We start from the raw sequence: 111,149 nt of genomic DNA on the forward strand, positions 1-111,149 counted from the left end.
ACAGACTGTGAGAAAAAACACACTATCCTCTCTCTCTCTCTCTCTCTCTCTCTCTCTCTATCCTCCCCCCTCCCTCTTGCTCACACACTTGACCTCACTCCTGAATTCAGCCTCACACTCTCCACACTTCCACTACTACACACACACACACACACACACACACACACAGTCGTCAGCTATAACACATGTTATAATAGCCTACATTCTTAACATAAAAAGGACACATACATACTGTGCGTATGTAGACAACACACCTGCTGCGGTGTCCCTTTGAACAATTGTTAATGTATTCTTGGAAGTGGTGACAAATGTACACATGCACGCTATCCTGCTGTTTCACACCCACACACACACACACACACACACTTCAGAGCTCAGACTAGTTTGGTCAGAGCTGAGCAAACACACATAGATGCATAAACATAAACCTTATGTTGCATTTTGGTGCTGGAAGATATAACAATTCCCTTTCTTTAAATTAAAGTAGCAATATTACAGTGTAAAAATACTCCTTTAACAAATTATATATATATATAAAACTCCCAAACAAATTACAACATGTTATTATGATCGCTGATACATTAACATGTAAGTAGCATTTTCATTTTTTACATTTTTTAACAGATTTTAATCTATGAGAATGTTGTATTTTATAAACTGATATTTAGTTGGTATAAAACAACCTATAAAGTATCTCGTATCGATTGCTGCCAAATTAATGTGGTGGCGTAAAAAGTAGATTATGTGCCTCTGAAATTTTACTCTATATACAATAAAGTAACACAATAAACGTAAAAGGGCTGCAAAGGTCTAAAGTTGCCATTATTGTAGTGGGAGAAATACTTTTACTAACTTTTTACTTGCACTACATTTCCTATCGGCATCACTCCATTTATTTCTTCCACTCATTAAATCTATTTGAGTCTTTGATTATCTCCTTTCTTCTCCTTTCTCTGTAGAGCTGACCTCTTTCTGTTGACCTCGCACTCCTGGTAACCAGGAATATCTTCTCTGCTCAACTTTGATCATCTTGTGGCTTTACAAGATTCAAGACTCAGTGTTTGTTAAGTTTTATTAACTTTATTATTAAGTTTATTTTATTAATTTATCTTTTATTTTACACACACACACACACACACACACACACACACACACACACACAAATAGTAGGTGAGTGGAGGAGGTATGTAGTCCCAGGGTTATGGGATTAGCATATAAAATAATCAGGAAAAGAGAGCGCTGGTCTGTTTCAACAGCACTTCAGCGATGCTCACAAATTGCGTACATATGGACCTTTCTATAAATAGATGATATATGGAGTTGGGTTGCACCGCCTGCTGCTGCTCATCATTTAAACATTGAAACTAATGTACAACACAAAATAAAGACAGTAAAAGTACCAAAACCAGTAAATAGAAGGACAGACGTATTCTAAGCAAAGTCCTCATGATGCAGAATAGTTAATCCATACATTGCAGGATATATAAAATCCACATGCTGAAGGTGAAGAAAACATAATCAATCTCAATAAGAGTAGAGTCTGTCTGTCTGTCTGTCTGTCTCTCTATCTGTCTGTCTGCCTGTCTGTCTGTCTGTCTGTCTGTCTCTCTGTCTGTCTGTCTGTCTGTCAGGATGACGAAACCCTAAAAAACATCTTTCTCTGTCTCTGAGTCTCCTGATGGGAAAAATAAAAATGAAACATGGAACCACCACTCTCCAAAATGCTCAATCTTATTTTCACGACCTCTCTCAGAACAGCTCTTCTCACTTAAATGCATGTGGTTGCCATGGCAACCACAAAAAAAAGCCCAGCATGTAAGAGAAGAAGAAGAACGTGTAATAACCATCTCTCCTCCTCATGTAAGGAACGGAGCATCATTTACCTTCTTCCTGCTCATTTAAAGGCTCACTGGGGCTGTTTTTGGTTTAGTCTGTTTGTTTCTCTCCTTCTCTCTTTTTAAAAATACTAAGTATTGTTTGTATATATTGTATTTGTTACACAGCTCCTGTGGTATTTTGTTCAGTTCAGAAATCAAGCAATATTTTTCAAGTTTTTTAATTTTACTAAACTGTTCACTTCCAACTGAAATACAGTCGTTGCTGGACGACACAGAAAAAAAGGGAAAATTCACGTCCATGTACAGAAATCAACAGTTAGACTGTGTTGGATATTCAATTATGCAATGCCTGTTGTGAATTCTGAGCTATATTCAGTCTCTCTATCTCTCTACTAGTATTATGACGATATCAAACATAAATATTTCCATTTAATGAGGCTATTGTACTTAATATTAAAGCTAATTTCCTCCTAAAAAAACAAAATCAACAACACAGCACTAGCTCTAGTTTATCCCTCTAGTAGGCTATAAGTCTATCGGTATACGTAAACTAAATAGTTACTCAGCAAACTGAATAACCTAAAATATTACAACATATTGAAATAAATATAATATTAACAATAAACCAATACAGAGAGAAAAGGGGCAGCAAGAAGAAATCAATCCCATCTAAGCCCATGCTAACGGCTAGAGGCTGTACTCGGTCAATCCTCTAATAGCTTTTGACATTTCACTCAAAACCACAAAAGTCAATGTCAGATTTAGCCGCTAGCTTTTGTGCAATTAGATAACGAGGGAAGATGTCTGCCGTGAAGTCTGGTGAGACGATGATGAGTTAAAAGACGAGGTCAAAAGAAAAGTACAGAAACTCTCAAAGAATGTTGAACATGATCTGAATTTGATCAAGTTTAAGGCAACAGATTAGCTCCAACTGCTGCCCACATGTCTCCGCCTTTCAGGGATTCAAATAGATTAAATCAAAAAGGTTTGTGTGGGGGTGCAGCTTCCATTCACCTCAGTTAAAATACACTTTTTGTTATTATTATTACTACTATTGCTTCTATTATTATCTATATGTAGCAGAGGAAAAGGTTTAGAAAAGCATCCTTTAAAATATGAAAGAATATGGTAGAAAATGATGGACACATGAATGCATCAATAATGATATATCAATGTAAAATAAATCATTCTAGACCATTTTGCATGATGACTAGCCTACTTTTTTGTACTTTAGGTATATTTTGATGCCAATACTTTTGCACTTTTACTCTCTGACTTTCATTTGTAACAGAGTAGTTCTACACTGTAGTTTGGCTTCTTTTACTTAAGTGAGAAAATACTTGTGTATCTCTGTCTTTAGTTTATGTCTGGTGGGGAGGCTGGTGTTTTTTATTTATTATATTCTTCTGTATATGAGTATATATATATATATATATATATATATATGTATGTATATATAAATGTCATTGTAACAGAGCTACATGGAGCAGAGTAGTAGAGGTAACATTGGCTGGTTCAGGTCTTCAGTGGAGCATGAAGAGGCTGTTGTGTCCTCCGGTGGCCACCGGGTGGCATCACGACCACAAAGAATAACGTTTGTGTAGAATTAGTTACACCAGGTAACTGCAGCTTTGCATAACTACACAATAGATTTTATTTTCATCAGGTCAATTTGTATCTGCAATCTGCCTCCTGGTTTATTGCTGGAGTGTGCAGTCATTGGGGCCTTCTGATAATCTAAAGAATGATCATCCTCCCTCACTTATCCTTCAGACCTATATTCAGATATTTTACTGAAGTAACAGAAGGTTAAAATACTACATTATCTGATTCTTATTACTATAGCATCAGTTTTAATGTTGTAGCCGATCAGCATGGAGGTAATTTGGTACTTTATATAAGTTTATCCCTTAACAATATATAATAACAAACTAATGTTCTGTGTAAACTTTTAATCTGAAGAGTAACCAGCTCTCAAATAAATGTAGTGGATTAAAAAGTATAAAGTATCTTAAAAATGGATTTATTAAGTAAAGTAGCAGTACATAAAATGTATATCTTAAGTTGCCTATAAATGCATAATAATCACAATACATCAGATAAACAATGATTAAAAAGCAAACTGTTTGCCAATGGGAAGGTCAAAAGACTTTCTGTAGCCTCTGGTCAACAATATGTAGTAAAGGTTTGAGTCTTTCTTTGGTTCATAATTAATTTGTGCTTGTTTAGACTTGAACATCTAGTCCAAACAAGTGTTTATTCTGTGTCTCTTCCTGTCCTCTGCGTCTGAGGCAACCAGGATTAACCAAACACAAAGGGGAAAGTACAAAGTGTCGATTTAAGAGAAGTGACAGAAGACAGTCATGTACGCACCCTGCATCAGTCCGCTTCACCTAAATATACTTGTACTTCAATTCACACCCTCCCGATGACACAGTGACATCTGAGTTTAGGGAGAAAGGAAATCCCCTCTAATACCGGATGATTAATACAATCCTGTTTGACAGTTTTCAGGAGAGAATGAACAGAGATGACAAAAACGTCCGGTCTGGGCTCTGCCTGCACATTTCTCAAATATTTTCCTAGTTGAGTAGAGTACCACATCTCTTTAAAAGTATTGGACTGCCCTTCTCCCAGCAAGGCCTCTCCACCCTGAAGTACGTCCTTCACACACAGACAACCTCAGTGGGAAACGAACAGCCGCCAAATGAAGGCCGAGTTTGAGTGCTTTGCATACCAGCATTACAAATGTTTGGAGGTTAAATTTAGAATTCAGTGTGTAGACTTATAGATGGTATTCTACCGGTTCTACGGATTTAAGACATTATTAACTACATGGAATAATTCGATATTTTTAAACTAAGATTATTAAGAAATGCTATTTCAGACAGCATTGTCATTGTGAGTGTGTTAGCACGCTGATAGCATTTAGCACAAAGAGCCAATCTCACAGAGTTTAGAGCCTAATTATAAAACAAGGTTAGATTTGTTGTTTATTTCCAGCAATTTTACTGCTGGTATGATTTTTCAAGTGACTTATTTCATGATGAAATCAGTCTAATCTGGTAATGCTCGTGTGATGCTAAATGCTAACATCAGCATTGAGCTCAAAGCACAAGTTTGATTCATAATGTCTTACTGTAACTTTATTTTTAAAACACTTTGGGCCTCCAGCCGGCATCACTTAACCGAAACCGTATCAGCAAACACCCAATAAGACTCACGCAGGCAGCAAATATTCTTTCAAACGTGTGGTTTTTATTTGATAATACTGAATATTTTGTCCTTCGCCCGGACTTACACAAAGCATCAAACACATGCACAGTCCTCTATTCACACAAGGTACCCATTTCTCATTTCTCTACACCTCTCCAAAAAGGATTAATCTCTCTCACTCTCACGTTACTCCAGCGCAAGAGGACCTTCTCACCTCGACACTACAGCTAAAGACATCGTAGACAAAGACAGCGAAAACACACAAAAATCATGACAGGTATAATTATAACACTGAAAAAATAAAAAGTAATGGAAAATGGAAAGTTTACTTTTAAATTATGCCTCTAATACTCCATCATATATATACTTTTTTTTTTGTTAATGTAGCTGTAACAGCACTGTAAACTTGGATTGAGTAACTTGCTTTCTATGACAGCGATAAAGCTTTCATGAATAAGTGGAAGGAGCAGTCAAAGCTAACATTAAGCATGTAAAGACCTTATTACTCATGAAATGAACCGTCTGCGAGAATATACTGGCAAATCATGAAACTGCTGTTGGCATTTACAATCAACAGATAATACAAAGACACTGAAATAACATACAACAAAGCTCTTTTTTGTTTCTCTTTCACACATAAAACCTGTAAAAAGATCCCTTATATCCGAACCTCTCACGCGCCACTTTTTTTTGTTTTTCGTCCATCGTAAGTACTATTTTATCTGTTATGACAAAGATAGCAAGAATAAGTCTGTAAATATATGGATCACCAAAAGCACTCAAAATAGGATAAATCTGCACCTGAGGTGGATCTGTCGTTCTCGGCGAACTATAATAACTGTCACATCAGAGTGTTCAGGCTCTTGTCTTTACTGGAACTCATCCTCAAAAAGTGCAAATCTAGTTCTAATGCAGTAAATAATAATCATCAAGGAACAACAAAAGTATATGTATAGGTACTGCACAGCTACATAGAGGGGATAACAAGGGAGAGGGATGAAGACGAGATGAGGAAGTTGAATTTGGGATATTTCTGATTGGACTGTGGGGGCGACGAGGAGGTTTCTTTTTACCTCATGAGCAGGTTTGAATTTAGAGCGCTCGTCTTTACACAGCATAGACTGGTCCAGTGAGGCCTGTGACGGTCACAGGCTTCAGTTAAAAATCACCACGAGAAAAGATTTCCCCCCTAATGAAACCAGGGAAAGATCAGCCATGCGAGATGACTCGTGTTCTTTTTAAAGAAAACAGTTAAGCATGTCGTGGGCGTCCGACGTCAACCGGTGGCCAAACAGCTCCCAGCAGAGCAGACGAGAGGAGCGGTAACTAATTCGGAGAGAGCGCGACACAATCATTTAAAAAGAAAAAAAAAGGCAACTTGGAATTTGGCTTTGGAATAAAAATGGACAATGAGGTAATAAAAGTAGAAACACGATGGGTAACGAATGATCGTCAGCAGATCGGGGATTGATTGGTGGGGTCTGGAGAGCAGAGCTGTTAAAGCGCTTTGCGGGGCAGGAAGTGCTCCGTCTCACCGAGAATTTATGTCCTCCTGACGCCAGCCTCAGGAGGAAGTGACATCATCACTTGACCAGTCTATGTCTCATGATGCCGTTGTCTGAGAACAACCTCTGAGCCCCTTCAAGTACAGTCGAGCAAGCTAACGGACAACAAATACAAAGAGAGGCTGAAGGTTGTTTTCAGACCAGCAGGTAATTTCAGTCACACTAGCTTTACCTTTTTTTAAATCAAAAATCACTTTGCCTGATGTTGTTATCTATAATTTCAATGGAATCGTTTACATTTATTTCCCAGCCAGGCTGTGCAGTGGGCGGTCAGGTCAGCCACGTGACTAAGGGTCGTCTGCGTCCAGGAACTCCTTCTTGGGCGACGCGATGCCGCGGTACCAGGAGCAGGAGCCGTCCCCCCTCTTGATGCAGGCGTAGTGGTTGGCCTGGCGTCCGTGCACCTGCTTCTCGATCATCAGGTCCGTCCACAGACACTCCTCAGGAGCCGAGATCTCACAGGGCAAATAGGGACAGCGCACAATCTGCAGAGACACACGGGACAATCTCCCTTTACTGTGTGGACAAACTGCTGCATTTTAAAATTACGAACCCTTTTTTTAATTTTTCCCCCTGCAAAAGCCCATAAATGTTGTAGTAATTATCTTTCTACATAGTACTTTCTATAAGTAGTGGTGGAGTCCATCATTCCATCACTGCATTCAGGTTAACTAACTAAGCACAAGCAATTCACTGGAAAACAATGCAGCATGCAATCCAGCGTAATTTTACCTCATTCATTTTCAGCCTCACTGTTTGCTCTCTTTAGGTTTGATCTGCTTTAAGTTTCTGCTGCTGCTTCACATTAAAGGAGCATCCAACGGGAGAAACAACAGGGTGGCTGTTATTGTGAATCTTAAGGATTATAGCTTTAAGAAAGAGGCGTCAAACACTTTTTCTTAGACTTATTCACTCTCTTGCTGAGAGTTACCTGTAGGAGATAAACCACACATACACGGACAGTCCTCCTGTGTCTTACCTTGCATTCGCAGCCCATCTCGTAGCGCTGGGTGAGGCCCTTCTTCTGGGTGCTGCTCAAGGAGTCCCAGGGCATGATGTAATCACACAGGGTCACATGCATGCTCCCGTCGGCCTCGGCTTTGCCTGTGAGAGAACGAGACAGCGTTAAAAGCTTCACAACGACAGAAAAATCAACACCATTATACATGCATCAACATTAATGCTCTCATTGGACAAAAGGCCAAAAGCTGTAAGCGTCAGGCAACATGATCACAGGTAAAACTGATCTGTTACATATCAGACTGGCGTCTGCAGGCATCAACACAGACCTTCGTCCTCTGTGTGAAAAGCTAATGTTTATGTTTCACGCAGGATTTGCACCAGTCAAAACAAGAAGATATTTCAACTTGAGTCTGCAGATCTGCTGAAGTCCTGCAGACTTCACCGCTATCTCGTCTGCAGAGCAACTCTCAACATGTCGAAGTCTTTACAGCACGTCCTCGCAGACGAGACTGACTCACGTTTCACTGGAACGCGTCCAGCTGTTAACCCTTCCAACTGGAGGAGGGATGAATTGTTTTAAAGAAAAATGCCCCGCTCTGCAGAAAGTTAACTGTCCTACTTTCCCACTGCTTAAGTCCTGCAGTCGGAGAGAGGAAACGCTGGCTTCAGCAGTTCCTCCTCTTACAACTCTGTAATTAGGGCCGCGTGTTTGCGGGTGCATCTCTGTCTGCGATGGGGAAACCAGAGCACGCATGACATCATGATCCTGTGTGTCTCATTCTGCTGCTTTCAGTCACAATACCAGCCAGTACTTAGCCTTCTAAACATTAAAGGAATAGTTTGACATCTTGGCAAATATGCTTATTCACTCTCTAGTGGAGAGCTGGACGAGAGGATTGATACCACTCTCGTATCCGTTTGTTAAATATAAGGCTACAGCTAGCAGCTAGTTAGCTTAGCATAAAGACTGGAGATAGGGGGAAACAGCTAGCCTGGCAAAATCAACCTACTAGCACGCTCAAAGCTCTTTAGTTAACACATTTTTTTGTTTTGAAAACAACAAAATTGTAAAAACAAATATTCAAACCCCACTGTAAAATTGCTGTTTTTACACTTAGACCAGATTAACTTAACCAGACATAAAGTGTTAATTAGTGAACTTTAGTGGTACTGGTACACAGATTTCTGTTACCTTCAGAAAGCGCCAGGCTAGCTGTTTCCCCCAGTTTCCAGTCTTTATGCTAAGCTAAGCTAACATCTCCTGGCTGTATTGTCACAGCTAAACAGACATGAGAGATTGGTATCAATCTTCTCGTCTAACTCTCTCAGACATATCATTATATGACTAACTTGTTCGCAAACAGTTGCCTATTTACACATCAAGTAGTCACGGAGCAACGTTATCATCCATTTGGCGCTGATGAATGTAAGTCCAATATTTACCCTGCTGTGAACACAAGAGGGGAAATATCTGTTTTTTCAGCTGCGAAGGTTATGGACAGTCACTAAGTCACAACACACCCAGCCAACAACAAGATGTTCCCTGTAGGCTGTTATCTTGTAGAGTGAAATATTTTATTTTCATTTCACTGTCATCATCACCTTGAGCAGCAAGATATAAAGTCCGTACATTCACAACTCCCAGGAGCTTGTGCTGTCGCACGACAGACAAGGTCACTCCCTGTCTCCACCGGGTTTAGTCAGCAGCATATCATTACCCATAATAACATAAACAGTTACTCCTCCCACACACAAAATGGCCTGTTTAGTCTTTATCTGATCTCATGTTTGTCTGCACGACTGTTTACACCTGGAGGTCGATCTCTGATTATCTGTCCGTTTCCTGTTTACTTTCCCGTCTGTCCTTGTTCTTTCACTATTTATTTGTAGATTTGAATCATAGTTTATTAATAGCTACCCATTAGAAGTTACCGGAGACCAAAGTAACACAAAAAAAACAAGTTGTTTTGACTGTCAAATACTTTATACAAAGATATAAAACAGATTGGAGGAAATTAACAAATGTTACTTATTAGTAACTTAAATAATTACTACTATTAAAATATAATCTGCAATAAAGTAAACAACTAAAAGTCACTAAACACAATGTAAGCTTAAAGGAACAGTTCAATATTTTTTGGAAAATACACTTCTTCGCCTTCTTAAATTGCCTTAATAAATCTGTAAAAACAAAAGCAGACATGAAAGCTCATAAGTGATACACACCTGAGATCAAGTACTCCTTCTTGCCGATGACATCCAGAGTAACGCCACAGACAGCGGACACAGGAGCAGTGAAGATAGCCTCGATGTCCTGGTTAGGCCCCTTGAACATCTGGATCAAAACCACAGCGAGCGGCGTCAAAGGTCAGAACGAAGGCATCACAATACTAGGAGGCATCCGGTGGATTCTCAAATTCAATCGGTGTATTCTTACCTTGATCTGTTTGATCTCATACCGGATCCTCTTGATGGGGTTCCCGTAGACATCGTTCCCAGAATCCACCTCTCTCTCTCCAACCACCTTTGCTCGAATCACTGTTGGGGAAACAGCGGGACATGGCGTCAGATTACACGGCGTTACATGATCCCACCATCACAAAAAAAAAGATCTGCTGCTGTGAGCGAGCAGACTTGTGAACAAGGAGTTCTTATTTTCTCGACAAATCAATTGATTGTTTGGTCTATAAAATATCGAGAATAGTGAAAAATGGCGATCACAATCTTCAAATGTGTTATTTTGTCCGACTAACAAAGAAATTCAGTGTACAAAGATGTGAAACAGAGAAAAGCAGCAAATGATCACATTGGAGAAACTGACAGCAGATCATATTTGGTATTTTCTGCTTTAAAAATGGCTTAAACAGGCAGTTTTGACGGCCAAAGCAACGTCCACATCTGCCTGAAGTCTCATGTGCACAACACACCACATTAAAGTCGGGAGCAGCCCAACTAAGGGTTCCTATTAGGTCAAAAACTGCATGAGGGCCAGACACATAAACTGATTTGGCCTGCAGCACCAAGCTTCCTGCTTCCAAACATGAACAGGAAACCGGCAAAGGAGCAGAATTAACAAATAAGAGTACAACTTGAAAGCTGATATGCAGAGAGGGAGGAAGAGAGAGAGAGAGAGAGAGAGAGAGAGAATGGGCCAGAGGCTTGTTTCTCACCGTGTGTGTGTATTGTGTGTTTTAATGGCTGAACTGACTACATCAAGCTGCAGCTATGCTTCGGGCATTTATTCAGAATGGAAAATATGAGCAATAGAGACAAAAAAAACATGAAATAAGCAGGAACAGTGGACACGTACACATAGATAAACACACACACAGTTGACTGCTGTTGCTCTTACACCCGTGGGTTCAGTTTATGACTTGGAGCAGAAACAAATATGGGGGTTCATGGCTCCCAGAGTTTAGAACGTCTCTCTCTCTTCTGCTCCTTGCATGCAATGCATGCTTTTCTGCACATGCAACTATGACCACTACTATTATTAATTTAGTGTATAAACTGTCCGAAAAGTGAAAAATCAATCAAATGTTTCCAGAGTGGAAGGCGACATTTTTGTCCACAAACAGCTGAGAAATATTCATTTTACATCGACATGACAAAGAGAAAAAAAGTAAATCCTCAGATTTGAGAAACTAGAACTAATGTTTGGTATTTGTGTTTCAAAACTTTTATCTGACAGGGGAAGTGTGGGAGCAATATCAGGAAACAATCCATCCCCATCCTGACGTGGGAGTGTAATAATGCACAATGTGAGTGGAGGTAGTCTTCATGGAAGGTAACGGGGATCACATCTTCTACTAAACACTGCAGGAAAGCCTGAATCTATATTCAATCTGAATGCAGTTTTGAAGATAAATTCTTAATTGAATCTATTGAGGTCTATGAACTATTAACACTTGAGTATGAGTGGTTGACACAAACACGACTCCAACTGTTTCTATCATCAACCCTATAAAGTCATAATAAGTCAAGGTTGTGTTTAAAGTTCGTCTCGCTGCCCACAAGTGACCAAAAACAATAAATTAATTAATGCACGTTTATGTAACAAGGGTTGTAATTAACTTACGCATACGCAGTGTGGATGAACGACCCGGATGTTTGATTTGCTAACAACACAGACGGAGGAGATAAAAAGATTTGTTGATTCTGCGATTAACAAATCCACAATGGAGCTGATAACTGGCCTCATAAAGTCATTAATAGGAGCTTCAGAGAAAAGCTAAATTCTTGCTCCTCACAAGCAAACTTCTTCTTTTAGTTCCACTCTGATGTTTAATGCAAATATGCAGCAACAGCCAGAGTACACACACAGGTTTCGACAGAGCTTTCAACCACATGTCACAGTCTTCTTCAGCAGATGGAGTAGACAGGGTATTCTTGTGCTGGGCATCAATAAAGGCTCATCTTATCTCATTTCTTGATTAATCAATTAATAATCATTTGGTCTATAAAATGTAATAAAATAGGCCAAGTTGACAAAATGTTTGTTTTTCCACCGAAGAAAACCCAAACGTTTATCCAAGGTTTAACTGATAATATAAACTGTTGCAGATAAATAACAATCAAATAGTAAATTAATCGACTACAAGTTTCAGTTGTACAGTACAAATGTAGAAATGATTCATATCTTAAACCCTTCAAACTCTGTCAGGACAGACACCTCTCACTGTAAAGGCAAATTAAGTCGGCCTAAAGTCCGAGGTGGCGTGACACGCGCCACAGCCTCGGATAGTGATATTATTTACATACTGGACACACAGACAGTGACTGCCATGTCATTCATTCATCCTCCTCTCAAGCAACACACACACACACACACACACACACACACACACACACACACACACACACACACACACACACACACACACACACACACACACACACACACACACACACACACACACACACACACACACACACACACACACACACACACACACACACACACACACACACACACACACACACACACACACACACACACACACACACACACACACCTGGCTGGCACTCTCTCCCGCATTCCTCTCAGTTTTTCCGCTCTCATTTCCCGACCTCATTCGGAGCCGCAAACTAATGAGCGAAGAATCAGCAGCAGGACACAATACTGAGGGGAAACTACCCTGTTGTTCACAACGGATTGCTGTTATGGGAGCTTATCTGTCTGCCTTGGTGTTGCAGATGTGTTTACTTCTCAGCCCCCCTGCAATAAAGCCAGAGCGGATCATCCTGTGCAGTCTAAACAGCGGAGGCGGCAGACTATCCAGCGTGATACTAAAACAGCACGACGGGGGGGGAGGCCCGCAGGCGGCCGACCTTCACTGCAGATTGATCCTGAAGTCATCTGATCACCAATCAGTCAATCAGCAGCCAGGTGGGCCCCCTCCATTAACCACCAGCTGACCCACATTTCTACAGCTCCCCTGTCCCGACGACGTTTAATGACTTATACATGCGTATCAGCTGCACTACGCAATGTTTTCCATGCAAAACCCAGTACGAATACACACCACATCCTAAGTGCCCCCCCCCCATTCAATCCCACCGCATGACTATCTACTCCACTGACCACCAAATCATCCCTGATGTGGTTTGTCCAGCTCCAGACTTATGTGAGCCTTCTGTTCATTTGACCAGAGACGAAACCGCCCTCATGACCTGTGAACACACCCGTGTGAAGACTAAGACTCTGGTCTCCTTTGTGAGCTCCCCGATGACGACGACAGCAACCACTGTGATGAAGAGTCGGATCAACACATCACAAGAGGATGATATCGACAAATACTGGCGTGTGTGATGTAATTATATAAGTGTTTTGATTCATGTATTGCTCAAATGTCAAAAAATGGTGAAGAATGCCCTTTACAGTCAAACCCTAGCTTGTTTTTTGTGCGAACCAACAGTCCAAAATAAAAAAGTATTCAATTTGCAATTATACAAAACAGAAAAGCAGCAAATCCTCACATTTGGGAAGCTTGCATATTAAAATCAGCCAATTGTTGAAATATTTAAAGCAGCATTAATTGATTTTTTGGCCACTTGCGTTGACGTATCATCATCTTTGAAGTTGCTTATTTACATCCAGGTGATACAGATCAACATTTGTCATTCATTTGGAGTTTTGTATCAGGTAAAATGATGAACGTTAGTCCAATATTCACTCTCTTCTAACTCTGTTTTTGGTCTCTACCAACTCCCGAGGGGAAGATCTCTCTCTTTAGCTGCTAAATGTTTCACTACGTTCACCAGCTAGCCTCAAACTGAGTCCGTCTGCTGTACTTTAGGATTTTTGGAGCTTTTTCACTGACAACAGCTGCTTGAAACAACGATGATTGATGATGCCTCAGTGCAGATCTTTGTGACAACACTTTATGAACCATATTTGAGGGATCCTTGCAAAAATACAATAATCAAAACAAAAATACAAATACTCTCTGATACAATGTTATCCAATTGTACATTTCATGAAGAAACATCTCTCCGTTTCTATAAATAGAGACGTGCATGTGTTGTTGCATGTCCACTCCTGCAGACAGCAGGGTGCCTCTGGTCTTCCACAACGCCCAGCCTCCGGACAGTCTGACTGGGCCGGGCTGCCGGGAAAGTTCCCCTTTGTGGGCAACAGATTTATATGAAAAGAGGGTGTTTGTCTCTGCACACGCATGTGTGTGTATGCGAGTGTGTGATTGTGCGGTAGGTGCATGACACTGTTAGATTTTAATGGCTTGTGGTCTTAACCTAGAGCATCATTTAGCATGAAAAACAGAAGGTGACACACGCGAGTATCCCAGTTTCGCCAAAACAAATATCAAATTGTCAGACCGCATAACTGTAGACAAAGTCACTTTGTTGTTGCCTACATGCACATTCTGGGCAACCAGACAACCAACTGTATTCTGATTCTCTGCGAGCCTGCAAAAGCCCATTTCACCCCTGCTGCTCCTCCATCCACAGATTGGGGTTTTCAATTCCGCCAAAAACCACAGTCTCCGTCTCGGGTCCACCCTGAAACCATCGCCACACAATGACATCGACCATTTGTGCCTTTTAACGTGCATCCTCCCTCCTCTGACAAAAGCTGTATTGCCTCACAGACCATTTAAAAAGACAACATGAGCACACGGAACACAAACACAACTCTCCTGTGAGACGCCCTGTCGCTAAGTCCTTCCAGCTCAGCGAGACATTGAGTCACGCCTGAAAATAGAGATGTCATTTTGCAATGTGAAGTTACTCAGATACACCTCTCTTCCCCAAACACACAGCGTGTGGAAGTGAATAAGGAGTCAAGAGAGCAAGGACGAAAAGACGAAGCCAAAGTAGTGCGGTCTTGGAGTTTCCCCATTCTCAAGGATACCATGCATATTTTAACTTGGACCGTGACTTTACCTCCTAAAAACTCACCCTGAACTGACAGCCAGATGTCATCTGTCGCTAGTGTGTGTGTGTGTGAGCAAGCGTCCACCATCCATGGCAGCAGGCCTACAGTTGTGTGTGTGTGTGTGTGTGTGTGTGTGTGTGTGTGTGTGTGTGTCTGCATTACACCGGAACAAAGTTGGGAAAACCCCAGCAGCATTCCTGTAATTCCTCCCAGCACCACCCCTCACAGGAAGAAACAGGGCCGGAATGGAAATTCAAAAAAGAAGAGGAAAGCTCGCGGTGTGACATATTCTGTGGTTAAGATTCAACCCCCCCCCCCCCAAAAATAATAAAAAAAAAAATCTCTTCACATTCTCCATCCCTTGTCCTCCTCTCTGCTCTTTCCCTCCTCGTCTCTGTCCCTCTCTTGTGCCACGTTGCCCTGCAAAAAGCCTCGTCCCGGAGCAGCTGAGGGGTGAAGCCACACTTTACCTGAGACAGTATGTACAGTGATGGTCACAGACTCCTTCCTGTGTTCTACTCTGATGTGCTCAAACATCCTGGGACACTATAGTCCTCTTACTGTGGGTTATTAGAGCACTGCACTGAGATATGACAATGGAATCAGAGTGGATGAATACCATTCAGTTAATTATTATATTAACAGGTGCACTTTTAACTCCTTGTTGTGATGTTAAAATACATTTATTTGGGGGACTTTACTTCTAAATGAGCATGTGTTTGTGGGTGGGTGCGTGTGTGCGTGTCCCTTCATAACATGTCTCCATGACGCCTAAACAACATGTATCTTTTTTTATTCCTTCCTCCTTTTATTCCTACTTTGGTATTATAGAGGTGCATTGTTGTCACCATGACATGACAAGATATGACAATGGGATCTGCGTGCGTGTGTGATAGTGTGCGATCCGGATGCAATCTGTCGGGCCATGGCCTCGAGGACCCTCCACCTTCAGGCTTTCCAGCAGTTTCCAGCAGCTTCCGTGAGCCCATTCAGCGCGCTCCAGAGGCGGGCTGAGCGGCTGCAGCTCCCGGTATCTGCGCAGGAGCCTGGTGCAACATGGGCTAGGTGAACAACAACAACAACAGTCCCCGGTGCTGTAACGGTACTCACCCACATCTGCGTTGCAGAACGCCTGTTGCGGATGTACCGGAGCACAGCTGCACGCTTCCGCGAGCTCCTCCGCCCGCCACAGGACCAGCAGCGCGAGCGTGCAAAGGATGCCGTTAACGGAAAACGGCATTTTCACAAAACACTGATGCGACGTTTTTCTCTTTCAGCGTCTTCGTAGCTGTGTGCTGCGCAGATGCGTTGCCGTGTAGATCCAGCTGCGTCTCCTTCCGCTTCTTTCTTTTTTTCCTTTTCTTGTTTGAACCGACAGAAACCTGGTAAACACCACCGGGAGGTCTGCTCGCTCAGCTCCGGTGTAACGGAGAGGTTTCTCTGTGTGCTCCTCTGAGGTGTCTTCACTTGAGTCTGCAGCTGTCTGTCTTCAGGGACTGTTTTCGTTTCCAAGATCAAGGCGGTTTTATAAAGCAGCCCGTGCGGCTCCTCCCCCCGGTGGTACCGGATGAACCGGCAGGGAGCGCCACCTCCCCCGGCTGGAACAACCGGAGCTGCTGCTGCTTCAAAAAAATGTATACTTCTACTCCACAACATTTCAGGGTTTAATGTTATACTTCTAATCGTTTCCTGACAGCTGGATTTACTAGTTACTCTACATGTTATTTTTCACATAAAGATACAACACATTATTAAACACTAAAGAGCGGTGTCTATGAGTTCAAAAAAAGGGTTTCGCAGATTAACTTCCCTTTTAAATAACTGTTTGAGGCCCCCAAAATGGTCCAATATTTCATAATAAAAGCACAATTTATAGAAAAATCTAAAGAAATTAATTCACAATTGTGAAGCATATCCCTTTTGCCCATTTTTTCTTAATCACCTCTCAACCTCCAACTGCATATAAAGAACTAGCTAAGTAGTTACAACTACATCACTTTGCCCAGCATCCAACACATCCGTCTCAGAGGCCATTTTTTTCTGCAGAACCAGTACTTAAGAACATTTTGCTGAGAATACTTAAATACTTTTACATGAGATTGTAAATGCATAACTTCTACTTGAAAGGCAGTATTATCACATTGTGGTATTGGTACTTTTACTTCAGTAAATGAGTATTTCTTCCACCACTGTCTCAGATCATTAAAGACACCTAAAACTTAACCTTTTCATCCATATGTGCATGTTGCCTAAACTCTTTTTATCACATACAGATTAGTAAAAAAAACAACTCTACAGGGTTCTACATTTCAAATATTTGTGGTTTTATTCCAGTTTATACTGATGATTGTGGCACAAATCTGAGTTGACACACAGCGACATGATCCGACTGGTAAACCTTTCAGATAAATCATGCAAACAAGTCGTACGTCTACCTCTGTTCTGGCAGAAGAGGGCAGTATCTTCCACTTTTACCACACAGAACTTCCACGCCACACTGAATGACCGTTTCAGAGTTTAGACCCATGCATAGAAGTATTTATCTGGTTTTAAAGTAAAACTGGTTTAAAGAAAAAGAAATCCAGCAGTTGTTGCTCCTGACGCTTTGACAAAAGGCACAGATTGTAAGGAAGCTTGGTAGACAGAAAGGAGAACGACAGTTAACAAAACAAGACAAGCCAATGAAAACAACTACGGTCATGAAGGACAAACTAACAAGAGCTCTAATCTGACAAAGTAATGTGCTGTTCCTGAGAGGAGGTCATTTGGTTTCTCAACAGGAGTACACAGTGCCCCCTTGTATCTGTTTATTATAAGCAAACAGACCTAGTTTGAACCAAAGAAATAAGTGACATGATTGATCTAACAACAATTTCAAAATGAGGACTCATTACATAAACGCATATGTATTTGATCTTGTGTGGGGAGTAGATAATCAGCTCTCACAGCCTCAGAGGCCTTTGTTGAAGTAGACACGTTGTACAGCGTCTCCATACTGAGACACAATGGAGTCTCTCAGCTCGGGCTCCAGCTTGGACACGGCCATAGAGCTGATAAAGACACACGGAGGGGTATTTTAGGAAGAAGGGAGGGAGCAGAGGGAGAAAAAAAAAGGAGAAACAGTTTTATTACTAATTAGGAAAATAACATATTACAAATTTGCAACATTATATTTACAACAAGTACATTTTCTACAACTTCATAAATTCTCTTTTTTAGATTATCAGCTTGTTTGTTTGTGTTTTAGTTACTACATTATTTAGAAAACTGTAGCATTGTGGGTAATGTAGGCACCCGGTTTTGACACGGAAGGACGTGTGGAATAAAAACCGACAACATCTCAGGTTCTGTTGCATCAATTTAGATAATTTAACCGTCTGGCTGAGTCCGGCAACGTTACAGGAATGCAATGCTAATATCTGTGGATCCCTATAATTATAATCTCTAATATACATTTGTCAGCAGGTGAAAGTACAGAAACAAGTTTGTTACCATCTCTGAGGGAACAGGGAGCAGGCAGCAGGCACCATGAAGACCAAACTGTAAAACGGGAAAGCAAAAGTTATTTTTAGCCACAATAAAAACACTCCCGAGCTCATTAAAACACGTTGCGAGGCTCTCTACTTACAACGCTCCCACCATCATCACTTGAATGGGTCCGTGGAGAAATGTGATTCTCTGTGAAAAGACAGAAAGAGTTTGATGAAGGATGCACATTGATGGCCGGAGGACGCTGATGAAGGTAATAAAAAGGTCTAACCTGCATGAACTTGTATTTTTCCATTCTCTGCATGATGATGGGGAGGATGACTGATGGAAGAAGAAGAAGGTTAAGAGAGGAAGAGGATAACTTAAAGAACTCAATATTTATACGAGGAGGCTTCTTTGCGTACTCATTCCTGGAGCAGCCATGGTGATCCGAGAGACGACCACCTGAGTGATGCCTTTCACTGCCGCTTTCTACAGGCGGAGATCAAACAAGATTTCAAGACACTTAACGAACAGTAAAGGATGACTAATGTGCTTTATTTTTTAAATAAAAGTGTCTTAAAGTGTGTCCAGAGTGCCGACCGTAGAGTGGCCCAGTTTGTTGCCATTTTCATCCGTGACAGCAATCCCATTCAGAATTTCCCTGAAAAAAAAAAAAAAAACGGAGACTAAATGAAGGTGAAGTGAAACAGGTTCTCCCATCAACCGCCGAAAACATAATCGACAACATTCAAACTAATGATTCTCGTCTTCACCATCAGACACACGGATCAATGAAGAGAAACTGGAGAAACATCTGCTTTAAAGTCTGAATATCAAGTCTGGGTCAATAAACAACCTTTATGATACAAGTCAGCTGAACTTGCTGTATTAATCGTGTCGTGCTGCTGAACATTTGTTCTACTTTAAAGATACAATCTGCTGTTTAGCTGTGTGATAAGATAACAAATGCCTGTGTTGTACAGGCTGTTAGCAAAATGCTTATCAATATGACATGATTATGGCCAATAAAGCTATTCTATCTAATAGTTGTTGAGATATTTCAGTCTGGGAATGGAAAAAAAACAACCAGTAAAAACAATTAATTTGTTATTTTTTTGGTTGTTAAATTAACAGTTGGCCTCCACAAACATGGTTAAAGCTCTTAAAGATTTTTTGACAAAAATCAAAAACAAGATCTTTCAGGGTCTCACACAGGAAATGCAACAGAGCGCTGTGATTTGAGTGAATATCTGATCCAAGAAAGGCACTTTCGATTTCAGCGCATTAAAGCCTGCACAACACAACACAACCACGTGCATCTTTGAAGGAGTTGAAGCAGTAACAGGTCAGGACTCACTGTTGTCTCATCATGGGAATGTTAACACAGTTGGCAGATGCCACCGCTGCAAAGGGGACCCAGCGAGCCACGAGAGGCGGAGCTTTCTGCAGGAGAAAGACACACAAAATATCAGGTGCTACGATTTGCACTTTATGATCGTCAGCTTTATTTTACGTCACAGGATAGTACTGAAACATTTAAAGCCAGAATGAATGAAGTCTCCCTCAAGAGAAAACAAAAACCTGACGAGCTAGTTCCAGAGATTTAAACCTCATCTGGTTCTTGTGCGTTTTATCTCCGTTGCATCTTCTTCGGCTGCCCTCTGGGCCCACGCTGTAGTTATCAAGCAAATTAAGAGTAGAAAATCACTCTCAACAGGTCCCACTTTTAGAACTACAAGTACAAACATTTGATAAATTTTCATAACTACGGAAATCCCTCCCATCTCGCCCTAAATTCAGCAGAGCTCTAGAGGTTTCCCATCATGTTGGAAGTTGCCAGGAGATGGCGTTAAAGCAGAGACGTTCTGCAGGAGGAGAGCTGCTCAGGGAACGCTGGATGACAATAATCTTCAAAAGGAGGAATCATTTTTGAGACTAACTATGTGCAGATGCAGAAGAGAACACACGCCGTCTCTGCAGAAATCGATGTCCTCGCTACTTCATTTATATTGTTATTGGGAAACTGCAGCTGTACCACAGGGACGATTCAGAATTCATAAATCAAACTTTAATTTGATAAAGATGTCTTCTTTTAAAAGTGCGCTCGTCCTGTTGCTAAAATGAGGCAAAAAAAAACGTCAGACTGCTTCATCGTTTCAAGTTATTCAGATGAGTTTGATGACACATTAAGGCAGAATGAGAACTCGTTAAAACAAAAATCAACCTAATGCAGCAACAGTAAACAGTCGTGAAAATAATTGTCTGTGTTCTGTACCTTTGTGAAGAGGTTGAGTCCCACTGCTGTTGCTAACGCAGTGCTGGTCGCTGTGACGTAGGCTACTCCAATCTGCCTGACAGAGACAACAAAAGCCTGTTTCTCACATAGAACACACAATGTTCAGACATCGGTGTCTGTTACATAAAGGTCACGGCATCTGGTGCCAAAGGGAGCGGCCGAACAGCAAGGAGTTGAAAAGTTTAACGTCGTAAAAGGAGGAACAGTGTTTTCATTTTCTCAGGCTGCACTAGTGATAGATGTTAAAAGCTATTATGCATTGAAGCCTCTCACAATGACGCCCGACCCTTCTTCTCATTATTCATCACAGTGCAAAAGTATTAAATCACTCGGGAACTTATTTAGAAGTGAGACCAACGTGTTTAATCACCATCAGCTTTAAGTAGCGAGGTCCGAAAGAGGCTGAACACACAACACAGAAGGATTATTGTTCCTTTAAAACAGTCCACATCCACGTGCAGTAAAGTCTTACTTGGGAGTGATGGGGGAGGCAGCGTTACGGTTCGTGTAGTTGACCAGAGCGTTGAAGGACTGATTCACCCACTGCCAGAACACCACAGCAGGAACTGTCCTAGAAAACAGACGGTTATGAGAAGCGTTTCCTCTGTGACACTAGCGCGACGCGGTGAAGTGAAGCTCCTCGGTCGGTACCTGTAGAACTGCAGCATGAAGCCGGTGATGGCCATGCCTCCGGGCACCTGGAAGGACATGCGGCCGATGAGGTTCATGCGGTCTCCGGTGTCGGGGTGGAAGGCCGAGTCGTACAGCTTCTTAGCATAGTGGAGCTGCTCCTCTGTGGTGCCGGGAGGGACCGATCCGGCCCTGAAGAGGGCAAAGAGACACACCGGCACAGTTTCATACCATCAACTCCACGCGGGGGCGTTTTTACATGTTGAAACTTGCAGATGGCAGTTAAAGTGCAGACCCCAGCGTATGAGCCAAATATCAAAAGGGAAAATCCACCCAGAAATAGAGTTATCATACTATGTGCTATATCTGTACTTCTGTCAGATATATTGCACTTGACTAAACCTTATTTTATCCTTAAAAACCTGTACAGGACTAAGAAGTCAGTTAACTTCATGCATGAATGAAGATATTGACTTTAATGTCTAAAACTATTGTTTCAGGTTGTGTCTTTGCTCAAACTGCTGAGTTAAGATATGTGTAGATATGTGGATCGTCATACTATCGGCTATTACAGTCACTGTGTGACAGCGCGCGTGCACCGTCTTACCTGCAGGATCCTACTAAAGCTTTGGCTTCATCCAAGCGAGAGTCAGGTAGGGCCGCCGTTCGCCAGTCTGTGATGTTGAAGAAGTGGTTCACTCGGCCCATAAACGTCGACTGGTCCCATCGCGGCGCGTCGATGTCGAATGACTTCAGAGTCATCGTGGTCGCTAAATAAAAGCAGTCCCGACTCAATGCATTCAAAATAAGTTCCAAGTGTATGGCCACCTCTGGTTACTCTGCAGGAGGTTACTCAGCAGCTGCGTTCGAAACCTGCAGAGAAAGAGAGGAACAATGATGTAATTATCTAAATGTGCCGTTGATGAACAGAAAAGAAACAAGAGACTCACTCGGCCAATGAATGAATGACATCGATCTCTCTTTCATCACAACCTGGTTCCATGTTTGTCGTCGCACTAGACTGACCTGGTTTGAGCCGATGTAACATTAACAGTAATATTTAACTCGGTGTGTCAGAGAGGGCCAGACTGAACTCACATTCCCAAAGCTCTGTGTGCATATGGAGAGCTGCAACAATTAGTCAATTAGTTGATTGAGACAAAAAAAAGGCAACTATTTTAATAATGAATTCATTGTTTTGGGTATTTTTCAGCAAAAAAAATAAATAAATAAAGCTCAACATTCGCTGGTTACAGCCTCTCGAATGAGAAGACGTACGTCTTATGTGATAGTCAGTGAAATATATTTAGGCTTTGGAGGGTTAGTTGGTCAAAACAAGCGTTTTGAGGACTTCCCCTCTGGGCTCTGGTATATTACAATTGCTAGATCAAACAATAATGAAATTTATTGCAGCCCTAAAGTGCTCACGTTGAGTTTTGAACCTTGGCCAGTCTGGCCGGCTCTCTCCCAAGCTGCTGCCAACATGCACCCTCGGGTTCAAACCCCAACACGACCCTGAACAAACAAACTCATGTTCTTTCCTAAAGAATTCCCACAGGTCAAACATCCACTAGAAATCATCAACCACCTCCTGGTAAATGTTTCCATGGGTTGCCATTTTGGGTTTGCTGACTCCAGCTCAAACTATCCAAACCGTCCCACTGTGCATCTTCACCATCACATTAGCAGATATTTACTGTAGGTATTCGGTGAAACCTCACAACAGAAACACGCCTCGTGTGGTTTAATCTTTTACAAAGAAAAGGGCAAATGAGGAGAGGAGCATATCAGTGTACTTCTCTGAAGGCTCAGTCTGGCTGGACATGGACTGTTTCTGCAGCTGTCAGTTAGAAAGTAGGGTAAAAGTCAACGTGGCCCTACATACCACAACATATAATAAGAATATATAAACAAAGACCGGAAGCCATAGCATGAGATCCGATATCTACAGCTAAAGAATATATTAGGGTTACAACAATTCATTTTACATTCTATCTACAACTAGTTATTAACGTGATTAATCATTTCCTCTATAAAATGTGTGTAAATACTAATAAAATGCACATGACAATTTCCCAGAGTTCATGGCTGCAAGGTTGCTTGTTTCGTCCGACCAAACAATCCCAAATAAAAATATTTGACGTTTACAAATGAAATGAACGGAGAAAAGCAGCGAATCCTCACATTTAAAAAGCTGGAACCAGTGAATATTTGGCATTTTTGCCTGATAAAGAATAAACATTGTTATTGATACATTTTCTGACCAACTGTTTCAGTACAACAAAATACCTAAAAAAAGAATAACTAAATAAACAAACTGTATCTTCACTGATATATTTGATGGTTTGTTGTTCACAGATCTGCAACTTAAGCTGGATCAATAAACTGACGTACTAATGAACCGATACAACATTATTAGATGAGAAGAAAGATGAATTAATCTGCAACAACGCTGATAATCAATAAATAGTTTTCAATGATTTCTTTAAGCACAAACGCCAAACATTGACTGAATCCAGCTCCTAAAATGTGAATATTTGCTGGTTTCTACTCTCATAATGAGCATAATTCCTAAATGAATAATAACTAAAGCTGCAACGATATGTCAACTGTCAATCAACAGAAAGTTGTCTGTAACTATTTTAATACTTGATGAATAGTTTCAAGCAGAAATGTCAAACATTCTCTGGTTATCGCTTCTTAGATGTGAGGATTTTCTGTCTTTCTTCTGACATATTTAACAGTCAATTGAATATTTTAATGCTCTGGATTGTTGGTTGGACAAAATAAGCAAATTGAAGGTACAGAGTAGAGCTCTAAGAAACTGTAAATGGCATTTCTTCAATATCTACTATCGATAAATTATGGAAAACAATTGTTAGTTGCAGCCCCAATAATAGACTGAATGGTTGGCTTATGGAAATGTATGAATGAATGAGCAGATTAATCGACCATGAGAGTAATAGGTAGCTGCAGCCCTGCATGCATTTGAAGGGATAGTTCAGAAATTAACAGGGTTTAGTGTCTGCTACATGACAACGGTGAAGTTCACCAGTCTTGAGAAAACTGGATCTGCAGGCCTGAGCATAATACATCTGGATACTATCAACTACTCAGTTAACACAACGAGTAGCTTGTCCGTGCATTAAATGTGTTGAATTACACTTATACAAAGACATGAACTCGATGGGTGCACAGAGTGGTTAGTCTTTTGTTAAGTCTAGTGACCAGAAAGAGTTAGAACGTGTCAGCAGGAGCTTTGGAGTGATGCAACTCATAACTCGAGTTACCAGCTGACTTCTGCAGGCAGCAATAAACTAACAAAACACGAGACATCGACTCACGAGCTGCAAAGCTTTAGTCTAAACTGAATAACATTAACGTTCACGTACCTTCGAGAGATTCCTCCTCTCTCGCCCCGCACAGAGCAACCTGTCAGGTAGTCAAACGTGCTCGTGTAGGACAGTGAGGTTATGTGCACGTGGCACACCGTCCTCCAATGACGGGAGGGGGCAGCTCCCTATGTGAACCCTAAATTCCTGAGGCTTTATTGTTTTACTGGAATGAGAACCTTTAGAGACACGGTCAGGGTGTTGGTTGAAAATAGGTTCACCCTACTGTTTAACTTACCTAGCTGTTATGCTAACTGACTAGCTAAGTAGCTCTTTCATAATGGGATTTGTTCTGCGTTAAGTGTATAAATGAAACACATTTACGTGTAGTGCCTTATTTCAACGTCTGACGGCAAGAACCGCACACAAAATGAAACACGTGCAACTATTCTTGGCAGTGCATTTGAAACATTTAGCTAGTTAGCAGGCAGCTAACTTCTTCTTCTTCTTCTCTAATTTGATTGGCGGATCGCAAGCAACTTGAATAGGTGCATACCGCCACCTACTGTACCGGAAGTGTGCAGTTTTTAGAATAAAAGTTGCATCACTGTTCTAAGGGATGGAAATAATACAAATACAAATAATAATAGTATTAATTAAGAGGGGGAAAATTAAAAAAAAAAAAACGACATCCTACGATCTAATCCCGTTTGAGGCAGTTAACTAACTGAGCTCATCCTCCATATTTAAGCTCGTGCCCGAGGTCTTTGTGCGTAACCGTACGTCTGACGTCACTCCCCTTAGTAACCCTCGGCGGCGTCTCCAGGAGAGAAGGCAACAAAGATGGTGAGTTTAATTCTGTCGTATTAATTAGCTATTAACTGTTAACACCTTGTTAAATGTGAACGTATTCACATTAAGTAAACGCTCAGTTGAATACATTTAGGGTTTAATGGCTGCCGCTGTTTTGCAACTTGCCGAGAAAAAAAACATTCAACTGCAACCGTTGTTGCATCGTTCGGTTATCAGGGGAGATTAGCTTAGCACGTTAGCTACTTTTAGCTCCTGTTTGCGTGCCGTTAACTAGCCTGAACTAAAGCTCTGCGCTCAAACAACTAGGTAGCCCACAAGGCACAGTGAAACCAAAGAAGTTGAAGTGACTAGCTACTCACGGGACCCGTGGTTGTCTTCACGTATTGGTACCGTTAGGAGAGTGTTTGCACAAGCCACAGTGGGGACTAGAAGTGCACTTGCACGGCCTGTAAGTGAGGAATCCCGGTGGATGGAAGGAAGAGGTGCATGTCTACAATGATGGTCAGCTGCAACAGTGCTCCCCCCCTGGTTAAAGTATTATCACATGGATATTTTCACTGTTTTGTTGTTGTTGCAGGGATTGCTGTCCATCCTGCGGAAGCTAAAGAGCACACCAGACCAGGAGGTTAGGATACTGCTGCTGGGTTTGGACAACGGTGGGAAGACCACCTTGCTCAAACAGCTGGCATCTGAGGACATCAGCCACATCACCCCCACACAGGTATGGAGGAAAGTTCCATAAACACCACCTATATGAGAGCAAACAGACATAACACAACAGGGGTGTATCACTTTTTTTGGGACTTGTCTAACCTTTTGCGTTCTATGTTCTATGCAGGGATTCAACATAAAGAGCGTTCAGTCTCAGGGTTTTAAACTGAATGTTTGGGACATTGGAGGCCAGAGGAAGATCAGGCCGTACTGGAGAAACTACTTTGAAAACACAGACGTGCTGGTGAGAGGAGTTGGATGCATCGAACACAACAAATAAGCTTTTTTTGTTTTTGTTTTTTACTGTTTTGATCTGTTGAAGTAGCTGCACATGCTAACAAGGAACACTTCTCTTTTGTTTCAGATTTATGTCATTGACAGTGCTGACAGAAAGAGATTTGAGGAGACGGGTCAGGTAAAAAAACATTCAGTTTACTGTTAGAGAGTGAGGAAAACCAAAAATTGTTAAAACCAGTGATTTTACTTGCCATTTACTAGCATCCGTCTGAGTTTTTATTTATTTATTTATTTTTTTATGCTTTTAGGATTTTAGGAGCTCAAATCAGGAGATTTAGCTGTTTTGGCCTTTAAGTCTTTATGAAATTATGTTTCGCAGGAGTCTTAATCACTCTCAAGTCTACAGCTTTGTGTTGTAGTAACAGAATTTTTCTGTGGCAGAATTTGCGTGTGTGATTACGTATAATTGACAGACGTTTGTGTGCGTTGCAGGAGCTGGCCGAGTTGTTGGATGAGGAGAAGTTGAGCGGCGTTCCTGTGCTGATCTTTGCAAACAAGCAGGACCTGCTGACAGCCGCCCCGGCCTCCGAGATCGCAGAGGGTCTCAATCTGCACACCATCCGGGATCGCATGTGGCAGATCCAGTCCTGCTCCGCCCTCACTGGTGAGGGGATTCAGGTGAGCCTACGAGCTGAGCGTTACTGATTTAGCATTCATCTTTATGTGCCTTTTGTTTTCTTCTTCTCACCACGCTGCTGTTTCTCTTCAACCCACTTTCAGGAGGGCATGAATTGGGTCTGCAAGAGCGTCAACTCCAAGAAAAAATAGCTTCGCTTCTAGTCTTCTGCTTCTCAGGAGGAACAGCAGCAGCAGCAGCAGCACATACACATACACTGACACACACTGCACCCTCCTGAGCCTTAGTACGATGGGATATACCTGTGAATGTAAACACACTACTAATACAACATGGACCTGGAGTTTTTAACCCTCTGCATCTCCGCATCACTGGTTCACTAATGTCAGCACATCTTGCTACGTTGGCCTCCACACAGAGGAGGGCGGTTCGACTTCAAAGGGAACCCATGCCGGGAAATCAACCTCCACCCCGACTACCCGCATCACCACCACTGTCCCAGCCAATCGCAGCCATCACCCACAGCCTGTCACAACCTCAAACATTCCCATTAAACTGCTGTCTTTCATTGGAATTCCAGCTTGCTCTTTAAACTCTTTCACACACTGCCCTGGAAACCAGCCCCCCTTCCCATCTCCATCCCCACCTTCTCCTCCATCTTATTCTTCCAGGTTGTACTGTTTGTTTTTTACCATTCCACGATGGCTCTGTTTGAAGTGAGGTATATTTTTGTAATTGTTTTATTTATGGTGAAGTAGAGTGTAGAGTGCTTTCAAACAACAACCAGTGTGACGTGTGTGTGTGTGACTTAAAGGACGTTGGAGAAACGGTTCCAACTCTTCCCACTAAAGAACGATACTGTACATGTTAATATGTATAAAAAACAAAAAGATGAGATTAAATGGTTTAGAGGAACTACATTTTTGGATCAAGTGTAAATATGACCATGTGGTCATATGTTACATTACGCTCATGTTATAGAGTATATGTTACCCTGCTGTAGTCTATAATGTTTGCATATCTAACGTATGCAGATTTTAGGTTTGCGTACTGTACGTCCCAATGCATTTCTTTGTACTCTTTGGGTTTTATGAGGGAATTCACTCCTTTGGCATTTCCTTTTGATATTCTTGAATGTAATCTGTCCAGAATTGAAGGTACTGTATGTGAATAAAAAGACAAAACATTCTGAAATCATTGCATTCCTACTTATTGATTAACGTTGCTCCCTGCACTAACACACTTTAGTTCACTCTGATCTCTCCAGCCTCTCGTGGTCAAACACACACCAGCAGCAGGTGAAGTCAGCTGTTCATGACAGCGTTAGAGCCTCTGTGGGAGACAGCAGCCGGGGTAGAGTACAGCAAACTGGATTAAGTGGTGCATTGAATTCAGTGTTGAAATATGCTGGAAGGGATATAGCACTATATCATACTCTTGTACAAATATTACTTGCACACAAAAATAATGTCTCAAAAACTATTTCAAATACACTCTGATTCTCAGTGATGCTGACTGAAGTGAAGACCACTTTGTCTCAGAGCAGGTAGCCCATTAGTTCCACATGTAGATAACATAAACCAGTGTGTAATCAAAGAGGCTGTATGGTGAATTTCAGGGTAGTAAATGAGACAAAAAAAAATTGTGACTTTTCTCTAATCTTTGCCGTTTTTTCAAGATGTACACTAAATGAACCCCGAATTAGATTATTTCTGAGATTAATCATTAACTTTCAAGCTTTCTTCGGGCACCTGAGATTATTCAAAATAAATAAACTGTCTACTTTTCCCCCGGTTGTAACAGAGAAAGGGCTGCAGTTCACTAAATATAAAATAATATGTATTTTTTGGCTAAAGGCAGGTGGTGCTGTATCCACCTGGTTGTGTGAATACCTCATGGCCTGAGGCTGAGCAGGAGAAGCTGGATCCTCTCCTCCACAAATAACTGACTGTCAATCTGCATTGCACAAACCACGCAGACATGAGGCCACATGCATACCTTGCTCTTTAAACTCTTTCACACACTGCCCTGGAAACCAGCCCCCCTTCCCATCTCCATCCCCACCTTCTCCTCCATCTTATTCTTCCAGGTTGTACTGTTTGTTTTTTACCATTCCACGATGGCTCTGTTTGAAGTGAGGTATATTTTTGTAATTGTTTTATTTATGGTGAAGTAGAGTGTAGAGTGCTTTCAAACAACAACCAGTGTGACGTGTGTGTGTGTGACTTAAAGGACGTTGGAGAAACGGTTCCAACGGTTCTATTCTACTACATTTCAGAGGGAAAAGGTACTTTTTATTTTATTTAACTGTTATGGTTACTTTGATTTTAAATAGAAAACACATGATCATCTAATATGACATATTATTATAGATTAAAGGCCCTGCACACCCACACAGGTGTTGTTAGTTATGTGGCTAATTGTCGACAATACAGAGGCCACTAATAAGAATAATAAATTACAAGTCCTGCAAGAAAAACTAACAGGAAGATCCCAGAAGTCCTGAAAAATACACTTATACGGTCCTACGGTATGGGAACAGTATGCCATGTGTTTTATTTTGTGTAGCATTGTATGTGACTGATCAGGTCTCTGAGGTCTCTGGACCTCAGAGACCTGCAAACGGCCTCTTCTTCTTCGCTCACAAAGATCCTCATTGTCGAGGCTTCCTCTCTTCTCACAAAGACTCTCTTCTCCCTCATTTTTGCCTCTTTACTCTTTGTAACATTAAATTCTCACAAGGCACTATGGGAAACACAGAGCGATGCACCTTGGGAGTTTCATGTGGAAACATAGACACATTTAAAGGAACAGGTAGACTGTTGGGGAACATGGTTGTTCGCTTTCTGACGTAGAATTCAATGAGAAGACTGATCCCACTGACATGTCTGTACATTAAATATGAAGCTACATAGCTTAGCTTAGCATAAAGACTGGAAACAGATGGAAACAGCTAGCCTGCCTGGCTGCCAACCAGCAACTCTAAAACTCACTGCTGAACATGTTACAGCTTGTTGTTCTGTACAAAGTACACCGGAGTTAAAAAACTGTATATTTGCTGTGTCCTGTTGCACCTTATGTGTGTCCCTGTAGCCTTTCTACATTATGTTCTGTTTTTGTAATATTTTATATAATTTGTATGTAGTGTTCACTGTTTATTTACAGAAATACTAATAAACAGACAACTAAAAAAGATAAAACATGTAAATTAATGAGTTTAACGCTGGTATGCTTTGTTTTGCTTTTGACAGACTCCTTGTTTTCAGTCTTTATGCTAAGCTAAAGCTAACCAGCGGCTAGGCGACACAAAAAAAACATGTAAAAAGGCAGATTTGGTGTTTTAACAACTTCTGTTTCATTAAAACCTCCAAATCAGAGAAGAAAAGGGTCTGTGGTCATTTTATAAGTGTATAAAAGTGTGTTTGTGGGTAATTTAAGATAGTCAGACAGTGTGTGTGTGTGTCAGTGATATATATTGAAGACGTAGGCGACCGGATTACTGCCTTTCTCCTCATGGATCAGACAGCTGTGCAACAGCTGTGTGTGCAAGTGTGAGAAAATATGTGTCAAGAGCAAGAGAGGGAGTGTTTGTGTGTGTGTGTGTGTGTGTGTGTGTGTGTGTCAGAAAGTGACAGATAGAAAAGCAGCGCTGTAATTTATGCTGCACCTCCGACCCCGCAGCTCTTGGCTGCCTGTGTCTCTGCTGAGGTTTGCTGACGTGAGAAACAAAAAACATCAGGCCTCAAGACGGGAAAGAGGTGGGAGGAAGACGAGGGTGGAGCGAGAAGAAGCAATATGATTAAAATGTTTGGTTTTACTTGTACGTTAACCACTGGTTGGCGTTAGAAGGAAAGAAATGGCGTTCTGAAACTCAAAGTGACATTTTTGAATGAATGTTAATGTCTTGAAAGTTCATTCTCGACTTCATCATGAGGTTCCTTGAGCTGCGGTTTCTAGAGCTTTCAGTTTTAGTCATGATCTTCTTCAGCACATGGAGTTAGTAGATTTCCATTTTTGGAGCAATTTAAGGAGTTTGCACCTCGCACGTTAACTTTAAGTTTGAGATTAAAATTAAAAGGTAACGACTGCCCTTGAAAATGGTACATAACAAAAAAATAAGAAAATTAAAGAATAGTTTTGATTTTGGGAAATATTCGCTTCATCTTTTTGTTGAGAGTCACTCATGTCTGTCCATTAAGTACAAAGCTACAGACAGTTAGCTTAGCTTAGCATAAAGACTGAAAGCAGGTAGAAACAGTTAGCCTGGCTCTGTCCAAAGGTTACAAATGTCATATCTTGTTTGTTTAATCTGTACAAAAACAATGTGATTGCAAAAACGACACGTGGGTGTATTTAGTTACCTTTAGACACAGCCAGGCTAGCTGTTTCCCCTTGTTACCAGTCTCTATGCTAAGCTAAGCTAACCAGCTGCTAGCTGTAGCTTCATATTTACCGGACAGACATGAGACTCGTATCAATCTTCACATTTAACTCTCGGTAAGAAAGTGATTAAACTCAGCCTGATTAAGATGTTGCATTAATGCTCCCGCCTACCCTTCCGCCTCACTCCCCCTCAGACAGCAAAGACGGTCCACTTGTGTTTATGTGTTTTGAGTGAACAGGAAATGAAAATACAAAAATATATATATTTTAGTAGAGAAAAGTTAATGTGGATAAAGACTTTAGGGAATTACTCTTAACCAAATATATAGTTATATAGTATATAAAATTAGAATAGAGCATGAGTGAGTACAGAATTTCAAGCCGAATGCTCATTTCTCTGACCTCCTATTATGCTGGCCTGCTTCACTCAATCTAAGTAAAATGAGCTTAGAGAGACCACAACCCTGTTGTGCTATGACACAGGAGTATTTGTAGGATTCACTCTGCAATAATTCCAAAAAAACTTTTTCAACTTCAGCTGTGCCATAAGTGTATCAGTTATTAACCAGTAACATATACACAATATTTACACAATATTTACACATCTCACAAGTGTTACCTGTATAGACCATCAACATTATTAAAATAGACCTTGTAGTTTGGGTAGTTTACTCAAGAGAGTAAGAGTATGCAATTTTCGAGCAGAGGGCTAAAAAATAGGGCTAGTAGTTAAAAGGTTAACAAACAACTACTCATCTCAAAACTTGTTCTGTTCATCCTGTCTCTCTGCAGGCCTTCACCCACACATACTCATGAGCTCTGTCTGTACCGGGCACACACAAGAGATGTTTAAAGTTTGTTTAAGTGTCCTCCTGTGGATGTGTGCTTTCAAAGTTAAATAAATACACTAATACTGCAGACAGGCAGATTATTTGCATGTTTAAGAAAGGTCAACAGAGGATGGACGGTTGTTTGAGTACAAGTGGGCGGATGTCGTTTTTATTTTTTAAAAGTCATGAAGAGTAAGCAGATGACTGTGTAGAGATGACTGTATGAAACCAACAGTGAGCACGAAACAAACGCTTAGATTCTGTGTTTGCACAAATGTGAGAAATATTAAATAAGGCTGGTGGTATTTCCGTTTTTCAACAAGTATTTTCTTAATAACTTAATCCTGTGTATCATAGAGCTTCATTCATGTCCAACAACAGCTGTGTGATGCTGTATTAATCCATGTAATGATAACACTATACAAACTTAAATCAAACTTACAATAAAGGTTCTCTACTCGACATTCATTAATATCCAGCTGCAGACGACTGTTTGCTGTGTAAAGATAAAGTGGAGTAATGTTTACCTGAGCAGAGGAGGAAGTAGCTCTCTGTGCTTTGTTGCCGAGTGCACTGTTAGCACGGTTAGCACTGTTAGCACGGTTAGCACTGTTAGCACGGTTAGCACTGTTAGCACGGTTAGCACTGTTAGCTGCGAGCCGCCACCACCGTGTTGAGAGCCCAAAATGTCGCAAAGCACCTTCAAAACAATAGACTTTGGTTGACACGTTTGTTTGGTTTCCAAGTCAAATATAACATAATGTTAAAAAAGTCAAAAGTTTTTGAGTTGTAATTTCAAATTTGATGAAGACATGAACGCTGTACGACTCTAACATGACATGAATGCAGCATTAACGTATGGTCACAAAAATGACCCAAACTCTGCCAAAAAAAAAGAGCGTGGTTTCATAATTTGATGCCGGGTATTTAAAAATATATTTATCAGAGCATCAGACTGTAAACACTTTGTGAGTCTATAGTGTGGTAGTTTAAAAGACTAGTAATCACTTCTTAAACCCCATTTTTTACAGACTGGCTTTTATGTGACGTCGCATTAGTGCTTTATTTTATTGATATTTTATTTGACTAAATTAGTGCTTATTCTTGTTTCTTAATTTATTTTCATCGTATCAATTGGTTTTTAGTTTTATCTATTGTATTGTTTTATCAAGGTTTATCTCTTACCTTAGTTTCTCACTGTTAAGCTTTCTGTTTTATTGCATTTGCTGCTTTTTCTGTCTAAGGACTTTGTAAACCGTTTTAAAAAGGTGCTATATAAATAAAGCAATTTTTATTATTATTACTCAAAATAAGAAGGAAGAACACGAGGATAATAACTTATCCTCTCCCAAACACAGAGCAGCAGTGTTTCTATTGTCAAAAGTTGAAGCTGCTGCTGGAGCTCGTGGCAAAATGCACAATAACAAAAATGTTGAATATCACCGCCCTTGTTCTTTAAATGAAGATGAAAGAAAATGCACATACAGAATTGACAACAGAGACCAGTTTAAATGTGTTTGTTTATTTGGAACCCTTCTCCAAATCACGTCTGTAATTTTTCCATTTCACAAAATATTTACAAAAAAAGATACTTTTTATGTTGTTGTTGTTTTTTTCTCTTTAAGTTGACGGTTGTAACGGCTCCTTCTTAGGATGACGACAATTGCTTACATCTCGCAGTCCAGTCTTGTTCTTTTAGAAAAAGTAGATGAAAAAAATTCCTCCCACCCTTCTTTTCTTCCATACACTCATTTTTAAAACTGCATACATTTTACCCCCACCCCCCCATTGTTCTTCTTTTGAGTGCTTTTAAAAAAAACTCTTCCTTGCATGATTTCAGCTGCAAACAGGAAGCCAAGAGCTCGTGTGCTTATTGAGAGGAAGTGACATCTTTGCCCTGCAGGAAGTACAATTACAGCATCATCAGATCCTCCAGATGCTTGATTGGTTTGGTCTGTCCAGTTTTGCCTCTTCCTCTAAAATCAAAGAGTCTCTCTAGACAAGCATGAAACCTACAGATGTACCAAATAACATAAAGTCAGAGTAATTACTAAATGGAAACAGTCTTTGTCAGAAGAAGATTTTCTGTCCTGTGGGAAGCCTGATAGCAGGAAGGGAGTGCTAGGAATAAGGGCCAAATCCTCAAAACTCTTTGGGCCAGGGTCAACCGGCCCTTCAGATGCAGCTCCAGTGTCCCTCTGCGGGGCAGCATCTGTAGTCCAGGCATAACAAGGCGTCCACGAGTGCATTGTGGGAGTTCCATGGAAGAGCGTTTTGTGTTCAAGCCGTACGGTCCATCCCTGAACTCAGGAAAGAAGGGAAGAGGTGCCATATGATGGAAACGAGAGACACGAAGGGACCGCGCAGTCCCTCTTTAAAGAGGATCTACTAAACAATGAGAGCTGGGCAGAACAAAAAAATATGACGCTAATAATAACATAAGGCAATTGATCTCAGTACAACTAGAGGGGTGATTATATGAGAGAAACATGAGGAGCTAAACTGGAAAGCTCAACACTGCACGGTTTTTATCTCTTTTCCCTTTAGCGTCAGTGAGCAGCCACGAAGAGGCGTTTTCTAATAAAAGTTCATTTTCTATCCATCTTCTGCTCTATAAAAAAAAAAAAAAAAAAAAAAAGATGCATGTCACAATCTCTCCTCTTAGGCTTCTCTTGTTTATGTGTAAAACGCTGAGCTAGGTTGTGCCAGATTGAACGTGTTGGTTTGGCATTTTTACGTATAATACACTACATGAAACACCGACTGAAAATAAAGAAAAGAAGAAAATAAAAACACATAAGAGATCAACCCTGCCCCCGAATGTGTGTACATGTTCTAGATCAGTGTGTGCGTGTGTGTGTGTGTACAAATCTTAATATTTTACTGTGTGTATAGTATAACTGTTTTTTTTCTGGTTAATAAGACGGTAACGGTGTGCTATTTTGGTGCCTGTCTCTATATCCAAGTGTGTGTGTGTGTGTGTGTGTGTGTGTGTGTTTACTTTGTTAACTGGTGACATAGTGCTTTGTAGAGGGCTGCCCATACAGCCCGTAAAAATCTGCATGTCTGTGTGTCTGCGAGGCGTCTATCCAGTCCCTCACTGCCAGGCCCTGCATGGACGGACCTCCAGAGGCCAGGCCGGGAGGAGGGGGGTAGTCTTGGGTGCTGACCCAGGGGAAAGAGCCAGAGCGTGGGTACGGGGGATGGCCGCGGTGGCCCGACACCGAGGGCACTCCGGAGCAGTAGCAGTTATCCATCGTACACACCAGGATCTTACGGCCGCCATATTGAGGCAGCACGGCCTGCTGGGAGGAGTGCGAGGAGCCGCTGCCTCCAGGAGGAAAGTGCGAGGAGGCGAACACGGAGCCTGAATGGTGGTTGGTCAGAGAGCCGCTTCCGCTTCCCGTCCCGCCGCCCTCGCTGATGTGAGGCGGGCCGCAGGGCCCGAGAGGCTGCTGATTGGTAGACTGACCTTCTCCAGAGGCGGAGCCGGAGCCCAGGTAGGGCTGTTTGGCTAACGATGAGGAAGAAGATGAGGAAGAGGAGTCCTTGAAACCCGGAGCGGCGGTCTTTCCGACGCTCCCGTTTCCCTCTGGGAAGGCAGTGGAATGTTTCCGTTTCTCTGCTCCGGAGCTCTGACCGCTGGGATACGCAGGAACGGACTGCAGGAAGGTCGAGGGAGGGGTGAGGGGAACTGAGAGAAGAGAAGAGGTGTGAAATAAGAGGAGGAAAGTGGTCATTTAAATAAAAACACATTCATGTCCTGGATTAAAACCCATTAAAACGTTTTTTTGAGATCCTACCTTCCAGCGTTCTCTTCAAGCTCTTCTCTCTTTTTGAGATTTCAGATAGGAATAGTTTAGAGTTTAGATTCCCCACTTTGTAAGGAGGTATACTGCTGCCCACACATGCCTGAGACCTGCAAAAAATGCCAAGAGTCACGCAAAATTCAAGATAAGACGTCAGCTTGGACCCACAGGCAAAAAAGGAAAACTTTGCTCTCACCTGTCTGTGAGGATTTTAACCGGCTTGGTGTTTTTCATGAAGCTCAGCTCCTCCGCCTTACTGAAGGCCGTGTGGATGGAGCTCAGCAGCTTCTGGGCCTCGTGGCGCTGCTCGCCCAGAGCCAAAACCTGGGCCGCGTTCTCCTGGCAGAACCGAGCCTGAGCCCGGTCCAGAGCCTCCAGAGTCCGACCTAGATCCTCCTCCAGGAGCTGGTGCATCCGCTGGTACTGCAGACGCACCTCCTCTTTCAGCTCACACACCCTGTCCTGTAGAGAAACACACACACACACACACACACACACATCAATCCACTCAAATGTCCCTTTTGTATCATGCAACGCTGTGTCGGAAAATGTGTGTAGTTGCGTTGACGGCAAAAGATTCAGGGTGTAAAAACAAAAAACTCACCTCCACCACACACTTGTCAGAGTCCAGTTTGCAGAGCTGCTCTTCGATCTCCTGCACTCGCTCCTCAACGCGCTCCTGCTGTCTCAACAGGCTTTGCTGTGAGGTGAGAAAGAAAGAGAGTCTTCAGCTTTCAGGAGGTTGTGACCTCAGCTAGCATCCCCTCCTCATATTAGATATTAGAATTCGGGAGCCGGCTAATTTAGTCCCCAACACAACACATAATCCCTGCTGGGGGGGGGGGTGCTGACATGGCAACCAACAGCTATTTTGTGTTTGCATTAGAGCGAGCGGAGGACTAATGTTGGGGGAGCTGGACAGATAAATGGACATACTGAGGCAGAAAAAAGCTCCAGCCGCTCTCCTCCCACTACTCGTTTAAAAGTTGCATTCACGCGGTGGAAGCTGTGGCGGTGTTGTGGCAACAACACTCGTTTACTTCTAGGAGCTCAGGCTAAAACTGAAGATGCCTATCTGGCTCAGCTTGAGGTCAAAATGAATTTAAAAAACGTAATTAATGGCTCCGTATGAGAGCGCCGATTCTTTACGTCGTTCCCTACAGCGAGTCTGAGAGCAGGAATGTCGTTGACACAGATTTGCTAATCCTTCATGTTATGAATATTTAATGCGAGATATGAATAATCCTCAATCAACATTTAATGATCGAGAAGTGAGCCGATAAGACGGTCCAGAGCTAAATGATGTGGCACCGCCAACACGTTCTAGATTCAAATAAAGAGTAAAGAGTGTTCGGTCTTTGTGAGACTGTACTTTATGTTAATGTCAGCATGCTAACGTGCTCGCAATGCTAATGGTCACCATCTTAGTGTAGTGTCTTGGCGTGCTAAGGATTGATAATTAAAAATTAGCCGAGGCAGATTGTCAGAAGTTCTGCAGGTATTTAGTCACAAAACGAAGTACAATGTTTATTATCAATTAATCTGCCGTTCATTCCCGGTTGAATCGATTAGTTTAATTCTTAGCTTTTAGTCTGTAGAAAATTAGTTTTTGAAAAATAGACCCTTGTAATTTCCGTGGGGTTATTTAAAAAAAATGTACTATCATATAAGATAAACAAAAGCAGCAAATCTTCACATTTAAGAAGCTGAAACCAGCAAATGTTTGACATTTTTGCTGACAAATAACCCTCTTACACCAATCCTCCAATCCCCAACCGCCACTGCTCACATTATTATAATGCCGTTTTTGATGCATAAAAACATTGATGTAAAAAGACGCTTTATTTTAATTTTATTGTTGGTCATTTGTGCTTTTTATATACATTTATACAATATATTTTATTCTTATATACAGCTTTTGTTCCACATACTTGTACATAATATTCCCGTCTATTCTCTGCCTTTATTTGTCCAGCTTTGTTGTCCTTGTTCCTAACTGTACACAAAACATACTTGGATTAAATCTATCATTAATCCCACAAGTCAATAATCAGTTGTTTTTCACAGGCTGCCGATCTGTTCACATACCATCCTCATCATCATCCAATCATTCCAAACTAAAGAGCAGCTGATTTTTTCATTAAGTGATCAGCTGCTGTAGAGCTCAACAGGAATGAAATCCTGTGTAGTCTTGGGCCTCAGTGGCACATGGTTGGGAACCACTGCCCTAGATATCTCACACACACACAGGACTGTGACCTGGTTGTGCCGATTGATTGAGTTAGGCTCCGAGCAGAAGCCAGGGGAAAAACGGGGTCGAAAGGGCCGAAGCGTCCCAGAGGGGGGTAGCAACTACATGTATGGGATAATTTTTTTTTGGGGGGGGGGGGGGGGTAATAAAGAGGGGAGGGCGCTCTTTAGCTGTCATTTCACCACAGCGTCTTTTCCATCAGAGCAGGAGAGCAGGGCCAGAGGGAAGGTCGGTACTCGCCTGGAGTGGCTGGTGGACGGTGGGAGAGGTGAATTTAGTTTGGGGGGGGCTGATGGATCTGAAGAGCAAAGAAGGGAGGGGGGGGGGGGGGCAGTCGCTGTAGGGTGGTGTGTGTGGAGAGGGGGGGGGGGGGGTCCACTCTGCATTTCTTGATATTGCATTCAACATGGACGATGTTACAGTAGTCACTACCATGTGTTTAACATGGCTAAACTCAATGATTATTTTAGGCCTGAACAACAGCCACTCATTAAAGATTATATAGTCTTTAATTGTATTGATTTTAGTGGAGGTTATAGCCCAATCGAATTGTCTTAGTCCTATACGATAGTAAATGAGTATCTTTGTAGTTTTGGTCTGTTGGTGGGACAAAACAAGACATTTGAAGACATCACCTTGGACCGTGGGAAATCATAACTGGCATTTTAATCAGATTAAGACAAATTAAATAATTGTTAGCTGAAGCCATTCTTTTAATTTATGACCAAATACCGGCAAAAACTAATCCCATTCCCATCAGCCTCAGCTGCTGTGCTTTTAGTGCTAATTAGCATGCTAAGAAGCATAATAGCTTTGTCATTGTGAGCATGCTAGCTTTAAAGGCACTGCTGTCCCTGGCATGCTAACACACTATAGGATGGTTAACACGGTAAACATTACACCCGTTTAATATCAGCATCTTCTCACAGCGGGCGTTTGTATTTAATAAACATTAAAGATGGCTGCTCTCCGCTTGAGGAAGGTCGTGGTATAGTGGATGCTGGCTAACTGCGACACTGAAGCATCGTTAATGTTGTCAAGTTCACCTGTGCTGTTCCTACCGTCCTGAATAAAGAGGACGTAGGAAAAAGATGTCTATGTGACGGCTTTCTGAACAGTTTTTATATTCAGAACAGGTCCCAGCCTCCTGTGCCTCAGGCAACCGATTAACTATACATACAGCTGAGTCATAGCATTACCAGCAGGATATACACCCTAGCATGACACAGTTGACACCTAAATAAGGGTGTTAGGTGAACAAAATGAGTCAGTGAGCAGTGAGGCCTCCGTGGCTCTCCCTCTGACTAAGCTGCCCGGTCACACACACACACACCACCTTTAAAAAAGGGAGAAGGGGGAGACAGGGGGGAGGAAAACCAATCCCACCTCTGCCCGAAACCGACGACAGCCAGCACCAAACCCCCAGGAAGGGAAGAGGTTAATAAAGTAGACTGCAGAATCAGGCGACGAATCACTTTAATCCCCCTTCCCCTCCCTCACAACTGGCGATCCCTGAGCTAGGATGCACCTGTGCTGGGGAGATAAGGCCCTCTGAGGGCCCCTCATTGTTCCACCCTCGACTGCATTGTTTGTCATTCCAACAGATGAGAACGTAGGCTGGAGTGGATCACAACGGAAAAATGCACAAGACTCTCACACAGGCGGTAAAAAATATATACTTAAAACGCAATATTATTTAAAAATGGGTAATTCTGCTTCTGATGGAGGGAATTGATTTAAGCAAAACATGAGCGATGGGCCCTAGAATCCCCCCCTAGTTGTTTTTTATTTGGCTAAATATAAAAATAGAATGATATTCCCTTTGTTCTGGTGGGATTTGCTTGGATAAAAAATGACCTCACTGGCTTGTGTGAGGCTCCCTTTTGGTACTTGAGTGGGCACTTAGCCAACACGTATTGATCACCGATGAATTGACAAATTCTTGCAAGCAGGGCAACAACTGACGGTTATCTTCCGCCAGAGAGCAGGGTGCAAAAACACTAATCGATTACCTTCTCGATTAATGGATTAGTCTATGAAATGTACATCATTGTTTCCCAGAGTGCAGTGCGAGGTCTTTAAACGTTTTTACCGACAGAAGATATTTAGCTTACTATCAGAGAAGCTTAGAAGCTGGAACCCCCTGAAGTGAACATGCATGTGCTTAGTGTACGTGTAGGATACATGATTCTTACTCTGATGTCGTTGCGTCGCAGCTCCACGTCCGTGACCGCGTGGCCGTGGCTCGGGTGGCAGCGGGCGAAGCAGCAGTACTGGCACACCGCCGTCTGCTCGGCCTCGCAGTGGTACAGCCTGTACTCGTCGTGCTGCAGGCAGGTCCAGGCCTTCACCGCCTCCGCCTCCACCAACAGGTGCCCGAGGGCCGAGCACGGCTGCTGCAGGTGCGTCTGGACGTGGGACTGGCAGCACGGGGCGTTGCAGCGCAGGCAGACCTTCACGGCGGGCAGCGGCGGGCCTCGGCGGCACAGGATGCACTGCAGCGCCGGCGCGGCTGGCTTCTCCACGCTCAGGGCGTTGTACTTCTCCACTATGTTGGACAGCTTGTGGTTCTTCTCCAGGCTGGGCTTCTGCGCGTACGCGTGGTTGCACTCGGGGCAGCGGGCCAGCAAGGACTCTTTGGCCCAGGCCTCGCTGATGCAGCCCCGGCAGAAGTTGTGCTTGCAGGGCAGCTGGATGGGATCTGAGAACACGTGCAGGCAGATGGGGCAGATGAGCTCCTCCTCGAAACAGTTCCTCCACGTCTCAGCCATGTCAGAGGCCATCATGGTGCGGGCAGGCATACACTAACGGTTCCCCCGCTTCTACCAGACCTCGAGGCCTCTCTGTTCTCGAAGGAAAGCCGACTCTCAAAACGAGCCTTGAGGGGAAAAAGATTTTAAAAAAAGCAAAACCCCCCCTCGATGCCGCCCTGAACGATCAAGCCTGTATATTTCAACCCTTTGTGACCAAATCAAACGAGACTCCCTGACAGGTGACCAGTATTGCTTATTGCTGCAGCATGAAGGAAAATATCCAGAAAATTGACCAGAGAAGGCTTCAGGGAAAGGATGACAACACCTCGGAGATTTCAACACACACAGCAGGATCTGACGTTACAGATTACAGTAAACGGTGCTTTCCTTTCCTCTAAAATCACACACACACACACACACACACACACATACACGGCCTTCTGTGTGTTTATAGGCCTACAGGAAGCTAAAAGCCTGTCAACTACAGGTACAGCAAGCAAGGCACAGCTAACTTAAACATCTACATAATGACTTCTATGATCACGAGGCGAATCAATCTCTGTGTAGCACATGAAAAAACACCTGATCCTTTTTTTTTTGCTGCTGCCTGCTCAGGCCCTTTTACCTTGAGAGCTTCCTTCACTCCAACGTCGGATTATGATTGACTGAGGACCGGTTCAGACCAACAAACCACGAGAAACGGGACCGCTTCAGTCCAGTCCACACCCCTGATTACTATTCACACAAAGACAGTCTTTTAAAAACAACAACCCTGAATCTGTATTTATCTGGACCTCAAGGACGCTTGATTCCGTCAATAATCTCGGCGCAGCGCGATGCTTTTGTCCGCTGAATCATAAATAAGTATCCGAGGAGCCTCCACCTGCAGTTTAATTATACATACAAGCAGCGACGCTTTGGCAGTAGACAAGAAATGCTGTTTAACGACTGTTTAACCCTTTAATCTAACATAGAAGCGACATTTCTATCGGATGAATACCGCCTGCTATGTGGAGCTCCGCTCGCATATCTGTACACAAGGCCTCTCGGCTTTTTTTTTTTTTCTTTTCTTCCCCTACCAGGTTTCTGTCGACAACAAAAGGCTTTTTAATCTGATTAAACATAAAATAAAGCATCATACCGGAGCCATCGTTTGGAGCCTGTTTACTGCATAGTTAATCGTTTTAATAGTCGCGTCACAAAACAAAGGGTTTTTAGGATCCGCAGGAATGTTGGCTTCTGTTGCAGAGGCACATCTATCAAATATCTCCTCGCGCACAGATTATTGTTACAATGTATCCAGCTCGTGTCCTCTTTGGCCTACACCTTTACGAACCTCAGCCTTTAGACAACAACATATTTATTCTACTTCCTTATCTGGAATAAATGGTGTAAATTATCTTCAGACGTCACCTCACCATTTTCTACCACAGCACAGGTACAGATAAACACTAGATCAACCGGAGAGGACGGTCATTATTTATGTGAAGCAGCCATATTTTTTTTATATGTTTTTAACTAATTAGAAATACAACCAAAAAAATAAATAATACCCTCCTAATCTTAAAGGGGACGTCGCTTTTCTGTCCTTGTTAGGGGTAGCTGTCATCAGCCATCTTGCAAATCCTCATTTAAAAAGAAAAAGAAAAAAGGAGATATCCGCCGTGAAGAAGCTGCTTTTTGATAGCTGAGCTACACATGCACGTTAACGGCAAAGTCCCGTCGTTATTAAAGGAAAAAAACGCCTTTTTCAGGGTCGTTTTTGTAGGTCCAACCGGAGCAGGATTGACGAGGGTATTCGTTCGTGGCCTTGTCCGGTGTGAGTCGACTGGTTCTTTAAAATCCAACACGGTAGAGAATAATAATCGGCGTTTTCTCTCTCCCCCCTCTTTTCTTTCTCTGTCTCTATCGGTCAGGCTTTAGAGAGAGGAGGAATGCAGCCGAGCTGGACTGGTCTCGAACCAGCGTCAAGACTACCGGTGGAACGGACCACTTCTGGTGACGTTTTTCAAAATAAAACCTCGGGGTTGAGAGCAAAACCTGAGGTCAAACTGAGTTAAGCCAATTAATCATTCAGATTTCAGATACAATTATACGTTTTATCTATATTTTATACATGCATTTTATAGTTTGAATACATCGTTTTCAGGGGTGATGTAAGTACGGTAAGTACTGTAGGCTACTTACGTATAAATCAGAGGTACTACTACTACTACTACAAATAATGGTAATAGGGCTAGGAGTGTTTTCATTGTATGCAACTTTACACCTCTACTCTGCTACATTTGTCTACTTTTCAGATTACATTTTTTTATCCCCCTCCTGTCCAGTAAGAACCATGAATCTGCAAATTTGATGATTTTGAATGTTTGTGACTAACTGAAGAAGGAAGTTCCTTTGTGTGTTGGGAAAAATCTCCTACTTCTTAAGCTGAATAAACTATAAAAAGCCTCCTCATCAGCTGATAAACGAAGCTGAAAACAGGGCTTTTTTTCTGAGCTTTTTTTTAGAGATACATGATTCTCACAGGACAGCGACGCTGCAAATATATATATATCCACAGAGCTGTTTTCTCTGCAGTGAAAAATCATCGAACAATACCATGAAGGCAACGCTATTCATCAAAGGGGTACAATGAGTCCATCTGATATGTTAATGGGGTATGTCAGGGGGAAAAAAAGAGAGAAAGGACTTTATATTTAATAGAATAAAGCCGCATCATTCTACTTAAATTTTATATTTAAACTGATAGGAAAGCATCTGACTGGTTTATGTGAACAATCCCAGGTTGAGAAGTCTGTTTTTTTAATATATTCAAGGATTATGGTCAATTGGGAGGCTGGACTTCAATCAGGACATGGCAAGTGGTTCATTAATTTCTATTAGACAGATTATTAATGGGTAGGGTTTTATCTCTAGTCCACACCTCTAAGCAAAATGGGGTGTAATGTGCCCTAGTATGCACATTTTAAAACAGTAAGCTATGAATTTCACAGTACGTTCATTGCTTTATAACGTTTACCTTTCATGTAAATGCATGTACATGTATGTCTGTATATATGTATGTTAGTGTCTTTGTGAACATATATTAGTAGTTGTTGAATTTTAATGTACAAACAAGTAATTAAATAAATGCACCAGCCTTAGAAGTAGGCACAGGGGTAACAGCTAGTCATTTTAGGCTTTTGTAATTTCATATAATTACTTGTGGGCCTTTTATGGACCCTCTCCAGCTGTGAGGCTTTTCCCTCCACTGCATTTTCTTTACATGCTCCATTAGTAGCTTCACACATTATGTAGGAAGGAAAAGCTCCACGTCACCTGGAGATGAAGCCAATCCACCAGAACAGCAAAATAAATGTATATTTGAACATCTCAACCACACCAAACAATGCATTGTTTCATTCAGAATAAAACTTAACCAGGCTTCACAGTGGTCTAAGGACCCCATGTGTGACTGCAGTGTTTCCCAATAATGTTTGTTTTAGAGGGGCAATATTGAATGTTATGGTCATTTTAGAGGCTGTAGTTATAGTGAGTTGTAGGCCTACTGAGAGGGGATTCTAATATTAAATATAACTTGAAGCTAAAACAAGGAACTTTCATTTTGTGTTGATTTTACCACGGAAGTGGTAGTGTTTCCAAGCACCAGAATAATTTAGATAACCTGTAATTTTACTGCAGCAGGTTCTGGTTCTCCCGCAGCGTGGTGTTGGAGGAGCCGCTGCTGCAGGGCGCTGAGCTCTCCACCTCCCGCCAGGCACATCCCAGACAAAATATTGCCCCATGCTAACATGTTAGCCACACACCCAGTATTGTGATATCAACATGTTCCTGATGCATCTAAGTCACCAATAATCACTCTAATTTTAGCTTTTTGTTTTCGTTGCTTGATGTTCCACTTTCTCCACCAGCTAGTTGCTAACTTTGATTGTCTGTTTGAGGCTGAGCAGCCAGTTAACCAGAGCTTTTTTCTAAAAACAAGGTTGATGAGACCGATGACATTGGGAGTGAACCGTAAATGTCACATGGCATCAAAAGTATGGAGGTAAAAGAGGCTAAAAACAGCAGATTTGGATGATAATACTCTGTGGTCGTTTGATTTTGTGTTGTATTTATAGGAAAATAGTGTCTTACTAATGTCTCAATACAAAAAGGCTCACATGTAAAAGCAGGGATTGCATCAAAGCTACAATATTTGAGCTTTATTCTGAAGCTGAACCACCGAGCTTCCGGTATGAATCAGTCTGTCTCTGGCTGACCTGACGCAGTTTCTCGGCAACATCGGCCACCCCCACCTCCTCCCTCCCTCCACCTCCACCTCCTCCTCCTCCTCCTCCCTCCCTCCTTCCGGATCAATGCTACCGTCACGTGACCTGTCACACAACTGATGTGTGTCACGTTTTAACCGGGAGGAGCTGTGGGACGAACCGGGGAGGAAGGGCAGGAAATCATACTTAAAAGGCTTGCTGCATTTATTAACGGGCTGGACGCTCATAGTGGTGCTCTGGGGCAATACTATCCGTCTGTCTATCCGTCTGTCTGTCTATCCGTCCGTCTGTCTGCCTGACTGCATGTATGTATCTGCATATGTATTGCAGGAAATTTGATCTGTGTACTAATATTTCCTTTAGAGACTAAAGGTGGTATTACACTTTTATGGACACAAATTGTAATTCCGAATTATCATTTAAACAGTCAAAACAAACAATATGACATTTCATTCTAGTGGTCCTGGAAGAAGTATTTAAACACTTTACTAATGTAAAAGTTGGTCGCTTTTTAAATTCAGATTAAAAATATAAATAATAAATCAACAAATAAATTACAATCTATTATCAAAGGATGAGATAAAACTTTATTGATCCTCGTGGGTGAATTCATACCCTGCAGAATAATAACTTCTACTTCTCGTGCGTTAAGTATATTTTGATATTGACTTGTAACAGAGTATTTTTATACTCCAGTATTGCTACTTTTACTAGAGTAAAATATCTGAGTACTGCTTCCACAAGTATCGAAAGTAAAAGTATGTATTTTACAATTGGAGAAGAATATAGTCAGTCAACAGAAAAATATGGAAAATACGAATGAATAAAAATGGAAATACTTCAGTAAAGAACAAGAACCACAAAACATGTACTTCAGTACACTCATCACGACCTTTATCTAAATAAAGGTTTAAATACCACAATGTAGAAATACTCTAAACTACAAGTACACATCCTGAACTCAGAGTTTTACTGAAGTACAGAAGTACAAATATACTTAAATGATCAAAAGTACTCATGAAGAATATTTAATATATATTATGTTTTTTAATTACTACTATTGAAGCATTTACATGTCAGTATTAAGAAATGTAGCTAGTTTTAACTACATTATATGTTGTTGGGTTGTTTCATCTACAACAACAACAAACAACGTTTTTCAAAGTAAAATACAAATAAATCAATTACATTACATTCAATGAAATGTTTAATTAAGGTTTAGCATTCCCCCATATATAAATATATTCCTTGTAATGTGGAGACCATATGCTTTAGACCATAACTAAGGAAGATGTACAAAACCTTTAAACCATATCTTTATTTTTTGGTGACTATTTTGAAATATTCAATGGACTAGTATCACTATAAGCAGCGTTTGAATGTCATATTGAGGTGAGTTTAAACTACTTTATAGTACTTCATCAGCACAGACACACATCAGAGAGAAAGTTCAAATACACTGTACATGTACTAATGCTAAACGCTATACCATGTCATATGCAGGTGGTTCTCTAATGCTTCCACATCCTTTTTTTATTTGAACATGTAAAGGAAAGCCCCGCTTGCGCAGGGCATCAAAAAATTGAGTTATACTCTTATTGGTCCTCTCCACGGAAATCTTTAGTAAAAGGCGAAAGATTTATGCGATCTGAATAGAACCAAGAGTGATCTGCCTGCTGACGGTCACTGAGACCGAACACTATCGCGGCAAAACCTTCCTCAGTGATGGTTTGCTGTTAAAGTCACTTAAACAACAACTCAAGTCACATGACGTGCAAACAAAGACACGCTGATAAATCACAACACGACGGGATTATTATGTAATAGAAGAAAAAAACACGTTTATTTAACGTTGGTTAGCGATCCATTGCTGTGGCGCAATGCATGATGGGACTCCGGTAAATGAAGAAGTCAAATATTTTACTTCGGTTTGTTATTTTAGTTGATCTAAAACATTAATCCATACATTTACAATCAAATGCACAACTACACTGTTAAGTTGATTATTTTCAGCAGTTTTACATGTTCCTATTTTTATAAATAAATCTTATCGTAAGTTTCGGAAGGACCCGCCCCCTTCTCGCTCTCTCTCTCTCTCACACACACACACACACACACACACACACACACAGTCAGGATCTTTTGATGAGGAATGAGGGGGTAAATGGTCTATACTGCCTATTAAGTAAAGACATCCAACTAAATATACATTTAAGTTGGTTTTTATCTTTGATTATGTGTAATAGTTAATAACCAGGCACCTGAAAAAATACTGTTGAACTGCAGGAAATACAGTAACATGAATAATTAGGTAATAAATAGTAGCGTCTGACTATTACTAGCAAGAACTAACAGCAGGTTATTGTGTTTCCAATGACTCCCTTTTCATATTTATTTTTATACCAGTTAGGAAGCCCCGCAGAAGCAGGGCATCAAAAAATTGAGTTATACTCTTATTGGTCCTCTCCACGGAAATCTTTAGTAAAAGGCGAAAGATTTATGCGATCTGAATAGAACCAAGAGTGATCTGCCTTTCCGGAGTTAGAGAGGCGCACCACTTTAGTGGGGACACGTGTTTCACCACTGGTGCAGTTTTTAGAGCCAGGAGGCCGCAGTTGCTCTCCACCGTCTGCGTGACCCCAATGCATGATGGGAAACGCCTCGCTGTCTCCGGATCAAAGAGCTGATTGGCTCTTGGATTTGACAGCAAAAACACGTTTTGTGGAAAATCCTAATTGTCTGTGTAATTGTAATATTTAACACTGGGTTGTTGGCTATTAGTCTCATGTTGTGCGACGAAGGTTTGATCTAAAAACATGTCTTGTGTGGTTAATAATACAAATAAAGCTTATTTATACAACACATATCAAAACAAGCAGCAAAGTGTTTAACCGACATACAAATAACAAAGTATAGTTTACAATACAGATACATGCACATTTCCATATCAAAATATATTTACAAACAAACATGAATAAATCTCGAACGAAGTCTGCAAACTACAAGTTGTCTACAGGGCGGATCTAACAGGAAGTCACTGTTTCTGTGACTTCCTGTTTATTCTTTGTGGGCGGCTGAAAACTGTCCGACTTGACCTCAGTTTTTTGTCAACGCCTCCTGCTGCTGCCGCCTGCTCTCGTATATTTTCCAGGCGAGATGCAGCTCATCTGGAAGCATAAAACAAATCACCAGCAACTGAAATCTTATTTACAGTCACGTGACACACAAAGTTGCAGCCCAAAAAAGAGGACAATTGACGAAGGACTTTATGTGATGCAGCTTTCAAATAGGAAATTGTCATGACAACAACATCTCACTTTCTGTTTATTTTTATACCAGTTAGGAAGCCCCGCAGAAGCAGGGCATCAAAAAAATTGAGTTATACTCTTGTTGGTCCTCTCCACGGAAATCTTTAGTAAAAGGCGAAAGATTTATGCGATCTGAATAGAACCAAGAGTGATCTGCCTTTCCGGAGTTAGAGAGGCGCACCACTTTAGTGGGGACACGTGTTTCACCACTGGTGCAGTTTTTAGAGCCAGGAGGCCGCAGTTGCTCTCCACCGACTGTGTGACCCCAATGCATGATGGGAAACGCCTCGCTGTCTCCGGATCAAAGAGCTGATTGGCTCTTGGATTTGACAACAAAAACACGTTTTGTGGAAATTCCTAATTGTCTGTGTAATTGTAATATTTAACACTGGGTTGTTGACTATTAGTCTCATGTTGTGCGACGAAGGTTTAATCTAAAAGCATGTCTTGTGTGGTTAATAATACAAATAAAGCTTATTTATACAACACATATCAAAACAAGCAGCAAAGTGTTTAACCGACATACAAATAACAAAGTATAGTTTACAATACAGATACATGCACATTTCCATATCAAAATATATTTACAAACAAACATGAATAAATCTCGAACGAAGTCTGCAAACTACAAGTTGTCTACAGGGCGGATCTAACAGGAAGTCACTGTTTCTGTGACTTCCTGTTTATTCTTTGTGGGCGGCTGAAAACTGTCCGACTTGACCTCAGTTTTTTGTCAACGCCTCCTGCTGCTGCCGCCTGCTCTCGTATATTTTCCAGGCGAGATGCAGCTCATCTGGAAGCATAAAACAAATCACCAGCAACTGAAATCTTATTTACAGTCACGTGACACACAAAGTTGCAGCCCAAAAAAGAGGACAATTGACGAAGGACGCAGCTTTCAAATGGGAAATTGTCATGACAACAACATCTCCCTTTCTGTTTATTTTTATACCAGTTAGGAAGCCCCGCAGAAGCAGGGCATCAAAAAAATTGAGTTATACTCTTGTTGGTCCTCTCCACGGAAATCTTTAGTAAAAGGCGAAAGATTTATGCGATCTGAATAGAACCAAGAGTGATCTGCCTTTCCGGAGTTAGAGAGGCGCACCACTTTAGTGGGGACACGTGTTTCACCACTGGTGCAGTTTTTAGAGCCAGGAGGCCGCAGTTGCTCTCCACCGACTGTGTGACCCCAATGCATGATGGGAAACGCCTCGCTGTCTCCGGATCAAAGAGCTGATTGGCTCTTGGATTTGACAACAAAAACACGTTTTGTGGAAATTCCTAATTGTCTGTGTAATTGTAATATTTAACACTGGGTTGTTGACTATTAGTATCATGTTGTGCGACGAAGGTTTAATCTAAAAGCATGTATTGTGTGGTTAATAATAATAAAGCGTATTTATACAACACATATCAAAACGAGCAGCAACGTGTTTAACAGACATAAAAATAATAAAGTATAGTTTACAATACAGATACATGCACATTTCCACATTAATATATATTTACAAACAAACATGAATAAATCCGAACGAAGTCTGCAAACTACAAGTAGCCTACAAAGCGGATCTAACCGTAAGTAACTGTTTCTGTGACTTCCTGTTTATTCTTTGTGGGCGGCTGAAAACGGTCCTACTTGACCTCAGTTTTTTGTCAACGCCTCCTGCTGCTGCCGCCTGCTCTCGTCTACTTTCCAGGCAAGATGCAGCTCATCTGGAACCTAAAATAAATCACCAGCAACTAAGAGTCAAGTATCTACAGTCAAGTGCCACACACAGTTGCAGCCCAATTTTAAAGCAGTGAACGAAGGACTTTGCGTTACAGTTGTTATTTTAGATGTCATCGTGACATCAATGTCTCTCTTCAAGTTTATTTTTATACCAGTTAGGAAGCCCCGCAGAAGCAGGGCATCAAAAAATTGAGTTATACTCTTGTTGGTCCTCTCCACGGAAATCTTTAGTAAAAGGCGAAAGATTTATGCGATCTGAATAGAACCAAGAGTGATCTGCCTTTCCGGAGTTAGAGAGGCGAACCACTTTAGTGGGGACACGTGTTTCACCACTGGTGTACCTTAAACATCATGAAATAACAAAGTAATACACACATTCAGTGCAGTGTTTGTTGACTGTGCTGGTACTTTGTACCTGATTAACTGCGTCACTTTAAACGTAACATTTGTTTCTCTTTTTTTCTAATTGTGACGCAAGGCATGCTGGGAGTGCAGCATGCCATTTTCGTTTGATTTTCAGTTTTCTTTCTCGTTTTGTTTGAATTCTAAACATTAAAAATACATAAAATATGCAATGGTTTGCAATCTTCTTCGTAATGTTTGTATTAAAAATAATCACACCCATCAGATAATTTATAAAGCACCACAAAGGTACTGTGGAACGACTTCCCACAGCTCGCAGATTTCATGCAGAACAACGACTCCCTGTGGTAACAGAACACACAAAACCTGTTGAACTTCTCCTTTTTGCACAACCAAAAAAATCAGTACTAATAAGGTTCTTTATCACCTAGAAAAATCAAACGAGAAACAACAGTTTAAAAAAAAGTAAAATGTGTTGCAGGTAGGGGGGTGGGGGGAGTTGTTGGCTTTAAACTGTTTTCGCTAATTCAAAATGTTAAGATTAATTGCATAACCAAATACCAGGCGTTCATGAGAGCTGGTTAGGTGGACAGCTTTGGATGTCACGTCACTGTTTAAATGCTTTATTTTAGCAATTAAACATACGTTTAAAAAAAAAAATCATGTTATAAGGGATGCTACTCCATCCACTCACACGACATGCGACCCTCTAGCCCTCACTAAACTAGAGGTTCTTATGTCCCGGAAACACAGGAAAAGTTAAAATGAAATAGGCTTAACGTTGCATAAAACAGGGAGACTGAACGTTACCTGTTAGACGTTACCTACGTTAGCTAACGTTCCTCCACCGATCCCGAGCATCAGTCATTTTAGGTCAATAAAATCCACTTTCCAGCGAATGTCTCTCTCAAGCGAGGTAAGCGTTTAAGTTATTTAAACCGGTGTTCTACCAACATGGCAGCGGCTGAGTCAGCATATTCCTTTACTTTTTCATGTTTCTATCGCGCTCCGAGAAAACAAAGTTCCCATAATCCGCCATGATGGCAGCGGCTAGCTTGGCTAACCACTGACCTCGGTTTGACCGTTAGCATACCTTCAAATTAGCAAAACGTAACCAATCAACGATAAGTAATTACGTTAAATTACATTTAAACACAATTTTAAACTTAATTTTGTCACGAGCCGGCTCAAAAGGCCATAACATGAGGGAGACAAGACGAGTTAAAAGTAATAAATAGACATTTATTTAATGAACCAGTAACTAAACTAAATAAACAATCAAAACAAGGATGCAGCCAGGTCCTCCAAACAGGAGGCAGCGCGGATCTCTTGACAAGTCAAGAGATCACTAAAGTTATCGCAAATCATCCCGACGCTAAATAATTGTTGTTGAAACATTTCACTCAAAACTACAAATGCTAATCTGTTGATCCATGTCCTGAGGTTTCATCTTCTGGGAACCATAAACATCCGTACAATATTTTATGTCTAGTAATTGTTATATTTCAGTCTGGAACCATCACACCAACCACTTAATATAAACCAGATAGCAAATGATACAACTTTATTGTTTCTGTTTCTCTAAGGTGGTTCTCAATCAATTGATTACCGCCGAAAGCAGCACAGTGGCCATTTGTGTTTTATCTGTGAGCCTTGAACAATTCTAATGACATTCAGATTAATACTTTAACTTCATGCAAGTATGAAGATGTTGCTCATTTCATCAGACATCTCAGTTGCATACTGTAATTGTTGTGATTTACTAAGGATAAAGAGGATTTATCAATGAAGCTACACTGTTCTTTACAGTACCTTTATCAGGTGATCCAATGTTACACAATGCTACTTTAGTGACCACAGAAGTGCAGTGTCATGAATTTGGATAGATGACAACTCAAATAATGTGCTCGACGTGTCTGAACAGAATCATATTCACATACAGTCTGAGACGAAGCAACGACTGTAGCCCGTTGATGAACGTAATACTTTTTTATTAAACAGTTTGAACACTTAAAACTAAATAGAGAAATTATTCAAGCTTACGCTTTCTTTTTGGCCAGTCTCACAATAAAAACCAGGGCAAAGCCTGTAGTATAAAACAATAATTAAATATTCAAAAACCACTAAAAGAAAAGGAAAAAATACACCTATTTGACGTTGTAGAGAGACATTGTTGTATGGGCTTTTGTTTTTTACACTGAATACAATTACGAAAATGGACCTTATTATAAATGATGACTCAACAACTGAGAAGCTACTTCACTTAAAACAAGCTAATTGCTCAAATTAGCTGAAACTTAACTGTTATAAAGCCCTCCGATAGGTCCTGCCTTCATGAAGGTTATGATGCCCAGTTTTTTTTTCTGAAAACTGTTCTACCAGATATTGCTAAAACTTTCTGTTGACATTGGAGACAATAGTTTGTGGTGCTGTTAAACTGCACCTTGAGAGACGCTATTTGTATTTTGCCCAACCCATTCACATCGAGGAGTGCCGTTGAAAACCGTTCAAGTGTGAAGTCAATCGGTTGTTGTGAAAATAAAGGCCGGACAGGGACTCCTTCCATTTTAGTTGTATGAGGGCCGAATGAATATTAGGATATCTAGAAAACACCATCGAAAACAAAACTCTCACATATTGTCTCGCAGGGTTTGGGTAAACAATATCAATATTTGAAAAAGTCTATGAGAAAAAATGCTTCTGGGACCCATGGCAACAACGTGAAGGACCCGGAAATCATAATTCTACAGTTTGGCCATTATGCAAAATTCACTTCAAAGCCCAGCACTCTACCTGAGCGCTTTGTAAACACACACACAAAACCTCCATTGGCACTTCTGGCCTCCCCGAGTCAAACCAACTTTCAACCATGCTGAGTTGACTCTCATTTCTGCTGATAGCGCCCACTCAGTCGGCTGACATCATTTGAAGCCGGTGCATTCTCAGTGCTTCGGTGTAACACTTGGCGATCCTGTTTCTGGCAACGCTTTTTGATATAGCTTTATTATTTTGCTGTCGTGTAGTCTTTTCCACAGGTTCTTCTCCATGATATAGTCGTGGTTGGCGTATAAAACTACATTGCTTTTAAGCTTCTCAACATAGTAGTTGGAGTATTTACTGAAGTCCTCAGTCATGAATCCATATGCACTCACCTGCCAACGTCAAGAACAGAACAGAGACGGTTGAGAATCATTCACAGCAAAAAAAGGTTGGATGAAAGAAAAGTTTGACATTTTGAGAAATATGCTCATTCAATTTCTTGTGGAAAGTTAGATGAATGAGTCTGTCCGAAAAATTGGAGGTGACAGCCAGCCGATGATTAGCTTAATGAATTGATAAACTACACATATTCAGAGTTAATGTCTGTACATTTTTGGATGCATACTTCATGTTAGAGGTGTGGTTATCTACAGTATGGACGACATGTGGCTTAAGTAATATTAACTTACAGTGTCACAGGTTTGCAGAGCCAGGAAGATAGTGAATGCCCCATTGGTTGGTCTGACGATCGCCCAGTATGAAGAATTCAGATGAGGAGAATTTAAGAACCTGTGGACAATGAAAAGTGTTAAATAAACATACATAAAAAAACATCAAGACAAACTACAGCCTCTAAATAGACCATGAATGTGTAATGTAAAGTAAAAGGTTTGGGTAGGATTGTGAGAGGAGGGTGACCTGTTTCGAACGTATCTGAGGAAATCCTGGTGCAGAACATAGAAGCGGGTCTCATTGTACTGTCCGGAATAGTATTTCCTTGGCCTGCAGGATTGAAATACAAAGTCAAGAGTTTAACACAAATAATTTTAATTTTCACATGTATATTGCAGTGGCACTTTCCATACTCTATACCACATGCTACTCCCTAAGAGTGTAGAGAATGGGCAGGAAACAATTTTATGTATAATAAAAAGCCAGATGATTAACTTTTAGTGCTGCAAGAAGACAATGTGGGTTTAGTGTTTCTCGAACTACAGTGTATGAGTTTTGCTTCTCGAATGGCAGGATTGAATTACCAGATTTTTGAATTTCCGCTTGAGCCACAAAGGAGCATAGTGTATGTTTGACATGACCTGTAACCTCCAGAAAATGTACTAAATGTCCTTTAATAGCGCTCACGGGTTAAAGGAGGCCGTCAGAGGGTGGATCACAAAAACACAAAGAGGGGTCGTAGACGGAATTCCTAGCTCACAAGGCCCTCCTGCGCCTCGGGGCATTCAACACCATCCAGCCCAGCATCCGAGATGCAGCTGCCCCTACACTGCATCCTGGATCACAGACTACCTCACTGGCCGGCCACTCTGACCATCAATCTAAACGATAGATATCCTGATTTTGCTGATGTTTTTCAGTAATTCAATAAATACATGGTCTAAATGAAATAACCACATAAAGTTGATTTTTGATATGTGTGAATTAAGTACTTAAAAATTAAAAGTTACGATTTTTTCTTCTTCTTCTCAGTATCAAGTGAAATTAGTGAGAATTTTTTATTTATTTCCAGCCATACACTATGTCTACATGATTAAACTGATTAATAGTTTGATTTACCTACACTGGGGAATTCTCATAAGCAGAACTCGTATCAATTAAAATTTCCTGCGAAATTTGAATTAGTGTGCGCTTGACATGATCAATTAAGACAATGTAATTGTGTACCACGACATCTTGATAGATGATCCAGGTCCAATCAAAAACGTTCCAGCCCTGGATGTGTTTTTGTGTTTGTGCGTGCATGTTGCCCTCGACTAATAAAACAGAAAGAGTTGATATTCACCTGTTGTTTTTATATGGCCCAGCAGTGACCCTTTCTCCTTTGAAAAGACCCTCCATCCAAAAGAAATCCCTCATCCCTTCAGGAATCATTACATATTTTATACCCTGCCAAAAGGACGAGGATGACAGATGAGTGCGCATGTGTGGGATATGAAGCAATAAAATATCACATGTTAAATTTGAGCTTGAGGACCTCATCTTTAGGGGCAGATGTGTATCCGAACTTCCGCCACAAATACAGCGACGAAGTGATGGAATGGGCGGTGTGAACGTACACCGATGTCCTGTTTCCCACGTCTTCCTCATAACCTTTGATGGCTGCACCGTTCATCCTGTCGCACAAACACAAAAATGAATTTTCTTTCGCTTAGAAATGAATTTATATGAAAAAATGTAAGCATAATGAAGTTTATTGGTTGCTTTGTTATCCATAAGATTATTCTTTTTAATAATGGTTGGAGGCTGGCCAAATGACACTGTGAGTCACTGTGAGACACTGAGGTGAGCCGAGGATCAACCAAAGACAAATCAAGTAAATCAGATTTAACGTGTCTTTGTTTCCTGTGAACATTACCAAATGTTATTTTAGGCCAGAGGGAAAAACCCAGAGAGGATATTTCATGCAGTGGAAAATGCCTATGTCGTGTTCACACCAAACGCGGCGCGAATTGTTAAACGCGTCATTCGCGCCGCCGGTCTCGCCGGGGACCATTTGTGTTCATTTGCGTGAATTGCGCTGGACGCCAACAGCAACAACTCTGCGCACACAAAAATGACTTTGATTAAATTATATTACGAACTGTATTAGGCCTACATCAGACAATGCACAGATTAATCAAAAAACTTGATTCTTACTGTGTACATGGATAAATTAATATTAAATCGCATGTAGTCAACTACTGTTGCTAACACACTCCCATCGGCCCAAGATTATTTTACTTTCATTTTAAATGCCACAATGTCAACATACAGTCTATGTGCACAAGACATATCCTTGTGCACATAGACTTACAAGGCCTACAATGAGATCCACACCATAACTAAATATTGACTTGGTAAATATAGAAAAACATGTGTGCTCCTGGTATCACAGGGTTTTATGATATTCATTCTTATTTAGGCTTAACACAACAAATTAAAGGGTTTCTTACCGAAAAACGTAATCGTGGGCATCAATTTCTTTCCCCATTTTAGAGCCATTTAGGATTCCTCCAGTGCCCACCACAGCACAGCGCAGACACTTGTCACTGCCTGTCTTTGGAGGCAGTAGTGGCTCGTTTGGCTTTGGGATCAAATTCACTCCAGACATCACTTCTGCAAAAATACCCCCCCCAAAAAAACATATTAAATACATTTTAAGATGCAAAATAGTTCACAACATTTTCTGCAAGCAAAACTTAAAAGCATATTGCTAATGGGTTGATGTGGTTTCTTTAATATGTTAGCTTTTTACAGTCACAATGTATTTAATGACAATGTGAAAGATCTGGCCCATAGTGATGAACTGGAAGAACCAGTTTTAAACTGAATCTCCTCCTCTTTGCTAAGCTGTCCAGCAGCAACTTCACTGTTTTGTTTCAGTCAGTTGGTCACAGCTGTTTCCAAAGAACAAGCTCTAAAAACCCGCTTGGCACGAATTTCCAGTTGGCTGCATTCTACAACCTCACCACTATGCCTCCCAAATCCTACACATTGCACCTATAAAATATCTAATTTAAAAGTATTGGTCATGCAGAGGGAACTCTGTGCTAAATTCAAATTTAGCACATATTAAACACATTTTTCTGCGATATCTGCAATGACCTCAAATGGTTCAGGTTATGATAGGTCGTAGGGCAGTGAGTCCCGCGACAGTTTTTGCACATTTTAGCAAATCTCTGCTGACACATATTAACACCTACCATCATGTTTGAACTCCATAAAACCAAAAGGATTGTTAAAATGTGAAAGCCGGTTCCACTCGCTCATGTTGGTTCTGTGCATAAACATGCGAACGTTGGGGAGGAAAGCCTTCTTGAAGCCTTCATCCTCAGAGTTTCGCAGAGACTCGGCACATGTCTGAGAACGTAAGATAAAATATTAAACTATGAAATAAAGTAAAAATAAATAGAAAAAAAACGGAACATTTTATTTGCACCTTTTAAATGTGGCTAAAACCATTGATTTAATGAAGCTGTTACAGAGGAAACACCAGGAAAAAAGCCGAACAAATCCAACAGATCGACAAATTTAAAAATGAAATTGATTGCTGTGAAACTTCAAGTGAAAAACAAACAGAAAACCCATGCAGCTCACGCCAAAACACACAACTGAACACATAGCTGTGCGGATTACCCGCCTAGCAACAAAGATAATACATTTGCTATGTTTCTGTCCTTTCGTGTCCTAACGTGCTTACTGTCTGCCTGGGTGGAGCATCCTGGTTATAAATATCATCAAAATCCCACCGAGGAGCCTTCTTGAATGAGTTTCGGGAGAGGATGGGCATGGGAGTCTCAGGCGCAGCACCAGGTGTAGTGCGTCTCGTTTGATCACTTTTTAGCTCTGCCCCGTTTGTTTTTGTGGAATCAGCTATTTTTGTCAAGTTTTCTTCTACTTCTCCGGACTCAACCAATTCCTCATCTACTTGTCTGGTTAGTCCTGAGAAAGTGCTCCATCTGATGTGGAAATTTGACAAAAGAGCAATAGATAATGAATAATACAAGTATTAGCAAGACACAGGTTTAAGTGAATTAATGCCTGGAAATGTACTGATACACATTTCCGTGGTCAAAAAAATGAGCTATTAACCAGATAACAGTTAAGAAATAAGATCCCGACTTTTTACCTTAAGTCGTTCTAAATATAACTTACCCAATGCTTGATAAATGTCCAAATGTTAGAAAAAAAAGTAAAGTACAAACTGAAATCACAAGCAGCAACGAAAAACCCCTGAAGGTTTGGATTGCCATCCCTAAAGCTGAGAACTAATGTTTGGTTAAATACTGACGAGTGTTTGCCTTCTGTACTGATATTTCTAGACAGGTAACAGAGGTATCTTTGTGCATCATGTAAAGCATCATGTAAATAAGAATGGGGTGGGACTACAGCAGATCTGTTGTGCACGATAAAATCACAATCATGAACACACCTTGCCAACGGTATGTTGCACAATGGAAGGTATTGTGCAAAAGTAACTTTTCAGGATTTCAGGTAAATGTTAAACGTCACAGTATCAGGTGACACAATGTTACACAATGCTACTTTAGTGACCACAGAAGTGCAGTGTCATGAACATGGACAGATGACAACTCCAATAATGTGCTCGACGTGTCTGAACAGAATCATATTCACATACAGTCTGAGACGAAGCAACGACTGTAGCCCGGTGATGAGCGTAATACTTTTTTATTAAACAGTTTGAACACTTAAAACTAATTAGAGAAATTATTCAAGCTTACGTTTTATATTTGACCCTTTTCAGTGCCTGAATTACTTTATAAATATCAAAAATAACTTTAATATTTACAATCATTCAATGTTATCAATGTAATGAATTGCTGGAAATTTACGGTGGATTTTCAACGGTATCTTCTAGTATTTCATAATCACGGTAACATACAGTTAAATGTTCATCCCTCGCATGTAAATCAACAGCTAATGCTGTAAATTAACAGCTAATGCCGTCAAAGAAACTGCCCTCATCAAAGTCACCAACGACCTCCTCCTCTCCTCTGATGAACACTCCCTCAACATTCTGATACTGCTCGACCTCAGCGCAGCCTTCGACACCATCAACCACTCCATCCTCCTTTCCCGTCTCGAGTCCTCCCTCCACATCACTGGCACAGCCCTCTCCTGGTTTAAATCATACCTCTCTGACCGTGAACAGTTCATCAGCATCAACAAATTCAAGTCTGACACAGCCCCAGTCTCTCAAGGTGTCCCCCAAGGTTCAGTACTCGGTCCCCTCCTCTTCAGCCTCTACCTGCTCCCCCTTGGCAACATCATACGCCACCATGGTCTCCAGTTCCACTGCTACGCTGACGACACCCAGCTCTACATCTCCACCAAGTCCATCACCCCCACCATCCACTCCACCATCACCAACTGCCTAACAGATATAAAAACCTGGATGCAAGCAAACTTCCTCAAACTCAACACCGACAAATCTGAAGTCCTCATCATCGGCCCCAAATCATTAAACAAATCCCACCACAACTTCTCCCTCTGCATCGATGGCACCACTGTTCCTGCCTCCACACATGTCCGTAACCTTGGGATCATTTTCGATCAAACTCTCTCCTGATGAACGACACATCAATCACATCAGAAAAACCGCCTTCTTCCATCTCAAAAACATCGCCAGTCTCCGCCCCTCCCTCTCCTCCGCAGCTGCTGAAACACTCATCCACGCCTTCATCACCTCTCGACTGGACTACTGCAACAGCATCCTGTACGGCTCACCCACCAAAATCATCAATAAACTACAATACATCCAAAACTCAGCTGCCCGTCTGCTCTCCCACTCCCGCACCAGAGACCACATCACCCCAGTCCTTCAAAACCTCCACTGGCTCCCCATACAGCAAAGAATCCAGTTCAAGATTCTCCTCATCACTTACAAAGCCCTCCACAACCTCGCCCCTTCATACCTTTCAGACCTCCTGCACCGTCACACTCCCAACCGCAACCTCAGATCCGCCGACGCCAACCTCCTTACCCCCCCTACTCTGTCCAAGCATCGGACCTGGGGGGACAGGGCCTTCTCCGTTGCTGCCCCCTCCCTCTGGAGCTCTCTGCCCCAACACCTGACATTCTCCGTCACTCGCCACTTTCAAAACTGCACTTAAAACTCACCTATTCAAATCTGCTTTTAACCTCTAAAGTCAGTCATGTATGTTTTCTTTCTTTCTCTTCGTGTTTTATTTTTCTTTCTTACTGTTATGTTGTAGATTTTGTTTTTATTATAAATGCTTTTATTGTTTCTGTTTTTACCATGTAAAGTATCTTTGAGTGCCTTTTAAAGCGCTATATAAATAAAATGTATTATTATTATTTATTATTAATTAACCATAACAGCACACTACTGTAATTTATCAGCATGATACAGTATTTACTGTGAAGTGGTGGATATACACTTCTCTATACAAGTTCAGTGAATCACGATCCATCTACATCGTACTGTCTATTGTAGGTTAATGTATCTGTAATGACGATAGAATATTTTTATTATTCAAACTGTTCATTGCCTAAAAGTAATTTTTGAGTGACAAGACGTGACCTATCAATGTGCATAAAACTTGTTAACAAGCTAGACTGTGATACAGTTATATTACACTGTTCTTCATACTATTTTAATTCAGTGTCTGAGGGAGTGACGCCGATGGTATTCTGCTGTTGTTCAGTGGTATGTACCTATCCCTCGAGTGGTATGCCAGTACTTTTCCAACGACACACCGTTTCCTGAAGGCCGCTTGAAAGTTCACATTAGTGGTATATGCCGTTGAATCAGAGTGGTATGCCATTCATATCAGTGGTATGATATACAGCAGTGGCGGGCCGTGCATTTTATACCCAGGCCTTCACTGTTGTCCTGCAGCTGAAATACCACCTTATAACCACATGATGGCACCACAGCTATTATTCGTTTCTAAGGCTGTAACTATGTACGTATTAAACCGTTCGGTATGAGGCTTACAATTCGTTTGAATAGTACTAGAGCATTTGGAAAATGTAGAAGCTTATATTCAGGAAAATATAATGTTTACTGCGCTCATGGAGGACAGTGGTTCTCAGCTGGTCTGGCTGTGGGACCCACCATCACTCCTTAATGACAAGTCACAGCCCAAAGAGATCATCTTATGATTTTACTTTCACAACTTGAACATTTTATGTACTGCTCTGCAATGTATTTCCTCGTCTCAGCACCCTGTGTCATGGTGTGTGGTACATCTCACTCAAGTCAGAATGCCCATATTTGATTGGCTAACCTGCAGCATGTGATGTGATTCACTACCCGACTAAGGGTACTTCTCAAGTCTCTTAATTGTATCCCCGTTTCCCTCACTTGCGTCCTTTCCTTGCGTCTTAGTCCCTCCCACCAGGGATGCATGGAGGAAACCATGCAAGGAGAGAGGAACGAGGAAATATGTTTTCAGAGACATGAGATATCCTTTCCTCAGTTGCGTCACGTGAAGCAACGTCTGTTTCTGATGACGGAGGATCAGCTGATCACAGCTGGATCAGCTGTCAGTCGGCTTTAACAGTTGGAGAGACTTTTGAGAAGTTTGTGTCTGTTCACATGATCACTGTACTTAATAATAGTAACTAATAATACTAATAACTAATAAAGACACACAGTAATCACAACTGTAGAGGTGTTTCTCTCTGTAGTCTGTTAACAAACTGTGTTCTGTGTTCTGTTTATAAGCGCAGGATCGATTTCTACCGGCGGAATGCGATCGTCTTATCAATGAATTATCTGTGTCTGTACGTTTTGAAATTGTGACTGTGGCGTCATTATTAAATAACCCAGAATATGATTATTGTTTCTCTTAAATGATAAAACTCATCAAACACTCAGGAATGATGTAAAAAGTGTTTCGTCTCTCCAGCTCTCTCTGACTTTAATTGTATCCATAATAAAAGTTATTGAGGGAAATATCAGATCATGAAAACACAAATCTTTCTAATTTCTAATAAATGAAGAAAGTTGTTTGTGGTCCTTTTGTTGTTCAGACTACAATGAACATTTATTTGAACCAGATGTTGAATCAGAAACCTAATCAAATATAAAGCTTGAGTTTATTCTGTGATCTGTCTTCACTCTGGTATGAAACTCCAGTCAGTCAGTCCGATCAGCTGCAGCGTCCAATCACATGACTGATGAACAATGAGGGGGCTTGTCGGCCGTTAAAAGACTTCCTGGAAGTCTGTTCTCGTGGTTCCTCGCTCATGGCTCCTCCGAGGTCCCTCCTCCATCCTCGCTGCTCCGAGCTACATTAGAGCTTTGGGACGGCCGTCAATATGGCGGCGCAGAAACAACTTCTGGTTCAAGCGAGGATCGAGGAGCGAGGAAACGACAATTAAAAGACTTGAGAAGTACCCTAAGCCTCTGCTGTTAAGTTTCGTTTCACGATAGTCACGTGCTCGCCCACTGACCAATCACAGTGCACTCTGCGCCTCGCGGCAGAGCTGCACATAGACACTGAGCTGCACGTAATGCTGACGTCATTATAGGCCGGCTAGCAGGCTCTGACACGTCAAAGAATACGCCCAACATGTCAAACTAAAGATCTGATTGGTTGAAGAATATGACAATCAACAATATCGTCCCCGTTCACTTAAACTGCAAATGGATGCAGGCCTCCGTCTGCAGGCTTGGGTCGCTGTTCTTACCTAGAGACACAGAGGTGAAATCTGATTGGATAAAAGCTCTACTTAAAACAAGCTGCACTGGAAGCAGAGCAACTGAGGAAGACAGTAGCTGTGCAATGAGAAAATAAGATAATGGGAAAAATATTTATATAAATTATAATACATGTAGTGTATTTAAGAAAAATTATAAAATTATAAAATAGATATAACTTTGTGATTCTGTTTAGGCCAGCAGAGAAGGCCTTGCAGGCCCTGACGGCCCACCACTGATATACAGTATATATACATACATACATTGGCCATAATATCAGTTTCAGGGCACATCAGCAAATACTAAATCACCTTATTGTCATTTAAAAAGCCTTTCAGAGATCCAAACAAGAAAATGGATGAGATAAAATAGATACATTCCTTTATTTAAGAAGCTGTGTTGCGCTACTTTGTCAATAAAGTCAAAAAAATACATTTACGGCGTCACTGTTCGTGAATCAAACCAATTTACATTAAATGTGCATATGCATCAAGAGACGGCACTCGTGTGCCTGTCTGACAGCGGACTATCACTTTCAAGCAGAACCTGTCTTCAGCAAACAGTGTGCAGTTGGAAGTACTGGCATACCACTCCAGGGATAGGTACTTACTGCTGAACAACAGTAGCATACCACTCTAGGGATAGGTACTTACTGCTGAACAACAGTAGCATACCCCTCTTGGGATAGGTACCTACCGCTGAACAACAGTAGCACACCACTCTAGAGATAGGTACCTACCACTGAACAAGTAGCATACCCCTCTTGGGATAGGTACCTACCACTGAACAATGGTAGCATACAGTGACGTGCGGTGAGGTTCGTGGCTGGTGAGGCACTGACTCTTTCAGAGTCAGATTTACAAATATATGAACCCAATATAGAGTATCTTAAATCACCATTCAATTGGCAGCCTGCACATTGACTACTGGTTGTTTTTCATATTTCGTATCAGCATTCTTTACACACACATAGGTAAGGTACATATTTGAATGCACCAGGAGCGTGTGCGCTGCGATCTGCGACCTGCTCCACCAACCTGTTTCAGAAGCGGAGCGCTCGCGGGCACCGCCCGCGAAAATCGCGAGATCCCGCGATAATCTGTGTAACAACCACGGATTTATAAAGAGTATAACAAACACATAAAAGTTTACTTTACCTGTCCGCCGTTGAATTGCTGTTGATTTGGTCATATTTCCCTGTTTTTTGAGAATTGTTAAAGCTTAGATATTTAATCTTCAATGTTTGCGGTCAAAGCAAAATATAAGAAGAAGAAGAGAAGTGTAGAAGAAGAGTAACGGAACTACAAGCATAACCCCGACCCGTGGGCTCTCGCACGCCCCCTTCATTGAGGCAGAGGTACTGTGTGCCTCCCCTCTGTGCTTTTTCACTGCGGTTTCTGGCAGATCAGCAAGACTAAATATGTTCTACACATATGTGAAATACATGACTTATTCTGTGAAAAGAAAGGACATATAATAAAAGTGTCAACAAATATTACAGTGGTGACAAAGCAAAAGGCACGCGCTCAACCCAGTTTGTTAGGGTGTGCGCAATCTGAGGTGAGGCACAGCTCGTCGCTGCCTCACCTCATGTGTCTCCTCTCTGTTTGAACAGGACATGCGCAAATTCAGCGATTTTGACTATAAAAATGCTTAAAATGATTGAAATCATACAGAAATTACATTTATAGCATAGATCAGTGGATAAATATTATTTATTTTATTTTATCATTATTTGTTTTTTACTTTTCATGATGACAGGTGAGGCTCTGCCTCCCCTGCCTCCCCTGACCGCACGTCCCAGGTAGCATACCACTCTTAGGATATGCCGACCATCGGCAACTGTTCGATCTCGGCGCTACTGGTCTGAAGTTATCCTCATGAGTTCAGTGAAGCCGGTCATTAAAGATTTTATGATTTTATTCGTTTTCTTCTCAACATGCAGTAGGCCTACATTGTGAGTTTTGTGATGTAATACAAATGTCCCTTTACTATTTGTCTTGAGAACATGTATTAAACTGCAACAATTATGTATTGAATGTCTATTGTTATTCTTTTATTTGTTGGGAATTCAATTCAAAAGTATTGGGTTATATTACCCTTTGTAAATAAACGGTAACATTCTGGCATATACCGTAAAATCACCGCAAAATCCCAGTTATCCTGCTATCACATAACGCAATCCAGTATACGGTAGCGTCACCGTAAAAAACAGTACATTTCTGGCGTCCCTGCTGCCAATAAGTTACCGTTATTTTCCGGTGAAATTTTTTAGAGTGATAGTTTTCCCATTCATTGTAAGCCAGTTACTGGATGATACAACTATGTAAACAACAAAAAAACTCACAAACAAACTTTGATCAAATGCTGATCAAATCAGCGTCACACTTTTAATTTTTTCCACATTTTTCCACATGAACCTCTAGAGAAGGAAGTCAAACATCTTGGCCAGTCTCACTATAAAAACCAGGGCAAAGCCTGTAGTATAAAACAATAATTAAATATTCAAAAACCACTAAAAGAAAAGGAAAAAATACACCTATTTGACATTGTAGAGAGACATTGTTTTTTACACTGAATACAATTACGAAAATGGACCTTATTATAAATGATGACTCAACAACTGAGAAGCTACTTCACTTAAAACAAGCTAATTGCTCAAATTAGCTGAAACTTAACTGTTATAAAGCCCTCCGATAGGTCCTGCCTTCATGAAGGTTATGATGCCCAGTTTTTTTTTCTGAAAACTGTTCTACCAGATATTGCTAAAACTTTCTGTTGACATTGGAGACAATAGTTTGTGGTGCTGTTAAACTGCACCTTGAGAGACGCTATTTGTATTTTGCCCAACCCATTCACATCGAGGAGTGCCGTTGAAAACCGTTCAAGTGTGAAGTCAATCGGTTGTTGTGAAAATAAAGGCCGGACAGGGACTCCTTCCATTTTAGTTGTATGAGGGCCGAATGAATATTAGGATATCTAGAAAACACCATCGAAAACAAAACTCTCACATATTGTCTCGCAGGGTTTGGGTAAACAATATCAATATTTGAAAAAGTCTATGAGAAAAAATGCTTCTGGGACCCATGGCAACAACGTGAAGGACCCGGAAATCATAATTCTACAGTTTGGCCATTATGCAAAATTCACTTCAAAGCCCAGCACTCTACCTGAGCGCTTTGTAAACACACACACAAAACCTCCATTGGCACTTCTGGCCTCCCCGAGTCAAACCAACTTTCAACCATGCTGAGTTGACTCTCATTTCTGCTGATAGCGCCCACTCAGTCGGCTGACATCATTTGAAGCCGGTGCATTCTCAGTGCTTCGGTGTAACACTTGGCGATCCTGTTTCTGGCAACGCTTTTTGATATAGCTTTATTATTTTGCTGTCGTGTAGTCTTTTCCACAGGTTCTTCTCCATGATATAGTCGTGGTTGGCGTATAAAACTACATTGCTTTTAAGCTTCTCAACATAGTAGTTGGAGTATTTACTGAAGTCCTCAGTCATGAATCCATATGCACTCACCTGCCAACGTCAAGAACAGAACAGAGACGGTTGAGAATCATTCACAGCAAAAAAAGGTTGGATGAAAGAAAAGTTTGACATTTTGAGAAATATGCTCATTCAATTTCTTGTGGAAAGTTAGATGAATGAGTCTGTCCGAAAAATTGGAGGTGACAGCCAGCCGATGATTAGCTTAATGAATTGATAAACTACACATATTCAGAGTTAATGTCTGTACATTTTTGGATGCATACTTCATGTTAGAGGTGTGGTTATCTACAGTATGGACGACATGTGGCTTAAGTAATATTAACTTACAGTGTCACAGGTTTGCAGAGCCAGGAAGATAGTGAATGCCCCATTGGTTGGTCTGACGATCGCCCAGTATGAAGAATTCAGATGAGGAGAATTTAAGAACCTGTGGACAATGAAAAGTGTTAAATAAACATACATAAAAAAACATCAAGACAAACTACAGCCTCTAAATAGACCATGAATGTGTAATGTAAAGTAAAAGGTTTGGGTAGGATTGTGAGAGGAGGGTGACCTGTTTCGAACGTATCTGAGGAAATCCTGGTGCAGAACATAGAAGCGGGTCTCATTGTACTGTCCGGAATAGTATTTCCTTGGCCTGCAGGATTGAAATACAAAGTCAAGAGTTTAACACAAATAATTTTAATTTTCACATGTATATTGCAGTGGCACTTTCCATACTCTATACCACATGCTACTCCCTAAGAGTGTAGAGAATGGGCAGGAAACAATTTTATGTATAATAAAAAGCCAGATGATTAACTTTTAGTGCTGCAAGAAGACAATGTGGGTTTAGTGTTTCTCGAACTACAGTGTATGAGTTTTGCTTCTCGAATGGCAGGATTGAATTACCAGATTTTTGAATTTCCGCTTGAGCCACAAAGGAGCATAGTGTATGTTTGACATGACCTGTAACCTCCAGAAAATGTACTAAATGTCCTTTAATAGCGCTCACGGGTTAAAGGAGGCCGTCAGAGGGTGGATCACAAAAACACAAAGAGGGGTCGTAGACGGAATTCCTAGCTCACAAGGCCCTCCTGCGCCTCGGGGCATTCAACACCATCCAGCCCAGCATCCGAGATGCAGCTGCCCCTACACTGCATCCTGGATCACAGACTACCTCACTGGCCGGCCACTCTGACCATCAATCTAAACGATAGATATCCTGATTTTGCTGATGTTTTTCAGTAATTCAATAAATACATGGTCTAAATGAAATAACCACATAAAGTTGATTTTTGATATGTGTGAATTAAGTACTTAAAAATTAAAAGTTACGATTTTTTCTTCTTCTTCTCAGTATCAAGTGAAATTAGTGAGAATTTTTTATTTATTTCCAGCCATACACTATGTCTACATGATTAAACTGATTAATAGTTTGATTTACCTACACTGGGGAATTCTCATAAGCAGAACTCGTATCAATTAAAATTTCCTGCGAAATTTGAATTAGTGTGCGCTTGACATGATCAATTAAGACAATGTAATTGTGTACCACGACATCTTGATAGATGATCCAGGTCCAATCAAAAACGTTCCAGCCCTGGATGTGTTTTTGTGTTTGTGCGTGCATGTTGCCCTCGACTAATAAAACAGAAAGAGTTGATATTCACCTGTTGTTTTTATATGGCCCAGCAGTGACCCTTTCTCCTTTGAAAAGACCCTCCATCCAAAAGAAATCCCTCATCCCTTCAGGAATCATTACATATTTTATACCCTGCCAAAAGGACGAGGATGACAGATGAGTGCGCATGTGTGGGATATGAAGCAATAAAATATCACATGTTAAATTTGAGCTTGAGGACCTCATCTTTAGGGGCAGATGTGTATCCGAACTTCCGCCACAAATACAGCGACGAAGTGATGGAATGGGCGGTGTGAACGTACACCGATGTCCTGTTTCCCACGTCTTCCTCATAACCTTTGATGGCTGCACCGTTCATCCTGTCGCACAAACACAAAAATGAATTTTCTTTCGCTTAGAAATGAATTTATATGAAAAAATGTAAGCATAATGAAGTTTATTGGTTGCTTTGTTATCCATAAGATTATTCTTTTTAATAATGGTTGGAGGCTGGCCAAATGACACTGTGAGTCACTGTGAGACACTGAGGTGAGCCGAGGATCAACCAAAGACAAATCAAGTAAATCAGATTTAACGTGTCTTTGTTTCCTGTGAACATTACCAAATGTTATTTTAGGCCAGAGGGAAAAACCCAGAGAGGATATTTCATGCAGTGGAAAATGCCTATGTCGTGTTCACACCAAACGCGGCGCGAATTGTTAAACGCGTCATTCGCGCCGCCGGTCTCGCCGGGGACCATTTGTGTTCATTTGCGTGAATTGCGCTGGACGCCAACAGCAACAACTCTGCGCACACAAAAATGACTTTGATTAAATTATATTACGAACTGTATTAGGCCTACATCAGACAATGCACAGATTAATCAAAAAACTTGATTCTTACTGTGTACATGGATAAATTAATATTAAATCGCATGTAGTCAACTACTGTTGCTAACACACTCCCATCGGCCCAAGATTATTTTACTTTCATTTTAAATGCCACAATGTCAACATACAGTCTATGTGCACAAGACATATCCTTGTGCACATAGACTTACAAGGCCTACAATGAGATCCACACCATAACTAAATATTGACTTGGTAAATATAGAAAAACATGTGTGCTCCTGGTATCACAGGGTTTTATGATATTCATTCTTATTTAGGCTTAACACAACAAATTAAAGGGTTTCTTACCGAAAAACGTAATCGTGGGCATCAATTTCTTTCCCCATTTTAGAGCCATTTAGGATTCCTCCAGTGCCCACCACAGCACAGCGCAGACACTTGTCACTGCCTGTCTTTGGAGGCAGTAGTGGCTCGTTTGGCTTTGGGATCAAATTCACTCCAGACATCACTTCTGCAAAAATACCCCCCCCAAAAAAACATATTAAATACATTTTAAGATGCAAAATAGTTCACAACATTTTCTGCAAGCAAAACTTAAAAGCATATTGCTAATGGGTTGATGTGGTTTCTTTAATATGTTAGCTTTTTACAGTCACAATGTATTTAATGACAATGTGAAAGATCTGGCCCATAGTGATGAACTGGAAGAACCAGTTTTAAACTGAATCTCCTCCTCTTTGCTAAGCTGTCCAGCAGCAACTTCACTGTTTTGTTTCAGTCAGTTGGTCACAGCTGTTTCCAAAGAACAAGCTCTAAAAACCCGCTTGGCACGAATTTCCAGTTGGCTGCATTCTACAACCTCACCACTATGCCTCCCAAATCCTACACATTGCACCTATAAAATATCTAATTTAAAAGTATTGGTCATGCAGAGGGAACTCTGTGCTAAATTCAAATTTAGCACATATTAAACACATTTTTCTGCGATATCTGCAATGACCTCAAATGGTTCAGGTTATGATAGGTCGTAGGGCAGTGAGTCCCGCGACAGTTTTTGCACATTTTAGCAAATCTCTGCTGACACATATTAACACCTACCATCATGTTTGAACTCCATAAAACCAAAAGGATTGTTAAAATGTGAAAGCCGGTTCCACTCGCTCATGTTGGTTCTGTGCATAAACATGCGAACGTTGGGGAGGAAAGCCTTCTTGAAGCCTTCATCCTCAGAGTTTCGCAGAGACTCGGCACATGTCTGAGAACGTAAGATAAAATATTAAACTATGAAATAAAGTAAAAATAAATAGAAAAAAAACGGAACATTTTATTTGCACCTTTTAAATGTGGCTAAAACCATTGATTTAATGAAGCTGTTACAGAGGAAACACCAGGAAAAAAGCCGAACAAATCCAACAGATCGACAAATTTAAAAATGAAATTGATTGCTGTGAAACTTCAAGTGAAAAACAAACAGAAAACCCATGCAGCTCACGCCAAAACACACAACTGAACACATAGCTGTGCGGATTACCCGCCTAGCAACAAAGATAATACATTTGCTATGTTTCTGTCCTTTCGTGTCCTAACGTGCTTACTGTCTGCCTGGGTGGAGCATCCTGGTTATAAATATCATCAAAATCCCACCGAGGAGCCTTCTTGAATGAGTTTCGGGAGAGGATGGGCATGGGAGTCTCAGGCGCAGCACCAGGTGTAGTGCGTCTCGTTTGATCACTTTTTAGCTCTGCCCCGTTTGTTTTTGTGGAATCAGCTATTTTTGTCAAGTTTTCTTCTACTTCTCCGGACTCAACCAATTCCTCATCTACTTGTCTGGTTAGTCCTGAGAAAGTGCTCCATCTGATGTGGAAATTTGACAAAAGAGCAATAGATAATGAATAATACAAGTATTAGCAAGACACAGGTTTAAGTGAATTAATGTATAGTACTGTGCCTGGAAATGTACTGATACACATTTCCGTGGTCAAAAAAATGAGCTATTAACCAGATAACAGTTAAGAAATAAGATCCCGACTTTTTACCTTAAGTCGTTCTAAATATAACTTACCCAATGCTTGATAAATGTCCAAATGTTAGAAAAAAAAGTAAAGTACAAACTGAAATCACAAGCAGCAACGAAAAACCCCTGAAGGTTTGGATTGCCATCCCTAAAGCTGAGAACTAATGTTTGGTTAAATACTGACGAGTGTTTGCCTTCTGTACTGATATTTCTAGACAGGTAACAGAGGTATCTTTGTGCATCATGTAAAGACAAATGGGGTGGGACTACAGCACGTCTGTTATGCACGAAACAATCATATCATTCACACACCTTGCAAACGGTACATTGCACAATAGAAGGGAGGTATTGTGCAAAATGAACTTTTCAGGATTTCCAGTAAGTGTTATTTAATGACGTCATTAAAAAAAGAAGTTATGTAATAAATTAAGATATTTAATTTATTGTATTACAATACAAAACTATTGGAAACAATAGTCCTTTATCTCCTTTATTTGCATATGGGTAGCTAGAAAATCCTGCTTTATGCTGCAAGAGATCCAGCTGCTTTGGGTTTTGTCTTCATGTGGTATGTGAGACAGGTGGATTGAAACAGCAAAGATACAACACAATTCAAACAAAGTACATCATATTGAAACATGTGAGCGGTAGTTGGGTGGACTGTGCATCTTGTTTTGAATACTGTGAATAAGTTTATTCAAGCATTTTTGTGCGCTTGAGTAGTCTTTCAGTAGGTTACAGGAGCGCTGTCAGAGGGTGAATCCCAAAACACAAAGATGAGTCTCAGATGGAGTAGAGTCTGAGCTGCTCCTCCATTTCTCCATCAGACACCTCCCCAAATGTTTCCTGGTTGTCTTTCAGCAGCTGGAAGATGGCGGCCAGCTGCTCACGTTGCACCCTGAAGACAAATAAAGAATATTTGAGTAGTGAAAGAATTTTGTACATTTTTTGTAAATAAGAATTTTGAACATTGTGTAAAAACACCAGGGCTCCTCCCAGTGCCGATACTAATAATAAATGAGAATATCTCAACATTTTGGGAAAATGTCTGCTAAATCAGTGATTCTTAACCATGGGGCCGCGGCCCACGATTGGGCCGCAAGCGCCACCTAGAGGGCCGCCAAAAACTTTCAGTTTTGCACCTGTGGGCCGCGAGGGCCGCATAGGTTATCAATTGAAGACACCAGAGATATTACTGGTATCCATGTGACGCTCAGTTACAATATAGCTTCCCAATGAGCTACCCGTGCGCTCGGTCGCAGCCATTACGCACAGCAAGTCCGCTACTCACACATCACGTCCAAATATCCTTTCAGAGCTCCGCCTGGATCTCTGATCTCTTTATGGAAGAAACACTGTAGAATGGCCATACTTTATCCAATCTTCTTCAAATTTGAGGCAGTTGTTCACTGATAGTGTAGTTACATCCCTATACTGTCCTTTACCTGTACAGATACAGCCACAGGCAGTTATTTATACTGAAAGATACTTTTTTATTTTATGCGGACAAAAATCTTCAATTTTTACTGACTCCAAAGGCCCACTGCTCTGTTTCTGTATGACCTACAGGTTTTCTGAAACTTTTGACGCATATAGTCAGAGTGGTTCAGAAGCTACAGCCATTTTAATTGGGGTATGTCATTTTAGGCGGTTTTGCTCCAAAATAGGGGTGGAGTTGAACAGGTAACAATATAGTTATTGAATACAAATGAAACCAAGAGTGAGATCAATTAGTTAAACTAATAGTGTTAATATTTGAATGGGCCCCGGGACACTTTGTACTTGAAAAGTTGGGCCCCGAGGTCAAAAAGGTTAAGAACCCCTGTGCTAAATGACTGTAATATAATGTAACCCCGCCCTGACGACCCTGCTGTTGGGATCTGACCCTGCTCTCCTGGCTGGCTGAGACCTTCACACGTGCTTTTCAAACAAAGGAGCAGCCATGTTCCTTCCTTTCACCAAAATGCCTGACCTGGGGTCTGCAAGAAACCTCATGCCGGATGACCACACCCCCAGCTCCAGCAGAAACCTGATGCTGGTCCCTCACTGGCCGAGAAAGGGCCCCCCACTGGTTGTGCTACCTGGTTTATAAGCCCGAGCACAGCTAGAATTCTTCCTCTTCACTCCGGACTTGTCTTGGGGACAAGAAGATCCACAAGGAAGCGTTTGCCTCATCAAATCCTATCAGGTCACATGTAACATTCGCTGGTCGAACAGACTGTGTTTTATTTTGAGTTTTGGGATCCCGTAGTGCGAGAACGGATAACTTCTATGCCCCGTTCCCCCACCCTTTTTGTGTACACACCGCCGGCAGAAGGACGATTAACAATCTTTCCTCGCCGAAGATTTCCGGGAAGGACGACCCAAACCTCGTCCCTCAGCCGAAGTTAAAAAGCCCCTCTCTGCAGCGAGGAGGCCGAGTCTGCGCCAGCCAGCCCCAAGGCCGCGCCACCGAGAGCTATCGACTCTTCGAGGACCGAGTGATTCCCCCCCGAGTTTGCGCCAGCCAGCCAAGGCCGCGCCACCGAGAGCTATTGACTCTTCGAGGACCGAGTGATTTCCCCCCAGCATCTGCGCCAGCCAGCCCCGAGGCCGCGCCACCGAGAGTCAGCGACTCATCGAGGACAGAGTGATTCCTACCACTGGAACCAGACCCTACCGAACGAAGCTTCTACAAGTAAGAGTTACTGGTATCTGGGCCTAGCTTAGCTTAGCATTAGCTTAATTTAGCCTATTCGTTATGTCGTTGTTATTCCTGTATCTTGTTACGTTAAGTTACTGTCGTGTTATAACGTGTTATTGCGCAAGCATCGCGGACCACGGAGTCCTGTTATATTGTGTATTTCCTGCTGTAACTGTTTGCATCAGATCCGTCGCTGCTAGTGGATGTGGAGCTTGTGATTTTATCACTTCAAAGACCAAAACCACGGTGGCGGAGCCTCGTCTCGCCGACCGAGTTTCGGGGTGATAAGAGAGCAATACTCGCATCTCACCGCAGTGATAAAGATCTGTTTTGTTTTGGAGATTATTTTATTTTGTTTGGTTTTATTCTCTCTTCTTTAAATCGGCTCTGTGAGTGAGATTTAGAATCGCAACTATCACCATATAAGCGTGGCCAGTCGGTTCAGAATCCGACCGCAGAGTTTTGCGGATAGATCAGCTGTTTTCTCACTGCAGCACCGAGCACTGCGCTCAGAGCTCTCGCTCGCTCGCTCGCTCTCTTCCTACTAACCCGCACACACATAGTTAGATTCACTGATTTTTGTTGAACCTCTCAGACTCGTGGTTGCGTAATCTATTGTCCCAACCCACATGGTGCGCCGCCCCACGTGGTTACATGTGGCCCCCTCTCAGCCATTTTGTCGGAGGTCTCTAGACTCCGCCATCTTTGCTTGTAGGCTCACACGCCCCCTTTTTAGATTACCCACCATCACTGTTTGAGTAAGCCCCCCCCTCCTCCTTTCCACACACACACACACACACACACACACACACACACACACACACACACACACATATATACATGTACATATATCTATATACATATCCTTACCCCACTTTATTCATTTGACTTTAGGTATTAGACATATAATTATATGATAGTGTTTGTTGGTTTTGATATTACTTGATTTGATCATTTATTATTTTGATTTAATGAACTCTGTTATATTTTAAAGAGCAGTCGTCTGTGATTACTTGTGCATATGTGTGTAATAATAACTGGATGTAGTGGCCTGTGCTCGAACTCAAACCTTCACTCTCACTCCAAACGTGTAATAGTATTCAGACTGTTAATATCGTGAGTGAACACTAATTATGAGACTTAGTTTATAGTTTGGTTATTGGTCCCTGTCCGCAGGGTGGTGCCCCGTTCTTATTAGTATTTACTAATTAACTTATTGATGTTAATAACTCCATTGATGTTGATAGTTTAGTTTCATATTTGCTGATAACCAAACACGCTCCTCTACGTTCCCAACACTGCTATCTGCTTTCCTGCATCGGTGGCATTCCTCTTGAAGTTTGACGGTTCAACTTGTTTTCTGTTACCTTAAGAATTTCCTCAGATGTTTCCTCCATTGTTGGATGAAAGACTAAAGAGCTGTTGGTGGATTACCAGTGGAACTGGAGGCCATAACTATGTCATAACTATGATAGAAAGTCATTATGATAGAAAATCAAAATTATGATAGAAAGTCGAAGTTATGAGATAGAAAGTCAGAATGATGAGATACTTAAACACACAGTCATAGAAGCAGCTCCTTGGCTGGTTACCCTACTCTCGAAATGGAAATGTATTGTGAGTACATTGAAGACTACTTTAAACGTGGCTTTTCAACACATGAACTACTTCACGTGGGATTGTGCAAATGCACCCTTGAAAGGATTTTAAGCATTGAACAAAGTTATTGTAATAACTTGTGTTTGATATTTGTCTTTGATATTTGTCTTTAAAAGTTTGATCCTGACATCACATATTACGATAAGATTTATTGTCAAAGCATAAACAGTCATCAACTCTCTCCATTCCATAGTGCCTGAATAGTTTTTGTGAGCAACTGGCTCACAAAAACCAGCCCTGGTCAGCCCAAGTGTCCCAGTGTTGCGTTACACTGAGTCCTCCTAGTGGCAGAACAGAGGAGAGTCCTGAGAGGATTAACTAACACTCTTCTGTCAGAGGTGACGACTGGAGACACAATCAACACCTGCTGTGACACCTGAGAATCACACGTCTAATGTGGAATAATGGGGCAGCAGGAGGCGGGTGTGTGGGATGTGTATCAGTCGCTTCATGGCCACTTAAAGAAAAAAGAGCTGATGAGGCCCAAAAAAAAAAAATCACTGCCGAGCTCAAAACTGAGAATGCAAAATGGCTTTAGAGTAGTTTTCATACAATGGCCAGAAAGTGACTCCCCTGAGATAAACGGGTGAGAATAACTCATACTTTACCACAATAATTGCTCCTGTTTCAGGCTCACAGACAGTTAAAGTCTGTGCTGGAGTGTATCCTGCAATGATAAGAGCAGGGCATGCAGATACATTATAGAAAATAAAACTTGGTGCTCCTCTGTTTTCTATTTTTTTTTTCCCTCCCCAGCAGCCAGCGAACGCTTCGAGTGGTTTCTGTGAGTCTCGTGTCATTCATCCCTCAGCTAATGCCTGGCAGAGACTCAATCTGGCCTTACTCAGTCTAGCCTGAAGAGGACGTGGAGGGAAACGGCAACAACACACAAACACACGTGAAGACAGCGTTGGGGAGATTAGAGGGAGGAGGAGGAAGAGGACAGGACGCTGGAGAGAGAGAGCAGCTACGAGGAAACAAGGGAACTTCATTTGACATTTGATTTTTAGCAAAAACTTTGGCAAAGAATCTTCAAGGTATTTTTGTTCAGTTTGAGTATTTTAGGAGGACAGTGGGGGATATCAAGCAGATAGGTCAAGGTGAATTTACTCTATGTGACATATTTGGGCACATTTTCACAAGGCACCCTTTCAATGGCTTTATTAACGGTTAATACATTGTTGATTAATGCTTTACTTATGATCGGTCATAATTCATTAATAAGAACAACTTTTGGGTTGCCAGGTTGTAGAAAACCATCCTCAAACATGACACTTGTCCACAGCGCTTTAATTAATCATGGACCGTCCGGTGTGCCGCTATATGAGGGGTCTCTCCATTTCATTGTTCTTATTAATGTCTTATGAACTCTTTACGAAGGGGGCATTAATCAGAAAGTGGCGCCCATATTTGTAGTTTCCACTGACCTCCGCTCCTCCTCCAGCTCGTCCGAGGACATCATCATTTGCAGGTGGTGGGATCTCGCCTTTCCAGGGACGTACTTCAAGGACTCGTTTGCATTCGATTCCCCTTCATCTGATGAAAAAGAAGACACTTTGATGAGAAATCCCAAACCTTTATTTTGAAGGGGAAAGAAAAGAAAATAGTGGTATACATTTGAATATTTAACGCACAACTTTTTCAAAGTGGGTCGCAGTGCTCACCGTTGATCTCCGGGCTCTCTGCGGCTCCTTCAGTCTGGGGGTATGAGAAAGCAAACTTTAGGAGCTCCTTATCAGAGAGCCCAATGAACGGCCTACGGCTCATCCGCGACGAGGCCTCGGACCACGAGTCTGCCTCTAAGCTCCTGTGCCTAGATCCAGGCCTGGGGACGGACAGGCTGGATGTGGAGGAGGATTGCTCAACTGGTGCTGCCAGTCCTTCAGTGTGAGGGTGGAGATGTGCCTCCTCCTGTCAGAGGATTAAGGGGTCAGATCAGGAGCATCAAACTATCACTCTTTCACAGGGTTTCCCTCCAGAAATTAGCAATAAATGTATTTTTTTAAAGTTTGAAATATGTGCACGTCCTTGCAGGAAGGTCCAGATTAAAAACTGCTGTGGAGATATTGAGATCCAAACAAATAGCTCGTTGTGTTACCTGTATTCCTCACCTCACCTGGATGCTGATCTGGCCTACACTCCAGGTGCAGGTGACAGGTTATCGTTTCATGCTTTGCTCCCTTAGGTGCTGATGTGACTTCTCTCTCCCTGTCCTGTTTTGTCCTCTCTACGAGCAGACATCCAGATGTCCTCAACAGGGACCCAAGAGGCTAAAAACAGACCAGGGAGGGTCCTGACAGCTACCTGAGAGGTGTGTGGAGGAGGATCATCCTGCAGTTCTCTATTAATCAAACTAAGAGTTCAAAACGAGGGTAAAGCTTAAAGGCAGTTATTGTATGTGAAATCCTCCTATACTTGTTGCGCTCTCCGCCTGTTATTTTAGTGCAAACCAATGACTGTATATAAGGTGCCAACACAGGTGACGGGGATGTCGTCTACTCAAAATGTCCGCAGAGGTGGAAATCAACCACATTTAAGCTACTTAAGTACTGGGCTTCGGTACAGTTTTGAAGTACTTGTCCTTTACTTCATACTTCAACCTCTACAATTCACAGGTATATGTTGTACTTTTTATTTGACATATAATGGACTGCAGCTACTTAGTTCATTATTTTCATAATTGAATAATCTGCTGATTATTTCCTGGGCTGATCAAATAATCTTTTGTCTACAAAGGATAGCATAGCTCATGTTTCCCAGACCAATGTGACGTCTTCAGACGTCTTCTTTTGTCGGATCAAGAGCGCAAAACCCAAAAAGCTTTACTGTTAAAGAAGAGCAAAGAAAAACCTTAAATCAAAATTACTTAACTATTATCAAAGTTGATTAATGATTAATGTCCTGTCAATCCATTTATCAAATAATTGTTGCAGCTCCACATAGACAATTTATGATCAGCTAATAAAATATAATGCAATGTTACAGATTAAACTATCATACAGCTTCATCTGGACCTACAACGTTAAAACGCTGCTTACATGTTAATGCTCACTAATAGTACTCCAGTTTGATAATACTTGTTTTTGCAGGACTTTTACTTCTAAATTAGTATTTTATTGTGGTATTACTTTCTCTCAAGGATCTGAATATTTCTTCTGCACTGCTTAAGGACACCTTCGAGGTACTTCTAAGTATTTATCTCTTCAAATAATGTACTTTTTACTAAATGTATCACAGGTTTGCGTATTCAGGTTTTCCATTCAATTGAATATCTTTCAATGTTTTGTAACTTCCCCTTTTATTTTAATTGTGATACTTAATTACTTTACACTACTGATTTATAATGCAGCTGTACTTGTTAAGGACTATTTTCCTTTATAGCAATGCTTCTTTTAGTTAAATAAACGATTGGAGTGTTTCTTCCACCTCTGAATGGACATGCAAACTGTACCTGTGGTGGCAGGGGGGGAAGGGGGAGTCAGTAAATGAGATTAGGAGATAATTACATGATAAAATGCAAAAACAAAACAAACAACCGAGGCTCTCTCGTGACCGGCCGATTGCAGCCCACTTACTGAAAGCACAGATTTCACCACATCCCAGTGATCGTGGGCGCTCCCGCTGATCTCACACCAGTCGTCCTCCGCCTTCTTCTTCTGCTGCTGCGTCGTCTTCTTCTTATTGTCCGGCAAATGTCCGTTCTGCGTCGGCCCCGGTGGTTGATCTAATCCTCCAGCTGCACCATCGTCTCCTGCGCGTCCGAAATAACTTGCAAATAACTCGCCCGCGGACGAAGAACCGTTAAGCAGCGACGTCGCGACCACGAGCGCGAGCAGCGTGAAGATAGCGGCGGACAGCACAAAAGTTAGATCCATGACCGCGGAGCTCGGTGCGCGGTGGTGTTGTTCAGGCCCCGTGTTGTGACTTCTATCCCGCTTTACGGTTCACCTGAGCCGGCTGCATTCACTCACAGTTGGTCCACCCCACCCCACCCCACCCCCGTGATAATCCTCGGCAAACATCACCGTTAACGAGCAGCGTTACCGACAATCTCCTCTCCGAGCGTGACGTCACATCCTCCGGTTCAAGGATCAGGTTGGAGCTGGCACGGCGCGTTGCAACGTGCTCGGCTCTACTGTACTTTGTATGTGCCGGTAATCCGATTTTACTGCACAGACCGGGAGATCGAAATGGTTCGTGACAGGACCCGTGGACCAGGTCTGCAGGGAGTCAAGCCGGGTTTACGGTCGGTGAGGGAGTGAAAGGTGTTTTCCTCTCACCTGAGATTTAAAGTCCCAATTAGTCTACAGTGACATGTCATTCCTTGGTCAATGTTTTGCACACTCTATCCTATTAGTTTCAAATAGCCTACCGTACAGCTCTTTCCTTAAACCCGATACTTATATAAATGCTATATTCCAGATGACCCAAATTAAACTAACACTGATACTTCATGTTAGATAATGTTGCGTCTTTAACTTTTGGATATCTATCATAAAGTAAAAACAAACAAACGGATTAAATACATTTTATTTTTATCTGTAAAACATGTTGACACTTTTTTTCAGCCCAGATTAGTGTCTTCAGGTTTTCCCTCTCAGCTCCAACAAGCTCCACGGATAACTTTTAAGCCAACATGCAGACAAGAACCCTGAGAGAGCTTGGAGAAAACATCAAGAAGGAATCAAAGTTGCGTTTAATTAAATTGTAACACTGTTCAGACAAATCTCGTTTATTAAAATAACCCCCCCCCATTTCCTGAATAAAGCTTGTTGGCTAATGTGACAACAGTAGAGCTGAAATCAATCCCAATAATACAAATATTTAATGAATATACATTTAAACAAGGGTGTGTTTTCTTCTTGTGCGTAAGAAAGACAGTTTTTAGTTTTGATTGGAATACATATGGTCTTATTTCTTCTTCTTTTAAAAGCTACACAGTGGTACTTTAACTGCTGGTTAAGTCCATCTTCATAACATCTGTCCTGGAAGTTTGACGTTCCCACAGGGACCCGTGCTCAATGCTAATTTTTGTCCCAAGTGTGTTAATCCGACCGTAGATGTTGTGCTTTAACACCCAACTGGTGTTATCCATCGCTTTAAACATGTGGATGTGTTACACCCTTAAAATATAAATGTAGATTTACAAACATTATCCTTTTGACTCACTCCCTAATCACTGAGACGAGGCCCAGTTTCTTCTTGTGTGGCAAATATCGTATTACGATTCATATCATCGCCAAGACAAATTGTCTAGACGATTCATATCATCGTCAAGACAAATTGTCTAGAGACGACATAACAAAACTCCCATCCACAATGCATTAACAACAAAGATGTTTATTAGCATTCACCTGAAGCAATTACAAGACATTTGAGAGGTTCACAGGGGAATGAAAGACACAAATCATTCATTAAGCAGAATGGACTGCCCTTTAAACCCTTCACTAGGAGTCACACTGGACCCAATTAAAAAAAGAAACAAAAAGGCGAGCAGAGCCAGTTATAACAGTGGATAAACCACAGGGGGGGGGGGGGGGGGGGGAGAGAGAGGAGTGAGAATAAAGATATAAAAGGAAAGAGGAGAGAATCTGTACAGCACATGGAGGGAAGGAGAGGTCACAAGACAGGAGAGGATGGATGATCTGCAACACCTGTGAGCTTACAAACCGGCAGCGGAGGGTCGAGCCCCGGAACAGCGCCGGGCACTCAGCACCGCAACACGCCACACCATGTCACCACCGCACTGCACCGCATCTTAACAGCTAACCAGCATTACTCAACTGCTACACAACTGCGCCTAGTGCACAAAAGATACACAAGAAAGAGGGTTAGAGTCATAGGAAAGCAACTGTAGCCAGACAGAAAATAAGAGATTTTACAGAAAAGAAAATGTACGCTGCTCGATTAGCAAGTCACAAATTAAGTGGCACAGCGATACTTTAATGTTTTTGCCTTTACAGTAAGCCAGAGTGGTATGACATAGCTGTAAAGGCTTTGAACGTCCAACATGACACCCTGCAAATAAAACTCTGTCATGAGCATCTAGAAAGAGTTAAACAAGGGATTTCATTAAAAGAAATCTATATCAATTGAAAAAAGTAGAAGTGTAATCAAAACAAACAATTTAAATGAGAAAAACTCCCTTTCAAACTGCTCAACTTTACAAACAACGATCACATCAAAGTTACAGAATTTGATTATGTAAATTAGGTCAAATTTAAAACATTTTAGACCAAGCGCCAATAACCTTTCAGTCTGCATTCAGTGGTAATAGTGGAGTCCACTTGCTCAATGTGAGACTCTTCCTGATGTCCTCAGCAAAGGCTCAATCATCTGAGACCTGGAAGGAAAGACGCAACGGAGTTAAGGAGTGCAAAACAAAATGCCGTTCTCAACTCCTGCAGCTGACCTGGATATTTAAATACAGTACTGGTCTGATATTCTCCCCCCCTGACACTTAACATTTATCAAACTGCATATTTGTTTCCCTGGGCATCCATCTTCATGTATTATACCCAACATTTCTAGTCATTTTCACATTTGTTTACACACCCCCCCCCCCCCCCCAACAAGACTTACACTCGGGCGAATTTGAAAAACAAACCTCGGGCTCCGTTCCCTTTGTGAGAGGTGGGGACAGTGCTCAGTGCCTGTGATCCCCACGAACGTACCTCACCACACCACCTCATACACCAACTGACAGCCCGAACCACCGCCATTGACGACCTGCTCCTTTAGCAACTGCCATCGCTCTCTCAGCAACAGGCAGGTCACATGGGGCGGGTCACACACTAACTGCTCTCACACTGCCACACCCCCATCTCCTCCTCCTCCTCCCTTTGCAAACAGGACGCCGCAGCTTGGAGGAAAGAATTCCACATTTAGGTGAACGTTTTTTTTTAGTGCAGCACCCCACGTCCCTCCTCCCATACACCCCATTTTGAAATGTATTATTCAGCAGATCACATCAAATCTCCTGCGGTCCGTGTGTGCTTTAGATTGGTTGAACACTCAAGCAAACCAAAGCACAAGGACATCAGTTGCAATCTTATTTTTGTGTGTTGAATTTCTAAATGTATTCAGGATTCTGCAGACTTCGTTGCTTGTGTTGGAAATGACTAACGTAGCACCGAGACTGCAGAATACTAACCCAAGTGATGACAGAAAGCCAAATAATAAAATCCACCCTTTCCCCTGAATACCGTCATGTTGTGTCCGAGGCTGGATTAAGTCTCTGCTCCGTTGTCTTCTGGAGATTTAGGCCTACTCTTGGATTTGGAGCGGGACCTGGATTTGGACCCTCTGTTGGAAGGCGGGGTTCGACTTCTTGACTTGGAGGACCGAGACCTGGAGGGAGACTTTGTCTTACTCCGCCTGGGGGTCCTGGACTTGGACTTGGATTTGGATTTAGACCTCGACTTGGATTTAGACTTGGATCTTGATCTGGAATCGGAGTGGGACCTGGAGCGGCTGTAGTGGTGGCGGCTCCTGGATCGGGAACGGCTTCTGCTCCTGGAGCGGCTGCGGCTCCGTCTGCGGCGACGAGGGCTGCCTGAGCGGCTGTGGTTAGAGAGAGATACACACTTTAACTCAACAAGAGAAAAACCTAAATAAAAGATGGAAACTGACAAGTGTAATCAAAAAGTACATATTAATGAAGAGTCACGTAATGAAGCTTCTCAGACAGAGGTAGCTGCAATGTCAAGCTAAAAAGATCAACTTTTTAATTTATTAATCAAACAAAAATAATCAGATCACTTCTTAAGGACAATAATAGCTAGTTGCAAACATTGTGCATTATTACATCAACACAGTAGTCTATGCAAAACAAGGTGCAATATATATTTTAACTACTTTATGATGCCTCACAAGTTTTAACAACTAGAGACATATTGAAACAATGCTTCAGAAAATCAAGCAGGGAAGCATCGTTTTGCACCATAACTCGTCTTTTTTTTGTTTTGTTTTAACACCAATATAAAATAGTTCCACAGCTAAACCTAATCACACCGGCCATTTACCTCCTGCTTCTGCGTCCGCCGTACCCTCCTCCGTATCTCCGTGGCGGAGCACCTCTGCGGCTGTACATGGAGTCCGGTGGTCGTCCGTAGCGGGCCATTTGCACCCGGAGCTCCCGCCCGTCAAGCAGCGCGCCGTCCATAGCGTCCATTGCGTCCTCGGCGTCGCGCTTGTCTAGGAACCGCACGAAGGCGAACCCGCGGCTCTCCTTAGTGTACCTGTCCCGGGGGATATACACATCTCCCACACGGCCGTACTTCTCAAAGACTCGGCGCAGAGTCTCCGGAGAAGTACGGTAAGTCAGGTTGTCCACTTTAAGGGAGGTCATCCCTTCGACGTCTGGCGGCGCCCTTCCGTAGCTCATATTATTCGTGCCCTTGCAAGTCGAAACCCGTTAGTCCCCCGCCGTTAGGTAAACGGTTACTGCTAGTTTGTAAATCTCCAATTGGTTTATGTGGTTCAAACTGGCGTATCCTTTCAATTGTTTTAATCGTCGTCTCTAACGCGCAGCATTCACGTGAAATGGCGGCAATAAAGCTTTCTTCCCCTCTTTCTTTGCGCCCGTGTTGGCCCGCTCTGATTGGCTACTCAACTGTCTCTTCCGTCACTTTGACCGTTACACTGCCCCCTGTTGGCGCGGAGTCGCTTATAATGGCTACATTGAAACGGACAGTGTGTCCGTCTTTGTTCCATTTAGTTTATTAAAAACATCCCACTAGCTATTTGCAACTTTTAGTTTTTCTAGTTTATCAACGCCTGATATTGTTACTGTGAATCCTGGGTAGTTGTACAACTGTTTGAGTTTTGTGACTCTACTTTTGGCCACAGTCTTTACTGTTGTTGGGCTAAAAAGCGCTTTTTTTACCCTATTTCCACCCATGTCCATATAATGAAAAGATAAAGGGATGTGACTGTTAGTGGTTGCTAGCTAACTTTAGCTCCGTGTTAGCTAACAGGAGAGTGCAGTGTATAGATTCATAACAGTCCATTGGGTAATGTACTTTATGCTCCGTGTATCCCACAGAGCCGTCCTCTCTGCACTGCAGTCAGAGGGAGAGAGAGAGAGAGAGATAAAGAGAGAGAGAGAAAAAGAGAGAGAGAGAGAAAAAGAGAGAGACTGCGCAAAAAAAAAAGGCCCGGATTTGTGACGTCATGGGGCGCCTTTGACAGGATCCAACAACCACCGGAGATGTGTGACCGACATCCAGCGGACCGGGAGGTGTCGACGGGTACACGGCTGTTTTGAGCGACACACACTCGGAGGATCTTTCGCTCAGATTGTGCTGACTGCGACCACCATGAGAGCGCCTCTCCGCTGTTAAAGGGACTCCAACGAACGAGCTGTTGACCACGGAGGAGGAGGGGGGATAAGCAGCCGGAGAACAAACCACTAATCCACCAGGACGGTCACATTCACGGTGGAAGTGGACCGTCCAGGGCAGCGAGGACTGGATTAAATGATAGGGAATAAAAAGAGCGAACCTGAAAGTGTTATGCCCGTTAATCCGCGTGGTCTTTATGTGACTGGAAATGGGAGCTTTAACAAGCAGACAAAACATAGGCGTGGAAGAACTGGACATTCCGTCCAGTTCGGTGTACCGTTATCCACCCAAATCTGGTAAGAACAGACTAACTGTGAAATGCTTTTAAACCTTAATGATGATTTATTTTGTGCTATTAAAGGCATGTAAAGTAGACCTCACCATGAAAACCATCACCTTCTTACAGCTGCAGGCCTTCGCCTCTAACCTGGAGGAGCTACCTGTGGAGAGACCAATGCATGGTTTCTCTGTGCAGCCTTTCTTAAACAGCTTTATATTGTACATTTACGTTTATTCACTCCATCTTTATGTAGCCTACTATTTGATCATGTATTCTAATGTATTTATGGCAGTGCAGCATTGTTGAATTGTCCATGGAGAGAAATTGATAACAACAGAGGGACATATCTATACTTATTTATTTATCTTTTAAAAGTTAATCTTTTAATTTTCATCTATTTGCAGAGTGTCCGATACATAACTGGGATTGGCTCCGTGAGCATCTAGCAGGGAGCTTGTGTTGATGCATCTGTAAAATAAATAAGTAATGATGGAGCCGAAGGGGATGGACATTAAAAGACCAACATAAGCATTAGCGGTGGAGAAATATTCAGTGTGTTGAGTAGAAATTAGTTTAGTTGTTGTTGATAACAGGACTGCAACTAATATTCTTTTCATTTTCCTTTAGTTTGTAGATTTTGTTTATTATATAAAATGTGAGATTAGTGAAAAGTGTCATTCACAGTTTCCCAGAGCAGATGTTGACGTCTTCAAAGAGCTCCAGAAGAGGCACAAAGCCCAACATGTTGAATTTATTATGATAATAAACAGAGAAAAAAGCAAAAAATCTTCACACTTTAGAAGATGGAATTAGAGAATATTTGGCATTAATACTTTGATTAATTAAAATATTTAAAAAAAAATTTCTGTGCCAATTGAATACTTGGCAGCTAATTCAGTACAAATTTATATTCAAATATACACAATTGTGATAGATGCCTTTCCCACGTATCAAATAAGTTCATTATCAATTCACGTTTCAGCTATTTTCTCCATTAATAGAATAAAAGTGGAAATTGCTGTTTACTTATAACTTTAATTTTGCCAAATCTATATAGTGTATTATTAAGGTAGTTCTTGTACCACTGTTTACTTAAATACCTCATAAACTGCATATGAGAGGTTTTCCTTATTTTTAGAAATGCTTTAAAGGTTCATATTGATAATACATTTCAGGTATTGGCACATGTCTCAAAACAAGCTGCCGAACCTCACGCTCTTAACCAGTTGACCCAAATCAAAAACCTCCATGCTGACTTCTTCTTATTGTTCCCCTGTGTGACATTTTATAAATTGCATCAGTGTGTTTATCTCCCCACCAGGCTTTGTAATCCAATATCACCGTCACAAAATCGTATTGTGAAAAAAATAATGTCATTGCTTTTTCAATTCTATCGTAAGCCAAGACATAAAGGAGATGAAAATCTCTCACAAAATGAGACCTGGAACCAAATCGGGGGAATCCAAGTAGAGTTTTATTGTAGCCAGATGTGACGTGTTGGGCTATATTCTGATATCAGAACAAAATATCTTAGATCTATGGTGATGTTATGTGCTGAAGAAAGGATGGAGGGCATAAAAAACCTGTTGAGTTGTGGCGGCCATTAGCGCCCCTCTAAACATAATTTAGATGAATTTGTGACATAGTGGTCCTGGTGGTGGTGGGAAGGGAAGAAAGGAGGTGACGATGGCTGCTGGTGAAACCGATCTGTCAGCCACAGTTCCTGTTTCTGGGATCTGGTGACAAAGCCTCAGCCTCTCCCACCTGCTGTAAATAATAGGGAGGGGGAGAGCGTCATCATTCTGGCTTTTTATAGTTCATGATCTATTTTTCTCCGGTGTGAATGTCTTTAATTTCAGAGCATCCAAACCCTTCCGTTACTAAGAGGGAGAGGTGCCAGACTAGTTGTCCTTTTCCAGCAGATACACAACCTGTCCAGCATGTATTTAAAGACTCCAAACCACCACTGCTGTCTTATGATATCAGCTCACCCTGTGATTAAAAGGCACAACGTCTATTTAAGTTGTGTTGTCACTGACCCACAGTCTTGGTAAACAGGTGGACAAACTGCTGTAGAACCTAAAAACAACCCAACGTCAGTCAGAAGGCCGTCACAGATGCTCTTCAGGGCTTCGGTTGTCTTCTTCAAATCAGTCATTTGTAGTTTCACCGGCCACTTGCACTCGATGATTTGAGGATTTGTCTGCCTGTGGATAACGGTGCCAGCCAAATAATTCAAATATTTAAGGGAAATATTAATGTTTCATGCCAGTGAAGTGTCACATCGGTAGATTTTGCAACTGAAAGTAGGATAACGGCTAAAAAGCTCAGTTTTTAACAGTATTATTGTCTGTTATTGGACCCTAAAATCGTATTTTCTTCTAACAACAGCATCTATTTATTAAACTTTCCCATGAAAATGGAGCCTGATAAGACTGTGCCGTTGGTTTTTGCTTCACTCTTTGAATAGCTGGAAACTTGTTTGTAACCTGTAAATATTTACTAGATCGAAATGCTGTGATGTCATGAATATGTCTTTCAGATGACGTGATGTTTTTTTGAGTCACGTGTGTTTTAACAGATGAATCGTTCTCTGCGTGCAGGCAGTTACTTCGCCAGCCATTTCATCATGGGAGGAGAGAAGTTTGACTCCACCCATCCGGAGGGTTACCTATTTGGGGAGAACACAGACCTTAACTTCCTGGGGACCAGACCTGTGGCGGTAGGTGTTCTCACGCAAATAAGTATTTTTTTTTAATCATTTATCAATCTGCCACCATTTTTTTGGGCTAATTGCTTTTGTCAGAAAAACATTCTCACGTTTGAGAAGAACAAAACAGCACATTTTATTGTGTTTTGGTTTGACAGATGACTTGAATTTAAAAGTAATTTTGCATCAATCGAGTCATTAGGTGTTGCTGTCTCTTCGTCAATTTCAGCAGCTGTGACTCCTGCAGTGGCATTTAACAGGCTTTCAGACCGTCACTGATTGACATTTATTTCAGCGTCTCATCCTGTCAAACTAATTTAAAAAACGACAGTCTGCTGGCTCCCTCGTACAGAGAGGCTGATGAGCGGCGGCTCCTCCGGGGGGTTGTCGTTCAACCTAATGAGCCTGAAGATGACTAATGAAAGCTGTGGGTCAAAGAAAGTCAGGAGAGGAAAGGGAGGATTTGAGTTAACGTTTTTGACAAAGAGAAGCTGATATGAGGAGACTCTGCTCCCTCACTGTGTGTGCTAATCTCAGTAGCACTGTTGTTTCAGTCTAGACCGGGGCTAAAATTAGGAGTGCAGTTTTTCTCCCGATTATGTGGGTGTTTATAATCCTCCTGTGGGCACAGGATGCAGCTGGTGATTTTTTTTTTTGTGTGTGTCTGTCTGGAGCTTTACCAGCGTTATATAATGTTTGGTGTTTTCTAAGCAGATGGTGCCGTGGAATCATAAAACCAACCGCAGTTGTTGTGTTCTCGGTCTCCTGCAGTATGATAATGGCCGGGGCTATATTTAGAGGTTTTCAGAAACTCCTGCATGAAGCACCTGGATTCACAAAATAGATTTTTAGCCATGCGAGCGGTCGTCCACCACTTCGGTCCAGACTGAAATATCTAAACAGCTACTGGTTGGAATGCTGTGGAAGATTGCACAGACGTTCATGGTCCCCAGAGGATGAAACCTCCTAACTTTGGTGATCCTCTTTGCATATAGCACCATGATGAGGTGGACGTTTTGATTGAATACCATGGAATTTGGTACTGACATTCATCTTCCTCTCAGGATGAATTGCAATAACCAACTCACATCTGGGGCTCCAGGTGTGTGAGCCAATGGGAAGACAGAAATATCCCCAGGCATGAGATGCATCACGTCCTTTACTGCCACAAAAGGCTACTACTTTTACAGTTAATTCAACTCCAAGGGAGCCACACAAAGAGTGAAAGGTTCAAGTATTACTGGGCAAATATAAGTTAACCTTCGCTCTTTTATAAAGACGTTTGTATTTAACATTAACATTCAAATCAAGCAATCAAAATTAATTCAGAAAAAAGTAATTAAAAATTAAAGAAACTGGAAAATATGTTTTTTAATTTCTATATGTTGTATGTTTCTCAGAAAACTACTCGCCTGTATTTGAAAAGGAGAGCAGTGTTAGCTTTTTAAAATTTCGCCTGAGCATGTGTGAAGAACCGTTGCTCTGATGTTTCATGATTCTTAATACGTTATGAGACCCACAGTGTTTCCTGTGACTTTCCTAATGAATGGTCCTTTTCAGCATCTGTTACTCCGTGTGTGTCTGTTTGTGTAGTTTACAGGCGTGACTCCCGCTGAGCCCAGATGTGTAACAGCACTGAATATGGTGCCATTCACAGCCACACAAGCGCACACACACACACACGGACACACAGGGACAGATGAGGGCGTGTAGTGTGGAGGTATCTGACCACATCCTGCATGTTTCTGCCCCAGTGATCCTCAAACCACCTCGGCTCTCCTCTTACGCTCAGTCGGCAACTTCAGGCTTCAAACGCTGTGCTGAGAAGTGAACCACATATTGGGTCAAATTTGAAGGTGATGTGGCGACGTAACGCCAGGGTTGTTAATATTGTTTTCTTTAATCGCTAAAGATTAGGTTGGTCACAAGAGAAAATAGTGAAAAGAGGGTATTTTCACTTCCTTACCTGTCACCTGATGGTAATCTTCACTTCATCTGGTCTTTGAAATAAAGACTGCTTGACCCTGGACTGTTTTACACCCCCGTGGTGCCTGCGTGTGCAGAAATGTGCCGAAACACTTTCTGAGGTGTCAGCCTCGTCTCTGGAAAGACACAATCTGAGCAGATTTTTTTGCTCTGGCTCAGCACTTGTCAGCACGGATCCCACTGGTGCTGACCAACCGAAACACTTGTGTTAAGGTTAAACCAGGAGCAGCCGTGGTCATTGTGTAACCCTGAATTCCCTGTGGTTAAGGGAAGAATGTCGGGGCGGTTTTAAGGGAAGATGAACGCTACTACTCTTCAGTCTCATAACATGTATTTTACATCTAGAGTTTGTTTTCTTTTTGTTTTCAGTTCCCGTACGCAGCCCCTCCACCTCAGGAACCAGTGAAGACATTACGAAGCCTTATAAACATCCGTAAGGACATGCTGCGGCTCGTACGGTACGCACCTCTGTCCACCGTAACATACACCTAACCCCTCATCACACCATTGCTGCACTTTATGTGCACTGAGCTATTTTTAGACAACAAACCACAACGGCTAATTTAAGGGATAGTGTCATATAATTCATGTTTGCTTGTAATTTATATTTTTACTTTCTTTAGTACTTTCTTTAACCCATGAAAGAAACACAATTAAGCATCACAACATAACATCCAATTACAAAATTCAAGGCAAAAATAAAAGCACAAAATGTCCCTTATGCATCAAAACAGCACAAACACACATACACAAAAAATATGCTTTAACAAACGTAACAAATATGACAAGTGATCAAAAAAACATGAAGCCATGTAATGAACATTATTGATATGTTCATTACATGGCTTCAAACAATAAATAAATCCCCCAGTTGCAGATAATTTCTGTGTGATTATTGAGGCATAAATCACTCTATAATTAGATTTCCCGCCTGTTTTATAAATGCACACTCACCATGACTCACACTCATTTACTCAAAAGGAAATAGCTTTTGATGCCGCTCAGATTTCTGTTCTCGACTCGTAGGTGCAGCGAGGACCTGAAGCTGCCGGGTGACGAGGCGGAGGGGAAGAACCGGGCCTGCTACAACGTGGAGTTCACCTTCGACGCTGACACACAGGTGGCCATAACCATCTACTACCAGGCCATAGAGGAGTTTCACAATGGAGTGCCAGTGTAAGTGGAAACATGGTGAACAGATAACACTGGATGTATTTAAGATATTCGCTAAAATCCATTAACCAATCTTTTTGGTCAACATCAATATTTTTCATTTGACTGATCACTATGTATCGAGTTTTAATCAGTAGAATTTGCCTGTTTTTCTGTGTCTGTGTTGACTCAGTTTTCTTAAAATTGCCACTTTATTGCTAAACACTATACTGTCTGCAATCACTCTAGAAAAGCACAAATTTCTTCCGCTCCAAAGTTGAAAATGTGTCATTTATTTTGCCATAATCTCTTCAAATGTTTTTGTACAAACTACTTGTTGACAGCAGGTGCATCCTTAAGCACTTCCTTGTAAGGTACTAACTTCCACACGGTGTCCTCAAAAGTGTGATCAATTGTTCCAGTGTCGATTGGGGTTGAAGACTACAAGTTAGAGAGCAAAATAAATAAATCTGGGGGTGTGGAGTTAGACAGAAGTGAGCTTTCCAGACCTTTGTAGCCCGACTCGGTATCAGCAGATGAGTTGAGGAATCAGAATCAGTATCGTATGGAGTCATTGCATCTCTAGTAAACATCAAAAGAGGGACATCTGCTGCCTTTAGTCATCGTTTAAAAAATAGAAATACAGGCTAGTATAGAAGAGAAAAGCACTGCTATAAATATCCATGCAGACACTCATAAGGTATGCCAACATGGTCGTACATATCTTATACATCAGCGTTTGCATATGTTGCATAAAGATCTGTCTGTGATTCTATTTCTGTTCAGACATGCAAGCAGGCGATGACTATCCTCCGCTTCACATAACATCTTTAAATACGCAAAGAAAATGCATTCAACACTTGACAGCCTGTTATGTGTTGCGTTTGTAACCAACAAATGGATCATCCACATGTCAATCTGCAGCAGCGACTTCCTGATACCGATGAGCTGACTGATTTGATGTATTTTGTGCATTGATTGACTGTATCTGTGTATCGTTTCCTGCAGTTACCTGCCCCAGGACAGCTCTCTGCAGTCGGAGACGGTGCACTTCAAGAGGGGAGTGGGCCAGCAGTTCTGTCTGCCCTCACACACCGTAAACCTCAGCGAGTGGGCTGACGAGGAGGTAAGCAGCTTGTGCCGGTCGGCTGAACACTGAAACACTCTGCGGCTGTGCTGGGAAACCAATTTTCTTTTACACATGAGCAGATAGAAATCTACTTTCTCTCCTCAGCTGCTGTTCGACGTGGACAAAGAGGTTTTCCCCATGGTGGTGCAGGCTGTGGTAGATGAGGGGGATGGTGAGTTACTGGTTATCACACCGATGGTCTCATGTGAAAGTAGAGCCGCTGAATTTTAAGCAACGACGTGCCCGCTGTGTTTTATCTTTACAGAACATTTGGGCCACTCTCACATACTGCTGGCTACATTTGAAAAGGTAAGAAGGACTCTCTTTGCGGCAGGCACAATATGTTTGCAGGAATTTGTCGTTCTACAGACATTGCTGAAACGATTTATCGACGGGAAATCTTTCAGTAGCTATTTTGATAATTGGTTCATATTTTTAGTCACTTTTCTTGCCCAAAAAAATGAGGCAAAACTGTAAGAACATGAGAAGTCCTCTCCACAGCATTACAGTTCAGTTGAGTGTCAGTCAAATATAAACAATGCCAAAGAAAAACAAATGAAGGGCTTTCCAAACAAATATTTTAATTATTCAGACAAAGTAATAAACAACAGTTGCTTTCTTCTGCAGCACATGGACGGGAGCTACTGTGTGAAGCCTCTGAAGCAGAAACAAGTGGTGAATACACCTGTTTTTTCTCTCTTCCTTCCTCCTTTCGTGAAACATTTTTTAAATGTTTTTGAAAGACAAAGATACACATAGTTTTATTTCCCTCTTGAACATTACCCCTGAACCCACGAGACCTGCAGCCGTCATTCTTTACTACCTTCCTTTTCCCAGGTGGATGGAGTGAGTTATCTACTGCAGGAGATCTACGGGATAGAGAACAAATACAACAGCCAGGAATCAAAGGTAAATATCTGAGTTTATTTTTCCGTCTGATCCTCTTTGAGTGAGTCAGAAGTGTCACGGCAGTGTAGTAAAATAAATCAGCGTAACTGTCTGTCTGTAGCTCGACTGGATGGCTTATAAATTCCTTCTCCTCCTAACATTCAAATGTTTTTTCATCTCCAGGTTGCAGATGACGAGATCAGTGACAACAGTGCCGAGTGTGTGGTGTGTTTGTCGGATGTGCGAGACACACTCATCCTGCCGTGCCGACACCTGTGTCTCTGCAACGCCTGCGCAGACACTCTGCGCTACCAGGCCAACTGCTGCCCCATCTGCAGACTGCGTAAGTTACCACCTACGATGAAGAAATTATTTCCAAAATGAGAGTTCTGGAAACCACTTTTCCACTGCTGGAAATAGATTGTTAAAATGGATGAAAGGTGTTTTCTAAAACCGTTAATGCTCCCTTTAAAATTTCAATTTTACTATAATAAAAAAGTGAAATATTTGGAGCCAAAATTGGTGCAGAGGATCAAATGAGAGACTCAGATGTGTATCATTAAAAAAGGATTGTTTAAATCTGCAGACTGTTTAAGATTGTTGCTACACAGGAATCATGGTTACAGCTTGTTTGACTCCTGGACAAGAAAGATGTGTTTTATACCCAGAGGACAATTTTTGAATGCAAAAGATTACGTTTGTTTTTGTTTCATTTATTTAATGGGCCTGTTGATGTTTGGTTTGTTCTCATGCAATATCTATTTGTAGCCGTTCCTGTACAGAAGGAAAAAAACAAAAAAGGGAAATTTAAACAATAGCAACTGATTCATCGCCGCTGACTGACCACTGCAGCAGAGAAAAACTACTAAACTAAAATGCAACATCTGGGAAAAGCAAGTTAACACACACACACAGAGTGAGACTAAAGCAGACAGAAACAGTGAGTGAGAGAGACGGAGTAGAAAAGGAGAATTACGCAAATTAAGGGTTACCTCAGCAGAGCTCTCTGTTCAGCAACACAACACAGGCAAAACAGTTATTTTCCCCCTTCTGTGTCCTGCAGTCTTCTCCTGATTATTGTTCTTGAGTTTTTGTGGCTCGTAGCAGCTGCTCCAGTTCAAGACTCTTTACATTTTTTTTATTTTTGTTGAGCTGATAAGATCAGGCTTTTAAAAAATATTTTCTCACATATGGCCTTCCAGGATGAATACACGCTTGTACTTCCAAAAGTGGCCTCTCTTGGCCATTGTTCAGCAGAAACACTTTCTTTTGCACTCCATTTATTTCAAAACAGTGCGGCTTAGATCTTATTTTACAGCACTTTAGGCTCATTGGCCTTTTTTATATTAATCGTGGCCTCAAAATACATCCGTGTAAATGTCATTGAAATTATTATTAGATATACAAATTATATAAATACAGTTCTATTGTCATCTTGTTTTTTCTTTAAGCATTCAGAGCTCTGCTGCAGATCCGAGCTATGAGGAAGAAGCTCAGTCCTCTGTCACCTACCAGCTTTAACCCCGTCATCACTTCCCAGACCTCTGACTCGGAGGAGCACTCGGTGAGACAGAGCTGACCCAGAAAAACAGAGTAAATATGACATAATGATCATTCCCAGTAAACTCACCAGTGTTTTATCTCCTCGTTTGCAGGCGTCGGAGCACATCCCTCCAGGATACGAGGTGGTGTCTCTCCTGGAGGCCTTGAACGGCCCCCTCAACACCTCCTCGGTGGATCCTCCTCTCAACTCCGGTCCCAGCCACGTCTCCGGAGTGCTGCCCCCGTACAGCAGTGAGCCTCAGCCGGCACCGGCCCGCTCCCTTTCCCCTCTAGACCACTCCAACTCCAGTCAGGGACTCAAACTCCAGAAGAGCGGTTCGAAGTGAGTGTTAGTGACAGTTGATGTTTTTTTTTTTTTTGCTTGGGATAGCAGATGTCTTTGGGACATGATCGTGAAATCTTAGGAATATATTCAAAAATCAATTCACTGTCGTCTCTCCTTCTGTCTCCTGCATCCAGAGTCACTTGTGTTAATGAAGTCTTTAGCGCTACTTTTGTGTTTATTTGTTTTTAGCAAAAAATACCCAGAATATTTAAATGCTAAAGACTTTTTTTGAATTGTTCTTGTCTGTGTTTTCACAGTGAAGATACATCAAACCCACTTACTGTTATTTTTGTCTGAAGCTCATCCATTGTGTTTATCTTAGGTCTCTCTCCCAGAATTCCTCTGTGCTCCCTGAGGAGGAGGATGAGAAGTCTTGCAGTGAATCGGAGGCCTGCCGCCACAAACTCGCCGTGGACCAGCAGGAGGTGTGTGTGTGTGTGTGTGTTAAACAAAGAGAAAATACATTATTGTGACTTCTAAGGCTGTGGAAGTGTACACATTTGTTAGTGTGTTTGGGGTAACATGTGGTGTTGTGAGCTCTTCTCTTACCTCTTTGTTGTTTCACAGAGTGGAGTGACTCCAGACAGCGAGAACCTGACTCTGTCCTCGTCTGGAGCAATCGACCAGTCGTCCTGCACGGGAACCCCTCTCTCCTCCACCATCACCTCCCCTGAAGGTACACGCACGTTTGTCTTTCTATACCTACCTTAAAACTAAATCTAAGCAAGTCATCACCTTCAAACAGCCCTTTGAAGCAGTGGGAACCGGCCAAAATGTCCTCACTAAAATGGTTTTGAAACTGAAATTGGTCCTCACAGAGACAGCAATGCAAGCCCCCCACACACAGAACCAAACCTAAACTGACAAACACAAAAATTCAAAGTAGCAGTGAAAATCGCAACAACTTAAATCCCTTTCGTTTCCTAAAGACAAAATATGTTTTCATTAGACAGTGTCAGGTTAGCTTTATGCTAAGCGACGCTAATCAACCTCCAGGCTCTAGCTCCGTACACACTGCAATGTGCACAGACACGGAACTGTTATCGATCTGTTCATCTAATTCCCTGAAAGGAAGTGAATAAGCGTATTTCCTGAAATGTCGAACTATTCCTTCAATGTGACGAGACAATGGAAAAAAAAACAGAAAACATTTCTTCTTTGCCCACTATTCAGAAAGGGCAATAATCTACTGTTCTGCTGTTGGTAATTCTGTGAGAGTAGGGACTACTTTCTTTTACAAATGGTGTAAATCTCACCCGCGACAAACAGACAATAAAAATATCCTCTGACCTGGAGCCCAACCGTGATGTGTGTCTCCGTCTGTCTGTCAGACCCAGTGAACAGCAGCCTGGTCCACTCAGTGATGTCCATGGCCTCGTCCCACTCGCAGCACTCCCACATCAGCACTGACACCATGTCCTCCATGTCAGGGTCCTACCTGGCCGGGGCCGAAGGCGAACCCGGGGGGGACGAGGGGGGAGATGCTGAGGGCGAGGAGAACCAGGACGCCCCCATGGAGAGCCGAGGACCGTCGCAGCAGGACGGGGTGAGGAATCTGGAGGATGGAGGAGAAAATTGGCTGTGAGATCCAGAAATGTTTTATAAACACGTTGGACTGTCTTGTATCGTTTCTTTCATTCAGGAGTTTTCCCAGGAGCCAAAGGAACAAAACTACTCAGTGGCAGTAGAGGAGCAGGACTCAGAGGTGAGTAATACATTAATTTTATGTATTTATCTAACTTTTATTAAGTCTTAAAAAGCTTCTTTCCTGTTTTCTCCAGGGAAACGATGTCACTGAAGAGGACTGCTCCTCCCCGTCTAATGGGAAAGGTAACTATGTGGACCATCCCTCACCTTTCACCCCTGATCTCTCACCTCCCTTTGCATTTTGTTGCTCTCAGCCCATGTGAAAAAGAAATACACCTTTTCATACAAACATTATACATTATGGACCGAGTGGTCGATATTGTTGCTGTCCGTAAACTTTTTCGAATCATGGCTGAGTAATGACAACCCTTTCAAATAAAGGGATTCTATGTCAGATATTGTCCTCTAGATGGGGCAGTCCCTTTCAAAATGCACGTGATGTTGGCTGAAACCACCACAACATACACAATCTGAACTGGAGTGAATGGCTTCTCATACAGTATGTGTGCACTAGAACTTCAGTCTACTTCACAGTGAAGGCTGAGCTCCTAAGACTCTACTTCACAGTGAAGGCTGAGCTCCTAAGACTGACCTAATTAAAATACCAGTTGTCACTGATTGTCCCACTTTAATCTTCCTCTGTGGTCACAGAACTGGACTGGATGAGGCAAGAACTGGCTCCTCCATCAAATCAAAGATCAAAGATGACTGTTTCATCAAAAAATTATCCTGCTTTAGTTGAGAAAAGGACTTTCCTGTATTACCTGTCCTTTAAGACACCAGCAGCCCAAAGATTCTGCCAGAGCAAGTCCCACTACAGAAAACAGTCCTTGTCTTTATTTTGTTAAAGGATAAACAGGAACATTTACTGTCTCAGTTCATGTACCAATTCAGGGTCTGGATTCTCTGTATTTCTGGACCAAATATGTTACAACAACAAGACCCGTTTCAGTTCAAGAGTTCCTTCAAATCTGGCAGATAAGCAAGTTTATTTTGTCCTCTGTGGCTCCACCAGGTGATTCCACCAGGTGATTCCTGAATGTAGGCTAACGTTAGCAAGCCAGCTAATAACGCGCAAAATGTAAACAAACGTAGTGAAAGAGATCAAACTGATATCAACCCTACATCCTTCAGAGCATCCATCCCTGACTTGTTACACAGTTGACAGATCAGACAGAGAAAAGTCTATTTGAGGGACATTTATTTATATTCTTCCCATATTTTACAATCACTATTTCCTTATCGCTGGTAGTCAAGCAATTAGCCACAAATATCAACATATTCCAATCGATCGGAGCATCCTTTCATTCACAACAGGAAATGAGCACGTACAGGCATCCTGTGTTGTTTAGATGAGGTTCTGCTGCACACCAGGCTACGGGCTGCATTTGCATGATTTGCACCGCTATATGAATATTTGTGTGTACACATGTGTGTGTGCTTGTAGATTTAATGTAAGTGTATGAGGTGTATCATTTAGATGTTTATGTTCTAAAAAGCTCAGCACTATTTATATATTTTTTGCTGCTGCATCGTGAAGGGAAAGCTTCTTCATGCTCCATCTGTGTGTGTGTGTGTGTGTGTGTGTTTGTGTAAGTGTGTGTCTGTGTGTGTAAGAAAGAAAGAGTGATGGAGTGAAAGTGTTGTGGTGTACAGAGAGTGTGAGTCAATGACCAGAAAGGCTTGAAGCAAAAACAACACGGTCACCTTCATTAAACTACAGTTTGAAACTTGTATATGTAAATTAGTTTCTCTGTGGATTGTGTGTATGTGTGCGTGTGCGTGTGTAACACCTGGGGCCAGACTGAAACGATCTACCTGGGTACCTGTGAGTTACCGAATGACCTTTCAGTTCTTTAGGAGACGAGCGGACCTGTGCTGCCTGACAGACTGTGAATGTGCACACGTGCTGTAGGATGTTATGTTTGCATCTGCACCAGCGCTGACAGACAGCTTCTGTATGTGCCCTGTCTGTGTCTCTGTGCTGAGCTGCCAATCATCCAGTCATCCTCTTCCTCATTAGCACGCACACACACACACACACACACATATACACACACACACACACACACACACACACACATAGGCTTGCTGCAGGCATGAGGCACTTAATCAAACATGTCAGTATCTGTTATCTGGCCATGCTGGAGAAGGCAGAAACATGCTAACGTAGACAGTTCATGTTAATATTTCTGTCTCATGTGTCGGCTTACCTTATTAATGAGAAAATAGAACCGAAAATCAGAAGATCATATGATGTATGATATTATATTGTACTACATTATCTTGTACTATATTATAAGTAGTATGTACAACTGGAAAAAAATCCCTGAACTGCCAGTTCTTAGTAAGAAAAGACCAAAATATCTCCTCCTATATTGATGGTAAACTAAAGGGCAAGATGAGCTTTGTTTGTTTTTCTTCTCTGTAAACAATCTTACCATTTTGTATATTCTTTCTAATTCAATTGCGCAAAATGAGCCTTGCAAGAATTAGATCACACTTGTTGGATTATTGTTGATTGCTTCTTAATAAGAGTCTGATTCTTTCAATTTGACATTCTGCTCAGTGTGGTCACGCACGCCCCCTCAACTGGATTATGGAATATTATATATTTGTTAGAATTCATGAAGCTTCAGACCAAATGGAAAACATCAGCAGTCTTTGTGTCTAAGAATCCGTGGACACACACACACTTTGTCGTAAAAAAATGTTCTTCAAAAAAACTGCACCAGGCATATCAGCAGGCTGTTTTCTATTGATTGCAATGCTCGTGCCTCTGGGGACCAGGGGTCGGTCCCCACCTAGAAAATTGGTCCCCATGGCGTGAGTGATATGTCAGGTGATGGACCCCACCAGGATAGAAAAACGCACAGACGCACACACACGTATCACACAAGTCTTCCAAAGACACTGTGGATCAGAGCGAATCAGTTGATTTTGGTGTCCTTTAAATCTCACGTCTAAGTCAGATACATGGTGGTAAAATCATTTATTATTTTATTAATGCCATTCCAGCATGGCCAACCTCACCCCTCCACCTCTGACACCATGCCCCCCCCCTCCCTCACCCTGCCTGTCCCACTCCCCCCCCCCCCCCTGCTGTGCCTGGCTGCTCTTATTTGACTTTTGCCCTCGCTTGCAGGTGGGCGGAGCAGGTGTCCAGAGTTGGCCAATAACAATCAGGGCGTCGCCCTCTGTGACACGCCCTCTTTGGGGTTGGATAATGAGCAGGCTCCCGACGGCCGAATCGCCGGTGAGTGGCAACCCCTCGAACATGGACCGATGAGAGCTGAGGACTGGGCAGGAGAGTGAGGGGTGTAAAGGGGGGGGGGGTGATGAGAGATGCAGGAGGGGAGGAAATGTGAGGAAGATGATAAAAAGGGTGCGTGAGTCAGAAGACTTAAGAATTTCTGACACATCAGCTTGCTATGCTAACATGCTAATGCACATTAAAGCTAGAAAGAAACAAGAAAAAACAAATTAGATCTAACAAATTAGAATTATCATTTAGTCGCAGTTAGTGACCACGGAGGAGGTTTTGTAGCATCTTTGCCCAGCATGAAGATCTGGAGCCCTCCTTCTTCTCTTCATCCCTACACTTTGGTGTTGTTCTGGTGCTTCATTGCTTTTTTCAGTACTGGTTAGCTGTGCACTCTCTCCCTCCTCTCCCTCCTTTAGCTGAAGCCCTGGTGTGTCTTTCTGTGTGTGTGTATGTGTGTGTGTGTGTGTGTGTGTGTGTGTGTGTGTGTGTGTGTGTGTGTGTGTGTGAGATGAGTGCATCTTACCGTGTGTCTGACGAGCGCTTTCTGCATGCTGTCTTTTTTGTTTGTGTGAGTTCGAGTGTGTGAGAGAGAGAGAGAGAGTCTGGTCCATCCCAGAGTTTGAAGTTCATGTTCAGTGTCTGCCAGCTCCGAGCCGCTTTGCCAAACATCTGCAACTCATTCTCACACCCCTCCATCTTCCCTCCCGTCCTCTCCTAATCATCCTCCCTGCTTTGAAACACTCAGCTGGTTACTGTGATGAGAGCTAAAGGTGTCAATTTTGTTCTTGAAGTATTGGTTGTTTAATTAACAATTGAGTGATTTTGGGTTCAAAGTAGCCTGCTTTGCTCTGCATCCTTCTTGTAGCTCTCAGCCACTAAAACCCTGATTTATCATCATCACCTTGAGCCTAACGTCACCTCTTTGGTCTTTTATGGTGGATGGTGTGACATGTTTTCTCTTTCTGTGTCGTAAAAGTTTTCTGTTATCTCTCTGTTTCTCTCCTTTTCCCCTCGTCATTCTTCACATCTTCTACTGTCTTTTCCTGGACATTTTCCTCCCGACCTCTCTCCTCTTTCTTTCTCCTCTCTTCCTTCTTTCGCCTTCTTTCGGATGGACAGATGAGGAGTCGTGCCCAGTGCACATTGAGGACTAGGTATGGAGTTATGGTAGATGGTAGATCAGACATCAGGGCCGTATATTGTAGTTTGCATGAACCATAACAATCACCCTCTTTTGTTGTTTAATTGTTTGTCATGATTCAGTTTTATTTAAGATTGTATTCCCAGACAAATACAGTAAGTACAGTCATCAAATATCTTTAAAAATGTGATGGGGAGTCTTGCTCTTTATGTACAGCATTTATCTTTTCTCAATCACAGCTCAGAATATAACTTGCTGATTAACAGCTGATATCACTTAGTATTTAAATTCTCCGTGGTCGAGACCTGAAACTATCAATAATAATTTCAGTCCTCGGCAGATATTGAGTGTTATTCACTGTGAGTTAGGACCATATTGTTGGTTGGCGAGGCTTTGAGTTAATTCTAACTGAAGTGAACCGTATTACAGGCCATAAGGACTGCAGTGTAATGCTTGGTGTGAGCATGTCCAAAGTCTTATTAACTTGGGTCAAAATTACAATGATATGAAATATTACGTCAGCCAAGTATTGTGCAGTTTAAGGAAAATTATCATGTCCTTTGCAAAGGAACAAGTCAAGAATGTCCCAGCTGCAAACTTGTTTTTAACTTTTTTTCCCTTCAAATTTCCCGCATTTCCACTCAGGTTTTTTAATGCATAAATTGAAAATGCGCATGGAAACACACTTTTCAAAACCAGGCGCGAGAAGTTGCCCTATGAGTAGAGAAATAAGTAGAAAATGAGTAAGACAGTACTCTGCTGTCTTTAAGCTGTGTCTTGCTGTTGAGACATTAATTTACACCAGAGAAATACAACTGTGTCCTCAAGAGGTTTGAGGTTTTGCAACATAAACCTCTTCTCTTTCTCTCTGCTTCTTCTCTTCTTCAGGTCTGATGTATCTTGGGGGCTACAGGCCTGTTCTGGAGCCCCTCTGCCATCACACCTCCACCAGCAACATCAACCTGGAGGAGCAGGGGCCTGAGAACAGGGACGGCCAGAGTCCTAAACATCCCCGCCGCGGACCACTCATTGTGTAATGCACCTGAAACACACAGACTTCTCCGTCCAGAGTCAGCTCCTCTTCTTCTTCTTCTTCTTACCCTGCCATAGTGCTGCATCGCTGGATACTATCCTCACTGAGCAGGGAAGCCCCCCCCCTCACACACACACTCCATCTGTCGCCGATGCCGTCGCTGAAACTCATAGAAAGAGGAGGGAAGAGGAACAGAACATGTCTGTCGTCTGTGCACTTTTATCTCACAGGAGTTTCTTTGTTTGTTTTTTTTGTCTGTGAGCTTACACAGAATTTATTAGCCTACTGCTACGTTATTATTTATTACATGTACTCCTAACTAATGAGAGCTGTGTATCGTGACACTATCTCCAGAAAAATACCTGCTGCTCCTTTCCTCTCCTCTCCTCTATTACCAGCCAAACAGTCAGGGGCTACTGTGATGGGCAATCTGATGTATTACTAATGTACTTCTTCTTCTCTCTTATAAACTGTATGTTGAACAAGTGTTCGTACACTATTTAAAAGTCAGCTCACACCGGACTACCTTACCTTAGCGAACTAAAACCTGCTGAATTCTCTCTTCGGATCAGGGAGCTCCCTCCTCAACTTCGCATGCAGCTTTTGACCTCTGCTGATGTTTTCCTCTCATTCCCGCCATGATTTTCAAACAACCTCTGCCGAATGTGAACACAGAAGCGGTCGGACTTGTAAGGCGGCGGACGAGGCAAGAAATACTGGCCAAAATGAACAGAAATGGACTGACGACAACATAAAAAGACTTCTTCACCTAGAATGTAGGACGATGAACGTATATCTCTCAGAAGGGGAACGTACGAGACAATTAAATTATCTAAACTGGAATGAAACATGAACTTTGAACCCTAAACTGGTTCTCCAAACACACACACACCACGCCATCCTCTCCTTCTGCAGCTCCATCTTAGCATGTCAGTATTAGCGTATTGCAACTGGAAACCAACAAGTACAACCAAGCAATAAAGTTGCCGAAGCAGGGTCTCCTGCAGGAGGAGGCTCACATGCAGTTCAAACAAAAACTGTTTGCACTGGCCTGTTGCATTCAAATCATTTCAATGTTTAAATGTTTTTTTTATTTTTATTTAAATTTTGCCATTTCCTTTGTGAGAAAAACATCCTACGTATAATTTGAAAACCTAAACGTGAGATTTAGGCCACACTGTGGTTAGCTTGTTCATCCTCTTATTAATATCACCTCGACGAGCCCTTTTCTCCTCGTTTGTGAAGCTTTTAGTTGTTTTGGTTTTGTATAACTTTAATGTGTATCTCACCAGTTGTTGATGTTCTCTGTTACTGTGTGTTAAGTTGTTGCAAAACACTGTGTTGTTTACTAGGATGTGAATGAAAAGGATGAAAAGGTTTACACACTTGCGCACACATAACGAAAACTGAAAAGGGACGATATCGACATTTAATGCACTATTCTCTGTTTCCTAGACAACACACTTTGCGGTGCATGAGGCGGTTGTAGAGTAAGCATGTTAGTCTAGGTCAGCCTGCACCCTTCTGTAGAATACTTGATGATGGATCATTGCATACACACAAAGCCGGATCATATCCATCTGTAGTGTTATATATCGGTTGCTGGCTCCCTATTCCCTTGACCCGAACTGTTACGGTCAAGAGGACTGCACACCTATATCCAAGCTGCAAACAGTCATGTGACCACAGTCCGAATGTGTAGATGAAGCCGTTCTCTGGCACCAGTCGCAGTATGATATCAAAGGAATGGGTCCTGAATCTGCAAGACCCCCACTTTTCTGGAACTATGGGTGAAAAAGTGACAAAGATAACATCAGATGGACAATAAAGTTTTTGCAACTAAATCGACAGAGCGATGTGATGTTTATTTAAAATGGGAAAGACTCATTAATCAGCGCAGGGTTATGTTTGGTTCATGTGGCTGAAGATGAAACGCAGCTCTGAGATGTTTCCTAACATGGTCACCTTCACTGAAATTCTCCTCGCTGCTTCATACAATCATTTTTCAAACTCTGCTCTGCAGCTTTTTCCCACCATAGAGCTTAATTTGTATTTCTGCCACCAGTATAAATAACCTCTAAGGACTGTAAATAACCATCTTTCCCACAGAATAAATTCAAATATTTGTCTGCTTTGCATTATTTGCATTTGCCAGACTTTTTTTTGGTAATTATTTTTTCCTTTATAAACATTATAGTCACTGTTTTCCAGCACAAAGGTATCTTTTTTGCAAGCATTAAAATGTGGCCAGCCCCGTCTCCATACGGATTATTTAATAAATCAACAATTTACAATAAAGAAACAAAACCAAGAAATAAAACAAAACAAGAATGTTTCGTTTTAATTTAAAGGTGCACAAATAAATATGTTTATGTTAACAAAAGATCAATTTACTGTGTTTAAAAGTCAACCCGCAGAGAATTAGCACTGACTCTGTATTTCCCTTCAGCTTTATGAAGTATTTTAACATCTTTTAGGTCATTGTTTTTGTTTACAGCGCTCTTATCAGCATGGTTGTGGGCTGCAGCAGGACGTTTTCAGCTAAAAAAAGCTCCCGAAACAACTGTGCTGCTCAGCACCAACTGGCAGACAAACAAGTTTAGCAACTAGCAGCCGGTGAACATAGTGGAGCACTTAGCAGCCCTAAAGAGATATTTCCCTCAGAAGTTGGTGCAGACCAAAACCAGAGCTCAAAGAGAGTGAATATTGGACTTAAGTTCATCAGGTGGGCAGAGAAACAACTTCAAATGAATGCTAATGTTGCTTTGTGTCTGTCCGATATGTACATACACAATTATTTGCTTAAACATAACTTTAGAAGGTGATAATATATTAGTGTTGTGTTTACATTGTGTACCGCTGCCTCCAAGTAGCCAACAATCCATTAGTACAGCTTTGAACTTCAAAATTCCCATCAAACAATATCTTAGAAACTTTTTTAGTTTTACCACTTAGTTTTTACCACGGCGTTTATAAGAGAATGAAAATAATCATTAGTTGTTCATAAACTCCGGTGTGACAACAGAAGTCCATTAAAATACAAAACCATTATAAAAATAATTTTCTCAGAATTAAAACTGCACCAGCAAAGTCACTTACCGTCCAAAGAGAGACTTTATGCATAAATGATTCATCTGATTGCATGCTCTGCTGCCCTGTTCATAATGTCATTACCACGTTGTTTTGGTGATCAAGTTCCGCTTTAATTGAATTCTACTTTCTCATACGATGGGCTGTGTAAACGTCTGTTTTGTGACTGTGCAGATTTACACCCACTCTCCTTCAGTGCCCAGTGTCAAATAAGCTGTGAGCAAACTGTAAATTCACATTATGTCTCCTTTCAGAAGGATGAATCCTCTCCTCCTGCCTTTTCCCTTAGTTTCTTTCTTTTGTTACCTTCAATCTCGCCTGCCTAGAGAGAGAGAGAGAGAAACCAAGGCCTGTTAACCAATTACAATGTCAGTTCCTGCTGTCCACTGTAGGAGGGGTTTCTCATTTCAGGCAGAGGTCATTCATTCAGCCGAGCCCTCGTCAGCTCAAATCAAAGCTTCACAGATTCGGTCTGGTCTTACAGCAGCGACACACACACGACACAAAGCTGCTCTAACACACACATACACACACACCTAAACACACACGGCTGCAGATATGATGCGCCTGGCTTTTCTCCTCCTGATCATCTTCACAGGTAAGACTTTGTGCTGTATGAGCATGTTTGAGGTATGTTTGAACCTTGGAAATCATTTTTGGTGTAGTTTACTTGAGGTGTAATAGTATTTTCCATCATTCCAGCACTGTTTGTATCTGTTTTATAAACGGTTTGAGAATGTGGAGCGTGTGCATGTTGTTGCACATTATTTGAACCAAAAATGGTCAGATTTTCATCACAGTCAAAGCCATGACTTCATTGACAGGAGGAAAAAAAAATGAAATCCAGAAGCCTTCCTCTTATCAAAGCATCTACAATCTGAACAATGTACAGAGAAGATTAGTCTAATGCTCTGTGTTAACAAGCTTAGAATAAACAGAAAGGATGTTTTTTATTATGCAAAAGAAAGAAATCAAGCAAATGAATGTCAGGGCTTTAGAATCGAGTGGGTTTTTCCTCATACGCTCAACATTTGAGTAAAAAATAAATCAACAAGTTAAAAATCAACAACACAAACTACATAACACCTCCAGTCGTTTACACAAAAGACCATTTAACATCAGTTACAGTTATGTAGCATGTGTTATATAATCAAAAGATGAGCATACAGTCATTGCAAACATTAAATAATACAAATCTAATAGTAGTAATGAAATTAAATGACATATATACTTAAAAAATAAGCAAAACTAAACTGAAGCAAAGGAAGAAACATATTTTTCTATTGACGTTTTAAGATAAAACTTATTTCTAATAACTGTTTAAATGTAGATGGATCGTCCTCTGACAAAGTGTGTAGTTACCAGGATGTAGTGGACTACCTGAACCTGACCGCAGACAACAGTGTGTTTAAAATGACCCGACCTGTTCTGGACTACAAACACCCCACCGTGGTGCAGCTGGACATCATCCTCTATGCCATCCTGGCTGTGGTAGGTGCTGCATTACTGTGTTGATGTATCATTCACCTGCTAAATGTTGCCATACAGTTGATCTGTTCTGACGTGTGTATGTGTGCTTATTCCCAGATTGAGAAAACCCAAACTTTTATTCCTTTTGTCTGGGTAATAATGGTGAGTTTTGTAAAATGACTCTTCTTTTTTACCCGTGACTCTCAGCTAACACTCTCTTTGGTCACCTGTTGCTCTGTATTTTATTTCTAATTTGTTTGCAACTCACTGTCTCTTATTTTTCTGGTAATTTACCTTTCATTTACTGCAGGAGTGGAGCAATGAACGCATCTCATGGGACCCTGATCAGTTTTGCGGAATCACTCAGGTTTCAGTTCCTAAGGAAATGCTCTGGAAACCAGACCTCTTTATCTATGAGATGTGAGCCTGCAGCACATACACAGATACACAGTAGTTTATTCAAAGATACGCGCAAAAGAAAGCCCACAAAAACTTATTTTAAAGTTAGTTAGATGAGAAGATACCACTCTCATACTGTATTTGAGAGCTGGTTAGCTTAGCTTAGCTTAGCCTAGCACAAAGACAAGAAACAGAGGGAAACAGCAAACAAAATCCACCAACCAGCTCCTCTAAAGCTCACTAATTAACATTTTATATATTGTGTAATTCAAATTAAAACTGTTACCCCCCACTGTGGTCTTTATGCTAAGCTAAGCTCAAACGCTGCTGGCTAGCTTCATCATACAGAACATGGAATCAATCTTCTCATCTAACTCTCGGCAAGAAATCAAATTAGCACATTTCTCAAAATGTTTGTCGAAGTAATCCTTTAAAGGTGAGATAGAAACTGCCAGGGGTCATCAAAAATAAAAGAAATGAAAGAGAACTTAAAGGGAATTGGATTTGATGGACAGCTAAACAGATGTGTAACAGGTAATGGGAGCACAGAGGACAAAAGGAAAGCAAAGGTTTGGTGGAGAATGAGAGGTATTTAGTTGAATCTAATGAACACACAGCAGCTTTTATACTTTTGTGAAGAGCAACAGTTAGCAAACACATTATCATCAGGTGGTGACAGGAGGAGCTCCCTCTTCTATTCCTTCAGTTAATCATTAACGTGAAATACCTTGTGGTTTGAATTTTTTACAAACATAGCATGACAAAATGTTGTGTGTGTGTGTGTGTTTGTGTCTCAGGATACAGAAGGATGACTCCCCTCAGAATCCGTACATGTACGTGACCTATGACGGGACGGTCACTTCTGAAGAGCAAATGAAGGTGGTCAGCACTTGTAAAATGGACGTCCACAAGTTCCCCTTCGACACACAGAGATGCAGCATCTCCGTTGGATCTGCAATACACTGTAGTGAGTGTACGTCTGTGTGGTACATCTGGGCTGAATCATTGTTGTTACCACCACCTCCTTTCACGCAAACTTTCTCCCTCTCTCCTCAGTTGAAGAGATTCGTCTCCTTCCTTCCTCCAACTCGTCTCGAGCCACCAAGTTTTCGCGAGACGTGATGAAGACTCAGGGAGAGTGGGACTTCCTCCATCTGACCGTTACTCGCTACAATTTCACCTTAGACGATAGAGTGTGGGAAACTCTTGCATACAATGTACGTATATGTATATATATATATATACTGTATATATATACATACATACAGTGCAAGAAATATAACTGCTACTGTGTAAAGGAAATACTGCTGTTAAAAAGCACCTTATTTGTTTAAAGTGTTTGCAAACCAAATGGTATTGCACTTTTGTTCATATAGCAGTACTTTTAAAATAAGTGCGCAATACATTACTTTTGAATTCATTATTGAATTTTGCGCATAACAATGCGATTAATCGCAGAAAATCATGCGATTAATCGCGATTAAAAATTGTAATCGTTGCCCAGCACTAATATATATATATACATGTATGTATAAGGAAACAGGTGAACTCAATGATAAGACAAGGAGGTTAAACCTGCCCACTGCTGCAGGAGGATCAGCGCCTTGGAGAGCTCCACAAAGCGTTTTATGAATTACTAATTTGTGCATACATATGAAGTAATTCAAGAGAGAATTAATTATTCATACACACAAGTAAAGAATCATTTTTTGTAAATGTACTCCTGACGCCTCGAACCCCAGAATGTCATAATTGCTGTCGTCATTTGGTCGATCTTGTCTGACCTTTGAACCTATTTTCCTTAGTTCACCATGAAGAGGAGGCCCCTCCTCCACGTCACCAACTTCATGCTGCCCATCCTGTTCTTCCTGATTCTGGACCTCGCCTCCTTCTTCATCGCTGACCATCGAGGAGAGAAGCTGGGCTTCAAAGTCACCGTGCTGCTGGCCATCTCCGTCCTGCTGCTCATCTTGAATGACATCCTGCCGTCCATGTCCAACAAGACTCCCCTCATAGGTACCGACTCACGCTTTAAGGGCACACTGCTCACTAAATTATGATTCATACAGTCAAGAGCTCACCAAAACAAAAAGTAGTCATTGTCTGTTTCCTCCTCTCAGCGACCTACTGCATCGTGATCTTTGCTCTGATGCTGCTCAGCCTGCTGGAGACCATCTTGGTGACATATCTTATGGAGAAAGACTCCGCATCCCAGGAGAAGCTCAGACTGAGGGACGACAGGGACGACAAACAGGAGACAGTCAAAATCGAGAACACAGGTGAGAAACAGATCTTATGGGAAGCTCCTTGAACGGAAATGTCTGGAGGAATTTTCTGGCTACTGGTTTCTAGTCTAAATTTATAATCTTGAGGTAATCTAGACCTTGAAAACTAATTTTGTCATTCAGCTATTTCCTGTGTATCAATCCAAATCTGATGACATTTGTTGGTTTGTTTGCTACTCTTATTAACTTGTAACTGGGGATGTTTTCTCTTTTATATTTGGTCACAGGAATGTAATAAAATAGAAAAACACAAACTATGTTTTCCAGTGCTTTTTATATGCAGCATAATTGTGAATCATATTTCCTGTGCAGCCATTCTCTTGACAAACCTGCTGTGTGTTTTCAGAGGAGAAAAGACAAACCTGCTGTTCGTGCATCTGCAAAGCGTCGGATGATGAGAAACAGGATGAATTGCTGCCGGTGGCTCAAGAGGTACAGACATTATAGGTTCAAATAAGACATCATTATTACAAGACAGGTGGACGAAACTGTGTAGTTTGTCGTTCATGTAATCATGCTGGATCTTTATGTCGTTACACATAACAAATGTATTGTTTTATCGGGTGTGTTTCAATTCGATTTTAAACTTCCTAATGTGTTCAAAGCTAGGAGCAGCCACTTTTCCCACGATTTCTTTTGCTTCGACTGAAATTTTATGCTGTGTTGCTTTAAAAATGCCCTTCTTGCTTCGATTTAGTTTTACTAAAATAGAAAATTGATGGTAGAATATATACGTATATATATATATATATATATATATATATATATATATAATTAAACTATGATCACACACCTGCTTTCATGCACATTTTCAATTTACAAAAACTTTTTTACCCTTTTTTTTACCCTGAGGTGGAAAAAAGAAAATGCACTTGTGTTGCAATGGAAACAGACTAAATAGATCCCGATGTACATGAAGAATGTGACTTAAGTCCACTGAAGAGACGAAAACCAGACTGTGTGGCGTGATGAGGAGACTGTAATGTTCTTCAAATTGCTTCATAAAACAAATATAAATGTTTTACATAATGGTTTTCCCTCGTTGGCGGCTTGACTGGCGCCCTGTTAATTATGTAATCTTGTTGTGTCCTCCTCTTATGCAATGGTTTAATGGCACCCAACTGCTCCATCAACTGCTTAACTCAATGAAACAACTCCTAATATTCCTTATGTTCGCATAACAGTAGTTGATCGAGAAGTGCATTCATTCCCATTTTCTGGAAATCCTGTAAAAAGAATTGAGCTACTGGGGTATATATATATATACTGTATATATATACACTGTATATATATATAGGGTTTGTAGATCAGTAGGAAATTACACTTTATCTTCATCACTTAAGGGCAAAATATTACGCTTCAGTCAACATTGTTGTGATAACATGGCAAATATCAATATATTTACATCCTCTTAACAACCTAAGAGGCCTGATTCAACACATTAAAGTATTAATGACTTGGCCTGTAAAGATAACATACACAAGGTGATTTGGTCCACCTGGCTTGTAATACATGAATGCATGAATAATCCCAGTCTAACATGACTCTGTGACTCCTGGTGTGTGCAGGTTAACAACAGCATTCAGTCACTAGAATCTAATGCATTACTGCTGATCCTGGAGGAGCTGAAGGAGCTGCAGAATACTTTGAATCTGCTCCTCGGCTGCAGACAGGAAGGAGGGAAGTCCGGCCACTGGGCCGCAAGAATCAACAGAGCTTTCTTCATTTTCTACGTCACCACCGTGTCACTCTTTCTGTCCCTCATCTTCACCGCATGGAACACTTAGAAACGTAAAATAATACCCTTGTAATATTTCGTTTTTTGTATCACACCTTTATGTTAACATGTGATGTAAAAAATTCACTGTAGAATCTAGAAGTTGTGCCAAGTTCTGTATTTACAGTATCTCGTTGTGAATCTATTTAGTTTAGTTTAAATTAGATAACTTTTCTTTAGTTGAAAGTGTTTTTACTACTTTATCCTGTAGACGTGTGGTGCCGACATTTATACCATTGATGAAGAAAACGTCACTGCAGAGGCCAGTTTAGTGCATTGCCTTTGAATATGAACGTATAAAATGTGTAGTGAATAATCCACGTTCACACTCTGAGAGACTATGAACAACTAAAAATGTTTGAATTTTGAAAAAAGAGGAAAAGAA

The 111,149-nt window shown here is 41.5% G+C and overlaps 10 protein-coding genes and 5 non-coding genes across 23 annotated transcripts; 3 read left to right on the forward strand and 12 right to left on the reverse strand.

The window, feature by feature from the left end:
* Positions 1–5,076: 5,076 nt before the first annotated feature.
* timp2a (TIMP metallopeptidase inhibitor 2a) lies at positions 5,077–16,496 on the reverse strand. The gene is made up of 5 exons (XM_076094020.1): positions 16,089–16,496; positions 10,020–10,120; positions 9,809–9,917; positions 7,599–7,723; positions 5,077–7,104 (listed from the first exon to the last, which is right to left on the reverse strand). Exons 1-5 carry the CDS (start codon positions 16,216–16,218, stop codon positions 6,907–6,909), a joined length of 663 nt encoding a protein of 220 aa, XP_075950135.1. The 5' UTR covers positions 16,219–16,496; the 3' UTR covers positions 5,077–6,906.
* A 782-nt stretch (positions 16,497–17,278) lies between these two features.
* On the reverse strand, positions 17,279–26,022 carry sfxn2 (sideroflexin 2). Of its 2 annotated transcripts, none has more exons than XM_076094013.1 (12): positions 25,880–26,022; positions 21,983–22,248; positions 21,397–21,567; positions 21,218–21,316; positions 20,725–20,800; positions 19,807–19,892; positions 19,050–19,110; positions 18,872–18,938; positions 18,739–18,788; positions 18,607–18,656; positions 18,471–18,518; positions 17,279–18,028 (listed from the first exon to the last, which is right to left on the reverse strand). In XM_076094013.1, the coding sequence occupies exons 2-12, from the start codon at positions 22,135–22,137 to the stop codon at positions 17,929–17,931; spliced, it is 963 nt and encodes a 320-aa protein (XP_075950128.1). In that variant the 5' UTR covers positions 22,138–22,248; positions 25,880–26,022; the 3' UTR covers positions 17,279–17,928. The 2 variants fall into 2 exon arrangements, with proteins under 2 accessions (XP_075950128.1, XP_075950127.1); XM_076094012.1 differs by lacking the exon at positions 25,880–26,022 and adding an exon at positions 24,768–25,009.
* arl3b (ADP ribosylation factor like GTPase 3b) lies at positions 25,492–28,299 on the forward strand. The gene is made up of 6 exons (XM_076094022.1): positions 25,492–25,553; positions 26,098–26,241; positions 26,359–26,475; positions 26,596–26,646; positions 26,961–27,146; positions 27,249–28,299. The coding sequence occupies exons 1-6, from the start codon at positions 25,551–25,553 to the stop codon at positions 27,294–27,296; spliced, it is 549 nt and encodes a 182-aa protein (XP_075950137.1). The 5' UTR covers positions 25,492–25,550; the 3' UTR covers positions 27,297–28,299.
* A 5,525-nt stretch (positions 28,300–33,824) lies between these two features.
* trim8b (tripartite motif containing 8b) lies at positions 33,825–43,112 on the reverse strand. The gene is made up of 5 exons (XM_076093989.1): positions 40,574–43,112; positions 36,732–36,827; positions 36,324–36,589; positions 36,122–36,237; positions 33,825–36,012 (listed from the first exon to the last, which is right to left on the reverse strand). The coding sequence occupies exons 1-5, from the start codon at positions 41,177–41,179 to the stop codon at positions 35,324–35,326; spliced, it is 1,773 nt and encodes a 590-aa protein (XP_075950104.1). The 5' UTR covers positions 41,180–43,112; the 3' UTR covers positions 33,825–35,323.
* Positions 43,113–46,956: 3,844 nt separating this feature from the next.
* LOC142952171 (U5 spliceosomal RNA) lies at positions 46,957–47,070 on the reverse strand. The gene has a single exon (XR_012954655.1). It is a non-coding gene; the product is annotated as a U5 spliceosomal RNA (small nuclear RNA).
* Positions 47,071–47,814: 744 nt separating this feature from the next.
* LOC142952177 (U5 spliceosomal RNA) lies at positions 47,815–47,928 on the reverse strand. Its single transcript, XR_012954661.1, has one exon. It is a non-coding gene; the product is annotated as a U5 spliceosomal RNA (small nuclear RNA).
* Positions 47,929–48,747: 819 nt separating this feature from the next.
* On the reverse strand, positions 48,748–48,862 carry LOC142952169 (U5 spliceosomal RNA). The gene has a single exon (XR_012954653.1). It is a non-coding gene; the product is annotated as a U5 spliceosomal RNA (small nuclear RNA).
* Positions 48,863–49,671: 809 nt separating this feature from the next.
* LOC142952170 (U5 spliceosomal RNA) lies at positions 49,672–49,786 on the reverse strand. The gene has a single exon (XR_012954654.1). It is a non-coding gene; the product is annotated as a U5 spliceosomal RNA (small nuclear RNA).
* An 814-nt stretch (positions 49,787–50,600) lies between these two features.
* On the reverse strand, positions 50,601–50,714 carry LOC142952178 (U5 spliceosomal RNA). The gene has a single exon (XR_012954662.1). It is a non-coding gene; the product is annotated as a U5 spliceosomal RNA (small nuclear RNA).
* Positions 50,715–53,720: 3,006 nt separating this feature from the next.
* LOC142951305 (alpha-N-acetylgalactosaminide alpha-2,6-sialyltransferase 1-like) lies at positions 53,721–64,560 on the reverse strand. The gene is made up of 9 exons (XM_076092802.1): positions 64,556–64,560; positions 57,977–58,235; positions 57,480–57,636; positions 56,730–56,892; positions 55,772–55,910; positions 55,580–55,683; positions 54,481–54,564; positions 54,252–54,351; positions 53,721–53,954 (listed from the first exon to the last, which is right to left on the reverse strand). Exons 1-9 carry the CDS (start codon positions 64,558–64,560, stop codon positions 53,745–53,747), a joined length of 1,221 nt encoding a protein of 406 aa, XP_075948917.1. The 3' UTR covers positions 53,721–53,744.
* Positions 64,561–66,263: 1,703 nt separating this feature from the next.
* LOC142951307 (alpha-N-acetylgalactosaminide alpha-2,6-sialyltransferase 1-like) lies at positions 66,264–71,266 on the reverse strand. The gene is made up of 9 exons (XM_076092805.1): positions 71,251–71,266; positions 70,520–70,761; positions 70,023–70,179; positions 69,273–69,435; positions 68,315–68,453; positions 68,123–68,226; positions 67,024–67,107; positions 66,795–66,894; positions 66,264–66,497 (listed from the first exon to the last, which is right to left on the reverse strand). The coding sequence occupies exons 1-9, from the start codon at positions 71,264–71,266 to the stop codon at positions 66,288–66,290; spliced, it is 1,215 nt and encodes a 404-aa protein (XP_075948920.1). The 3' UTR covers positions 66,264–66,287.
* A 150-nt stretch (positions 71,267–71,416) lies between these two features.
* LOC142952031 (uncharacterized) lies at positions 71,417–79,155 on the reverse strand. The gene is made up of 4 exons (XM_076094014.1): positions 78,856–79,155; positions 76,945–77,191; positions 76,708–76,816; positions 71,417–71,836 (listed from the first exon to the last, which is right to left on the reverse strand). Exons 1-4 carry the CDS (start codon positions 79,153–79,155, stop codon positions 71,722–71,724), a joined length of 771 nt encoding a protein of 256 aa, XP_075950129.1. The 3' UTR covers positions 71,417–71,721.
* A 1,667-nt stretch (positions 79,156–80,822) lies between these two features.
* srsf2a (serine and arginine rich splicing factor 2a) lies at positions 80,823–83,873 on the reverse strand. Of its 8 annotated transcripts, none has more exons than XR_012954634.1 (4): positions 83,305–83,873; positions 81,955–82,843; positions 81,531–81,623; positions 80,823–81,080 (listed from the first exon to the last, which is right to left on the reverse strand). XR_012954634.1 is itself a non-coding variant. In XM_076094016.1 (3 exons), exons 1-2 carry the CDS (start codon positions 83,664–83,666, stop codon positions 82,510–82,512), a joined length of 696 nt encoding a protein of 231 aa, XP_075950131.1. In that variant the 5' UTR covers positions 83,667–83,873; the 3' UTR covers positions 80,823–82,142; positions 82,486–82,509. The 8 variants fall into 8 exon arrangements, 3 of the variants coding, with proteins under 3 accessions (XP_075950131.1, XP_075950132.1, XP_075950130.1); XR_012954632.1 differs by having other exon boundaries at positions 81,888–82,843; XR_012954635.1 differs by having other exon boundaries at positions 82,486–82,843; positions 83,305–83,872.
* Positions 83,283–103,587, forward strand: rnf157 (ring finger protein 157). The gene is made up of 19 exons (XM_076093980.1): positions 83,283–84,920; positions 87,508–87,626; positions 89,970–90,058; positions 90,627–90,776; positions 91,761–91,878; positions 91,987–92,053; positions 92,147–92,190; positions 92,509–92,556; positions 92,719–92,790; positions 92,953–93,112; positions 94,221–94,333; positions 94,425–94,654; positions 94,980–95,082; positions 95,225–95,333; positions 95,989–96,203; positions 96,300–96,362; positions 96,439–96,487; positions 99,450–99,560; positions 101,599–103,587. Exons 1-19 carry the CDS (start codon positions 84,833–84,835, stop codon positions 101,745–101,747), a joined length of 2,097 nt encoding a protein of 698 aa, XP_075950095.1. The 5' UTR covers positions 83,283–84,832; the 3' UTR covers positions 101,748–103,587.
* A 1,804-nt stretch (positions 103,588–105,391) lies between these two features.
* On the forward strand, positions 105,392–110,774 carry LOC142952028 (5-hydroxytryptamine receptor 3A-like). Its single transcript, XM_076094009.1, has 10 exons — positions 105,392–105,431; positions 106,164–106,324; positions 106,421–106,465; positions 106,614–106,723; positions 107,500–107,669; positions 107,759–107,919; positions 108,508–108,718; positions 108,823–108,981; positions 109,334–109,419; positions 110,556–110,774. Exons 1-10 carry the CDS (start codon positions 105,392–105,394, stop codon positions 110,772–110,774), a joined length of 1,362 nt encoding a protein of 453 aa, XP_075950124.1.
* The last annotated feature ends 375 nt before the right edge of the window (positions 110,775–111,149 follow it).

Source organism: Anarhichas minor, unplaced genomic scaffold (assembly GCF_050575085.1).
Source record: "Anarhichas minor isolate MPS153535 unplaced genomic scaffold, ASM5057508v1 ptg000017l, whole genome shotgun sequence".
Classification (NCBI taxonomy): Eukaryota; Metazoa; Chordata; class Actinopteri; order Perciformes; family Anarhichadidae; genus Anarhichas; species Anarhichas minor.

Coding starts and splice junctions, on each gene's coding strand:
- timp2a (XM_076094020.1), bottom strand. CDS start 16,218: ATGCCGTTTTCCGTTAACGGCATCCTTTGCACGCTCGCGCTGCTGGTC. Junction 10,121..16,088: donor GTTCTGCAACGCAGATGTGG/GTGAGTACCGTT, acceptor TTTCCCCAACAG/TGATTCGAGCAAAGGTGGTT. Junction 9,918..10,019: donor ATGAGATCAAACAGATCAAG/GTAAGAATACAC, acceptor GTTTTGATCCAG/ATGTTCAAGGGGCCTAACCA.
- sfxn2 (XM_076094013.1), bottom strand. CDS start 22,137: ATGACTCTGAAGTCATTCGACATCGACGCGCCGCGATGGGACCAGTCG. Junction 21,317..21,396: donor TTCATGCTGCAGTTCTACAG/GTACCGACCGAG, acceptor TCTGTTTTCTAG/GACAGTTCCTGCTGTGGTGT. Junction 18,789..18,871: donor CATGGCTGCTCCAGGAATGA/GTACGCAAAGAA, acceptor TTCTTCCATCAG/TCATCCTCCCCATCATCATG.
- arl3b (XM_076094022.1), top strand. Junction 26,476..26,595: donor TTGAAAACACAGACGTGCTG/GTGAGAGGAGTT, acceptor CTTTTGTTTCAG/ATTTATGTCATTGACAGTGC. Junction 26,647..26,960: donor GATTTGAGGAGACGGGTCAG/GTAAAAAAACAT, acceptor TGTGCGTTGCAG/GAGCTGGCCGAGTTGTTGGA.
- trim8b (XM_076093989.1), bottom strand. CDS start 41,179: ATGCCTGCCCGCACCATGATGGCCTCTGACATGGCTGAGACGTGGAGG. Junction 36,590..36,731: donor CTGACAAGTGTGTGGTGGAG/GTGAGTTTTTTG, acceptor GTTTCTCTACAG/GACAGGGTGTGTGAGCTGAA. Junction 36,013..36,121: donor CTTGAAGAGAACGCTGGAAG/GTAGGATCTCAA, acceptor CTCTTCTCTCAG/TTCCCCTCACCCCTCCCTCG.
- LOC142951305 (XM_076092802.1), bottom strand. Junction 55,684..55,771: donor CATCTGCCCCTAAAGATGAG/GTCCTCAAGCTC, acceptor TCCTTTTGGCAG/GGTATAAAATATGTAATGAT. Junction 53,955..54,251: donor CTCTGCAAACCTGTGACACT/GTAAGTTAATAT, acceptor TGACGTTGGCAG/GTGAGTGCATATGGATTCAT.
- LOC142951307 (XM_076092805.1), bottom strand. Junction 67,108..68,122: donor GGGCCATATAAAAACAACAG/GTGAATATCAAC, acceptor TCAATCCTGCAG/GCCAAGGAAATACTATTCCG. Junction 66,498..66,794: donor CTCTGCAAACCTGTGACACT/GTAAGTTAATAT, acceptor TGACGTTGGCAG/GTGAGTGCATATGGATTCAT.
- LOC142952031 (XM_076094014.1), bottom strand. CDS start 79,155: ATGGATCTAACTTTTGTGCTGTCCGCCGCTATCTTCACGCTGCTCGCG. Junction 77,192..78,855: donor TGGTGAAATCTGTGCTTTCA/GTAAGTGGGCTG, acceptor ATCCTCTGACAG/GAGGAGGCACATCTCCACCC. Junction 76,817..76,944: donor AGAGAGCCCGGAGATCAACG/GTGAGCACTGCG, acceptor CTTTTTCATCAG/ATGAAGGGGAATCGAATGCA.
- srsf2a (XM_076094016.1), bottom strand. CDS start 83,666: ATGAGCTACGGAAGGGCGCCGCCAGACGTCGAAGGGATGACCTCCCTT. Junction 82,844..83,304: donor GGCGGACGCAGAAGCAGGAG/GTAAATGGCCGG, acceptor CTCTAACCACAG/CCGCTCAGGCAGCCCTCGTC.
- rnf157 (XM_076093980.1), top strand. CDS start 84,833: ATGGGAGCTTTAACAAGCAGACAAAACATAGGCGTGGAAGAACTGGAC. Junction 94,334..94,424: donor CTGACTCGGAGGAGCACTCG/GTGAGACAGAGC, acceptor CCTCGTTTGCAG/GCGTCGGAGCACATCCCTCC. Junction 96,204..96,299: donor GACCGTCGCAGCAGGACGGG/GTGAGGAATCTG, acceptor TCTTTCATTCAG/GAGTTTTCCCAGGAGCCAAA.
- LOC142952028 (XM_076094009.1), top strand. CDS start 105,392: ATGATGCGCCTGGCTTTTCTCCTCCTGATCATCTTCACAG. Junction 105,432..106,163: donor CCTCCTGATCATCTTCACAG/GTAAGACTTTGT, acceptor GTTTAAATGTAG/ATGGATCGTCCTCTGACAAA. Junction 107,670..107,758: donor TGGATCTGCAATACACTGTA/GTGAGTGTACGT, acceptor CTCTCTCCTCAG/TTGAAGAGATTCGTCTCCTT.